Source organism: Sarcophilus harrisii, chromosome 5 (genome assembly GCF_902635505.1).
Source record: "Sarcophilus harrisii chromosome 5, mSarHar1.11, whole genome shotgun sequence".
Lineage (NCBI taxonomy): Eukaryota > Metazoa > Chordata > Mammalia > Dasyuromorphia > Dasyuridae > Sarcophilus > Sarcophilus harrisii.
The window spans coordinates 178,278,686-178,422,864 of NC_045430.1; the positions used below are offsets into that span (position 1 = coordinate 178,278,686).

The 144,179-nt window shown below is 37.5% G+C and overlaps 4 protein-coding genes across 5 annotated transcripts; 3 read left to right on the top strand and 1 right to left on the bottom strand.

Moving 5' to 3' along the window:
• Positions 1-745: 745 nt before the first annotated feature.
• TMEM209 (transmembrane protein 209) lies at positions 746-26,722 on the bottom strand. Of its 2 annotated transcripts, XM_031939056.1 has the most exons (16): positions 26,386-26,721; positions 17,952-18,088; positions 17,795-17,853; positions 17,333-17,464; positions 15,998-16,230; positions 14,702-14,906; positions 13,869-14,044; positions 12,864-12,935; positions 11,216-11,312; positions 9,756-9,881; positions 8,282-8,379; positions 7,779-7,893; positions 7,585-7,682; positions 6,912-6,985; positions 3,997-4,088; positions 3,019-3,132 (listed from the first exon to the last, which is right to left on the bottom strand). In XM_031939056.1, exons 2-15 carry the CDS (start codon positions 18,086-18,088, stop codon positions 4,034-4,036), a joined length of 1,677 nt encoding a protein of 558 aa, XP_031794916.1. In that variant the 5' UTR covers positions 26,386-26,721; the 3' UTR covers positions 3,019-3,132; positions 3,997-4,033. The 2 variants fall into 2 exon arrangements, with proteins under 2 accessions (XP_031794915.1, XP_031794916.1); XM_031939055.1 differs by lacking the exon at positions 3,997-4,088 and having other exon boundaries at positions 746-3,132; positions 26,386-26,722.
• A 1,156-nt stretch (positions 26,723-27,878) lies between these two features.
• On the top strand, positions 27,879-34,049 carry SSMEM1 (serine rich single-pass membrane protein 1). The gene is made up of 3 exons (XM_003772563.4): positions 27,879-28,472; positions 32,775-32,838; positions 33,436-34,049. The coding sequence occupies exons 1-3, from the start codon at positions 28,293-28,295 to the stop codon at positions 33,927-33,929; spliced, it is 738 nt and encodes a 245-aa protein (XP_003772611.1). The 5' UTR covers positions 27,879-28,292; the 3' UTR covers positions 33,930-34,049.
• Positions 34,050-52,601: 18,552 nt separating this feature from the next.
• Positions 52,602-73,050, top strand: LOC100931516 (carboxypeptidase A2). Its single transcript, XM_031940219.1, is given in 14 exon segments — positions 52,602-52,628; positions 53,544-53,624; positions 54,535-54,592; positions 54,595-54,630; positions 54,633-54,667; positions 55,378-55,473; positions 56,651-56,752; positions 58,100-58,198; positions 62,117-62,227; positions 64,907-64,997; positions 66,698-66,872; positions 66,874-66,889; positions 68,877-68,961; positions 72,876-73,050. Coding segments are annotated over 14 exon segments (1,176 nt in total). The 3' UTR covers positions 73,040-73,050.
• Positions 73,051-88,844: 15,794 nt separating this feature from the next.
• Positions 88,845-117,888, top strand: CPA2 (carboxypeptidase A2). The gene is given in 12 exon segments (XM_031939057.1): positions 88,845-88,953; positions 96,699-96,780; positions 97,699-97,833; positions 98,555-98,650; positions 99,866-99,967; positions 101,296-101,394; positions 105,391-105,501; positions 108,175-108,265; positions 109,969-110,168; positions 112,164-112,176; positions 112,179-112,247; positions 117,638-117,888. Coding segments are annotated over 12 exon segments (1,251 nt in total). The 5' UTR covers positions 88,845-88,888; the 3' UTR covers positions 117,826-117,888.
• Positions 117,889-144,179: the final 26,291 nt, after the last annotated feature.

Genomic DNA, 144,179 nt, shown 5'->3' on the forward strand with positions numbered 1-144,179 from the left:
AGGAATTTTGGGAAATGACAATTTACATACCAAAATATAAAGTACTGTAGCAGGAAGATTAATTCCAACTGGATTTGAAATAGGTCTTAAGGATTAGATAAAATAAGAAAAGGCATGGGAAGGTGGAAGGTCTTACAGAGATTAGGACATAGGCCAGAAAACAAAATGGTGAATTTAGGTCATTTTGGCTGAATGTAACATGTTAGGATATGAAGAAATTATAATTAGAACAATAGGTTGAGGTCTTTTTTAAGGTTCAGAATAAAAGGTTAAATGGTTTGCTTTTTATCTTGGTATGGAGTTTTAAAAAAATGCTTTCCCATTCAATTTCACTTTTAAGGCAATAGAACAGTCTGGTAATGAATGGAAAAACCTAGTACTAATCCCAGATTCACCAGGGAATTTCAGTGGCTCTACATTTTTGAGATATGGACAAGTGAGGAAAGCCAGCAGCATACTGGGTGGAGGTAGGGAGGCTGGGAAAGAAATAATCCAGGCTTTTGCAGATGATGTAGTAGTTGTGATAAAGTCATGAATGAGGTTTCTACCATGGGAGTTAAATATCAGTCAAGCAACACAAAATTTACAGTCAAATGAAATTAAAATTTTCAATCCCAGGACATAGCTGTCATAGGAAAAATCTGATTTATGTAATACTGAGTTGGGGGAGGGCGAAAAGAGTAACAAAATGAACATAATTTCTAAATAGAAAAGTAGACCGATTCCATAACCAAAACTCAAGTGATACATCTAAGATACTATTTTTAATTTTTAGAAATTTAAAGAAAAGAGAACATACAAATGTTAACACAGCAAATACACTTAAAAATTTTTTTTTAGAAATTGAAAGATGACATACTACCAATGTAATCCAAATTCTTTCATTTAAAACAAAGCTCTCAAGCCACCATTACTACACTGAAATTCTTTTAGAAGTTCAACTGTTTCCCAGTGTTCTTAGTAGCAGTAGTAATACTAAAAAGTTAACAGATTCCTCAGTTATTTAGGTAATGCACAAAACTTGGTTAACCTTAGAATGGAACTGAAATAAAAACACATATGTTTAAGTCAAAGTCCAATTACGGTTCAATAATACACAAGACTATAGTCTTCATACTCATAGAAAACATTTTTTGTTGTTTTCTAAGTATGTTATCTAGCCAGTTCTTTACATGCCAATATGTCAATATAAATAAAATCTATCATGGGTTTAATTTTTTGAAAATCTTGGGTAGAAGACATAAAGGAAAGGAAAGAATATTCTGGTTTTACACATCTTAAAACAAATAATATTCACTTTCTCACCAACTATTTTACAACATTTTCTATCACCATCTACTGAATTCTGAAAATTTTAATATATTCACAACAACTTCATTTCACATTTTCTTCCAAGACATGACCAGCTAATGTTCTTAAGCTAAAACAAATACATCACATTAATCTTATTGATGCTGAGTCAAATTGGATAAATAATTTTTTTGGGGACATTAGAGAGGAAATATAGTGGAAGGAGCCTGGACTTGTAGTTATGGGGCAAATCTAGGCTTTGTCCCTTATAAGCATTGTATGAACATATTCTCTACCCTTTCTATAAAATTGGGGTAACATAGTTGCATTAATATATCTCTCACAGGGCTTCTGTAAGAAAAGTGCTTTGTAAACTTTAGAGAATTACATAAAAGTGAAAATACACCTTAAAATCACATTAGCTTTTTAAGCTGTCATAATTACCAATAATTTATATTGAGTTTAATCTAGCCCATCATTTTATCAAGTGAAATTAAGATTCTACTACCCATCAATTAGCTAGCCTCTATCAGCTCTATCTTGTAAACATACCTCTTTATGTCTTTAATGAATTCACTGATAAAAACAGAGCAAGACAGAGTCTTGTAGTATGTTGCTAGAGTTCTGCTAGGAGAACAATTGATAATTTGATCATTCTTTGCATATGGTTTTAACCAGCTATGAAAAAATCTAACTAGACTGGTATCCATATTTTTCCAGCTTATCTAAAAAGTTAAATGCCTTGCATTTAGGAAATCCAGATACAGTTGCAACAATACCCAGATGTAGTAATATTGTCAAAACAAGGAAATATAACTAGTTTGATATGACGTATCAAACTTTTTTTGATAATCTATGCTAGATTTTTATAAATCTATGCTAGATCCCAGCAATTCTGTTTCTTTTCTAATGTCATTTACCATATTCATATCCAATTATCTACAATCTACTCCTTTCTCCCTTTCTTTGAAAGAAGAAATCACACACACATATAAAATCTACTTCCTCTTGGCATTAAACCTTTTCCTGGGAGTTTTAAATAGGCAGGCTTTTAATCTTAAAAAACAGAAATGTTCAAATAATACTGTGATGGTATATTTGCGTCATTAAAATCAATGTTATAAAAAAATTTTTTTTTAACTCATGTATCCTTAATATCCCTGAGAAGCTTAACCAAAGAGCTGAATGAAATTGTCAAAATTTCAAATTTAACTTATATTCAGATTCTTTGGAGCTAATATCAAAATCTTTTTTTTTTTTTAAACAGCACTGTTATCTTGATAAATTAATTTTAACCAAAAGTTAAGCTGTTATATTTTGAGTGATTGATAAGACAAGAAATTTGGTGACAAATTACCAAGTTCATAATTTACTATCTTTTAAGATATTAACCTATGCCAAAATACTCAAAAAATTGAAAACATACTGTGAAACTATCTTGGGTATGAAGTTTTGCAATCTTATGGACTGGTTTCATTTCTGAAGCTCTCCAAAAAACCCTAGTTTATTAAAAGGGTAACATTTTTTTTCAAAGGAACTTCAGAGGGCAATATTTATGGCAGACAGTTACAAAAACCTGAAATATATGCAAACCAAAGTTAATCTTTTTTTGTTCCAGAAGATGTCAAAATTAAAAACAGCAGCTTCTCACTACCCCAGATTTCATTTTGTCCAGAGCGTTATATATTCTGTTCCAGAATGGAGAAATAGGAGTCTTAGAATCTTCAAAAAGGTTGACATTTTTATTTGATCCAGTCAAAAGAGCTCAAAATCAAGAGCTTAAATGAGTTATTCTCAAAAACCCACAAAATATTCACTCCTGAAAGGTGAAGATTAACTCTCCTGGAAAGAAAAAAAAGAGTTTCAGTGGATTTTGGTCCAGGATATATTTGTCTCTTTTTATAACCATAACAACTTTGATAAGAAGTACTAATTGAAATGTGAGTTATTATTATAAAGATGAACAATGCTATATTGTTCTGCTTTGTATTTAGAAATATATTAATCTGATGGGTATAATAAAGTGGAACTTAGATTATTTTAATATGCATTTTTCTATTAAGATTTGGAACATTTTCTCAAGTGACTTTTGATAGCACAGATTTCTTTCTCTGAAAACTGCTTCTTCTTATCTTTTGACCGTTTATCATGGGGAAAGACACTTATTCTTATAAATTTGAATGAGTGGGACAGCTAGATGGCACAATGGATAAAGTACCGCACCTGAAATCAGGAAGACCTGAGTTCAAATCCAGATTTAGATAATTAATACTTCCTAGCTGTGTAACCCTAGGCAAGTCACTTAATTCCAATTGCCTCAGCAAAAACAACAACAAACAAAATTTGAATGAGTTTCCTAAATAACTTAGAAATAAGACCTATCAGAGAAACTTGCTGAAAAACACGTTCCCCATTTACCTATGAGAATGACTAGGGAATTCACCTCATCATTTTCTACCTGCAGACTTCCTGGATTTCACTATCTCCAGAAATTCATCTTTCTGCAAGATGCAGTCCACAATAAAAATTTTTACCTTCTCTGATCACTTCTCCCCTTGATTGAAGAACTTCATTTTCCCACTTCACTCCTCACCAACACCATTGAAAACCACCTATACCTTACAAGGTAGCTTCATTGGTATAGTCTAGTTTGAGATCTGGTACTATTAGCTCTCTTTCCCACTCCTCCCCCCCACCATTAATTACCAGTCAAAATAAAGAAGATCAAAAGTGATTGAGCGAACTATTTCCCAAAAATCCACAAAATATTTACTCCTGAGAGGCCGAGATTAACCCTCCTGTAAAGATAAAAAGAATTTAAATGGATCCAGATATTTAACTTTATTTTTATAACCATAAACAATAATTTGGGTAATCAGAAGAACAATATAAATGAGTTATTATAAAGATAACAGTGCTAGGTTGTTCTTTCAGATGAATTGTCATTTTTTTCTGTCATGTAAAATAAACTTTGGGAGGACATTGGATAAATTTAGCAGTATTGTCATTTTTGTTACACTGGCTTAGCCTATTCATAAGAAATTAATATTTCTCCAATTATTTAGATGTCAATCTGGGTGAAGCATTTTGTAACCCTAATTTTCTATCTTCTTTTTGGACTTTGTTTATAGAAATGCTGATGATTTGTATGAATTTATTTTATATCCCATAACTCTGGGATGCTGAATGTTTCAATTAGTTTTTCAGATGACTCTTTAGGGTTCTCTAAGTAAACCATCACATTTTATGGAAAAAAGAAAAAAAATTGTTTCTCTTTGCTTATGCTTATTCTCTTGATTTCTTTTATTCTTAATGCTATAACTAGCATTCCTAGTACTGTACTGAATAGTAATGGTGACAATAGCCTTGTTTTTTATTTCCAATGAATTTCCATTGTAATACTTGTTCTTAGTTTTAAATAGCTATTAACTTATATTAAGAAAAGGTTCATTTACTCCTTTGCTTTGTAGCTTAAAACAAGCCCCCAAAAGAATTGTTATTGCATTTTGTCACAAGTTTTTTCTCCTTCCATTGAAATAATTGTGTCTTTTGTTGGTATTGTCATTAATATAGCTAATTTTCTTTATATTTAACCAGCCTTGAATTCCCAATATAAATCTATTCTGGTTACAATGTATAATCTTTGTGGTATGTTGCTACAGTCTCTTTGCTTATATTTTATTTACATTCATGAGAGATATTAAGTTCACAGTTTTCCTCCTTTATTTTTACTCTCCCTGGTTTAGTTATCAAGACTATATTTGATCTTTGTGTGTGTGTGAGTGAAATTTTTAATTAAAATATTTTCTCCATGGGGGGAAAAAATAGTAATCTATTCTCCTTGATTGTGGCTCTTCAGTACTTGAATTCTTTATTTCTGTCTGCTTGCAACATTTTTTAGCCTCTAACCAAGCTGTTCTAAATTTTGGCTATAACACACTTAGGAATTTTCATTTTGGGTTTCCTCTAAGAGGTGATCAATGGATTTTATTTAACTTTGCTCACTAGTTCTGAGGGAAATGGGAAATTTTCTTTTATGATTTTATGGAATGCGATGGTTAAGCTTTTCTTTTTGTCAGAGCTTTCTGGTAGTCCAATGATTCTTAAATTATGTCTCTTTATTTAAAATTCTGAAGCAATTCTTTCTTGGGACATGTTTGTATCTCTTGTTCCAAGTTATTCTTCTATAGGTCTTTTTTTCCCCCCTCTAGTGCTCTCACTTGGTTTTTAAAATCACTTTTAGAAATAAAAACAGAAGAACTCTTGCTCTATGTCTTCCAAAAATTCTAGTTGAACTTGTGTCCAAGCTGTGTTTTCCTTTGAGATCTTTCTTATAGATTGTCTTTTTAGTTGTTTCAGTCACCATAATATGGTATATTAACTTTGGGTATAATAACTTATTTTTTTTTGGGGGGGGGGGAGAGGAGGAGGGTGGCAGGTTGTTCATTCTTCTTACTTTCTGTTTTTTTACTTTGTTAGGGTCAGATTCTGTGCATGGCCTGCAATACTTTAGCATGACATTTTGTTTTCTTGACTCTCATACTTTCTTGGGGTATCAAGTGCCATATTATTCAAGGATTTCATGGATATCTTAGGCTGGGGATTGAGAAGGTTTCAATGCTTCTAACAGGTGTAATCCAGGACAAAGTCTGATCACTGCCCTCTGTGCCTGATCTACAAATTACTAATCTAGGTCTGGATCCTACTGTCTTGTCTCTGGTTGGAAGTATCAATAGGTTGTACAGGAATGAGACACTCTGGCACCAGAAAGCTCTGCGGGTTCTGAATGACCTAAATACAGGTTCTCCTCCCCTTAGGTTATTTTGCTGTAAGCTTTACACTAGGTTAAAGGTTAGAACTGAGACCCTGCTCATTTCCTATGTTTGAATCACACAACTTCTGAACTTGTTAACAGCTTACAGCCTGTGACTGTTGCTTATCAGGGACTGTCATCCCTCAGTTTAGCCCACTCCTCAGTCAGACCTGAATATATGATTCAGAGTTGTTCAGTAAGCAACAGAGATACCACCTGGCACCTGTTGCTTTACCTTGCACAAGGTGAGGGCCCTGTTGGGATTCTTGCAAAAACTTTAAAAAAAAGTTTTTGTATGTAACATGGTCCTGGCTAAATTCCATTCCCACAGACCTCTCACCTTTCTCTTGCCAAGCTGAGCTAGAAAAATGACTTGCTGTGGGTTCCCTCCTGTCTCCCCCCCCCCCCCCCCCCGCCCCAAACTTCTCTATTTGATATGTTTTCTGGATTTTTATGGAAGGGTAATGTTGGAAAAGTTGGACTACATTTCTTTATGCTATTCTGCCATCTTGGTGCCATCTAATAATCAACCATATTGTATAGCACTGCCTCAAATTTGTTGGACTTGGATTATATTACATATGAAATAGTGATGATAATAAAGAATAATATATTTCAACTACCTAAGTTTCATTTCAATAAAGATTCTAACAACAATTTAATAAAATTGGCACTAATATCCACTGACTGGAAATAGGGCTTTGGGTGAATAATGATGAAATAACTACAGAAGCTCAACAGAAAAAGTAAGATATAAGAAACCATTTAAAAAGAAGTGTTTGTGCTTGAAATAGCTCTTTATACCTACCCAAGCATTCCTGACTCTTTGGTCTTTATGATGTATAAGAACATCAATAGTGTATGGAACATGTTATTCCTATCCTGAATTTAGAAAAAAAAAATTAAGAAAAAAATTCATGAAAATTCAACCTTGTAGCAATATTTCAATACTTTAGTTCCCAATAATTCAGATACAAAATGAGATTTATTTCCTTGTACCCTATAGGAAAACAGTCTGCTGCTAAGCAAATGGCTACATAGAGGTGGGAAAGGAAGAAATATAACTAGCCTATATTTAAAAAAAAAACAAAAAAACAAAAAAAAAAACACCCAACAATTTTTCCCACTGTCTAAAGATTTTAACATTCAAAAGATGCACTAAATATAAATACTTGTTATCTACTATTTGGCAACATTTTTGTCAGCCTTTTAAGTTACTGTATATGTATTTTACTGGAATTTGGTAGCGATCATGAATTAGGAATGTAGTTATATGTAAAAGGTCTTAGTAAACATGATAGTGGAAAAAATTGTCATTAGTTATAAATATAAGTGAATTTTTGGTGTTAATTTGTAGTAATGCATTATTCTGTAAATAAAACATTTCTTAATTTCATAAACTTGAATGAATATTTTTTCAAAGGCAAAATAGTGCATCATTTACAAAATGCATGTATGATAAATACAAAAGACAAAAATACCTTTGGAAGACTGTAGACATGACGCTGGTAAATTAGCTCATAATGGGGAGGATTAATGTTGCTCTGGTAGATGCAAAAAACATTTTCATTTGTAATATCTGCAGAATGTCAATTTGAAAAAAGAAAGTTAAGCTTAGAACAGAGATATTCCACCTAAAAATCCCAATAGCTTTTTTCAAAAAAAAATTCTCTACCTGGTTTATTTGGTGTTTGAACAAAGTGCTGAGAAGTAAAAGTTTTTCCATCAGGATACTTAGGATGTGGAGGTAGTCTAGAGTCGAGGTAAGTGCAAAATACATGCATAATGATCTGTAAATAAAAGTAATCAGTACAGAAAATGGCAATCAATAATAATAGATTCATCATTAATTTGGACAATGATTACAATGGAAAGAGACTTAGGACAAATTTTCTTCTAGAACTTAGATCTTCCAAAAAAGGCATGATAATGCTATTATAAATGATTAATATTTGATCTATGCAATTAATAGTAATAAAAAACTAATATTTTTGATAATTGGTTTGAACTTAGCCAAGCTGACATAGCTAGAAAGAACGCAAATTAAGAACATATATATGTAATTTCTAGCTGTTGCTTTAATATAAACATTTTAAATTCTTATTATGAGATAAAACAATCTCTTGAGCATAGAAAAATTTAATCAAAATTATTTAAAACCCAATCATATTGACTCACAGCAGAATCAGTAGGCAGGTCTGTATCCCATTTTCGTGCTTTGAAATCCCCGCCTCTATTCCATCGGAATGAGCTCATACAACCACCTTGGGAGAGTTCTATGATTGGATAGAGTTGATATAAGATGATTTAGAGATAGTATCTCTCCAGAAAAGTTTTCTTTAAAAACAAAACAAAAAAGTAAGCCCCAAAAAGATTCCTAGAAGTTATTTAAAACAATGAAAACCATTTTGCAAAAACAATTTTTAAAAATACTATTCATAATACTGATTTTCTTTCACAACTTCACCACATAGGGAAGAATAAGGCAATTCTTTATGTCTCAGTATCAGAGGAGCTAATGATTTTCATGGTAGCTTACTTTTTACTAAATCATACCTCCCTGCTATTAAGGAGGCAGAGCAAAAATGATCCAAGAAAGAAAAATAGTAACATTAAAGATGATTAAGTTATTCTAAAAAATACAAATCAGCTAGGAGAAATAGCATTGAGGATGTTTTCTTCTGGTGAAAGACACCAAGGAGTGAGTCCATCTTTAGTATTCTGGAAAAATAATGTCAAAATATTACAAGTGCCCACATATCTGCATATAGAAAACTTAATTTTTCTATACTGGTGACTAAAAAGCTTTCAAACATAGAGACACAATTAAAAAGTAGCAGGATGTAAAAGGGAAGCAGATGAAAGCAGCCATAGGTGTTAGTCCTGCTCCTGTCATAATCTCTCACCTGGCAACAATGCTTTGGAGCAGATGCTGATCTCTTTGATAGACAGTCTTTTCACTTGAAGTTTAATGTACATGAACACACACACACACACACACACACACACACTCACTCTCTCTCTTTCTCTCTCTTCAAGAGAGGTAATAGGGTAAAAGTGAAGGGCAGTCCTCTCTGACATATATTAAGTGTGACCATGTTCTCATTGCTTCTGTGTCCCAGTCTAGAAGTAACAGACAAGTTGTCAATATTCATCACCACTAGAGGCTTCACATCTATGTGAACACAAGCTCAGAGGCTGGGGATGAACAAGCATGGATATGTGTATGTCCTTAACACAAGCCATGACTTTATGCTTACAGATAGATTCTCTTCCACTGACTGAGGACAACATATCTTAAAAGATAGTTTCTGTGAATTGCTATGACTATAAAATTCAACACTTCTAGCCAACCTTCTAGAAATGTGTGTGTCTAAATTTAGCTAGTCTGGTCTTTGGATGACAGATAAAGTCTGTTACAAGACATCGCACCTGAAGTTTCTGAGAAACCACAGTCACTTCTGTATCACAATGATGAATCAGAGTAGGACTTTAGTGAAGAAAAATAACACAATTACACATATGACTTATGATTATTTCACAAATATTGGATTCCCCACCTCCCTTTAATCTTTCATGGCTTCTTTAAGGTAATAAAGTAGCTAATTTTCAAAGTTTTTTTTTTTTTTTAATCTTCAAAATAATACTTCACCTTTGATCCTTTCAAATAAGTATTCCTGATTTGGTGTAAGGTCTAGATATTGCACTATAGTATTCAAGGTTGGAATGAGAGGGGCTTTGACCAGGGCAGCTTGTTTCAAGCTAGTAATACTGGCTTCTGAAAAAAATAAAGAGGTAGGGGAGAGAAGAAATTCTATTATAACAAAAATCACATATCACAGGTCATTATGATGCAAATCTATTTAACATCTTTAAAGAAGTATCTTCAAATATTATTTTATTTTAAAATTATTACAGAATGGGATTAGGGTTTGTCTTGGCACCAAGGATAAGTGACTATCTACTGACTTAATACATCAGAAGAAATGTTAACAAATAACTCTTTCATTTATAGATTATCACCTAAAGACTGAAACTATATAAGCAATTAGCCAGAGAAATTTTATGCAGTTATGTACCAGAAAAACCTGTTATCACACACATTTAAATATAAATATGACATTTTTATTGTTAATCCCTTAGTAGATAATACTTGAAAACTTGTACTGACAACTGCCTGTTGTATTAATAAGTGGTTATTTTGTAAATAAAAAAAAATTTAATCAAGAAAGGGTACCCTACTAAGCCAATAAAATATTAAAAGACAAAAAAGGCAAACAGATTTGAAAAACCACATTGTAGGATTAAGAAATGAGACTTGGAAATACATTATATATTTTGGCAGTCATATTTCTGTTTATAGTCCATAGAAAACAAAATGGCTAAGGCACACCCTGATTATAAGAGCTACTGTATAATATAAAACAATCTAAATATTTCTAAGAGCAATTATTCAGAGATCTGATTCAATCCAAAATTCTTTGCTCTTAGTTTTTTTTTTTTTTACAAAGATCTACAATTTCATCTGAGTAGGTACTCCCTTCTCTCTTGATCAGTTTTATTGCCTTTTGCTAGAGTACATGATAAAAAAGAGGACATAGCCACCTGAAGTACCGTAGTCACTTTTTCTTTTTTCTTTCTGTTCTTTAGTAGATGAGAATCTAAATATAGCTGATTTAAAAATTACTGAGGTAATACATTCATTATACTATTGGGTTAATGAAAAGTGGCATATTTTAGCACAATTTTAACAGTGAATCAGTCCCACTGAAATCTGGAGCTCTAACAGACTCAGTTTCATGGTGGAATATGTCATGAAAGAAGAATCACAACATATAGTCTGCCTAAGAATTTATTATTATAGTAATAGCAAAAGGATAATTTTAAAAATAATCTAAAAACTCCCAGAGGTTTTCAATTTGTTTTAATTAACAATTGCTTTTCTCAATTAACAACATTTGGGCATTAATGTCGTCCTTCTTATCTCCCAAACTCCAATGTCAGTGCAGAGGAGTCAAATGAAATCGGCTAAATAACCTACTCACAATATAGAATTATTTTCTAATAAGTACTCAAGAAAATAGAAATACTCATATATACTTTTGATCATACCTCCTATCTGTAGCTCTGGGCAGCCCATTCTTCTCATTTGTGTACTGACAGAATCAATTTCCTGAACAAGTGGCACTAATATTGTCTCGTTGATCCACTATTAGAAAAAATTAAAGTAACATGATAAAGAACTAAACTATATTGTAGATAACAGATTTATTGCCCTGAGAAGGCAATTGTCAAATGAATACTTTTTGGTTTTAGAACTAAAGGTGTCAAAACTACTTTTCAGAGCAACAATAAATTTTGACTTACTATTAGCTTTTGAGACAGAATACCCAAGGAAAGAATAAATTCTAAATATTCTAAATTATTTCTGTTCACCAAGTTTCCAATTGTAGATACTGCTCTCAGAGCTCTCCCATTTTCATTTTTAATTTGATGAACCCAGTTTAGATGGTACTCCTCCATCAAGCCTTTCTTGATATCCTTTTATTATTAGTGCTCACCCTTTTCCAATATTTCATTTAATATTTGTATATGTGTTTTATCGGTCCAGTAAAATACAATTTTTTTTTCATGGTAGAATTTTTTACTTTCTTTCCTCAGCGCCTAGCAGAGTGCCTTGATACACAGGCACTTAATAAATGTTTATTATTTTGTGCATATAAAGTACAATTTTTTTTTTCAAATTCTCTCCTTCCCTAATCCATTGAGAAGGCAAGCGATATATCAATTACATATGTGAAGTTACACAAAACATTTCCATATTAGCTATACTGAAAAACAAACCAAAAAAAAAAAGCAAAGAATAACTACTTCACATACAGAGACCATCAGTTCTCTTTTTGGAGGTGGATATCATTTTTCATGATGAAACTTCTGAAACTGTCTTGGATCACTGTATTGATCAGAATTGCTACATGTTTCATAGCTGATCACTACCATATTGTTATTACTGTATGCAATATTCTCCTGGTCCTGCTCATGTCACTTTGCATCTGTTCATATAAGTCATTTACTTGTCATTATTTGTCAAATAAGTCAGATTTTTCTGAAAGCATCCTACTTTAAATAGTATCCCATATCACAATCAGATACCACAAGTTATTCAGCCATTTCTCAATTGTTGGGCATTTCCTAAATTTCAAATTCTTTGCCACCACAAAATGAGCTGTTAGGAAAATAGATCTAGTAATGGTGTTACTGGGTCAAAGGGTATGCCCAGTTTTATAGTCCTCTAGGGACAATTCCAAATTGTTCTCCAAAATGGTTAGACCAGTTCACAACTCGACCAATAGTATGTCAGTGTTCCTATTTTCTCACATACCAATTAGCTTTTGTCATTTTCCCTTTCTGTCATGTTATCCAATCTCATAGGTGTGAGATGGTTACTGAAAATTAGTCCATCCACAAATATTTCATTTCAGTCATGTCTGACTCTTCTTGATTCTGTTTGGAGTTTATTTGACAAAGACACTAAAGTAGTTTTGCCATTTCTTTTTCCAACCATTTCACAGATGAAGAACTGAGGACAACAGGTTTAAGTGACTTGCCCAGATCAAGGTCACACTGCTAATAAATGTCTCAAGTCAGATTTGAACTCAAGAAGTAGTCTTTCTGACTTCAGGTCTGGTGCTCCATCTACCCTTATGCACAACAGTGACATATTAACCACACTTTGCATTAGAATAATGACAGAACTTACATTTCTAAACTTGGCAGTCCATGAATCCATATGATCAAGAAGTTGTCGATTCATAGTCACTCTTGCCCACACCTACTCAAAAACAGTAGTATGTGCTTTGAAAAGGACAATCAATGTAGAAAGGGTTTACCAGAGACCGTAATAATTCTCATTTCTACAACTTTAAAAGTATCTAATCAATTCTGAGAAAATCTTTAACTGGTATATAGAAAGATCACTTAAATTACTGTGGTTCTGATATTTCATTTGTAAGTACTTATGAGTTGCTATTCATCCCTAACTTTTTAAATGATCGAGTTACAAGTACAAAAACAGACATATATATAAGAAACAAAGTAACAAAAACTGTACAACTAAGTAAATGAACAGATACCAGTGTATGCCAACTATAAGGCACCAAACATGATGGTTGAAAACACTTTTGCTGAGATAGTAGTTTCTGCTATCTGACAAACATAATATAAAGCACAACCTGATTTAGTATAAGGCACACAAAGAATACCAGTCCATTATCTCCAGGCACTGCTTTTTTGCCTTTCTTTGTATCTCTAAAGCTTGAAATTATACCTGGCACATAGTAGGCATTGAATAAATGTTAGTTGGTGAATAGTAGATTTTCTATTTTTTATCAAGTATGCCAGACAATCAATGATTCCTGTTACAGTATACGTATAACTGATTTTTAAGTAGGGCTCTCAAGTGTACAAAGCATTTTACTCATTTGGGCCTCACAAAATAATTTCTATCCAATCAGGTAGATATTATAGGTATTATCATTTCTATTTTAGAGACAAGAAAGTTGAGCCATATAGTGATTAAATAATTTGCTCTTGGTCATACAATTAGATTTCACGAGAGAGAAAATGTACCCAAGGCTTTTCCAATGCAAATCCTAGCACTCTACCCATATTTCTTTAAGTTAAAAGTTGACATTAAGATATTTTTAAAAGAACAAACAAGAACTTTTTAGGATCTGCAATATAAAGCCATCATTTTTTCATTTACCTCTTCTGCAGCCTGTTTAGAACCAAGGTCAGTTTCATCCTTATTAGCACTTGGGGCCTGAGACCTGCAAGCCAGCTGGTACTGAAATTTCTTTAGCGTCTGTGCGTAATCGCCCATGGAACGACTATAGTTCCAGAAAGTAGGACTGCTAGAAGGTGAGGTAGAATCTGTACTCCCTATAATCATCAATTTAGTAAGCATCAGTTTTGTTATAATTATTGTCACAACAGGTCAAAAGATGAGTGTCCACTATGTAACATTACAATAGGTCCTATGTTCAAAGGAACTATCCTCACTGAGTCTGTAACATTTCTTCCCCCAATTAAAAAGCAACTGCTGAGACTAGAGATTATATACTTACTACCACATTTCTTCTTTGCCCCCATATTTACTTCATGACATAATTTTTGTGTGTTTTATCTTGCTCTAGAAGGCTGTAAAAGAGCTGGGGCTCTGTATCATTTTTACCACTGTATCCTCAGCATAGAGTTCTATGCATAGTGACTGGGGGCTATATGTCAATAAAAACTGAGTTATTTCAGCTCATAGAATCATAAAATTTAGGAGTTCAAAGAGTTCCTGGAAAAATCTAGTACAACTTTACTTTATAAATGAGGAAACAGAGACCCAGAATGATTGAATGATTTGCCCAAAGTTCCACAGCTAGTTAACAGCAAATGGGGCTAGAAACTCTTACTGCTTACTCTCTGTTTTCCACTGTCTCCCAATGCCTCCCAGAGAAAATGGCATATTCTTTTGGTCACCCTGTATATTGAAAAAACAAATACCACAATCCAATTTTATTATGACTGAGTGAAATCATTTTCTTTTACCCAGCTGGACCCTATGTTGCTTCTCTTCTTCCCCTCGAAGAAAATTGTCCAGGGTTCTGAGATCTGTCATATAGTCTTCTTTGCCAGTTGGAGAGTTATAGACAGTCGGTGAGGCACGGAACCGAGATCTCAGGCCAGAGCTCTCTGCTGGACCGATGGTGGTAGGGTATGGAGAAGAACTGGGGGAAGGGCTATAACCAGACACCTATTTGGAAGAAGAGATTTACTTTAAAAGCTAAAACCAATACAGGAAGACTTTTTTCACCTCTTATTCTAGTTTAAAGGGAGTCCCTTTCATCTGGATTTATATTACAAACTCCTATTTCTCTAGTGCTTAAAGTTTTGTAAAGTATATTCCTAACAATGAGGTGAGGTGGTCCAAGACAGAAAGAATAAAAAGACAGAGGTCACTAAATAAACTGAAAGAAGATTATTGCTGTAAGTTATGGTAAGTTACCATTCCTTTCATGAAAAATAAAAATCCAAGTACAATTTGCCAGTATTCAAATTGGAGATGCTAAGCAATATAATATAAAGATGACATCAAAGTAAGTTAATGAGGACTTATACCAAATATACCATGTGCACAAGACCCACTCTACCCAAGTTTTCTAAGTGCTACCTCAAAAAACTTCCATTTTCACAAAATTCTCTTATTTGTTCCTAGAATCAGATTTAACAATTTTACTACAGACATTTGTTTAAAAAGTTTAAATGTAAAAATATATTTAAAAAACAACAACAATGAGAAAGTTTTATTTCTAGGTACTGCTACTCTAATAACAAGCAATACAAAATACACACTACAACAAAACAATTATTTTTGTGGCTAAGTTACAATGCTCTCCAATAATATGCTTCAAGCAACCAAATATCCTCTAATATCCATCTCTTTTTTCTAGTCCTATCAGACCAAAATGGTATGACTAGGACAAATACTATGAATACCTAAACAACCCTCATTATTCTGTGATTTGGAGAACGGCCATCAAGCTGGGTTGAAGAGTCCTAACTTTTGTTTTTATCTGGAAAAATGCTTAGATAAAACAAGAGGGCATGAAAGACAAGACTCTTAGAATTCTGGGAGGATACCCAAAGGCTTTGCAGGAGGAAGTAGGAAAATAGGATAAAGTATAAAGAAAACAGGGGCTAAAGACATTAGTATTAAAGAGATAATTTTCTGTTTGTTTTAAATATGACTTTGTGGCAAAATACCAGTATGAAGAACACTGTACATTCAATGTTGGAGATAGTGCTAAAATGTTTCTCCTTTAGTAAACAAAAGAAAAGGCTTACCTTATTATAACTACTGCTAGGTGAGTAGGTCACTCCAGGGCTATAAGAACCACTGCCACCTGATGACAGACCTTGAAGCTGAGGGCTATATCCTGTCATAGTAAACTTGGGACTTGTACTAGGAGAGCGAGATGGGCTATAACTCAGCACACTTTGACCCTGTATTGGAGGAGAGGGTGTGGAAGGAGGGATATTGTTTGCCACCAATTCTCGTGGAGGAGTGGTTTGCACAACTGCAACAAAAAGAAAATGCAAAAAATAGAAGTGAGAAGCCTTTGGTATTTAATATGCTAATTGTCTATTTCTGGGGAGTCAAAGTCAGAAAAGGCATTGTTATTTTAAATAAGAACAAAAACTACATTATATCCAGAGCTTAATTTAGAAGCTTAAGAATTATGGTATCTTAAAATTCTAATAAAAAGTCAATGTTATAATAGTAAAAAACTCTGAAGAATACTACCTTAAAAAGTGTCAACAAAATACTCAAGAGAAAGAAAAAGTTTTTGGAGATAAGATTTAAATGGTTGGGGTTGTTTTGTCTGTTAAAAAAACAATAAAACAGCTTACATTTCTATAGGCACTTATTGTTAATTGTAGAACAGGATAGCAGAAAATCACAGCAGTTCTGTTTAACTAAACAGTAAAACGTCCACAAACAAATTTACAAAAAGCTAGATTACTCCCAAAACATTTACAGTGAAAGGACAACAAATATGTACAAAATAGGACATGTTTGTCTGCATCACTCATCATCAAGGAACCACATGGGGCTATCAGTGCCTGATGTGCTATGAGGAAGTAGAAATGGCACTTGTGAAAATGAAGTCAGGAATAAATGGATCACACCAAGTAAATACAGAAGAAATACAAGCTGGAGACAATATAGATTTGAAAATATTAAGAGCTCATATTGAAGGATATCTCAAAGTAGGAGAATATAAGCAATTAGGGGAAAATATCAAGAACAGTATTAGTTAAAAAAGTGTCTGAAAAATCAACATATTCAACTCTTATCTAATCTCTCTCCTGAGCTCTATTTTCTTATCTATTTCTTATTATACTTTCCTAATTAACCTTCAATTGCATGTCTTATAGACACTTCAAACTAACACTTCAAACTTAATATGTTCAAAATGTAATTAAATTCTTCTTCAAATATATAAATTAGAAAAGACAATAATCTGTCTTCTATACTTAGATTTAGATGAGGGTAAGACAGGGACCTGAAGATTAGATGGTTTGGATAATTCATCAATACCAAGATTTTTGAAAAAGAAACTTCTGAAAGTAAGAGATATCTGTTGCTTATTTTATCAAGAAATATAAAACACTTACCAGCTGTTTTCAAACCTAAAAGTGTTTGCTGTCCAGGACTGATGACCAGACTTGTAGGTGCTACAGTATATTTGAAATACCTCCAGAAGTCAAATAAGGCATTCAGGCTGAAGAGAGATGCAAGTGCAAGCTCTGGAATGAAACACAAGGTAATTAAAACACAAAACAAGCACCCTACAACCATCCCTACCAATTTTTAATAAAAAACAAAACTCTAACTTGTAAAAATAACAGCTCACTTGTACATCCCATTATTGCTCCCAGCCTAATTTTCTACTAAATAATGTACACAATAGTATAGCATATACCATTCATTATCCAGAAAGATTAAAATGAATTTGCATCATTTGAACATCCCATTCAAAAAACAATTTTCAAAAAAAGTCAAATCTGAATTGCATTTTTACTTAATTTTTATGCAATAGTAAACAAAAGTTACATCACAATACAGGAATAGCTTACCAATATACCAGAGGGGCCAATATGTAATATTGTAGTACGAACTTAGTAATTTCCCAGTCCTAAAAAAATAAAAATTATTTTAAATTATCTTCTAAAATTTAGAAAACATTTTCACACAGTTAAAAATTTTTGTTCTTATGCTACTTAATGGACTTACATTTCTGTATATATCATTCCGGCCATAGAAACATTTAAGAGTCCCCAAGCTAAAACTACTTTCCTAGCTTCGGTCTCTTTTCTCATCTTGATGGTTCTATCAATGAGGGAAGCAGAGGGACTCTGTTCTCTATGCATCTATTTGGAGACAAAATTAAGGGAATACCATTGTTAAAACGTTTTTTAGAGAGGAGTTATTTTGGATTCAGAGCTAGATGGGTAGCTAGATTCAAAGAGAAGTTGTTAATGGCTCAATGGCAACATAGCAAGAAGTTTCCTGTAAGTACCCCCAGATCTGTGCTCATCCTGTGATTACAAAAAACTGAAAGGAACAGTTTTAAACACTGGATGACAGAGTCAGGATTCAAAATAATTTCTATTGGGCTAAATTTAAGACGACAGACTTTTAACAGGGATAAATGTAAAAAGTCTTACACGGGTATAAAAAAGGCAAATTCCTAAGATAAAGAAGGAATGGTTAGACAGCAGTTGTTCAGAAAAAGATCAGAGGGTTTTAGTTACTGAAAGCTCAATCAGAAGTGAGGTAAAACAACCAAGAAACCGAATATATCTTGTTCTGAAGAAAGCATAGGAATGTAATAAATATACTCTCTTCATGCCAGACGTTAACCTCAGTACTATATTCAATTCTGTGCATCAGGATTTAAAAAGACTATTGCTAAACTGAACACTATCCAGAGGAGGTCAGAGATCAGGATGGTGAAGGGTCTTGAGTCTACATCAAAGTAGGATTGATCCAAGAAACTGATTATGATTAGCTTAGAGAAATGAAGACTTGGATATATAACAGCTGTTTTTAAGTATCTGAAGGGCTCTCATATGGAAGAGGAATTAAAATCTGTTTAGCTCCAAAGAGAAGAATCAGGAGCAACTGTGGAAGCTGAAAAGAGACAAATTTAGGCTTGATGCAGGAAACACTTTCCAATTAAAACTGTCCAAAAGTGAAATGGACTGCTCTGAAAAGTAGTAGGTTCTCCCTTCTGTCAGGTTCTTTGAGCAGAGAGATTGAATGACCACTTGCATAGTTTGTATAGCAGGAGATTCCTTTCATGTAAGGATTGGACTAGATTAGGGCTAAGGTCTTCTCCAACTCCAAAATTCTGCCAACAGTGGCTAATAGGAGAAATTTTAACCAAGTAAAGAATACAAAAGAGGAAAGAACAAAAGATAAAAATGGAAAATTTAAATTATATGAAATTTAAAAGTGCAGAATAGAAAAACAAAAGTATCAAATACCTCTTGATTAGAGTCTAATATCCAAATAAGATACAGAGGAAATTAATAGATAAAAAGCTACACAGATTAGTCAAAGGATAAGGACAAATGGCCCTCAAAAGAAACACAAACTATTAATGACAATATGAAAAACTGTTCCACATAACTAATTATAAGAAAAATTTAAATGAATGTGACTTTGGGACTTCACCTCATATCCTTTGTGAGAAAATTGGCAAAGATCACATCAGATAGAAAAACTCTGCATGCTTTTAACTCAGAGATTTCGCTCCAGAGATCAACCTCAAGGAGTTAAAAAAGCTTTTTTTTTTTTTTTTTAAATCTCAGATTTACAGAAATATCCAGAAGAGCACTTGTTTTGGTAGTAAACACCTGCAATCAAAGTGGTTGCCTGCAGATTGGGGAACGGCTGAACAAAGGGAAGTTTATGACTGTGATGGAATATAATTCCATCATTATTAACAATGAAAACAAACAACTTAAACAGGAGAAGACTAATAAGCCCTCCTCATATAATCCTATATTTCCTTTGAGGCTCAGTTCAAATGCTACCCTCCTGTATGAAGTCCATCCCAGGGACTTTTATCTGCTAGCTGCTGTTATACAAACTTCTCCTTTTTCGATGTACCCCTTCAGACATGGTTAAATTCAACACCAATCTCTCTCCTAACAACACTGCAATCCCAATCACCATTTGCAGTACTGCTGCATTTTTGTCATAGGCTTGATGCAGGAAACACTTTCCAATTAAAACTGTCCAAAAGTGAAATGGACTGCTCTATCCCCATTCACTAATTATGGTGGTAGAGTTGGAATGCTTTTTACCAGTTACTTACAGTTTCTTCCTACCACCACAACTAAAGAATATCTCCTCCTTTGAAGTTCATGTCCTACAAATTTCCAGATACTTGAGGGAGGAGGGTCATTACTGACATCTCCCCCAAATTCATTTACATCTTTCTTATTCAGTGAGTTCAGTGTATGGCTCAGTCTTTCAACCCTAACTCTTGTGTTCCTTTTGGCCAACTTCAATATACACATCGACAATTCTTTGAATAATGTGAAAAACTTGAAAGTTAGGGTATTTAATTTCTATCATCAAGTATTTACTCAGTGTTTGAAATGTGCCAATCACTGTACTAGAGAGAAATACAAAGTGTGAAAAACACCCTACTTGCAACGAGCTTATATTATAAAATCAATAAATACACAATACAAGTTAAATACAAAGTAGTTTTGGAGGAAGACTACTAACAGGGGCTCAGGAAAGATTTCATATTTCATGCAGAAGAAGTTTCTTGAGCTGCATCTTAGAGAAGAATTTTAAGAGGTAGAGGTAAATGTAGAATGAATCCTAGGCAAAAGGAATAGCCAGGGTAGTCACAGAAACAGCAGATGGGACTGTCATGAGAAGGGAACTCAGAGGCCAGTCTGGCCAAATCAGAGTATAGGGAGGACATAATGTTCAAAGGAGCTAGGTAGGGTGGTTAGGGCCAGATTTTGCTGGACTTTAAAAACTAAAAAAATTCATATTTTTCTCTGTAGGTTATAGGAAGCCATTGGAGTTAGTTGATTAGGAAAGGCACATGGTCAGATTTCTGCTTAAGAAAAATTAGTTTGGTAGCAGTTTAGAGGATGGACTTGAAAGGTTTGAGACATGAGTCAAGGAGAACCATTAAAAGGCTATTGCAATAATAAAGGTATGAGTTCAAACTAAGGTAGTAACTGTGTGAATCAAGAGAAGTTAGACGGAGGAATCACTGAGAAGGTAGGAATGTTAAAATCTGGCAAAAGACTGGGTATATGGGAAGAGGGAGAGAGTGAAGAGCCCAGGGTAATATTGAAATTATTAAACCTTAAGACACTGAAAAGATAGTGGTGCTTTTTACAGAACTGTGGGGAAGTTTGGAAGAAAAGAGTCTATGGGTTAAGATATTAAATTCAATTTTAGATATGCTGAGTTTAAGAAGTTTAAGGACATCCAATTTGAAATGTCTGATAATTGGTAACCTGACACTGTAGCTTGGGGGGAAAAGAATAGAGCTGGATATGTCATTCTGGGGGCCATCTGCATAGAGATGATAGTTAAAGCTATGGAAATATTCTGCATACTTCACATGTAGAAGGGTATCATATTGACTGCTTTCTCATTCGGGAGAGAGAAAATTTGGAACTAAAAAAGACAATTCTAAAGATATTTTTGAGCAACTTTTTTTTATTTATGAGTTTTTGACATTTATATTTATATTGTTTATTTAAATTAAATAGTTATACAAAATTTATATTTAAAAAAGATTTTGATTTCCATTTTTTCTCTCTACCTCTCTCCTCCTCCTCAAGATGGCAATCAATCTGATACAGGTTATACATATACAATCATATTAAACATATTTCCATATTAGTCATGACAATAATATATTGTTAGAATTAGTTGTATAGTTTCTCAATCTATCTTCCTTAAATCATGTGGCTATTTAAAAAAAATAAAAAATCCTACAAGAACTGATGAATACCAAAAAGTCCAGGATGGTACCTTGGGGAAGATCTCTAGTTAAGGGGCACTGTGAGGACGAAGAGCCAATAAAAGACATTGAGAAGGAGCAGTTAGACAGATAAGGTGTAAACCAGGAGAACACAGCATCATGAAGATTCAAGAAGAAAGCATATCCAGGAGGGGAGGGTGGTTAATAATGTTAAATGCAGCTTTTAAGTTGAGAAGGTTGAGAACAGAGAGATTATCAGAAGAGATCATTGGTAATTGGAGTTAGAGTTATTAAATGTACAAAGAATTGGAAAAGTAAGTTGAGGCCTGGTTACATAGGCTTTAAAAGCTAAACAGTTAATTTTTTATTCCAGCAGCAATAGGAAGCCAATGGAGTTGTAGTCACATGATCAGATCTATACTGGTCTATCTCCATGTTCATGAACTCTGAAATTCTTTTAACTGATCATTATCTTCTAGCATTTCATCTTTGCCTATGCCTGAGTCCTAACCCTGTGCTTTAATCTCAATATAACTTCCATTCTCTTTCCTTCTCAGTTCTTTTCCAAATCATCACTGTCTACACTAGCCTTTCTTCCCTATATTGAGTGATTGTTCAAAAAATCCAATTCTATATGAACTTTTATTCTCAAATTCCTTGGCCCCTTTCTCCTATTGCTCCCAATCTTCAATTATGCCCATAAGCTGCCAGTCCTTTCTTCCTTTTCACATGGTGCTGAAAAAAAAGTCATATTAATTACTAACTGGGTCTATTACAAATTTATATTATAATGTAAATAACACATATATGCATATATAATAATAATATAATCTCAAATGGGGGCCATATACCTCCCTAGTAAATTTGTTGTTCCATTCATCACAGCAACTATTTCAAATCATTTAATCCCCTTTCAAGCCTTTGAATCTTTTCCTTTAGTCCTTTCAGCTAAGGATCTTATTTCAGAGAAAGACTGAAGCCATTGATTGACAACTCCCTCTTTCTTTCTTCTCTCTCAGTACCTCCCCTTTCACTTAGTTTTAGTTTTAAGGGATGGTCCTTTGTTTTTGCCCAGGCAAAAACTTCTCTAAAAGTACCCCATCCCATTTTCTCTTATCTTTTCAAGCAAACTGCTCATTTATCACCTGCACTTTCAGTCTCTTCCTAATCTTATCTTTTTGTCTTCTTTCCGGTTATCTATAATGTTTTCCCCACAGTTAAAAACCTCCAATTTTATTCTATCATTACTACTAGCTACCCTTTCATTTATTAAATTCTTGAAGAAAGTACTATTTCTCATATTTCTTCTACTCTTACTCTTTCCTAAACACTCTCCAATCTGGTTTTTGATCTCATCATTCTACTGAAATTACCCTCTGAAAGTTACTAATGATCTCTTAATTGCTTGTTTTAATGGCTTTTTCTCATTCCTCATTCAACATTATCCAGCAGCACTTGACACTACTTATCAGCTTCTTTTAGATATTTTCTCCTCTCTGGGTTTCCATAATATATTGTTCTTCTTGATTCTCCTCCAATCTATTCTTTCTTTTTTAATCTGCTTTATGGGTTTTTAGGATGACCTCCAAAGCTCTAACCTGAATTCTTTTTTCTTCATCTATATACACTTTCATATGGAAAGTCATCAGCTGCCATGGGTTAAAAATAGTCTATCTTTAGGGAGTTTATTTCCAAACCTATATATCCAGTCCTAATCTTTTCCCTAAGATCAGTAATATCACCAAGAGTTTTTTGGACATTAATATCTGGATGTCCCATAGGATATCCATAAGTTCAACATGTTCAAAAATAGAACTCATTATCTTTCCCCTCTCCCAACGTTATTGTTAAAGGTACCACTATCCTCCCAGTCAGCCTGGTTCATAATCTTAATGTGTTATCTTTAAATTCTAACACTCTCCTCACATATCCATTTGTTGTCAAATTCTACCTTCATATCTCTAAAGACACCCCCTTTTCTCCATTCACAAGACTACTCAATGCTTATCACTTTTGGCCTGTTGCAGTAGGCTTTTTATTGATTTTGTCCTAAATCTCTTCTTATTCTAATGCATCCTCCACTCAGCAAAGTGATCTTTCCATGAACTGTAATCTGAATATGTCACCTCTGCTGGCTCACTGCTTACCACAGGATTAAATATAAAGTCCTCTCTTTGGCATTTAAAGTTCTTAGCAACCAGGTCTTTTTTTTAGCTTTTTAGTTTTATGCTTTTACTCTCCTCTACATAAACTACGATTTAGCTACACTGCTCTACTTCCTGTTCCTATAATACAATACTTTTATCTCCACTCAACACTTTTTGCACTGGCTATTCCTTATGCCTGATATATTCTAGCAGCTGGACATTTCTGATTCTCTGGCTTCCTTGAAATCACAGTTCAAATCCTGCCTTCTGCATTATGTCTCCCTTAGTGCTAGCTGGTACCTTTCCATGAGATGATTTTCCTAGACTTTGCCTATACATATCTCATTTATACCTTGTCTGTTCCATGAAAATGTTCAATTCCTGAGTATTAGAGATCTCTCTTACTCTGTAGGAAAATAGGAGGGGAATGAGATATGGGAAGGGGAGAGAGTGATAAAAGAGAGGGCATATGGGGGGAGGGAGTGGTCAGTAGCAAAACATTTTTGAAGAGGAACAAGATAAAAGGAGAGGATGGGGGGAAATACAATTAGCAATAATAATTGTAAAAATTTTTTTGAAGCCAAATTTCTTTGATGTTATTAATGTTCTCTGGGAAATGATGAGCAGGATATTCTCAGGGAAAAAAAAAAACAACAAACAATCTGGAAAGTCCTCTATGAACAAAGTGAAATACATTGTTTAGAAAGTAATAGCAATGTTCTGGGATGACCAGCTGTAAATGACTTTGCTATTCTTAGTAGTACAATGATCCACAACTACTTTCAAAGACCCACGATGAAAAATCCTATCCACACCCAGAGAAGGAACTGATTGTGTCTGAATACAGATCGAAGCATTCTCTATTTCTCTAAATTTTTAACTTAATTTTTCTTGAGGATTTTTATTTTCATTAGGCATGGGAGATCTGTGTTTTCAAACGACTTTTATGGAAATGTTTTGTAAAACTTCATATGTGGTTTTTAAATTGTGGTTGGGGATAAGGGAGAGAATCTAGAACTCAAAAATCTTAAAATGTTAAAAAAATTGTTTTGAATGTTAACTGGGGAAAAATCAAATAAATAGATAAATAAATAAATGTGAGTTCTTTGCAGCAAGCCTTACTTTCTTTTTTTTTTTTTTTTTTTTTGGTCTTTTATCTATTCCTAATGCTTAGCACAGTGCCAGGCACATAAGTTCAATAGTGTATCAGTTCTTTCTCTTCAATAGAAAGTAAACTCTTTGAGGGTAAAGCCTGTTTCAATTTTTGTTTTCCAGAATCTAACACTAGGGCTGGAACACAGTAGCTATTAAAGCTCAATGTTTTTAACTAGTTACTTAGTTTAAAATAGTCAAGGTTTCACTAGCAAGTGACAAGAAATCGCCCCTTCCACTGAACCTCGGCAGCTCTTTTAACTTGTCAGTCTCAGTTCGAATGTTCTTGATTTTTTTTGGGGGGGAGGGACTCAAGTGTCTCCGATTTCACTTTTTATGAGATACCCTCTGCACTCCCCCAAGCACTGACTCTTGAGCTACATTTATTAAAATGTATAGGAGAGGAGCGTCTATAGAGCAATGGTCCTGAAGTCAGGAGGACCCGAGTTCAAATCTGATCTCAGACACTTAACACTTCCTAGCGGTGTAACCCTGGGCAGTCACTTAATCCCAATTGCCTCAGGGGAAAAAAATATAAAGGAGTTTTATATCTCTCGGAGTGGTGATAGAAAGACCCTCATAAATGTTCCTTATTGTTGTTTACCCGTGTCCCCATACTCAAAATACGCAGTTTCTGGTGAGGAACACACCCATTTTTGGGGGAGAAGATAATAGCAGTTGACTTTTTATACTTTTGAGACTTCATTTGAGGTCTTTAAAGTAGATACTAAGGGTGCTTTGACAGACAGCTACAAATTCGGCTGGGAAGTTAGCTGGCACCGCGCGAGATCGTTAGTTATCACTGCCACAAGCCGGCTCCGAACTGGCCCCGGCGCAGCGGGGGAGGCAGGGGGCGCGGGGCGGCTCACTTCGGCTTAATAATACACGCGGTGACGCACGCCAGGGCCCAAGATGCTTAGGAGCCCCAGCCCGGGAGTCAGGAGGCATCGAGGGCTCCTGTACTTAAGCCGGCCTCCGGTACTTAAAGGCTGTGGGACCCTGGGTAGGTCGCCTAACCTCTCTGCCGCAAGGGGCTGGCTTCCTTGGCCGCGCGCTGGGACAGCTAGGCCTTCACGTAGGCGGCCCCAGCTCCTCCTCACACCGAGACGTCCGCTCCCAGCCGCCCACGCCACAAAGCACCAGCTAACTAACCATCGGGGCCTCCTCCCTAAATCAGCCGGGCACCCGGGGACCCGCTGCAGTCCCTCCGGAGCCCTCCCGCCCTCGCTTCGGCACAGCCCGCTCGCGGCTCCCTCAGCCTCGCGCGCCTCGCCGCGCCCGCGCCCGCCCCGGGACCGGGCCTCCCCCGAGCCCGGCAGACAGCGGAACCTCCGCCCCCTCCCTCGAGAGGGAAAATAAACGCGAACACACACACACACACACACACACCACTCACCGTGCTCAACTTCCCGCAGCCGCGACTCGGCACCGGTTCTCAGCCTGCGCCTGCGCACAGTCACGTGAGCTCGCGGAAGCCCAGCCCCGGGGCGTGGGGCCAATCAAAACGTGAAAATTGGACCGCGGGAGCAAGGTGGAATAGAGCGCGGGAGGGAGGGGGCCGGGGAGAAAGGGTCCGACGGTGATCTCTTCTTGCGAGAGGAGGGAGCGTTGCCTTGGAAATGGAAGCGCGTGCGCGCACGTGTGGCTAGTAGGGTGGCGCCTGCGCAGTAACGCAGGAAGTTCCTGAAGGAGGCGGGCTGGAGAAGGGAGGAAACGGAAACGGGAGGAGCTCGAACGAGGCAGGGCTCGCCTTTCCCTGTTTGTTGCTGCAGGGTTGGAGGGGGGTCGACGGTCTACTTTAAAAACCTTGAACAGACTAAAGATGATAAATAAAACGCACCGCGTTAAATTCAAACAGAAACGGATCCGCAAGTTCCGCGGTTCCTGGCCCTGCGGCCGTTTGCTTTCCTCAGGCCTCAGTCCGATTGTCCGCTGGACTGATCTGGCCCGGGCCCTGTGGATGCTTTCCGTATTTGGAGCAGATTTCGCTAAATAGCTTCCCCTCAGTTTTTAAACTAGCTACCTAGTTTAAACTAGTCTAGGCTTCGTCAGCTAGTGCCTTTCCGCTGTATAGGATCTCGAGAGCTCTTGTAACCCGTCAGTCTCAGTTCGAATGTTTCTGGTTTTTTTTTTTTTTTTTTTTTTTTTTTTTGGGGGGGGGGGCGGGATTGTCTCAGATTTCACTTTTTGTTAGATACCTTCCGTTCTCCCCCCCTACGCACTGGTAAATGCAGACAGGCAACAGTTCTGCAATGTGAAGTCTCTTGAGAGGTTAAGTAACTTGTTTGGTTACACAGCCTGGCAGGACTTGTACTCACATCTTCTGATCCCGAGGCTGGAACTGCAGCTAGTTGCTATGCAAGGGAAATACCTCGAGATAACTGTGAGAAGAGAACATTTTGCTATAAGAGCTATTTTGAAATGTGTCGGTCTAACAGAAAAAGTTAATTCTTGAGGAAGAGAGGGATAAATTGTAGCGTAGATAATTGAAATCATAGTATGCTGAGATTTTTTTTTCTATATTTATATGATCAAAATTAATTACAAATTTTGCTTTCAATAAGCCCATTTTATTTTGAAAATGATTTTCCCATAGAACAGAACCAGAAGGGATATCTATTACTGATGATAGTTTACAACAAAATATACAAAAATTGTATATTTTAAAAAACTCCAGGGCTTTATAGTGACTGCTGTAATTTTGCAGATTTCTTGAACTGGATTTGGCTATAATTTTAGATGAGAATTCAAATGGAGAAATCTGTTGAAAATCTGACAATATTAATACTAGAAACCAAGTTTTCTTTATCCTTCTTCCCTAAATTAAAAAAAAAGTACTCTACTAAATTTTATTCAATTCATAACTGACCATCTTATTATTTTAATCATTGGGCATTTAAAGAGAAATCATGAAAAGTTCTAAATTTATATGTAGTCTAACTACATATTTTAAATAAAGGGAAGAGAAAATTAAGGCCTCAAAGAAATCATATTGTTTTTTAAAGAGTCAAGCAATATTTTCTAGATGGAATTGGAGTTTGTGCAGAAATATGCCCAAAAATTGAGATGAGAGGAAATATTATCCATTACTTTAATATTATCCATTTACTTTTAAGGTATTTAAAATATTCTTTAAAACTTTTAAGGAATCCATTATAGTGGCTTGCTAATTCTTGTCACAGTTGCTGAAACATGTCATAATGGGTTGCCAAGGAAGTTGTTATACATCATGGATTGAAGTATTCTCCCAGTCATCTTCAATCACATAAAGCATGTTTTGATATTTTCTAAGAAAGTAGCTTCATGGGACTCCCTTATTCCCTTTTCCGGGAGATGGATCCTCCCAGCAAGCCTTTGAATTTCATTCCAAATCCGGAGTATGAATGCCGAAAGGATGACTCTTGTGGGGCAGTAGGGAACTTTCTACTTTGGTACTTTGTCATTATGTTGTTCCTGATGATACTCTACAGGGCTTCTCTTTGGGTAGGATATTCTTCCATTCTTAATAATATATGTACTAAGCCATGTATTTTTGTGAAGTTAGGGTGTGTGGGTGTGGGTGTGGGTGTGGGTGTGGGTGTGGAGTGGGTGTGGTTAAAACCTTTCTAACTTCTAATGATTGGAAGTTTCCTTCTTTGTCCTCATAATTCTGGTTGTGGGAGGTAAGATATTTGTTATTATAGAATACTTATTATCAAAATGCCATAGAACTGCCCTTACATCCTTTGTGAATTAAAGCAACAATAACAATGTTACTAAATAGCATTTACATAGTTTCTACTATGGGCCAGCCACTAAGCACTTTACAAATACCATCTCATTTGTTCTTTATAACAACTCTTGAGAGTTGTTCTATTTTCCATCTTACAGTTTTGGAACTTGAAAACCGACAAAAGCTAGGTGACATGCCCAAGGTCACATAGCTAGTAAGTGTCTGAAAGAAGATTTGAATTTAGGTCTTCATGACTCCAGGCTAAGCACTCTACTGTACCACTTAGCTGGCACATAAATATGTTTTATGCCACTTAACATTACTATAGCTGGCAGTGTTTTTTTACTACTTAATAGAACTATAGGTCCTGATTTTTAATGCAAAATAGATGCCTAACCAAACCACAATTGTATTTACTGATACTGCATATGAAATACATGTTAACTTAATACTAATAGTAATATGAAAACCAATATTGTTACTTTTTTTTTTTTTAGTAATTATTATTACTGTCATTGAGAATTTATCAGAATATTGAGATTGGCAGTCTTCTTTTCCATTTCTAAATGCTCCATTAGAGTAAAAAATGTATTATTAAACACTTTGGTGTTTCATTTTCAGTAGTCAGAAATGCCCTCCCTGTGGTAAATTCATATGAATAATCTTTAAGGCAGATTCTTTGACAGCAGTCAATAAAAGGAGAATATGAATAGCTTTAATTATTTAAACTAAACACTGAATGTGTAACAAGCCTAATAAAAAAGGTACTCTTGCATATCACCAAAATTTTCCCCAGAATATCAGAATTGGAAGAGATCCCAGAAGTAGTCTAAGAATCCACATTATAGGAACTCCAACAAGTGATGTGATCATCCAGCTTTTCCTTGAAGAGACCTCCAGGGACTATTGGTCAATACAGCCCATTTTACTTTTGTATGGTTATTAGGAAGGTTTTTTTTTTCCCCCAAAATAAAACAAATTTATTCCTTTTTCCAATGACCACCTTTCAAATACTTGAAGAGAGATATTGTGTCTCTATCTCACCTTTACCCAATCATCTTCTGATCCAGGCTAAAACATCTTCAGTTTTAGAGATTTAAATCTAATAACAATCTCTCTTGTCTGCATAATCTATATAGAATCTTGTATTCTAGAGCTGGAAAAGGGAACTCAAATTCCTTTCTTTAGGAACAATGAAAAATGCTGCTTCTAAGCCCTAATGATATTAGAAAGAGGAAAATTCCTCATTTTCTTCTGATGAATTAAGAAAGTTAATTAGTTATTTATAGGTAATTGGGTATAAATATATTGGGAAAACTGTAGTGATTAATCATGCTACAAAATGCATTTTCTCTTATCTACTTTTCTTATATATATTTATCCATTTGCCATTAAAATGTAAATATTTTGTGCATTAAATATATAATTTATACATACATACATATATGCATACATACACACATAGAAGCAGCTAGGTAGTATAGTAGATAGAACCTTGGGCCTTGAGTTAGGAAAATCTGAGTTCAAATGTAGTCTCAGACACTTGAATATGTAACCCTAGGCAAGCTAGCCTCTTGTCTGCTTTAGTTTTCTCATCTGTAAAATAAGGATAATAATAGCACCTATTTCCCAGTTTTTTTTTTTTTGTGAGAATAAAATAATATTTGTAAGGCAATTTACAAACCTTAAAACACTAAATAAATGTGAACTGCTATTATTATTATCAAGGCTATCTCTGTTAATCTAACCATATGGTCTGCTGGAACAGAATTACGGAACTTGAAGGGATCTCAGAGTCATTGATTCCAAACCCCTGGCATTTTATAGATAAGGGTATCGAGGCCAAGATATGAGTGAAATGACTTGCCTAATATTCACAGCTAATATGATATATTTAGAACTAAAACCCAGAACTCTTAGCCCCTGGCCTTTTTCTTATACTATCTTACCTCTCAGAGTATAAGCCAACTTTGGTTCTCTCACTTTCTCTATAAAACAACTTATATCAATGTTTAATAAATACTTATGTAGCACGGTGGATTAAATCCTTAATCTGGAGTCAGGAAGACCTCAGTTCAAATCTTGTCTAGAAATTTATTAGCCATGTGGCTCTAGACAAGTCATACTTTCTCAGCTTCCCTTTTTTCAGTTGTAAAACCAATAATAGCATCTACCTCTTAGGACTGTTGGGAGGATAAAAAGGGTTGTTTGTGAAGTGCTTTGCAAACTTCAAAATGCAACATAAATGTTAATTGTTGTTAAGCACAACTTCTCAGCCTCAGTTTCCTCAAATGTAAAATCGATAATAATAATAATGATCTATCTCCTAGAGTGGTTGAGAGAACAAAAACAGATATTTGTAAAGTGCTTAAAATGCAACATAAATGTTAATTTTTATTAATTTTTTTAAAAATTAAATTTGTTGTTTCAATAAAGATAGGTTCTGAACCTTTGATTTCCTTACTGACTTGCCCAAGATCATAAGTCTAGTATCAGAGGTAAGACTTGAACCCCTAGTCTTTCTGCTTGAAAATCAGTTCTCTATCCATTATGCTATACTGCCTCTTTCTACCTTTTTATTTAACTGTACTTTTAAAAATCTTTGTATACAAGTGAAGGAATGCTCTGAGAATGATATAATTTAAATTGAGCAAATATTAAGGCTCAAACCAACAGCATTAAGAAATAAAAGGAAGGGGCAGCTAGGCATGGCCTTGGAGGACCTGAGTTCAAATGTTATTTCAGATACTTGATAGTTGCAAGCTATGTGATCCTGGGCAAGTCACTTAAACCCCAATTGCCTGGCAAAAAACAAACCAAATAAAAGGAATAGATTATCAAGAGAGCCTGAGATCCTATTTCCAATTTACCAGCAAACACACCCAAGAATGTGTGCCAAATTATACCTTTCAGGACAAAGACCATCATGATATATTGAAGAGGAAAAAAAAATTATATATGGAAGGGAGTAGTATAGAAAGAGGGAGAATTTAGAAGAAAAGTAGGAATGTCCTCATATGACACGTTACACATGAAAAAGGTTGACTTTAGAGTCATCACTTTTGGCAGGCAGCATAGAGACAGCTTAGGTGATATACTGGATAGGAAGAAGAGTTCAAATCCATCCTCAATCACTTTTGCCACTGGAACAGGAAATGGCAAACCACTCTAGTATCTTTGCTAAGAAAACCTCATGGAAGAAATCATGAAGAGTCTGAAACAACTGAACAGCAACAGAATAAACAGCTCAGATATACAAATAGATGAAATTATGTGGCCACATCATTGGAGGGGGGGGGGAGGAGACATTACTTTCAAAGGTTTTTTTGAGGAGATAATGGTTTAGGGTGAAAGTCTTAAGTTTATTTTTTATGTCCCAAATTAGACTAGTTATTAAAAAAAAGTTTCCTGCAAAGGCTCAGTCCATTTAGTTCCCTTGGTTAGAAAATCACTTAGGATACTATGCCATCAGTAAGAATTGGGTTCAGGTTCTGCCATGGATCTTTGCTTGTTTTGGGCAAGTCACTTATTTCTTTACTTGTCAAATTAAGGGTTTGGACTAGTTGATTTCTAAAGTTCTACTTCTAAATCTATGATTTTTACTAAAGAGAACACAAAGAAGTATTTTTGGTCCCATGTTTCTTATTCTTCTAATATAAATAATTTTTTGTTAATAATAAAGCTAATAACTAGCATTTATAGAGAGCTTTAACATTTATAAAGTTACATATATTTTTAATATATATTTGCATATCTATGTTATGTCATTTGTTTTGATGACTATACCTTGAAATATTATGTCTGAAAATAATTTTTCTATATTGTCCAGGGCCAATTTAAAAGACTGCACTATTTGTAATAACAATTCATATTTACATAGTGTTCCCAAAAAGTCTGTCTTTCCAACTGATGGTGATTAAGCAGGATCAGAAGCTTAATAAATATTTGGCAAATTAAAATTTTAAATTATACTCACTTAATGACCTAAGCAACAGTATTTCTTAACAAATGAATAATAATGAAGGACTTCTAATTTAGGAATCTCTGTGACTAGTCTATATTTTTTGACACAGATGTCTGAGAAAAAGGATGCATCACTATCACCAGACATTGGGACAAGTGGTTCAGGATGTAAAGGTGAGGTACAGTATATAGCATTAATAAAAAAGATTTTGACAATGTAAATTTGTGCTGAAGGTCCAGCTTTCTTGTCCCTGTCTATACCATTCATCTCTACCGCTAAACCAGATTGAATTTTGCAGGGAACTGGAAATATCATCTCTCATCTTTACCTCTCTCCCATTCTTACTACCAAGGCTTTTGCTATTTGTCCATATTTGCCCTACTTTAACTTCTAATTCCCTTCAACTTCATCACTCATTTTAAAATACGAATAAAAATGCTCCGAGAAAGGATACTTGGCACTTGTTTGGAAAAGGTTGGAACCTTTGCCTTGGACCTTAAATCAGAATCAGCATTGCTTTTCTGAAGTGGGCCTCCAAGATTTCTGTTTCTTTTTGCTCATCCAGAGTGAGATATGTCTGACTCACATGGAGTGGGGAGTGAAGTCATGGGTCTTTATTGCATGTGGCAGAGATGTATGATCTGAATACTGTTAAAATATACTACTACTTGTTATCTTTGGGATTCATGCTGCTATTGCTATAATATAAATAGCATGTTGAATTGCACAGCACCTAATCTGTTGTTTTCTTCTGATTGTTGTTATCCAAGATGCCTACTGTAAGCGACACAGCAAAAACACCATCTGGGAATCTTTTAGAAAGATCTTTAAGAAGAAACCAAAACATATGCAACTTTCACCTGTAACTGACTCAGAAGTGGCACTTGTTAATGCCTACCTAGAAAGGAGAAGAGCCAGACTTCACTCTCAGCTGAACCAGATGAATCAAGGCCTCCATGATAGTGATACCACTGATAGGGACAGTATGGATTCTAACTCAGGAGCCTCCTCCTGGAAGGAGAGTGAGACTGAACATCATCCAACTCCAGCCAGCCTTAGAAGAAGAAAGATAGCCCAAAGGCAGAGGAACCTTGGAAGCTACCAAATCAGGGAAAGGCCTTGCCTCCACTGCAAAGCTATGAGAACCAGTGAGTGGCTGACTCGCCACTTCCTTCATCCTCCTACAGCACCTCCTCCAGTGGATGGAGATATTCCGGAGGAGAATTCTCTAGTAGAAATTAACACAAAATTCAGTAGAATTTGAACTTTATCCAGTTCTTAATTATTGAAGACAAATGAATAAGAGATTAAAACAAGTATGAAATATCACCAGAGGTCAGGGTAGTGAGGCTTTACAATAAAGTCTCTACTAATGACGAGTGTACTTGGTATGTTTTAGATAATTATTTTTAAGTAAAAAATATACTAGTAAATTTCATTTTAGCATCATGACAGTACAAACAAAGATTTATATATACTGTATATCTACATGATGCAGTGTAGCATACTACTCTGGATTTGGAATCTTACTGATTCCAAAGTTCTGACTCAGATGCTTACTAGCAGTGTTTCTCTATTCAAATAAATCATCTTAAAATGATGGGGTTGGATTAGATGGCTTGAAATGTCCTTTCCAGGTCTAAACCTGTGATCCTATGATTTTTACATAAATCAGCATAAATAAATATTTTTGTTCCTAAGTTTATTTATTCCTCTAAAATAAGGAAGCTCCTTTAAAAATGGATAATTTATCCACCAATTCAACAAGCATTTATTATCCACCAATTCAACAAGCATTTATTAAGTACTTTGTGTCTGTAAGACGCTGATTATACTAGGAATTGGGAAGCAAAGACAAATGCAAGATAATTGAGGATGAGTAGAGTATTAACAACTGGTAGTATTTGAGAATGTTCCCATAGCTCAGCTAAGTCTTGAAGTAAGATGAAGTTTTTGAGAGAGATGAGAAAGGAATTAATTCTATGCATGGGGGATGTTGCCTATTGAAATGCATGGAGTGAAGAGATGAAATGTCAAGTTCTGGGAACTGCTAACAGTTTAATTTAGCTAGAATATAGAGCTCATAAAGACAAGGAGTTATGTAAGATGAGGCTGGAAAGGTATGTGGAGCCAGACTGGGGAAGACCTTTAATGCTGAAATGAGAAGTGTTTTATCCTCAATTTTTTTTTTTCTATTTTGAGGAGAGTTCTTCATCAGACAGACTGACCTTTGGCAAGATTATTTTGACTGCTAAGTGTAGGATGCATTAGGTGCAGGGAAACCAATTAGGAGACTATTTAAAGAAGTCTAGGAGAGAAGTGAGGAGGATCTGACTTAAGGAGTTGGCCTGTGAGCATAGAGAATGAGAATGGATGTGAGGAATGTTAAAGGAGAATCAACAAGCCCTGGTAAATGATTGAATGTAGGGTAGAAGGAGAGGAAGAAGAGAAGGAAGAGTGAAGGGTAACAACAATATTAACCTGGGTGGCTTAGGACTTTGGTCCCTAAATAGAAGCTTGAAGCTGTCTCATAAGGTTGGCAACACAAAACTAGAATTCAAGGGCAAGATCAGGCTTGGATTCTAGTTCTGAGAGCAATCTATGTAGAGATGTTAACTGAATCCATGGTGGCTCATGAGCCCACATTGTGCTAAATAAGTATTTTACAATATCTTGTTTAATCTTCACTATAACTCTGGGAGGAGGGATAAATGCTATTATTATCCCCATTGGAAGGAATTGAGTTGAGGAAAGTAAAGCAGACAGGGTAAGTGACTTGCCTCAACATCACCCAGTTATTAAGTGTCTGATGTTGAATTTGAACTCAAGTCTTCCTGACTCCAAGCTGCTTAGGGGGTTATAAGATAGATGATGAAAGAGAAAGGTGCCTGAAAGAAAATTGCTAGATAAGGAGAACCAGAAAAAGGTGGTGTCATGGTATCCAAAGAAGAGAAAGAATCTGGGAAGAGGGAGTGGTTCATAGTATAAACATTTAGAGAGGGCAATGAGGATAAAACTCGGGGAAATCACAAGATTTATCATTGAAGATTTAACTTTGGAAAGAGCAATTCCAATAGAGTGGGGGGGTTGGGGTAAAAAAATCTTATTGTAAGGAATTGACAAGTGAGTGGTGAGAAAATGGAGAATAACTAGTGTAAACTAATTGTTATGGAAGCTTGGCAGTAATATATTAATAAAATTAAAGTCTGAGCAATTGGTAGAGCCAATATAAGATTGTTTAAGAATGGGAGAGAGCTAAGTATGCTTGTAGATAGCAAATAAAAAGCAATATAAAAGGAGAATTTGAAATTGAATAATTGCTGGGACAAGATCTTGAAGCATATAGAAGAGAATAAGATCATACAAGTAGAAGGGTTAAATTTTCAGTGGGATGGAAGAACCGGGGAAACTTTTAACGAATGGCATTGAATGTTTTCCTACTTTTAAAGTAGGAAAGTCATCTGCTTATAGAAGGGGTAGGGAGATATAAGGACTTTCAGAAGAAAGGAGGCCTCCTCACCTTGAAATTATTTGGGAGATCTGAACAAAAAATGCTTTACTAACACAAAATACAATTTTCATCTTCAGTGAAAAATAATTGGATATATATGCCTTTAAAGAAAAATGTAATCATTTTAAAGTGGAATGTTATTTTTGTATTATCTTGTTAAAGACTCCAGGAACTTTCTTGCTGTTATAAGGGAGAATATAATCCCATACTCAGGGTGTAGTTCTTCAGAGTCACAGCCTCCATTTTCTCAACACCATTCCAGTAGACCCATTCAGTAGGGCCTCTTGTTTGCCATAAAGTCATTAGGATACTTTTTTTGCTAAAGAAACCATTAGGGGAAGAAAAGAAGACCCAGCAATCACTATCTGCTAATTAATTAACCAATTAATTAATCAATTTTGCATGTAAATGGATATTTCTTCACTTCTTGAAGGCAATTACTTTAAGTGGAAAAATATTACAATTACATTTGTAGTCTGAGTCCCTTCTGAAAATTACTCCAGGTTCAAGGAATACTATGGATGAATATCCACTCAAAACCACAGTTCATGAGCCCAAACCAAATCACTGTTTTTTTTTTGTTTTTACCAGATTAATCACAGGACATATTAGTCTATTTAGTTTTTTTTTCTTTTTTCTTTTTCCCATTTTATTTTTTTTTAAATAACTTTTTATTGACAGAACCCATGCCAGGGTAATTTTTTATAACATTATCCCTTGCACTCACTTCTGTTCCGATTTTTTCCCTCCCTCCCTCCACCCCCTGGCTCCCTCAAACCCCTCCCCCAGATGTCAAGCAGTCCTATACATGTTAAATAGGTTACAGTATATCTTAGATACAATATATGTGTGCAGAACCGAACAGTTCTCTTGTTGCTCAGGGAGAATTGGATTCAGAGGGTATAAATAACCCAGGAAGAAAAACAAAAATACAAGCAGTTTACATTCATTTCCTAGTGTTCTTTCTTTGGGTGTAGCTGCTTCTGTCCATCCTTGATCAATTGAAACTGAGTTAGATCTTCTCTTTGTCAAAGAAATCCACTTCCATCAGAATACATCCTCATCCAGTATCATTGTTGAGGTATATAATGATCTCCTGGTTCTGCTCATTTTACTCAGCAAGGGCATATTAGTTTAAAGCAAAAGGCATTTAATTAAATAGGATACCAGAATAAATGATAAGGATATGTTCTCCATATACATATAACTTTCTTCTGTTATATAATAGTTATGATATATTGATCAGAGAGAGGAACCACAGTTAGGGAAACACATACCCAAAGAAAACATTTGGGAATTTGGAGCTTGCACACACACATACACACACACACACACATATACATGGAACACATGTAGTTAGATAACTCATTTGGAGAGAGTATATGTCCAGGAAAAATATATAGCCAGATCCTATTAGAACAATTCTCTGCCACCTTTGTCTCCTATATATTTACTCATATTGCTGTTACTGATGCCACCTGCTGGTCTGGTAATATTCTTGAGCTCTGGACTATAAATTGGTTGTTGTTTATGTACTTAACTTTTTTTTAAAGTAAAAAAATTCATTTTTTTATTTTTTTGCCTTTTTCTTTTTTTTTTTTAATTATAGCTTTTTATTTACAAAACAATGTACATGGGTAATTTTTCAACACTGAACCTTGCAAAACCTTCTGTTCCAAATTTCCTCCCCTTTCCCTCCTCCCCTAGATGGTAGGTATTCCAATTATATACTTATTTTTTGCAATGAATTGTGATGTATCTGAACTATTATTTCATGAATCCAGTCAACCCTTTGACTTAGAATGAGGAAGGTTCAGTCAAAGATGCTCAACTTCATATTCCATGTTCTCTATGTGAATCAACATGGAATATTTATTTAGTCAGACTGAAAGGAATTGCATGGGCATGGAAACCTTTTTCTTTTTTCTTTTTTTTTTTTTTAATTTAATAGCCTTTTATTTACAGGTTATATGCATGGGTAACTTTATAGCATTAACAATTGCCAAACCTCTTGTTCCAATTCCTCACCTCTTACCCTCCACCCCCTCCCCCAGATGGCAGGATGACCAGTAGATGCCAAATACATTAAAATATAAATTAGATACACAATAAGTATACGTGACCAAAACGCTATTTTGCTGTACAAAAAGAATCAGACTCTGAAATATTGTACAATTAGCTTGTGAAGGAAATCAAAAATGCAGGTGGGCATAAATATAGGGATTGGGAATTCAATGTAATGGTTTTTAGTCATCTCCCAGAGTTCTTTCTCTGGGTGTAGCTGGTTCAGTTCATTCCTGCTCCATTGGAAATGATTTGGTTGATCTCGTTGCTGAGGATGGCCTGGTCCATCAGAACTGGTCATCATATAGTATTGTTGGGAAACGTTTTTCTAATAATTATGCCCATTTGATAATTTTTTCCCCATAAGAGGTATACTTCAACTAAAATGATCACATTCTCAATGAAGTCCTATATGTGTGCTACATTTTATTCATTCAGTAGTCAACAGGCCTCTCTTTGAGATATTTTTAAAGGGAAGGGCCTTAACTAAGAGTCCTGGCTTGAATAAGGATCATTGGGATGGGCCAAAGATACAACCAAATCTTGACTACCAGAGATACAAGGATACCTTTGAATCTTTGGAATGACACTGAATGTCTCAGATTTAGCCAGTGAGGGAGAAATGCATTTAAACTTTGGATGAGATGATCTTCTCAAACAGGATATGGCAAATGGAAGAAGAAATGTGAAGATTCAGCAAGGACCTCCCACTGAACCCAGAACATGGGCTATTCCAAACTTTTACCACTCCTCCTAGTTGCATGTGGCCACAGCTATACATTTCTAGCTAAATATGGAGAATTCTAAAAAGAGGAAGAGCAAAAGGAAGGAGAATGTCTATTTGACTCAATTTAACATTTTATTAAGTACTTAAGAGTATCCTGGATGCTAGGACAGTGAAGGCAAGTTGTTTAACAGGCCTTGTTTTCAAGGAGTTTGCCTTCTGATGAGTGAAGAACCTGTATGCAAGTGAATTCAAATAAGTGGGAAAAAGAAATGAGGGTCAGGAAAGACTGCATTTAGGAGATAGCATTTGAGCTCTACTTTGAAGAAAGCTTAGGATTTTATAAGACAGATGACAAGAAGTTTAGGATTTTATAAGACAAGTGACAAGCAAGCATATTCCAGAAACAGGGATGCTTATACAAAGGCACAAAGGGTGAATAATAATAGGTATGATACCTAATACCTATATTGTGCCTATTATAAGCTAGTTTCCGTGCTAAATACTTTGCAATTATTTTATGTGTTAGGCACTATTATTAACCCCATTTTCCAGATAAGGCAATAGAGGCAAATAGATGTTAAGTGATTGCCCAGGGTCACAAAGCTTTCTAAGGCTGGATTTGAGCTTCCTGACCCCAGTTCTGGGACACTATCCATGTACTACCTAGCTGCTTATAATAGAATCTGGTTTGTACAGAACAGTTGGATTGGAACAGAGAGTCAGTGAAAGTAAATAACATGAAATGACTTAGAAAGGTAGGAATCAGATCATGAAAAGTTTTAAATGGCTGAGGATTTGGTATTTTATCCTAGAGAACCACTGAAGATTTTTGAGAGGAGACAATTAGATCTGTTTTCAGGGATATAGGTTTGGCAATTGTGGAGGGCAGATTGGAAAGGGAAGACACTGAAGTCATGCAGAGAAATTAGGAGTTTAATTTTAATAGACCAGGTGAGAGATGATGAGGCCCTGAAAAGGGGAAAAAAGAGACTGTGTGAGTAGAGAGAAGGGAGAGTAGAGATGGGATACCAGAAGGGTTTTTTCCTAGATTACAAATCTAGCAATGGGGAGCCAGTGAAAATTTCTGAGTAGAGAGATGAAATGAACTGAGATTGATATTGGGAAGAGAAATCCAGCATATGTAAATAGAATGTATTGGAATAACAATAGCAGTAACAATGACAGCTAGTATAATATTGTACTTTGAGTATGTTGTGCTTTAAAGTTTGTATATTTCTTGGCTGAATAAGTTATGGTATATGAATGTAATGTAAAAAATGATGAGCCGGCTGCTTTTAGAAAAGCCTGGAAAGGCTTAACATGAATTTGGCTCTGAGTGAAGTGAGCAGAACCAGGAGAACATTGTATATAGTAATAGTAAGATTATATAATGATTGACTATGATGAACTTAATTCTTCTCTGCATTATGGTGATCCAAGACAATTCTAATAGTCCTGGGATAGAAGTGCTATCTGCATCCAAGGAGACAATTTTGGAGACTGAATGTGGATTGAAGCATATTCTTTTTTCTTTTTTGTTTGTTTGCTTTTTCTCCTTTTGATTTGATTTTTCTTATACAATATGACAAATATGGAAATATATCTAAAAAAAGATTATATATGTGAAACATCAGATTGCTTGCTATCTTGGGGAGGGGAGAAATAAGAGAAAGAGAAAAAATTTGGAACACAAAAACTTACAAAGTGAATGTTTAAAATTATCTTTACATGTTATTGAAAAAATTAAATACTATGTATTGAGGGAAAATTTTTTCATATTTCTTTACATATATTATCCCAATTTATTAGGCAAAAGCCTCTAGGTAGGAAGACAGTTTGGAGACCTACTTCAGTAGTTGAGACAAGAAGGTATGAGAACCTGATCTAGAGTAGCAGCAGTGGTGATGGAACAATGGGAGAGATATTTCTGAGGCAAAAGTCAGAATCCTTGGCAACTGATAGGTTATGGAAGAGAGGGGAAGAGGAAGGAGCCAAAGACAATTGAACATGGACAAATGGGAGACTAATAAAATTGGTAACAGAAATAAAGAAGCTGGAGGAGGAATAGTTTTGGAAGAAAACAGGATAAGTCAGTTTTGGACATAGACTTTAGAACTGAAAAGGACCTTAGTGATTATCCAATCCAATTCATTTGAAAGATGAGAAAACTGAGGTATATAGAGAGGAAAATGACTTGTCTGCAATCACCTAGTAAGCAATAGCCAGGATGTTGAGCTTCAGGTATTGTAATGCCACGAAACTGAGACAGAATAGAGATTGGAGTACAATTTGATTATTAATTTATTGGAGAGTAAATCAATCAATTAAGTAGGATTCTCATCTTAAGTATTCTTTCCTCCCCCCCCCCCCAAGTGTCCTTCCATGAAGATTTTTTATAGAATCCCAAGTTCAATGACATAGTGGGAGGAGGTACCTGAATGGGGATACTCTAATTGGGGAGGTGCCTAGAATAGGGTGATGAAGGGAGGTGCTGGAGAGGTTGCTGGTATTCTTATAACGGATCTTTGTCTTGTAAAGGTTCAAGACCCTCATCTCATCACATGCTTAAGAGGGAATGATTATAGCCTGGGGTTCTGGGACCAAGTTGGGGTGACCTCAAGGTGACTGTGGCGTAACAGTATCAGTAAGACATTCAAGTAAAGAGGTTCCCTTTGCAATTGGAAATGCAGGTCTGGAGCCCAAGGAGACTTTCCCTTACATACAAATCTTCATCCTGTTTAATACTAGGTTCATCCAACAGGTTGTAAATAAAACTTGGTGATGATTGATTTAATGAAGGCCAATATTCCTCGTTTCTAGACTATTGCTCATTTACTCACATTTACTTCCTCCCAAAAGGTGAGATATAATTAGTTAAATAAGAAAGTTTTTCTTTTAAATAGTATTTTTTTCTTATTACATTTAAAGATAATTTTTAATGTTCATTTTAAAAATAAATTTAGAGTTCAAAATTTTCTTATTCAGTCTCTTGCCTTCCTCTTCTCTAAGACAATAAACAATTTGAGGTAGATTATATATGTAACAAGCAATTTGTTAAATAGGAACTATTAAATCATTCTTTCTTCATCAAGTAAGTACTTGGGAAATTTAGGAGAAAAATTATCATGTCTGCAGATAAAGATTTAGCTATATAGAGAGAGGTGAATACTTTCCTTGTTATCACTTGTTACAAAGGCAGTATTGAGTAGGGGGAAGAGAGCTGGCCTATAAGTCTAGATGATCTGCCCTCATCAGAGAAGGTGCTATGCTCTTGATGAAATAATTAGAGTAGTCTAGAGGTTAGTGCACTATAAGAGAGTTATTAAGAATCCCCATTAAATCGGCTGCAGGTTTTAGGAGCGAAAGAATTCACTCATTCCTGAATATTAGTTGCAAAATGAAAGTTTATTGTTAGATAGAAATCAGTTTACCTGGAGACTGACTTCTATAGTGGCAGATCTATGGAAAATAGAGTTTTGAACTGAGAATGCAGTTCTCAGTGGACAAAAAGTCCTGGCAGCTGAGTGAGCCATCAAGGTCCATCTGCAAAGACTTTAATTGATGGAAGTTAAGTCCTGGCAGCTGAGTGAGCCATCAAGGTCCATCTGCATAATTGATGGAAGTTCATTATATTAGGTGCCTTAGTGGGGATTGGGAAGCCCCAGCAGATCAGAACTAGTGGGGGCTGGGCAACCCAAGCAAGTCAGAATGGGGGGCTGGGACAACCGTAGGAGATCAGAACCATGGGGGCTGGGAGAGCCTAAATTGGCTCAGATGGGGGTGGGGTGGGGTGGGGTGGGGGGGTGGGGGAGGGCTGGGACAAATCTGGATCTCCTATTGGAATTCAAAGTGATGCTTTTTGACCAGGATTTGTGAATCAAGGCCTCTGGCAAGGCAACTTGTCTGGGGAGGATATGCCTCAGCCAGGAGGGGCTTGGAATCTGAAAGGAATCACAGATCAATGGGAAATACAGTTTCTTTTTTTTTTTCCCCTTAACTTTTTTTTTTTAAATAGCTTTTTATTTACAAGTTATATGCATGGGTAATTTTTCAGCATTGACAATTGCCAAACCTTTTGTTCCAATTTTTCCCCTTTCCTCCACCCCCTCCCCTAGATGGCAGATTGACCAATACATGTTAAATATGTTAAAGTATAAATTAAATACAACGTAAGTATACATGTCCAAACAGTTGTTTTGCTGTACAAAAAGAGTCGCACTTTGAAATAGTGTACAATTAGCCTGTGAAGGAAATCAAAAATTCAGGCACACAAAAATAGAGGGACTGGGAGTTCTATGTAATGGATCTTAGTCATCTTCCAGAGTTCTTTCCCTGGGTATAGCTGGTTCAATTCATTACTGCTCTATTGGAACTGATTTGGTTCATCTCATTGCTGAAGATGAGCAGGTCCATCAGAACTGGTCATCATATAGTATTGTTGTTGAAGTATATAATGATCTCCTGGTCCTGCTTACTTCACTCAGCATCAGTTCATGTAAGTCTCTCCAGGCCTTTCTGGAATCATCCTGTTGGTCATTTCTTACCAAACAGTAACATTCCATAATATTCACATACCACAATTTATTCAGCCATTTTCCATTTGATGGGCATCCACTCAGTTTCCAGTTTCTGGCCACTACAAAGGGGGCTGTAAGGAAATAGTTTCTTAAAGGGACCCCAATCTGTTTCACTCTATGAACAAAGCAGAATTGAATTCACCCAAAAGAAACTGTAGATATGCAAAGTGGGCAGGTCTATGGAAAATGGAATTTTGTACTGAGAATGCAGTTCTCAGTGGACAGAAGGTCCTGGCAGCAAAGGGAACTGCCAAGATCCAGCTGCAAAGACCTTAGTTATGGAAGCTCATTATATTGGTTGTCTTGGTGGGGGTTGGGAAACCCTAGCAGATCAGAATCAGTGGGGGCTGGAAGATCTGGCTCAGATCTGGTGGGGGCTGGGACAAGCCCGATCTCCTATTGGAATTCAAAGGGATGCTTTTGACCAGGATTTGTGAATCAAAGGCTCTGGCAAGGCAACTTGTCTGGGGAGGATATGCGTCAGTCAGGAGGGGCTGGTAATCTGAAAGGAATCACAGATCAATAGGAAATATAGTTTCTTAAAGGGACCACAAAGTGTTTCACAAATGCAGTTCTCCCTTTTTAGATTTCTACCATAGCTCATTTTGTTTCTTTATTGTTCACTTATGTTTCTATTTTGTATTTGTTAATTATATTGTTGTTTTTTTTTAATGGTTCATATATTCTCTACTAGTTTGTTAACTTGGGAGGGCAAGGACTTTGTCTTGAACATAGTTACTTCCAAATAGGTGTTTGCTGAATTGAATTAGTGAATCAGTGAAAATAAAATTCTTATCGGTTGGGAACCCACTCTAGATAAAATGGTGAATTGAGAAGAATATTTAATGATTGTCCTCTCATCTTCCCTTCCTGTACCTTTTCCATTATTTTCAGACCTTCCCTCCCTTCTTCCAGGAAACAGAGTTCCTCACAATTCTGTTATTTATTTGCCTCGGCCCGCGAGGCAGAGTGTGTGGACCCTGGAAGAAAAGAGATAAGGGCAAGAGAGAGAAGACGCACAAAATGGAGGCAAGACAAATCCATCTGATCAAGCCTCATTTTAATGGGTTCAATAGTACAGATATATATAGCAGTAGAAAAGAAGGCAGGGTTATTCAAACACAGTACAGGGTGAGGGTCCTAGACAAAGGGGTTGGTATCCCTGCCCAAGGATGAGCTGCTCAGATGTTTCTGGTGGCAGGAAGCTCTATGATGTGATTAGGGATGTCTAGATATCTGCCTATTCAAAGTTAGATGTGATTAGGAGATTCCTATTCAGGAAGTCTTTGGTATGATGTGATTAGAGATTCAACCTATTCAAGGTTGGCCTTATGTGGCGTAGATTAGTGCCGGCTCCCCACAGGTCCCCCTTTTTTCATTTATATTAAAAAAATCAAATGTAGAATTTCATTTCTTGACCTGTGCCTGGCTTATGTTGTTCCTATGCGGAAAAGCCTTACCTGTCATAGGAAGGATGTACAGAAACGTCTCTTCCTGGCTTAGGTCGGCTAGTCCTTGAGGAATCTTACCTGTCATTGGCTAACCAGGTCTCGATGTTTGTCGAAAATTTCTATTGCTCATATGAGCATCAAGGGGGTCATCACCAGTCTCAAGGCAGTGATAGTGTACATGAATGGGTTTGGCCAGTGCACTATCTACTTGGGATTTTACAAAGGAAGTAATTTTCCGGAAGGCCCAGGGTCCAAAAGACAAAAGTAAAATAAGGCCAATTAAAGGCCCTTTGAACTTCTGAAGTACTAATTAATGAATTCTAAAGCTTAACTGAGTCTGCCAGGGCAATTTTAACAAAATAAGGGATTCTAAAGCTAAAGCATCCAAATTCAATCTAAACTAGTGAGACAGGGGGTTCCCATTATTTCAGGTTGTTCTATCTTTTTCTCCCTTTTTTTTTTTTCAAATGATCATTCCCCATATAAATCCCAGTTATTCAAAACAGTTATCAAAATCCCTATACATAACAGACTAGTACAGTAGCATTTCCTAAAAAGCCCTCAAATATAATAGCAATAATTACCGTTTTAACAAATCCCAATCCCAAATCACAGAGTGATAGATGATCCAGGCAAGATTCAACAGTCAGTCATCAACCATTCCCAAAGTCCCTCATATCAGTCCAAAGTACAGTAGATGCAGGGTCCAGTCCATGGTCTCATTTTAAAAACTACTGCTTCAGGCTGTGAAGTGATAGGAGGCTCTCATTCCATGCTGACTGGGTGTGCCATGCTGACAATCAAAGCTGATCAAGGTTCCAAAAGCAAGCCAATATCTGTAATTTGATCAGTCTCAGAAAGACTCAGTTCACCAGACTGCTGCAAAATATGAGGAGGCCAAAATAAATTGTTTCCTATGTGAAGAGGCGAGTTTGCTTTACAGGCCAGGCAAACGGCTGCTGTCTTATAGACCCCTGTTAATTGTCCTCTCATCATGTAGAAACCTTAAAGAAACAAAACGCATATATCCAGTAACAGAGAGATGACCAGGCTAAATACTTAGTTGCCCAAGCATTTATGATACAATGATTACATATAACCAGACTGAAAATAGCAAGGTATGACATAAGTGAATTAACAGTTTCTATTGACCATTGCTCTGATCATAGAGATCAGTTACAGGAGGAAAAAGTATAACATAACATAAGCAATTAAAACTCAACCTTTAGCACATACAGGATAAAATAGTCTTAACCCAGTTTTATTCCAATCAATTGTCCCAGTAACTGTCAGAGGGTGGAGCTTTAAAACTCCCAAATAGCATTAACTAATTTTAAGTCTGAGAAATTTTACTTCCAATAACAAATTTCATTAATTAAATTTCTGATAAATTTCTTAAAAGACTTATCATAACCTTATAGTAATAACAGGAAGAAATTTTGTCTAAGTTCACAACTTAAAACAATTATCATATCTAGGTAGATGTTATATAAGTGAATGTTATACATACAAATCATTTTGCTTTTAAAATGCCCAATACATAGAATATCCCAAATTGCATATTGTCCATAACAGAAACATTTCCCAAAAGGACAAAGAAAAAATTATTTTCAGAGGCCCTTTAAATAACCTCAGGATGACCCAATACATTCAATTTAAACTTATATAGACTACCCAATCCCATTATAAGAATTCAAGAAGTTTCTTGAAATTAGTAATTTAACTTTCAGAAATATTCTTACCAAAGAATGGATCACATTTATGACCATATTCCTCAACCAAGAAAACTTATGTATCAAGAAACAAATATTCAATCAAGTAACCTAAAAGTAAGCATGTTCCTTTAAACCAGTTTGCTGCACTGTGGGGAGAGAGGAGAGAAGGACTCCCTTCCCCACTCCTGTCTCTAGGAAAAACCTTCTCAGGTTCTCCGCTCAGTGTCCTACATGAGATCCTTTTCAAGATTTAGCCCATCAATTTTATTTACTTTCTTCCCAAATCTACCCATTTCCAGTTTTCTCTTTCTTCCTAGCTATATACCTGAACACTCAGACACTCCTTTGGGCCGGGCTCTGTTTCAAGGGGAAAAAGACTTTCCTGTCTGTTTAAAATATCTAAATTCCATTTACTTACAAAATTAGTACATCACGTTGAAAGTTTTAAAATCACAAGCAGATTTTCAAATAACCAATTCCCAAATTCCTTAATCATTGTTCTTAAAAACTTAAAGTTTTACATCAGCAAACAGACTAGGGGCTGTTTCCAAGACCCTCCAGCCCTAGGGAGAAGTTTGTTTCACCTTGAATTCCCTTTTCCTTCCAGAATCCAAAGAGTGTTCTATGAACTTCCAAGCCCATTTGTGCTTTCTCTGCCTTCAGAGAAAGGCCTAGATATTCCATTTAAACTTCTTTTCTTTAAATGTTAGCACACTGCTCTTCTAGATTTTTTTTTAACTTTCCAAACTTTCAAATCCCCCTTTTTATTTTATTTTATTTTATTTATTTATTCATTTATTTATTTTTTAATTTCTTCCCTTCTCTCCCTTTTTCTCAGGCTACTGCAGTCAGCCAGAGAAACACACACACACACACACACACACACGAAGAGAAATTTTCAAACTTCTTGATATTTTCTAAGCCTGCAACACAGAGGCTGAATTCTTATCTTTTACAAACTTGCTAACTTTTAACACAGACACACAGACACACGTGGAGCTCCATTTTACTAAGCACAGTTGCAACTTTGTTCAACCAACAAAACAGACAGACAAATCACACAGAACATAGAACACACAGTTACAACATTAAACATATATAACACATACCCAAAGGATATTTTCCAGCGTCCCAGAAAATACCCGTTTCAGAACTTTACCCAGAACAGAACCAGAATAACCAGAACCAGAACCAGAACCAGATGGGTACGCCAAAAGGCACTCAGACAGACTTAGTTTCCCAAATGCCCAATCAATCATTGTCCTCTGTAGGCCTGATTGAAGCTGAAGAACCGCTTCTTTCAAGTCAGCGGAGCTAAAGGCTCTCACTTGGGGAAGCTGAAGAAAAGCCATTGAAGCTTTGGGAGGAGGGTCATACAGAATCCTTTTCATTGTTTTGGGAGCCTAATTTGAGCCTAGAATTGGTGTGCTTAAGAGGCACCTTTTAAGAAAGAGGCATTGTCCTGAATTACATAAAAATCTTTAAAGCAATCTCCAACTCTTTTTCACCTTTTCTCATCAATGGTTCCTTCCTGCGGGAACCATGGGCAGACATCTTCTAAAAACTTAAAAATTTTACAAATTCATTTTTTCTTAACCTTTACTCTACGCGTCCTTAATACATCTTTGAAATCCTCAATAAACTATCATATACACCAATTTCTTCTCTCTCTCCAAATTCTCCGGGACTGCGCAGTCTTCTTATTGAGAGGTTCCATCTAGCAATGGCTACTCCTTTCTCCAAAATCTTCCGGGCCCCACGTATGGGCGCCATTTGCCTCGGCCGCAAGGCAGAGTGTGTGGACCCTGGAAGAAAAGAGATAAGGGCAAGAGAGAGGGGCAGCAAAATGGAGCAAGACAAATCCATCTGATCAAGCCTCATTTTAATGGGTTCAATAGTACAGAATATATAGCAGTAGAAAAGAAGGCAGGGTTATTCAAACACAGTACAGGGTGAGGGTCCTAGACAAAGGGTTGGTATCCCTTAGGATGAGCTGCTCAGATGTTTCTGGTGGCAGGAAGCTCTATGATGTGATTAGGGGATGCCTAGATATCTGCCTATTCAAAGTTTGGATGTGATTAGGAGATTCCTATTCAGGAAGTCTTTGGTATGATGTGATTAGGAGATTCAACCTATTCAAGGTTGGCCTTATGTGGCTGTAGATTAGTGCCGGCTCCCCACATTTATTTATTTATTTTTATTATGCCTATCTCTTGAGATAGGGACTAATAGGTACCACAGTTGATAGAGCACTAGGCTTAGAGTCGGGAAGACTCTCTTTCTGAGTTCAAACCTGGCCTCTGACATTTACCAGCTGTGTGACTGGGCAAGTCACTCACTTTTATTTTTGCCTCAGTTTCTTCAGCTGTAAAATGAGCTGGAGAAGGAAATGGAAAACCCCTCCAGTATCTCTTCCAAGAAAACCCCAAATGAGATAACAAAGAGTGGCTCGTGACTGAAAAATTATGAGAGTGAAACTCTGCTTGATCTGAGTCAGCCCTGTAAAATAATGTAAAATCACCAACAAAATGTCTCTTTTGATCTACAAACCCAAATGAGTTTGTAATTCTCTGGAGCAAGATAAGCCTTCTTGAAGGAAGTCATCATGCATAAAATGGGTCTCAGAAAATGACTCTTTTCAGATCATTCTCTCTTGAGAATTCTCTCTTGAGAGTCCCTCTTGGTGTTTTCTTTAAAAATAAAGCTTTTTACCATATTCTTTGGGTTTAGTGAAATTCCTTCCCTGTGAACTTGCGCCTTGGACAGCTGACCCTCACCCATTCTTGCCTCATCTCTTTTTCGGTACCTTTATCAAAATGAAGAATATACTGAGTGCTTTGAAGAATAAACACTTGACCAATTTTATAATTTCCCCTTACTATCTCCAGCCTCAATAATAATCACATGATGTGAATAACAGCACCCTAACCCACTGAATATTAAGATTTTTGGTGTCCTGGTCGAAGGTAGGCTAGAAAAGGTCTGAAACATTTCTCTCAGGAGAGAGGTAAGGGATGTGCAAGACATGATCAAATGCAGTTTGATTTTGGCTGGGTTTGCTGAATAAGTTTTTTTTCCCTACAAGAGAGGATTCAACACAGCATTCAATTTGGAAATGATTTAAATTTTTTTTCTAAAAAGTCATCAATAAAGTATTAAAAATACAAATAAATATATGTATTTTTTTAAAAAAAGAAAGCATGATGGTGCAGTGGATGGAGCACAGGGATTGGAGGCAGAAAATCCTGAATTGAAATCTGATCTCATCCATTTACTAGTTGTGTAAAAAAAGAAAAAAAAAATCATGATTTGCCTCAGTTTCCCCATCTGTAAAATGGGGAAATCATAGTACCTATCTCTCAGGGTTTTTGTGAGAATCAAACGAGGTAAATAATGACAAAGTGTTTAGCATAGCCTTGCATATAGTAAGTCATATATAAATATTGTCACGACCATTATTAGCTTGGTCTGAAGAGGGATCAGGTAAAGAAGTAGAAAGAAGTATCCATGCTTAGCTATCAAGGCTGAAGGGCTTCTGTTCAGATCCTGACTCCACTACTAAGCTACCTATGTGACTATGGGCAAATCTGAACTCAGTTTCCTCATCTCCTCTTGGGAGAAGACACATTTTTCACAGGATTTTAAAGATATTCTAGTCAGTCAACATTCTAGGTAGGAAAGTGAACGCAGGTAGGCTGGTACTGAGAACAGACAAGCCCTTATTCTAATATTTGTTGCTGGACCTAACAAAGTCAATGATAATTAATTATTAATAAGTGAACATTTATCTAGTTCTTTAAAGTTTATGAAGGACTCTTCAGGACAACAAGGAGATGATATGTGTTTTTATTATTATAATAAGACAATTAGTCTTGAGAGAGAAAAAATGAGTTATCCACAAGGTACATAGTTAAGAGATATAAACTACTCTGAACTAAAGGGAAGAATTCAATGTTCTTTTTTTTTCTAAATGAAGCATCTACGAGGATGTAGGCTTGCCATTCTTTGACCAAGAAGCTTGGTACTATTTCGTGGGGTAGCTTGCCTGAAGATAGTAACAGTTTTACTAATACAGGTGACATTATCCAATCCCCCTTCCCAAATGGCCTCAGGCTGAATATTCTGTGGCTATGACAACTGCTGCCTTTGTTATTCATTTTACCTGGTTATACTTGACTCCCTCATCCTCAAAAAACCCTCACTTAGTCAGTTTGTCCCCCTAGTGGGTTATGATTGATAATAAAAATAGCTAACATACTTATAATTATCTCGTTTGACCCTTAAAACAACTCTGGGAGATGGGTGTTATTATACCCATTTTACAGATGAAGACACTGAGGCAAACAGTGGATAAATGACTTGCCAAGGATCACAGAGGTAGTAAGGACTAAGACTGGATTTGAATCCAAGTCTTTCTGACTCCAGCCCAGCACCTCTCTGCCCCATAGATATCTGCCTCCACTTCATTGTCTCTTACTTTTTTCTTAACTTTTTGGTAAGATTGTTCCAATATCATCATTCAACTGAGACCCCTTTCTGCAAAGTTATCAATGATCTTTAAATGACCAAATCTAATGGCTTTTTTTTTTTCTCAATCTTCATTCTTCTTGATTCCTTTTCATTCACCTTTTAACACTTCAATCACCCTTTTCTTGGTACTTTCTTTTCTCTGGGTTTTTACAACAATACTGCCTACTGGTATTCCTCCTATCTGACCACTTCTTTATTTCCCTTGCTTCCTGTAACTGTGGCTGATTCAATTAATGATTAAATGCTTATGTAACACAGGCTTAAGCAAATAGATCACTATGTTAGATATCAGGAATACAAATACAAAGCCAAATCTGCATTCAAGAAAGTAGTATTTTACTAGGAGAAACACCATAATGGAGTCAAGAAATTAGGAAATGTGTGCAAATCAGGATCAAATTAATATTGAGAAACACAAGTGAAAATGGACTTTTATCTTCTAAATGCTCCACTCTCCGGAGGTTAGTTTGCCAGCTTTCTGGCCACATGGGTTGAATGGCTTAGAGATTGTCCTGGATTTTACCATAGAAGAGGTATATCAATCACTTGCTGTTTAAGTGGCTATTCAATTGATGGAAATTTTCTAACCTTTTTTTCTACCCAGGCTTTGGGTATGGGGAAGAGGGAAAGCTTTACTGATTGTCAGGCATAATTGTATTGTTGAGAATCAGTGTACCCAGCAGATAAACTGACTCTAATTTTGGAGATTTTTTGATCTTTAGATTTTCATCTCATAATTGTTGAGTCAGATTTCATATAAAATCAATCCTTAACTTTCACAGGGATAGCATTCCTCCAAAATGAGCAAAAGTAAAAAATGCAAATGTTGATATATTAATCTATGGGAAATAGAGGTTAGGTTCCTAGGACCACCAAAAACTGTAATCTTTCACTAGATAGTTCTGAAATTACAATTTTCTGCATACAATTCTTTATAACAAAACATGAATTCTGAAAACATACACTTTTCCTAACATAGTAACCAGGAAATAACCTATAAAATGTCGTTCACAAAAATAAAATTGGCAACATGCAAACTTTCTTCTTGCTAGTAATGCCCTAGAATTCAGTGACCTTTTGCGCTATTTTTGTTGTCGTTCCACAATTTCAGTCTGATTCTTTGTGATCCCTTGGGGTTTTCTTGGCAAAGATACTAGACTGGATTGCTATTTCCTTCTCCTTCTCTTTCTCTTTGTGCTAATATCTCAACATAAACAAAAACCCCACATTTGATTTTGGACAATATGCACTTTTCATCACACATGAAATCCACAGTACCATAAATATGATACAATGAAATTCTTAAAACTAAAACTTTTTTTTAACTTGAATTTTACCTTCCATTGTGTCAGATGGTAGTGATGGGGGGTGGTGGGGTGGTGGTGGTGGTAATTGTACTGCATACCTAATCATTGATTCATTAACACCAATCTTGAAGTGACAGTACCTGCAGACTTTCCTGCATGAAGTTTATTTAACACCTTTGTTTTTTCACTAATCTGTATCACTGACTTTATACACTTGGACTTAGATTCCAAAAGACTTGCACTCTGTTTGAGGGACAACTGCAACAGAAAGCTTGAGTTTTAAAGGGAAACAATGAAAATATGCACATACCACAGTGAGATGAACAAGACTTGATATGCTACCAGCTTCTCCACAGACCTGCACAAACTTTTGTTTCTTTCTCTTTTGTGCATGGCGGCAAATGTGTATGGTTGCCCACCTGAAAGTGAAAATGACTACTACTACTAATAGTCTTTTTTAAAAAGTCTTTTATTTTTCCAAATATATGCAAAGATAGTTTTCAACATTCACCTTTTCAAAACCTTGTGTTCCAACTTTTTTTTCTCTCCCTTCTTTCCCCTCCCTAAGACAGCAAGCAATTTGATATAGGTTAAATATGTGCAACTCTTCTAAACATATTTCTATATTCATCATGCTGGGCAAGAAAAATCAGATCAAAAGGGAAAAAAACATAAGAAAGAAAAAACCATAATGCTTATAATCTTGAAAAGTAAATGCACAAATATTGAAGATTGACTGTAGCTCTGAGTTTCCTCACTCCTCTAATAAAAAACCCCAGTATAACATATTTGTACATCTCACAGCTAAAGCAACCCAATAGAGAAATAGAGCCAATTCATTCTATAGTTTTCCTAGCTCATTGTTTCTTACTTGTTGATTGTCAATTAAATAATTGATTGGGAGCTTTAAACTCATCCTACTGAGGAATGACTAGAGAAAGCCTCCACAAAAAGCAATATGTGTCTAAAGCCTCCTTTGGGGTTCTATCTTTTCAGACACAGGTTTTTGAGATCACACCAAAGAATGAAGAAGAAGTTACAAACCTGAGGCAACTGGAAAGAGAAGCTCACCTTCAGGTATTCATTCTGGTTGGATCCATGTTTATCAAAGGGGATTTTATGTAGCGTTAAAAAGAGTGATTAGATTCCCTTTCTGGAAATATATCTGGTCAAATATAATAGAGCATTAACAAAGGATCTTAGAGGATATCAGATAAAGAAACTGAGTCCCAAAGAAATCAAATGACTTCCTCAAGATTACACAGATTATAGGTAGTCGGGTTTGAACCCAGGGCCTCTTATGACAGATCTAACATCCACTTCCATTCCACCACACTAATTCCCTATTAAGTGCTTCAGAATTTGGACTCAATTGAAAGTAAATGAGACTGTGATTCAAGAATGTTAGGTCCTATTCTTAGCACTTCCTCTAATGAACTGTGTGACTTTGGGCAAATTTTCTGGGCCTTCATTTATATATTATATATATATATATATATATATATATATATATATATATCAGTTTACATTGGTAGAGGGAGCTTCACAGATCCAATCTGAAAAAATAGGGTTAATGATACCTGTCCTGCCTATGTCAAAGAGTTATTGTGGGACTAACAGTAGAAGACAGATATGATAATATTTTGAAAAGCTAAAAGCTCTGAAAATTGATTAGGTATTATTTAAAATTATTAACATGTTTGCATTCTGATAGATGCATAACTTTATTATGAAATACAACACAAGTTTTGAATCATTTTTTGGGACATAATGATGTCCAATCATTACTAAAAATCATAGGCTTTCTAATATTATATTAAGAACATAGAGTTTTTAATAATGGGCCAAAGTGGACAATTTTAATATTCAGCCTGCCTGTGATAATATTATAACTTTACCAAAGGGATTATCAAAATGAGGGGAAAAGAAAATAGGTCCATTGCACTGGAATGATCATCCCAGCTTATTTTGTTCTTTCTTTTTATAGCTTGATTTCTGGAAGTCCCTCACCATTCCAGGGAAGAAGGTACATGTTCGAGTTCCCTTTACAGTCTACAGGCAGTCAAAGTTTTCTTGGAAGCCATGAAATTCCTTATTCCATCATGATTGAAGATGTGCAGGTGAGTACCTCAAAGATCTTTCCTCTTTCAAGCCTGATTAAAATGAACTAATCATAAAGTCATTCTCATAATTCTCTTTTATTCTTTGTAGCTCCCACTTGGTTCTAAAATCAATTGACTGACCCCTTTCAATAGGCAGTCATCCCATGGGAGGTGGGAACCTCCTTTCTGTTATGAGGAAATCTGGAGATAATGAAGGAAATAAGAAAAAGCTTTCTGGGTGTACATAGAACTGAGGAGTTATAACCCTATGTCTATTTATATGAAGACCTCAGTTTTTTTTTTTTTCAGCACTGCCTGCTTTCCCCTGCTATAAAGTGAATCAATTTTGATTTATGAAGGTGGACACAAAAATCATCTGACTGTTCCAACAGAGACACATGTCATGATGCAAGCTAACCACTTAAGTGGTCATGGATGCTTCTTACAGAAAGTAATTTTGCTAGTCTAAGTTCTCCTTTCCATTGACTAACTTGTGTTTTCTGACCAAGAAAACTGTAGTTAAAATATGATCTGTAGTTTGATGTTGATCATCATTTGAGGATAATGTATAGCACTACAGCTGGTATGTTCAATAAGAGGAAAAATAGGGTCTGAATTGTTACTTTACTTAGGATTTCTGTCCATTTTCTTCAGTCCCCACTTTTTTCCTTCTGCTCATATGACAAGGATTGCCACAAATAAAATATAATGGAAATGATTTATCCTAGACTCTGCTGGACAAAGAGAATGAAGAGATCCTTTTTCATCGAACGAGAGAAATAAAAGGCAACTTCAATTTTGGAAACTACCATAACTTGGAAGAGGTGATTTTTTTCAGACTGTTTATCTTAAGAAATGGATAGTTTTCCTTGTTTCAGTATTCAGCTTTCTAAGGAACTAGCCTCTGTCCTCAACTTCTGCCCTAAAACTCTAGTTTCCATCAAAGGTCCTTTTCCTGGGATGTATGAACTTGTTTTTCTTTTTTTTAATGTATTTTAATAATAATTTCAGCATAATTATCTTCCTTTGTAATCTTATATGTTTGATTTTATTCATTTAAAAACATCATTCTGAGGAGTCTATGGACTTGACTAGGCTGCCAAACAGGTTCAAGATACAAAAAAAGTTAAGGACACTTGCATCTAAATAGTTTGCTTACATCAGATTTGGAAATATGAATCCTCAAATTAGGGAAATGCTAAGGATCAGGCCGCTAACCTGGAGTATGGGATCCTACTGCTATCATTTCTCTGACTTTACCTGATGACTGTCTCTGATACTCTCTACAGGTATATGGAAGTTCTGTCTGGGAATAAGGATGGGAAAGAGAGAAAGTAATACATGGAGATAGGAAGCAAGAATTTGTCACCAAGAAAATGTAATTTATTTCCATTTGGCCTTCATTTAATATTTACCATGAGAAAAGATACATGGAAGGAAACCTGGACGAAGATACAAAGACAAAACAAAAAAAATTCCTGTCTTCAGAAAGCTAAAATTCTACTATACATTGCTTATATTTTATAGAAATATTTTTGCTTAATTTCTTGTGTTTAAGGAGCTAAGAAAGCCTTTTTAGAAAGTTTTCCAGCTGGAACAGTTAACATAGAAATATGTCGCACAGTGGGTAGAGCACTAGTCCTGAAGTCAAGAAGACCTGAGTTCAAATTTGACACTTAACAGTTCCTAGCTGTGTGACCTTGGGCAAGTCATTTAACCCCAAGTGCCTCAAAAAAAAAAAAATAGAAATATGGCCTTGTCATGGGGATAAGAAAATACAATTTTCCTTCTTCTTCAAAATGCTTATTTTTTCTCAATTAGGATTTGAACCATGGGTTGTATGGTTTATTATTAACTATCTCAAATTAAAATATTAACATATACAAACTGCCTTTGGTATTAATGCACTGATGAAATGGGACAGGGAAAGAGAAAATAGTCCTAAGTTGAAATGGTAGTTGATTTAACAAATCTTGCTTTATCTGTACCTTAAAATTTCAGATTTTTCAACAAATGGACCACCTTGTTGAACAGTACCCAAATCTAGTGAGCAAACTGCAAATAGGACATTCTTTTGAAAACCGGCCTATGAATGTGCTTAAGGTAAGTTGAATCTAAATGGTTTTTATTATTTGCAGTGGATTGCTCATTCCTCTCCAAACAGCAGCTATGTTTTATGCAATATTGTATATTATATTTAAGTGCATTTTAAAGAGTTGCAAACAAAGTTTTTTTTTTATAAATATGAGACATGGGAAGGAAGATCAATGATGATGTAGAATTAGTTTAGAGTAGAGTGATCAGGAAAGGATTTATATAGGAAGTAGTTTAAATGGACCTTTAAAAACTGAGGAGGAATTCAATAGATGAAAAGGGAGAGAGACAATGTTCCTAAAATAGGGAATAGCATCATACAGACACAGAGAAGGAATTTTACTCAGTTGTTTTTCAGCAGTTTCTGACACTTTGTGACTCAATTTGGCTTTTCTTGGCAGAGATACTAGAGTGGTTTGTCATTTCCTCCTCCAGCTCATTTTATAGAAGAGGAAATTGAGGAAATCAGTTAAGTGACTTGCTCAGGGTCACACAGCTAGAAAGTGTCTGAGACTAGATTTGAACTCATGAAAATACATCTTCCTGACTCCAGATGTCTTAATGTAGTGTAAGTGAGGTTAAGGATTCCAAGCATTCCATACATGTCCTTGTATAATACAAGACATGGGGAGAAAGCTCCTGAGACAGAACAAAACACAAGATCGAAGTCAGTCAAAAAAGTAAAGAAAGCCAAGTTTATTGAGGGAAAATGTGAATGGCTGCCAAGGAAGGTGGGAAGAAGAATGGTCCTTCGAGGATGCTAGATCAAAGGGGATAGGCCAAATAATAAAACCTGGTGGATTCGAACTGGGTTGAGTAAGACTGGACATTGGGAAAGGGGAAGAAAATCTGCCTGGTATCTAGGTCAAAGTCATGCTGGGGACAATATCTGAGAAATTGAAGAGGGTGACAAGGGATCTGAGCTTACTAGGGTTCTTTGTTTAGTGGGGTGGGACTCTACTGTGGTCTTTACACCAGAGGTCTATTCAGGGGAGCAGAGAGCAGTGTGGTTTTGTTGTTCTCTCAAAGGAGAAGCTATAAATTCTATAGCTTTTAAAATTCTATCAATTCCCTTTTTACTCTGTTCTGATTTTCTAAAAGCCAGGACTAAGTTGTAAGATGTTGGCGTGAATGCTACATTTTTAGCCAACAAAAGAGGGAATAGAATTGCTTAAAATTGGTCAAGAGCTGTCAGAAATATTAATGTTCAAGTTAAAATTTTATCCTATGTCTTTTAAAACAAACAAACAGGGGAAAAGACAATGAATGGGAAGGGGGTCATGGGAGAGGAAGAAAGAATAAGAAAAGAATGAGTGGAGATGGGGAAGGTCTCACACTTCACCTTTTGTTTTATAGTTTAGCACCGGAGGAAAAAAGCCTGCCATCTGGTTAGATGCTGGGATCCACGCCCGAGAATGGGTTACCCAAGCTACAGCATTGTGGACAGCTAATAAGGTGATTTTCACCCAAAATTATAGATTTTTTTTCTAGGTTCACATCTGACTCCTCCACATATGTGGTAAAAGTAGTCATATTGGTTTAAATATAGAGAGACAGACCGTGATTTTTTATAATAAAAGCTTTTTATTTTTCAAAATGTATTTAAAGATAGTTTTCAACATTCACCCTTGTGTTTCAAATTTTTCTCCTCCCCCTACTTCCCCCATTTCCTAGGCAGCCATATAATCCAAATCTAGTATAGATTAGACATGTGCAATTCTTCCAAACATATTTTCACATTTATCATGCTGCACAAGAGAAATCATATCAATAGGGAGAAAAATGACAAAGAAAAAAAGAAGAAAGCAAACAATAACAGAAAAGTGTAAATACTTAGTTGTGATCCACATTCTGTCCCCATAGTACTCTCTCTGGATGCGAATGGCTTTCTTCATCAAAAAACTGTTGGAATCGCCCTAGATCATCACTTCATTGTTAAACAGAACCAAGTCCATCTCAGTTGAATCATTTATTTAAAAAAATAATTCAGATCTGGCATACCTGTAATCCATCCAATAGTCTCTTTTTTGCTGTTGTTTCTATAACATGTCCGGTTAGAATTGTATTTGCACCTAGAAACCCATGTGCATATCTGGTTATTTTGCCTTAAAAAAGATAGGGCTGGAGAAGGGCAATTAATGTATTACCATGGGATGTGGAACTGACCTTAGCAATCATGTAGTCCACTCCTCTCATTTTAAAGATGGTGAAACTGTGAGTGAAGTGACTTGCTCAACATTGGTTGTTATTATTGTTCAGTCATTTCACTTGGGTCTGATTCTCTGTGACCCTACATGAGGTTTTCTTGGCAAAGATACTGGAGAGTGGTTTTTCATTGGTAAAAATCACTAGGGGTCAGAATGGATTGCATTGTCCATTAACTCCCGGAATGCTAGCATGAATACTGAAACTGAAGCTTTAAGAAGTTAATTTTCAGATAAAATAAAAATTTTGGCATCATACAATGTAAATCCACTTTTATGGTATGCTCCAGATGACAGGAGGATGACAAATTGTCACACTCCATGGTGCTGTGGACTCAACACTTATACTAGCCTTGCCCAAGAATCAGGAAGACCTTGAGAGGTTCAAGCTTTGTCCCTTACACATTATTGTCTCCACTGTGATCCTTGGCAAGTCACTGAGGTTCTCAGGGTTTCAGGCAATTCTCTAAGCTACAGAACAGTCTAAGCTACATTAGTTAGAGGGAATTTCCTTCCTGGAAGTTCTATATAAACCAATGAAATTACAGGTTGGAACAACAAAAAGACAGCCTTTTCTGCCTACTTCACAAAACCTCCCACACAGCAAGCTGTCACTGGTCAAAACAGAGCCTTGGCTTGGATTTGACCTACTACAGTATTTCTTAAGTAATTCCAAGATGACATATCATACTCAGGATGTTAAAAAGAAATGCTTCTTCATTAGCTCTGTGTTCATAAGTGGGATCATCGGTACAGATTCTGGGAGCTGGCTTCTCCTTCCTCCCAGGCCTTCCACTCCCAGCACAATTAAAATGTAGTTACCCTTTGGAGTGGTACAAAACAGCTCTTAAACAATTTAAAATGGCTAATGACTACAAGTGAAGAGGCTTTTTGTGCAATATATCTACAATTGCAATGTAATGGCATGTAAATAAGCAAATGTAATCTTTTAACCTGTTCAAGACAACAGGTTCTGCATATAAGGAACATGTGGTTTTAAGACAGAGGCTGGATGCCTATTAGTCAGGAATATTGTTCAGATATGGATCAGACTGGATCGAGGTCCCTTTCAACTCTAAAGTCTATGATTCTATATGTATAGTTCAATTGATGTGAATGGGAAGTCTTGTAAAAACGCTCTTCTCTATAGGAGTTGATTGTCCCCTAAAGCAAAAAAAGCATTCTCAGATTCTTTTGGTCCTTGGGGCCATTAGAATGGGGGGGGGGGGCAATGATCTTAGTTACTTTATATTGCAGAAAATTTTTTCAGAATTAATAAAGCTTGTGTTGTCACATTGGAGAAGGTTGAGGGTCTGTTTGGCCCCAGAAGACAAAACTAGCATAAATGAATGGAACTTTATGAGAGGATGGAGAAAGATTCAGGTTCAGTTAAGGAACTTTCTAACCAAATTTTTTGACTTTATTTTTAGTGTATTTTAAAATTAACAAGTCTCTTTACCCTGCTCCTGCCTCTTATCCCCTAAAGAAAGAAAAGAAAAAAAAAAACTTGTAATAAACATACATAGTCAAGAAAACGAGTTGGCCATGTCTGGAAAATGCATATCTCAATCTGTATCTTGAATGTATTATCTCTTGGTCAAAAGGTAGATAGAATGTTTCATCATGGGATCTCTGAATCATGATTGATCATTCGGTTGATAGAATTTCCTTTTAAAGCTGGTCTTGGAATGCTATGCTTTATTGGCCAGTAAATTCCTAATCCTGGAGTTCTTTAAGCAGAGATTGCATGACCAGTTCTTTTTCTGTATGCAGAGAGCATTTTCTATCCAAGGCCTATTGGGATTGTCTTGGATCACTGAACCATTGAGAAGAACAAGTCTTTCATAGCTGATCATTGCACAATCTTGCTGTTATTGTGTACGATGTATTCCTGATTCTGCTTGCTTCCCTCATTATCAGTTCATGTAAATCTTTCCAGGCCTTTCTAAAATTACGTTATTCATCATTTTTATATAGCAGTTACCTTCATATTCCTTAACTTTCCTTTACCTTCATATACCACAACTTATTCAGCCATTCCCCAATTGCATCTACTCATTTTCCAATTCTTTGCTACCACAAAAAGGGCTGCTATAAACATTTTTGCACATGTAGGTCCTTTCCCCTTTTTCATGATCTATTTGGGATGCAAACTTAATAGTGGCCTTGCTGGGTCAAAGAGTATGCACAGGTTTTTTTTTTTTAAATTTATTTATTTAATATTTTCCACCAGTTACATTCAAAAATTTTTTTAAATTTCATTTTAAGATTTTTGAGTTCTGGGTTCTCTTCCTTGTCCCCACCCACAATTAAGAATCCACATATGGAGTTATGCAAAACATTTCCATGAAAGTTAAGTTGTGGTAAAAAATATAAATCTCCCACCCTAATGAAAACAAAAACTTTCAAGAACAGAGAGAGACAGAGAGACAGAGAGAGAAAGATAGAGAGAGAGAGAGAGAGAAAGAGAGAGAGAGACAGACAGAGAGAGAGTAAGTAATAAAGAATGCTTTGATTTATATGCGGACTTGATCAGTTCCTTTTCTGGATCTGGATAGGATTTTTCATCCTAACTCCTTCAGAGTAGGTGTGTATGATTGTACTACTGAGAACAAGAAAGTCATTTATACTTATATATAAATAAATATATATAAAATTTTATGATAAACTTTTTTGTTGTAAATAGTATTTTACTAAGTGTAAAGATACATTTTAACATGAATTTTTAAAATAAGATTTTAAGTTCCAAATTTTTCTCTTTCTTCTCCCCTCCTTCCACAAGATGGCACAGTTATACATGCTATAGGTTATATACATGCAATTATATTAAACATTTATAATAAACATTCTATATAAGATCAGACAACAGAATATTTAGAGAACCTTCAATCACAACAAGGATAGCTGGGCTCACATTTTGAGAATCATCAAAGCTTTCTCCATTGTTTATCTTAATCCATAAGCAAAGAACTACTTTTTTTTTTCCTGAGGCAATTGGTGTTGAGTGACTTGCCCAGGGTCAGCCAGCTAAGAAGTGTCTGAGACCAGATTGGATCCTCCTGACTTCAGGGCCAGTGCTCTATCCACTGCATCAGCTACCCCATGGCTCAGGAACATCATATCTCTGGATTCCTGGAAAATTATCTGATGTCACATTGTCTCTGTTGAGATCGCCTCTGATTATGGAAAGGACCCATCAATCACAAGCCTTTTGGATGCAATGGATATCTTCCTTTTGCCTGTTACAAACCCAGACGGATATGTCTTCTCTTGGATCAAAGTAAGCAAGTCCTCTTTGATTATTCAGTGATTACTAGAGGATGTAGAAAAATATGTGTGGTTAAAAAAAAACCCAAAGGGAATAAGTTGATCTTTCTGTCTTTGTTTTTCCCCAAGTCTACTGAGCTCCCTTCACTCTGAGATTTACCCAGAGAGAGGCCTATCATCTCATCTTTCCAGTTGGAAACGACTTTAGGAGTAGTCTCAGTCACACAGGCCTCTTAGACTGCTCTCCAGAAGGTGGTTTTTATGTGGACAGCTGAGTGAACTTCTAATCATCTCCATGGTTCAGTAGTAGGAATGAGAACAAAGTGAAGAAGTATGTCCCCTGGCAAATGAATTATGCCTGAATTCAGACAGGTGATATAATAAGGTAGTAAATCAGGAAAGGAGTTGGGTCAGTCATATAGCAAGAATGAGAAACAAGAGGTCAATGAATGTTGTGACCAGCACAACACAAAAGGGCTGGTGGCGGTTGAAAATAAGGGGTTGCTGATAATTCAACAGAGCCATTTGTTACAAGAAATCAGACTGCTTATACATCTGAAAACCTTTTGTTTTTATGAAAGACATTGTTCTGTGACCAACCCTGTATTCTGTTTTCTATGATCTAACTCTCTGAAGCATAATGTCAGTATCTGGAAACTTAATCTTATGTAAAGTTCACAGTGCCCCAGTGATTGTGGCAGGACCTTGTTTTCTCATGATTTCAAACTTAAATGCAGCCTTGATTAATCTTAGGAGGAGGGGATAAATCTCTAGCTTCCTGGGAGTTCTCTACAAATGAATCAGCTGATATGTTGGAACACCTGGGATATTAAAGGCAGCAGCTGAGAAGAAGAGGAGGGGAAGTGATTTACACTGGAGGGAAGGGGAATTCAGATCAATGAAGTCATGGCTCTGTCAAAGTGTGCAGGCACGGTCCTTTTTTTTTTTTTTTTTTTTTTTTTTGGCTGAGGCATTGGGGTTAAGTGACTTGTTCATTGTCAGACAGCTAGGACGGGTTAAGTGTCTGAGGTAGGATTTGAACAATGACTCTTCATCCAAGACCAAAAAAACCTCCTGACTCTACTCACTGTGCCGTCCAGCTGCCCCTGTCGCGACCCTTTCTAAGGCCATTACCACTGCCCTCTGAAAGTTGCTCCCCAAAGCACCCCGCACCGTGGCAGGATATAGTCACTCTCCCCGCCGGGAGGGGAGGCAGCCTGGAGGCCGCAGGAAAGACTGAGCAGCTGGAGCTGAGGTGCCGGGTTCTTAGAGCAGGAGCCGGTTCCTAGTCACGCCCGTCCATCTAGGCAGGAGGGAGTCTCCTGTGGCTGCAGCATGAGGCGGAGGGCCGTAGCGGGCTTTTTTGTCCCGAATCCCGGGGTCACCGGGATACGGAACGAGCGCCGGGGGTCCCAGTCCCGGTCCCGCTCAGAGTTTATCCGTCTGGCTGAATCCCAAGGGGCACCAGGCAAGCCTGTGCTTTGGCTGCCTGCCTCCCAGCGCCACGTTGATCGGGAGTGGGCGCAGCTGGCTGGCTGAGTGACTGGAGGGAAGATGGGGCGCAGAAGTGCTAGCCCTGCAGCTTCGGGGCCTGGGCTCTTCCGACCGGGAGGGTGGGAGGGAGCGCTGAGGCGGCCGGGCCGCCCTGTCCATGAGGGTGCAGTGGTCAGGACTCTCAGTCACCCACTAAGGGGAGCCACCCGTGGCCCCGGCTAGACTCGGAGCCCGTCGGGCCGGTTCCTTTGGAGTCTGTCAAGAAGAGATGACTTCAGGAGTCATAAATAATTAAAAAATAAATACATAAGTACACGAAAAAGCAACAATGATTAGTCATGTTGACCCGGCCCCAGAGGTCAGTGGGTGGGCAGCGGTGCTTCCTGGGCGATGAGAGCGGCAGCAGCCAAACCTCGCTGGGGAGGAGAGAGGGCAGAGCCCCGGGAGTCCCCCTCAGGGCTAAAATGATGTCTGAGTGACCAGGAGGGAGCTCTCGGTCTTCAGCCAAGACTGGGAGTCAGGCAGGCAGCCCAAGGCCTGCTAGTCATTGCTCCACTGGGTAGAGGTTTCAATATACGCAATATAAAAGTTTTTTTCTGGGGCCTTTTTCCCTTGAACACTGGAGCCACTTTAGGCCTTATGTCCAGATGCCCCCTCAATGCCCCAGTTTTGTGACCCTGGCACTGCTGGCCCTGCGCCCATGATGGTGGCCAATCAGAATACACAGTCAAGGAAGGGGAGAGCTTGGGAGGTTTTAGCCAAGTGGCTAGTAGACAAGTAAAACTGTGTCACATGCCAAAGTTAGGCCCCCAAATGGTGAAATAAGGTTTAGGAGAAATTAGAAAATTATCTTTTTTCTATATCATACTGAGAAACGTGTTCACTACACAATGACTCTTCATCCAAGACCAAAAAACCAAAAATGTCAAAGCTGTAGACCTGTTGTCTGTAGGTTGTTTAAAGAGATAGGCTTTTTTTTTTTTAAACCTGTCATCTTGGCTGGGCAACATAAAAGAGAAAGATTAGATGACTGGCATAAGTATTTCTGCAAACAGACATCTCTTTCTCCATGGCCACAGGTACTTACATGTACTCCCTGGGCCACAAGTAGAGAGAAACTAAGGAAGTTCCAAGGGAAGCTTCTTCTGCTTGTACTGTTTCTTGTGTTTTTCTCTAATGCTCTGTTTGGGTTTCTTAGAATCGCATGTGGAGGAAGACTCGGTCTAAGGTTTCTGGAAGCATCTGCGTTGGTGTTGATCCAAACCGCAACTGGGATGCAGGCTTTGGAGGTGGGAAACTTGATCCCAGAGTACAAGCTTTTTTTTTTTTCTCCCTCTTTTCTTTAGAACAATCTATCTTAAAAAAAAAATAACCCAAACCAACAAATAAATTCAAAAAGTCCTGAGTAAGCTTCCTACTTAGGTGCCATGAACTCTTTTTGTTGGGCTAAGAATGAGACACAGTTGTATGCCTTGCTTTTCTCATGGTCAAGCTTGGATTTGGAGAAAGAGAACCTGAATTTGAATCCAATTTCTCTCACTTAGTATTTGTGGGACTTTGAGAGGATCCCTTGTCCACTCTGGATCTCAATTTTCTCTTGGGTAAAATAAGTGCCATTGGATTGTATGGTCTCTCTAGTACCTTTCAGTTCCAAGTTATATAGTCGGAGGAAGCCCTCTTCAGCTCCCAAGAGCTTCTTTCTTCTGGAATTGTTGACTTTGGCCCATAGACTGAGTCCTGGAGGAGGCATGGATCAGAAAGAGTATGATAGCAAAAGTTATGACCTTGCATAGATGTCTTTCTTTTTCCTGAATGTTATAAAGTTTTTACAATTTTGACATAATTTTATTTGCAAACTGGCACTTGAAATTAAATTTAATTCCCTTTCCAAATCCTGTTCACCTTATGTTCATGGCTTCTTAAAGTTCAATGATAGGTATGACAAGACCAAAAAAGGGCAAGTGCATAAGACAAATGCATCGACTTACTGAATTTTAGAGCTGGAGGGACTTTCGAGGTTTAAATCAACCTCATTTCACTGATTCCTTATCATGTCAAGACAAATGCCGGATACCAAATACATTGTTCACAATGTCACATTTTGTCCAAAATATTGCACAACCTAACAAGCTTAAAATGAGAAAAGGAACAGAGGTTGTGTTTGTTTCTCTGTACTCTTTCACTATCCTAGAGGTGAAGAGAGAACAGATTCACTTCTTTCCCCTAATATCCTTCAGAATTCTAGATCCCACCAGGGTAATAATGAGTAAGTCCTCCCTGTAGGCTTGAATTACAGACCTTCCAGGATTTGGGTCCTCCAGAATCTTATGGTTGCCCCTATGACTTTAAAGATGACTTTGGGATCTTCATGATTTTTCTATGACTTTGTGACTTATGGGCAAAATTCCCTCCTAATTTCCATGGAAAGAGTTTGAGTTAATTCAGTAGTTTTCTCTGTTGCACTACTAATAGGAGTGTTATTTTGTTATTTAATAGTTTTCCACTTGTATTTGGCTCTTCCAGACCCCATTTGGACTTGTCTTGACAAAAATCCTGAAGTGGTTTGCCATTTCCCTCTCTAACTCATTTTATAAATAAGGAAACTGAGGCAAATGAATTGGGTGACTTTCCCAGAGTCCCACAGCTAGTAGGTATCTGAGTCCTGGATTTTGAATCTTCTTGACTCCATGGCCTGTTCCTATGTCACCTGGGTGTCCAACCTTACATGTTATAATTGCTTAATGAATACTTGTTGGATTGGATTGGCAAGGTGTCTGGGGGAGGGCAAGAAAGATAGACATTCTGTCCACTGTGCCACCTAGCTGCCTCACAAAGGCTGTCCAGGTCTATTTCCCGATACTTTCCTCTAGATGGTTTCTGAGTCCTGCCCTCTTAGAACTGATGATTCTGTGCTCTGAGATAGACTTTAATGACCCCATTATCTCTTTGGAATTGTGTTTTCCTTTCAGTATCTTTTAATCATCCACAGGACCTGGAGCCAGTGACAATCGCTGCTCTGACTCATACCATGGACCTAGTGCCAACTCAGAAGTTGAAGTGAAATCCATTGTGGACTTCATTAAGAGCCATGGAAACATCAAAGCCTTCATCATCCTCCACAGCTACTCCCAGCTGCTCATGTTCCCCTACGGGTATAAATGCAGCAGATTTTGATGAGTTGGTGAGTCATTTGCTCTTCCCAGAATTGTTGATGTTTTCTTGGTTGTTTTGCTTCTATTATTTGCATTTCAAATTTGAGATAAGATGACAACACCCACTTTTCCAACCTGAAGGTCCCAGTTGGAAAGGCCCATTGTGCTTCTTTTCTTCTTTCACACATCAAGTGTACTTGGAAATGTGACCTCAACTTAAGGTCAATGAAGGATGCTTTTAAAATGAAAAACAAAGCGTTCTTAAAAGTAAAAAGAAAATTATGTGAACATATATTATTTTTGGGATTGCTCAGGTAGTACAGTGGCTGGGCTGGAGGCAGAAATTTGTCTTCCTGAATTCAAATCTGGCCTCAAGACTCTTCTCCCTGCTGCCCCCTCCAGAGGCACTTGGGATTAACTGACTTGCCCTTAGTCACACAGCTAGAGCAAATTTGAGAGCAGATTGGAACCCGGGTCCTCCTGATTTCAGGGCTGGTGCACTATCCACTGCACCAACTAGCTGCACCAAGGCCTCATCACTCTCAATATCTTTGTCACTCTCGGAAAGTCACTGAACTGTGTTTGCCTCAGTTTCCCCATATGAAAGATGAGCTGGAGATGGAAAAGATAAACAACTCCTGTATCTTTGCTAAGAAAACTCCAAATGGGGTCAGGAAGAGTTGGTCATGACTGAAGCAATTTAACAACAAAAATTTTAATTTTCATACTATTTGGCAAATATTCTTTACAAAATATCTCTTTTAAGGACATGGTACAGAATAGGGCACACCAATTGTTTTAACTTATTTAACTGTCAGAATTCAACTTTAACTGTTTGAAGGGTCACTGCCAGCTGCTTTGGAGTACAAAATAGATAATCCTTTTATGTGACCTATAGTTGATCCTCTGTGTTGGGATCTAGCCAATAGGGTAGTCCTGAGAGTTTGTAGTGCTCCTCATTGGTCAGATTTAGGGATGGGGAAAGCAGGTTGAGCAAAATCTCAATGCAAATCTGAGATTGAGTTTTAGCTTTGCTACTTACTGGTTATGTGACTTTGGCTTTGTGACTCATTTTCTTTGTCTGAAAAATAAGACCAATAATATCTTCACTACTTCTTTTATAAGGTCATTGTTACAACCAAGTAAGATAATATGTAAAGACATTTGGAAAGTGTGCTATTAAATGTAAACTTGTAACTACAATTATAAGCAAACATTTAAAACCTTAGTTAAATTAGAATTTTTTGCCATCAACAATTTCTAGGAAAAGGCTGATCCATAAGTATTTAAGCCAAAATACAGTTTTATTTTTAAGATGAAGTGCACACACACATACACATGAACTGTCAGTGTTTGTTTTGGAGTCTCATTCAATCTAATCTCTTATACCTTCTTCATGTATCTCTCTGTACAATGGGAACTGGTAAAAAATCATCCCCAGATGTCACAGAAAGAGTCAATTATCTTGGCTGTACTAGGCTTTTTCACTCAGTTATGTCTTGACTCTGTGACTTTACTTAGGGTTTATTTGGCAGACTTACTGAAGTGGTTGGTCATTTTCTTCTTGAGCTCAACTGAGGCAAATTGGGTTAAGTGACTTGCCCAGATATGAACTCTGGAAGATGAGTCTTCCTGACCCAAAGCCTGGTACTCTATGCAATATGGCATCGCCTAGCTGCTCCTATGCTTAATTAGGAACTAAGGATTCAAAGATGGGAGTGGGAGAAAAAGTACAGTCCTGCTCTCCTGGAATTTATAATCTAATAATGACAGCACTTATAAAAATGAATATGACACCAGGGAGGATGTATTTAGAGCACAGGAGAAGATTCAGCAGATAAATTTAATAGCATTTTAAGAAAGATTTTCAACAGCAAGAGTCAAAATCCAAATAGCTCTTCTTTTACCCAGGAAGCCAATTAACCAGAATACCCATTCTTTGAAAGGGAAAACCATGGGATATCAAGCAAGAATTATGGAGCTCCAAGAACTTTTTCTCTGTTTCTCTCACTTTAGAATCAAGTGGCCCAAAAAGCTTCTGAGAATTTGACCTCCCTTTATGGCACCAAGTACAAAGTGGGACCAATCTGCTCTGTCATCTGTAAGTATTTTATGGGCTTGGAGGTTTGCTGTGGTCTTAGGCTCTGAAAATAAAAGGGATTTCCCCTTCAACTTGTGAAAACCCAGTGCTGTTATTTACACCTCAACCATGACAGAACTTCTCTCTGAGCTGAATGGTGGCTGGGACAAAGATATTCCCAGAAATTGGAGAGGGTGTATTCTGCAGCACACTTGTCAGAGAATCTCATGGATAGAAGGGATCACAAAAGCCATTTAAGCCCAATGGCGAGAAACAGAAATAGAAATGGAGCCCAGTGGGCCACATATTGATTTATAAAACCACAAATGAATATTGTTTATGTAATATTGCATTTTTATTTATTTTGTTAAACATGTCTCAATCCAGTTCTGGTTCTATAGTTTTGTGGAAGTCAAGTTTGCCATCTCTAATCTAAATCTAAAGTAGGAATATTCTGCATTGTGTCCTTAACAAATGATTATCTAGCTTCCATTAGAAGGTCTCCAGTATTAGGGACCCCAGTGCGTTTCCATGTTTAGACATCAACACCTACTTGCCACTAGATGGAAAAAACAGTCACCTTTTGACCTGTTGCTCTGTAGAGCTTTCCATTGGTACAAATGTGATTCAACCAACACTCTAACTCAGGCTTTGTTATTGTATTAAATTTGTTCTTCCTTGATAATGAGGTTGATGACTGCTAAATGTCTGGATCCTGTGTCCATGACGAAAGGTCTCCATGTTAAAAGCTGACCCAGATGGCTTAATAGTTATGCCATATGACAGTCATTTGACTTTACTGATTGTGGAGAAGGTGGGATATAAAGGAACTTGGGAACTTTGAGAAGTCCCTTGTACTCCTAGAGGTCTCCTGTGCTCATCCAGGCATGGGGAAGGCAACAGGGACTCCCATGTTTACTGGAGAATCTGTATGGCTCCTTCTGGTTCTGTTTTAAAATCTCCAAGAAATGTTCTCTTTTTTGCAAGCAAAATAGAGAATCGGTTATCCTACTGGGAATGCTCACAGAATGTTTCAGTACCACAGGTCCAATGACTTTCCTTAAAAAGCATTTCTTAGAGCTTGACCAAGTGAGTGGATTTTTCTAGGGGAATATCAGAGTTGGTCCTGTTACCACATGCACTTTCTGGGACCACTCAGTAAAAAGAGGGAAATTGGTCTTCTTCTCATGGTCACTAAGATTGTGTTTCTCTTCAAAATTTTTTTAAACATCGGAGACATCATTCTGTTCAAAGTGAGAATCCAAGGAAGAAGGGATGGGCCTTCAATCACACTGCCAGCATCCTTTACCACCTTCCTATTCCTCAAGGGATTATAAGCATAAAGAACAGACACAGTATTCTCTTCTGGAGCCCTAACTATTGTGATCGAGGGGCAGAGATCTCCAATTGTGGAATATAGGACTTGACTAGTTCATAAGTAGCTGGGATGCAAACCTGGGTAACATGACCAGATCTGCTGGCGTTGCCAATTGAGAAACTACCTCTTATCATTTTTGGCTCTGTACTCGTTAATAAATAAGTTACATTTCTTAAGTATAGTCCTGTTGGGGTGAATCTGGTTAGCTTCTCAAAGTTTCTCCATGACAGGTTTAAAAAAATGACCAGATGGTATTAATAAGGCAGCAGTATTTCAGTCCCACACTAGGGATTGTTGTGAGCTCATTCAACTTAAGTATCCTCTTCTTAGTTTGAATCTTAGATGTGTTCTCATTCCATTACCTACCTAGAGTTGACCCCATTTTCCTGGCTTCATTTCAACTTTAGTAATCACCACATTTTGCATATTTGTGTCAATGAAATCACCTACCTTGCTTCCTGTCCTATGATGCTCTGATGCTCTCCTGTAGAGGGATAGAACACCTGTTCTACTCCACCCCAAAAGTAATTACATTTCTGTGGCGAGTAAAACATTCCTGGGACATGACTCTTTCGATGAACTCTCAAGGAAGAGGAAGATTTAACACATGAAGGGAATATATTTCAGGTATACAGGTAATAAATAGTGAAGAATGAAGTTGAGAATAACTGACTGTTTACTTTGGCTGGAATTCCAGAGTATATGAAATAGAATAAAGTGTAAGACTTGGCAGGGGGAGTAGTTAGATGGCACTCTATCTAGCACCAGCTCTGGTATCAGGAGAACCAGAGTTCAAATCCAGCCTCAGATACAGACTAGCTGTGTGACCTGGGGAAAACCCTTAGCTCTATTTTCCTCAGTTTTCTCATTCCAGTGTGTTTGGCAAACTCTGCCAAAAACAAACAAACAAACAAACACAAGTGGGGTTATGGAGAGTTGGGCATGTTTGAAATGACTCAACAAGAAGACTGGAAGAGTAGGTTGGAGGCAGACCTTGGGGGGATTAAGCTAAGAAGTTTTTCATTTTCTTCTACTGGCAGTAGGGAGCCTTAAAAAGTAATTGATCTCATTCCCTATCCAATGGGTGAATCTCTTGTCTATGGCGTCCTTGATAGGTGTTTATTTAGCTTTTGGCTTTTGGAGCTTTTGGGAGCCATATAAGCTTTCTTGACCCTTGTCTGTATTCTAAATCTTTTCTGACAGGTTCTTGATTTTTCTTTTTTGAAATTTTATCAGTGTTTTATTTTTTGCACCCCAGTTATACTATATTTTCTCTTCATATAAGCCCCATACTAGTAACAAAGAGAAACAATGAAGGAAAACTGATAAGGATAAACTGTAACATCAGATGTCCCCCGTAACACCTAGAGTTTCCCACCTGTCTATCAGAAGAGACAAGTGTTTTTCATCACATACTTTGGGACCATGAATGGTTGTTGAATTTGTTCTGAGTCCAGCTTCCTTTTAATGTTATTGTTGTTTAGACATTCCCTAGGGGTAGACAATTGTGGTGTTAAGGGGATAGAGAGCCATTCTCAAAGGCAAAAAGAACTGGTTCAAATCTCCTCCATCCGAACACTTTCTGGCTATGTACCCTAGGTATATTACAATGCTAAGTTCTCTAGGCATCCCTTTCAAACAATAAATTATATAGGAGTGGATAGGTAGAGGGAAATATCTATACCATTGAAATCATAGATCTTATCCCTATGTCAGTTTCTTCATCTAAAAAATTAGGGGGTTAGACTGGATGACTTTTGAGGGTCCCGGATATCTTGGTTTACCTTATTGTAGCAAATTGTTTATAGTTCTCCTGGTTCTGCTTTCTTTCCTCTGCATCAGCACATACAAATCTTCCCATGCTTTTCTGAATTCTTCATATTACTTATTTGTTTCTGTGTAATCATTCACACATCCCAGTTTGCTTAGCCATTCCCAAACTTACTTTCTTGATGCTGCCAAAAGCTAACTCTTCATATTTTAGTCTAGATGGAATCTTTCTTCCTCTTTTTGGTCATCATGTAGCAGTGATTGAAGTGACTGAACCAATATTTTTGTTGGTTATAGTTGTGTGTTAAAAAAAAGGGATGACAGGGAGAGGAAGAGTGCTGACTGGTCTTAATGAATTGCTGATACTTAATACAACAAGGTTTCAGAAGAAGGCAAGCTCCTTGAGTTCTTTCTTTAATCCCCAGCACCTACCTCAGTCTTTACACATTTAATTCAGTTGTTTTTCAGTTGTGTTTTCATCTGTGACACCATCTGGGATTTTCTTGACAAAGATAATGGAGCAATTTGCCATTTCTTTTTTACACTCATTTTACATGATGAGGAAACTGAGACACACAAAGTGAAGTAACTTGCCCATGGTAACTCAGCTAGTGAGTGTCTGAGGCTGGATTTGACCTCAGGAAGATGAGCCTTCGGATCTCTGGTCCATATCCCTAGCTGATACACCTTACATAACCCGGATGCCTCCTGAGTGCTTGTTGTTTTGGGACAGCACAATACTTGGAGACGGTATCCCAGATACCTATTTTTCTCTTTTGTCTTTCAGACCAGGCCAGTGGAGGAAGGATTGACTGGTCCTGTGACTATGGCATCAAATATTCTGGTTGCTGTGGTTTCCTCCTGCCAGCCAGTCAGATTCTTCCCACTGCGGAGGAGACGTGGTTGGGTCTGAAGACGATCATGGAATACGTCCGAGACCATCCCTACTAGCTCTCTGGAACTCTAAGGTGAGGCAACAAGTCCCTATCATTAAAGTCTCATTTTAAAGCCAGATTTTTGGTGCCATCATTTCCTCTTCAAAGAGTAATATTTTATGTGAAGATTTACTTCCTTATTCAGTGGTATGATATCAGAATTCATTTTGTTATTCATTCATTCAACAAGAATTTATTAAATGCTGCTCTGTGTCAGGCACTGGGGACATAGAGACAAAAACAAACAAACAAAAATAGTCCCTTCCCTTAACTTGCCTTTTTGATTGGGGGAAAAACACATATTGGCAAAGGGTGATTATTATGTGCCAGAAGCAGTGCTGAGCATTGTGTGTGCAGAAACAGACCCTTTCCTCAAGAAGTTTACACTCTCATGGGAGAAGATGTGCATATATACGTTTATGAATCACATATGCAAGTTAAATGTGAAATAAACTCAAGGTAGCTTTTTGAAAGGGCTTCCCAGTAGCTGGGGGAATCAGAAAAGGGTACATGTAGAAAGAAGGTCGTGTTTGAGTTTCATTTTGCAGGGAACCAGGAATTCCAAGAGGAGGGAGGAAGTATAAAGTGGGAAATGAAGTCCAGGCGTGAGGGACTGTCAGGAAAAGAGTTTTGCGTGTCAGGAAAAGGAGAGCAAGATAGTACGGTGTTCTGAAGGGAATAATGTATAAAAAGATTAATAAGGGGAGAAGTTGTAATAAATATTGGGGGGGTGTTATTCAAGACAGTTTATTTTAATTTTTTTCAACTAACCAAAATCTACCTTCTCTCCGTCTTCCATCCTCCCACTCCCATTGAAAAAAAGTCCTTGTAATAGATATGTTTAGTTGGCTAGTTAAACAAAATAAATTCCCTCACATACTATCTATCTACCTACCTATCTGTGTCTATCTATCTATCTATCTGTCTGTCTATCTATCTATCTATCTATATATCATCTATCTATCCATCTGTCTATGTACTTATACACATATATCCTACATATCTCTATATAGAGTATATATACTCAATCTGTATATACACATACACACACATACCCATCATCAATCAGCTGGGATATTGGTAACATATTTCATCATGAATCAGCTGAGGTCATGGTTAATCATTGTGGTAGCCAGAAGGAGAGTTGAGAAGAGATTTAAATGACAAACTAAAGGATTTATATTTGGTCCTAGAGGTAATAAGTAACCACTGAACTTTCTTAAATAGGTAGACAGAGAAGTAGTCAGACTTATGCTTCAATAAAAATAATAAAAGGAAATATAAAATATAAATAAAAGAACATATAAAATATAAATAAAAGAACATATAAAATAGATATAAAGTAGATAAAAATGATGAGGTATAACAAGTCATGAAAATGCAACATAGTCTGAAATGAATTCTTAGACTCAAACTGTATTTAAACTGTCTCTAAGTCAAGGGACAGAACTTTATTACTTACAAAGGGAAAGGTGGGACCTTTTATAAGAAAGTATTCAAAACAAGGTATGATAACTATTCTAGTTGTTGCCTCAGGAAGTTATCTAGTGATTAAGAAATGTTTATACAAAATAACCTCATTTGACCTCCTGAGTTCAAGATAGATATAAGATAATGCTGTTGGTGCAAGAAATTCCATAAGGGACAAGATAATCCAGTCAGTATTCTAGGGTCCTATCTAGATACTGGATTGTACCTAGAATTATGATCTTTTTTTGGGGGCCTGTTCATTCCATCAACAAGTAATTTTTCAGAGGAGGTCAGTGCTTAGAAGGGAAATGACCTTTTTTGATTCCTCAACCTGTTAGTATTTTTTTTTGCCATCAAATTCCTTAAAATTATTTTTTACTTATTTATATATTTACTTATTTATTTTTTTTACATATAATTATATGAGTACACATTATTTCCCTCCACTCCCTACTGAATTGTAGACTCATAATAAAAATCTCTTTTTTTGTTTCTGTTAAAATAATAAGAATAATAATTTGCCCATCCAAGGCCTTTCCAAACTGCTAAAGAAATCCCCTTAGATAGGATAGGGACAGGCCAGGATAAAATAAAAAATGGTGTATTAAGAAAAATTAGTAGAAATTGAACAAACGTATTATGTCTGTGGTCTAGAATTGCATGCCTGGGGGTGACCAGAATTTTAACCCAACTAAAAGCAATCTCTCCCTATCCCCTGAAAGGATCGGATTGAGATTGGGAAATAACTTCTTCCATTCAAAAGGTCTTTTTATTTAATTTGTATTCTCGATATAGATCTATAGGAAGAGACCTCAATGACTCCTCTATGTGAGGGGCCCAGAAAAATGGATTAGAGATAGGGTGGCTCAATTCTGAAATGTACAATTCTAGATTATACCTTCACATAAAAATATTAGGTGATATCTTAGAGTAGAGGATTTATGGGAAGGCAGGAAATACACACTGATTGAGAACTGTTATGTACCTTGGTGTAGAGAACTCCCGGGAAACTAGAGACTTCAGTAATGGGATGTTCCTCTTCTGCTAAGATCAATCAGGGGTACATTTTAAGCTTGAAATCATGAGAAAACATAAGGTCCTGGTGCAATTACTGGGGCACTGTGAACTTTACATGAGATTAAGTGTTTAGAAACTGACAATATGCTTCAGAGAGTTAGATCATAGAAAACAAACCAGGAATGGTCTCAGAACAAAGCTGTATATAATAACATGGGGTTTTAAGATATATAAGCATTTTTCTTAATAAATGGCTGTGTTCAATTATCAGCAATTCTGTCTCCTTATTTTCAACCATCACAAGCCCATTTGTATTGTGTGGTCCCAACACCTTGGTACTGTGCTAAAAGTTTTACATATCTCCTTGGATGCTCACAATAACACTCCCTAGATATGTGACCCTATCAACTCCCTTAATGCTTTTGACCTCAGTTTCCTCATCTGTAAAATGAGCTCAAGGAAGAAATGGCAAACCCCTCTCTGCCAAGAAAACCCAAAGTGGGGTCATGGAGAGTTGGACAATTAAATAAAACAATAACAAGAATAACATTCAATATACATATTGAAATAGAGAAGGAAATCACAAACCACTCCAGTGTCCCTGCCAAGAAAAGCTCTAATGGGATCACAAAGAGTTGTTCATGACTGAAATGACTAACTAACAATCACATCTTCCTTTTAGGATTATTGCAAAGATAGAATGAGATATTTGTAAAGTCCTTTGCCAATCTTAAGGTGCCATATAAAGGCTGGCTATCATTGCTGTTATTAATAGGATTCTTAGTCTTGTCCTGATCACTTTAAACTCAGGGAAAGAAAGTCCTGCAGGGAACTAAGCATCCTATCTACATGCCCAGGGCTCCTTAGGTCAACCTTGCTGAGCCTGAGGATCAGGCCACCTTGATTTGTCAATCAAGTACCTTGTCCTTTATCATCCCAAAGGAATGGAAGGCACATGGATAAAGAGAGGAACAGGACCAGACTGTTATTGTAAGGGCTGCACAGGGGTGGGAATTGTATTTGCATTGTTGGGAGTCTGAGTCTCCCTCTGACTCCTTATAAATACAGCCTGACTCAGGCACTTCATGACCCATCCTCCTGGACATGAGGTGGATACTGCTCTTCGGGGCCCTTATTGGGTCTATCTATGGCAAGAAAAATTTTAATAGGTAAGTTCCCTTTTTGGTCTATTAATTTTTTAAAATTATAGTTGAAATATGGGAATCCAAGTTAAATCTCTTATATTTGTGTGTGTTTTTAATGCTTCACACTCTCTTTTTTTTATCTGTCTGTAGTTCTATTTTATAAATTTTGAGCACTTTCTACTTACTATACAAATTCATTATTTTATCAATTAATTACATTAAGCAATAAGTATATTATGTCTTATTATCAAGATTCAATCTCTTTGTGCCATGTAGGTGACTGTATTTTTTTTTATTATAGTTTTTTATTTACAAGATATATGCATGGGTAATTTTACAGCACTGACAATTGCCAAACCTTTTGTTCCAATTTTTCCCCTCCTTGCCCCCACCCCCTCCCCTAGATGGCAGGATGACCAGTAGATGTTAAATATATTAAAGTATAAATTAGAAACACAATAAGTATACATGGCCAAACCGTTATTTTGCTGTACAAAAAGAATCGGATTCTGAAATAGTGTACAATTAGCCTGTGAAGGAAATAAAAAATGCAGGCGCACAAAAATAGAGGGATTGGGAATTCTAGGTAATAGTTCATAGTCATCTCCCAGAGTTCTTTCGCTGGGTGTAGTTGGTTCAATTCATTCCTGCTGCATTGGAACTGACTTTTTCATCTCATTGTTGAAGAGAGCCATGTCCATCAGAATTGCTCATCATATAGTATTGTTGTTAAAGTATATAATGATCTCCTGGCCCTGCTCGTTTCACTCAGCATCAGTTCGTGTAAGTCTCTCCAGGCCTTTCTGAAATCATCCTGTTGGTCCTTTCTTACAGAACAATAATATTCCATAATATTCATATACCACAATTTATTCAGCCATTCTCTAATTGATGGGCATCTACTCAGTTTCCAGTTTCTGGCTGCTACAAAGAGGGCTGCTACAAACATTCTTGTACATACAGGGGCGACTCTGTATTCTTGAAGGCTACATAGAAGTTGGGATCTCATGGATGCTAAGAGATTTTGAACATATATGTATAGACAGTAGACTGTGTAGCTGTTATTCAAAGACCAGTATAGTTGAGGTTTGAAAGGCTCATTAAGAGAGGATGGGGGCAGCTAGTTGGTGCAGCGGATAGAGCACCAGGTCTGAAGCCAGGAGGATCTGAATTCAAATGTGGTTCCTAGTTGTGTGACCCTGGGCAAGTCACTTCACCCCAGTTGCCTCGGCGAGAGAGGATTGGCTATCAGGTTGTGAATTTTTTTTGCCACAGTTTATAAAATCATCTCCAAAGCTATTGGGTTGTAGAAGTTGAGGATATGTGGATGTGGCTAAAGTGGGGGTGGTTGTAATCTATATCAGGGCTTCATTTTTTTTTGACATGAGAAACTCTAGTAGTTTTTTCCTTTTTCTCTCATTGACTGATGTGGAATGTGCAAGGTAGGGCATTACATATAGAGTGTCCTAAAGGTTAGTTCTGTTTAATCCTTGACTTTGAGGATACTCTCTTTAATAATACTTTATATTGTGCTTTAAAATTCACAAAGCACTTCACGTTAATTAAGCCATAATGGGTCCCATTTTGTCCTAAGTTAAATACCTAGTCAGTGACAAAAATGGGATTTATACTCAGATCTTATTACAAATCCAGTACTCATGGCTGATACATAATAAGCATTTAACAACTATTTTTAGCTTAATAGATATTGCTCTGCCACATGGACTTTCTATACACACATATATGTCTCTCTCTCTATATGTTTGTGTACTTCACACCCTCTCCACATTCAAGGGCATGAACTTAGGAGGTATGAGAAGGAGAAAATACTTCAGACCCTTGAACAATCCCTGTGTCTAAGGTGTAAATGTGTGATTAGACTCCAGAGAATATGTCATGGGGGTGGGGGCAGGACATCTTCAGGCCTGTTCATTACAGGTGAGATTCAGATACCTATTGTGACATTAATTTCTGTTGATCTCCCTGTTGCTAAATGGCTCCTTGGGGTTGGGATACAGTCAATGGCTGTGGACAAATTTTTCTCTAAGTCATTCAGTCGGGCAAGCTATGGCACAATGGATAGAGCATTGGGCTTGGAATCGGGAAGATCCACCTTCATGAGTTCAAACCCACCCTTAGCTGTGTAACACTGGGCAAATCATTTAATCCAAACTGGTCTCAGTTTTCTCATCTGTAAAATGAGAAGGAAATGGCCAACGTTGCCAAGAGGAGTTCCATGTGACTCAACAATGCAATAGTGATTTTCCCAGTTGCTTAATAAGATTCAGTATAAGGAACTCAGTCAAACCACTGGTGCAAAAATTCTGCTCCATCATGGTGCTTGGAGACCCCTCACTTCATTATGAACAATGGCCCAGTTGCTATTAGTAATCAAGGGCCAAACAAGCCTGGGTTTTTATCATCACTGTGAATTTGTAAGAGAGGCAGTGTGGGATGTCATGGGACTCTTTTTACTGAGTAAGGGCTTCTGGGTCCAAGTCCTATCACTGACACAGGCCAGTTATGGGACTCTGGGAAAATCAGTCTTAACCTCTATTATTCAGTGTGATTCTTCATACCCTATTTGGGGTTTTCTCAACAGAGTTGCTGGAATGGTTTGCCATTTCCTTCTCCAGTTCCTCTTACAGATGAGTAAACTGAGGCAAACAGGGCCCAAGGGTACACAGCTAGTCTGAAACTCGATTTGAACTCAGATCTTCTTGACTCTGGGCCTGGCAAGTTCTTAGTTCCCAGAAAAATTCTTGGACTATGCGTTAGTGAGCAGTTGCTGATCTGCTTAGTAGAGGGAGCTTCCTTGCTGAAAGTTCCCTATACCAGTGAAATCAGAGATATGGTTTCTTTTTTTTTTTCTTCTTTTTTGTCAGATCAAGTGACTAGCCAGGATCACACAATTAGTAAGTGTCTGAGGCCAGATTTGAACTCAAATCTCCAGGGCAGTGCTCTATCCACTGTGACACCACAGGTGTGCTTTCAAAAAAAGAAAGATTGAAAAATGAAACTACAGAGGCAGGAAAATGAAAATCCAAATCCCCTTTAGCTAGAGAATGGTTTCCAGAATTTAACACAATACCTGGCACACAGTAAGTGCTTAATAAATGCTTATTGATTGATTGAAATATGGATGAACTGGTCTGAAATACTAGTTTTACAAAGGCTATTATGATTTGGCTATGGACTTAAATTTGGAATCAGAGGACCTGGGTAAAAATCCTAATCCTAATTCTTCTCACTTGTATGATTTTAGACAAGAGACTTGATCTCTGGATCTGATTCTTCTGTGAAATGATGAGCTTGAACTTGATGACCTTTGAACTCCTCCCAAATGCAAATGTACATTCCTATTATCTTGTGAAAATCACTGAACAAAGCCCTTGGCCCACACCCAGTAGTTGTTCCTCTGGACTGTGTCTGTTTTTAGTCACTGTGGTGCAGACCCTTAGAGCTGCCAGGGTGCCAAGGTGGGTAAGGTGAAGAATTTAATTTTCATATGAGATGATGAGATGATTTTACTTCCATCTCTCCTGGCCTAATCATTTGGCTAAATGTGAGACTGTGGTTCAGAGAATCTATTAAATCTCGGCATTTACAGCTTGTCAGGGACCACTGTGGGCCTTTGGTTCCAGTGCTCAGCACAGTGTCGGGCACATAGGAGGCACTTAATAAGTGTTTGTTGACTGACTGATTGATTTGAGGCCTAGTTTAACCTCATTTTAGAAGTAAGGAAAAGGAGGTCCAGAGAAGTGAGGCTGTTTGTTTAAAATCTCACAGGGAGTAAAATGACAGTTGGTATTGGAAGCCAGATCCTCTTGGCTTTTAGCATAATCAGTCCATCTCTGCCCCCAGAAAAACAAAGTGAGAGTCCCCTGCTAATCAATAATGTGATCTCCACATACAAGAGCAGCCTACCTGCATGGCTGCTGGGATCTCTGTTATCTTACAGATGCTCCTTTTTGCTTGTGCAGATGTATGGGTAAATACTAGCATCAGGCCTTATTTTTGTCAGAAAGGAACTAACTTTAGCCTCTTTTTTATGGAGGAGAAAACTGAACTCCAGGGATTACAGCACAGGTCTCACAGTGAGTGAATGGCAGAACCGGGGCTGTGTAATCCAGGTCTTCTGATCCCCAGAACCCAGCGCTCTTTCTCCTACCTCATCCTGGCACTCAAGACCTCCGTGTCTGGCTCCAACCTCTCTCTCCATCTGTATTTCATGGGATACCCCACTTCCTGCTTTCCGTCTTTCAGCCAAACTACACTAGTAGTTTTCTGGGTTCATCCTGTCATCTCTTGGCTTGATATTTTTGCACATGTCCAGAGGACCCCCATTTCTGTCTACTGATATCTTTCCCCTCTCAAAGGAAAAAACAAGTGTTTATCTGCTATGTACCAGGTACTCTACAAAGTGTTTTATAAATATCTCATTCGATATTCACAAATAGGGTATTACTGGGAGATAGGTGCTATTGTTAGTCCCATTTTATGTAATTTACAGTATTATTTCTCAGTTAAGGAAATGAGAGGTTGCTTCAAAGTGAGACATGTGAAAGACCTTACCTTAAAAAGATCAAGGTCTCCCACTGCATCCAGGCCCATCTCCAGTCATCTAATCTGTATTTTGCTACTGGATCCAAGTGGTTCTGTGTAGTGTTCTTGATTGGGTTTTCTTGCAGTCTTTGGGGCAGTCTTCTTTTCAGCAGAGTAATCACCACAAATGCAGCCAGGTGTTAAAGTCCAAATCCATTATTATCTCTTTCAAAGGCTTGTCTCCTTTCCTGGGCCAGTTAGCTTTCTTAAAGGCCTTTCAGTCTTGGTTTCAGTGGAGAAGCTATGGAGGAGAGCCTGCCATCTCAGGATGTGAGATGGGATGAATGAATCTGAGTCCAGGGGCTTGTGCTTCAGCCTCCAGTCTACTTACCTTTCTTAGCGCTCACTCTGAGCTCTCTCAGTCCCCCAAGAGAGTCTTCACCAGGATCCTTAGCTCCGACAACTTGGCTTATATGCTCTACACTGGGTATAAACCCATCAGTATATCACTAGGAAACCATTATTTGTTGTAAGATTAAATCAGTCATACTGAATTTAGAGAACTATTAATCACCATGCTAAACTAGATAACCATTGTCTCATCAATTCCACTTAATTAGTACCTTGTAAGCATCCGCAAGTTCAGGTTCTGGGTTCTGAAAAAAAAGTGGTGTACCTTTAGGCTTTCCCTTTAAAAACATTTCTTGTTGGGATCTCTTATGCTTTAAAAAGGAAAAACCATTGGGATTTGGGAAAAAACCCGGGAAAAGGTTAGTAAATTTATCTGGTTTTTTTTTTTTTTTTTTTTTTTTTTTTAAGGGATTTTTATTTTTTGTTTTTTTTATTTTTTTTTTCTGGTTATACATGTATATTCTTTTAAAAAACACATTTCCTTATGAATCATATTGGGAGAAAAAATCAGAATGAAAGGGAAAAAACACAAGAGAGAATTAAAAAAACAAGAAAAAGGAAAAAAAAAGTGAACCTAGCATGTATTCATTTACAATCAGTTTCCATAATTCTTTCTCTTGAGGCAGGTAGCATTTTTCATCCAAAGTTTATTTTAATGAATGGCATTGAATGTTTCAGTAAAGTAGGAAACTCATCTGCTCATAGAAGGGGTAGGGAGATATAAGGACTTTCAGAAGAAAGGAGGCCTCCTCACCTTGACATTTATTTGGGGGATCTGAACAAAAAATGCTTTACTAAAACAAAATGCAATTTTCATCTTCAGTGAAAAGTAATTTAATATACATGCCTTTAAAGAAAAATGTAATTATTTTAAAGTGGAATGTTATTTTGGATTATTATCTTGTTAAAGACTCCAGGAACTTTCTTGCTGTTACAAGGGAGAATATAACCCCATACTCAGGGTGTAGTTCTTCAGAGTCACAGACTCCATTTTCTCAACACCATTTCAGCAGACCCACTCAGTAGGGCCTCTTGTTGCCATAAAGTCACTAGGATACTTTTTTTGCTAAGGAAACCATTAGGGGAAGAAAAGAAAACCCAGTAATCACTATCTGCTAATTAATTAACCAATTAATCAATTTTGCATGTAAATGGATATTTCTTCACTTCTTGAAGGCAATTATTTTAAGTGGAAAAATATTACATTTACATTTGTAGCCTGAGTCCCTTCTGAAAACTACTCCAGGTTCAAGGAATACTTTGGATCATTATTCACTCAAAACCACAGCTCATGAACCTAAACCACTGTTTTTTTGTTTTTACCAGATTAATCACAGGACATATTAGTTTAAAGCAAAAGGCATTTAATTAAATAGGATACCAGAATAAATGATAAGGATATGTTCTCCATATACATATAACTTTTTCTTACAAGTTAATAAAAATGAAAAGGAACCACAGTTAAAAACACATGCCCAAAAAACATTTGGGTTTGGGTTTTCCTCCCCTCATTCCCCCTCCCCCCTCCCCTCCCCTCCCCCCAGGTTGAAACTCTTTGGAAGATGTCCAGGAAAAATTATGAATTATTGAACATTTCTCTATTTTTTCTCCTTGTATTTTATTTGCGAAACCTGCTGGTCTGGTAATATTCTTGAGCTCTGGACTATAAATTGGTTGTTGTTTATGTACTTAACTTTTTTTTTTAAAGTAAAAAAAGAATTCATTTTTTTCTTTTTTTGCCTTTTTCTTTCTTTCTTTCTTTTTTTTAAATAACATTTAAAACTGCATGGGAATTTTTCAAAGACTTTCCAAAAACCTTTAAATTTTCCCTTTCCCCTTCCCTAGTAGTCATATTCATTTTGCAAAATTGATGAATCGACTCTTTTCATAATCCGTCAACCCGTTTAGAAATGAGGAAGGTTTTAAAATCCAGTTCCTTTTTTTTGAATCAACTGGAATTTTATTTATAGACTAAAAGGAATTCTGGACATGGGGCCTTTTCTTTCTAAATTTTGTTTGATAATTTTGCCCATAAAAGGCATACTTTAGCTAAAAGTCACATTTCTGAAGTCCTATATTTGTACATTTTATTCATTCATGTCAACAGGCCTCTCTTTGAGGATTTTAAAAGTAAAAGGGCCTTCAAGTCCTGGCTTGGACATTGGGAGCAAATAAAGGAATGGGAGAAAATCAATCAAATCTTTACTACCAGAGATACAAGGATACCTTTGAATCTTTGGAATGACACTGAATGTCTCAGATTTAGCCAGTGAAGGAGAGATGCATTTAATCTTTGGATGAGATGATCTTCTCAAACAGGATATGGCAAATGGAAGAAGAAATGTGAAGATTCAGCAAGGACCTCCCACTGAACCCAGAACATGGGCTATTCCAAACTTTTACCACTCTTCCTAGTTGCATGTGGCCACAGCTATACATTTCTAGCTAAATATGGAGAATTCTAAAAAGAGGAAGAGCAAAAGGAAGGAGAATGTCTATTTGACTCAATTTAACATTTTATTAAGTACTTAAGAGTATCCTGGATGCTAGGACAGTGAAGGCAAGTTGTTTAACAGGCCTTGTTTTCAAGGAGTTTGCCTTCTGTTGAGTGAAGAACCTGTATGCAAGTGAATTCAAATAAGTGGGAAAAAGAAATGAGGGTCAGGAAAGACTGCATTTAGGAGATAGCATTTGAGCTCTACTTTGAAGGAAGCTTAGGATTTTATAAGACAGATGACAAGAAGTTTAGGATTTTATAAGACAAGTGACAAGCAAGCATATTCCAGAAACAGGGATGCTTATACAAAGGCACAAAGGGTGAATAATAATAGTTATGGTACCTAATACCTATATTGTGCCTATTGTAAGCTAGTTTCCGTGCTAAGTACTTTGCAATTATTTTATGTGTTAGGCACTATTATTAACCCCATTTTCCAGATAAGGCAATAGAGGCAAATAGATGTTAAGTGATTGCCCAGAGTCACAAAGCTTTCTAAGGGCTGGATTTGAGCTTCCTGCCCCCAGTCCTGGGACAATATCCTTGTACCACCTAGCTGCTTATAATAGAGTCTATTTTGTACAGAACAGTTGGATTGGAACAGAGAGTCAGTGAAAGTAAATAACATGAAATGACTTAGAAAGGTAGGAATGAGATCATGAAAAGTTTTAAATGGTTGGGAATTTGGTATTTTATCCTAGAGAACCACTGAAGATTTTTGAGAGGAGACAATTAGATCTGTGTTTCAGGGATATAGGTTTGGCAATTGTGGAAGGCGGATTGGAAAGGGAAGACACTGAAGTCATGCAGAGAAATTAGGAGTTTAATTTTAATAGACCAGGTGAGAGATGATGAGGCCCTGAAAAGGGGAAAAAAGAGCCTGTGTGAGTAGAGAGAAGGGGGAGTAGAGATGGGATACCAGAAGGGTTTTTTCCTAGATTACAAATCTAGCAATGGGGAGCCAATGAAAATTTCTGAGTAGAGAGATGAAATGAACTGAGATTGATATTGGGAAGAGAAATCCAGCATATGTAAATAGAATGTATTGGAATAACAATAGCAGTAACAATGACAGCTAGTATAATATTGTACTTTGAGAATGTTGTGCTTTAAAGTTTGTATATTTCTTGGCTGAATAAGTTATGGTATATGAATGTAATGTAAGAAATGATGAGCCGGCTGCTTTCAGAAAAGCCTGGAAAGGCTTAACATGAATTTGGTTCTGAGTGAAGTGAGCAGAACCAGGAGAACATTGTATATAGTAATAGTAAGATTATATGATGATTGTATACTTATTTTGTATTTAATTTATACTCTAATATATTTAACATGTATTGGTCATCCTGCCATCTAAGGGAGGGGGTGGGGGGAAGGAGGGGAAAAATTGGAACAAAAGATTTGGCAATTGTCAATGCTGTAAAATTACCCATGCATATAACTTGTAAATTAAAAAGCTATTATAAAAAAAAGATTATATGACGACTGACTATGATGAACTTAGTTATTCTCTGCAATGTGGTGATCCAAGACAATTCTAATAGTCTTAGGATAGAAGTGCTATCTGCATCCAAGGAGGCAACTTTGGAGACTGAATGTGGATTGAAGCATATTCTGCTTTTTTCTTTTTGTTTGTTTGCTTTTTCTCTTTGATTTGATTTTTCTTACACAATATGACAAATATGGAAATATGTTTAAACAAAGATTATATATGTATAACATATCAGATTGCTTGCTATCTTGGGGAGGGGAGAAATAAGGGAAGGAGAAAAAATTTGGAACACAAAAACTTGCAAAGTGAATGTTTAAAATTATGTGTTATTGAAAAAATGAAATACTATCTATTGAGGGAAAATTTTTTTCACATTTCTTTACATATATTATCCCAATTTATTAGGCAAAAGCCTCTAGGTAGGAAGACAGTTTGGAGACCTACTTCAGTAGTTGAGACAAGAAGGTATGAGAACCTGATCTAGAGTAGCAGCAGTGGTGATGGAACAATGGGAGAGATATTTGTAAGGCAAAAGTCAGAATCCTTGGCAACTGACAAGTTGTGGAAGAGAGGAAGAGGAAGGAGCCAAAGACAACTAAACATGGACAAATGGGAGACTAATAAAATTGGTAACTGAAATAAAGAAGCTAGAGGAGGAATAGATTTGGAAGAAAACAGCATGAGTCAGTTTTGGACATAGACTTTAGAACTGAAAAGGACCTTAGTGATTATCTAATCCAATTCATTTGAAAGATGAGAGAACTGAGGTATAGAAAATGACTTGTCTGGAATCACCTAGTAAGCAATAGTCAGAATGTTGAGCTTCAGGTATCAGTAAGACATTCAAGTAGAGAGGTTCCCTTTGCAATTGGAAATGCATGTCTGGAGCCCAAGGAGACTTTCCCTTACATACAAATCATTATCCTGTTTAATACTAGGTTCATCCAACAGGTTGTAAATAAAACTTGGTGATTGATTGATTCAAGGCAAGATATAATAATAAGCAAGTTTTTCTTTTAAATAGTATTTTTCTTATTATATTTAAAGATAATTTTAAATGTCCATTTCAAAAATAAATTTTGAGTTCAAAATTTTCTTATTCACTTGCCTTCCTCTTCTTTAAGACAATAAGCAATTTGAGGTAGGTTACATACATATGTAAACAAGCAATTTGTTAAATAGGAACTATTAAATCATTCTTTCTTCATCAAGTAAGCACTTGAGAAATTTAGGAGAAAAATCATCATGTCTGCAGATAAAGATTTAGCTATATAGAAAGAGGTGAATACTTTCCTTGTTATCACTTGTTACAAAAGCAGTATTGAATAGGGGGAAGAGAGCTGGCCTATAAGCCCCGATGACCTGCCCTCATCAGAGAAGGTCCTGTGTTCAAGGAGCAAAGCAGAATTGAACTCACTCAGAAGAAACTGGAGATATGAAAAGCTAGAGATTCCACCCCAAATGTTCACATGGACCATTTGTGTCTGATCTATGGCTGAGCGCTCCGAGCTCCTGTCGGTCTGATTAGCCACAGTGTTCAGTCAACTCTAACATAGTGATGTCATTTTGGACCTCTTCGAGTACAAAGGACAGCAACCCAGCAGCCCACTAACCACCAATCTGGTCGTGTGATCCAGGGCAAATTACTTCATTCAGTATCTAGGCTACTTTGTTAAGACCATAAATCACAGAAAAGGTCCATACATAGTTGGTACAGAGAGTTTCCCCACCTAAGAATTCCCTGTACTAAGGATGTCCAATCCCAATCCTATTATAAGTTTCACATTTAAAGGCATTTTTATTTACATAGGAGATTTGTATGAGGGGTAATGTTGCCCAGTGAATATTGTCAACCTTCAATTTAGGAAGACTTGAGTTCAGGTCTCATCCCTGATATATATTTCCTAAAGCACCTAAGCAATTTACTTTTTTATGCTCAAGTATCCTTAGACATAAGTTAGAGAAAGTGCTGACCTCTGCTGGTGGAAGGACTTTCCTCACTCAGAATTCTCAATGCCAATGAAATCACAGATCCAGGTTTTCTCCCATTTTTGTATAAATAAAATATCATAAAACATGATTTTCCCAACAACTGAGAATATTCTTCACTATTTAATAAAAAGCAGAACTCTAGTATTTTAGGAATTTTAAGTTGGGGGCCAAGGAGGATTTTTTTTGGGGGGGAGTATTATTTTAGACTGGGTCCTCAAACTTTTTAAATAGGGGGCCAGTTCACTGTCCCTCAGACGGTTGGAGGGCCAAACTATAGTAAAAACAAAAACTTTGTTTTGTGGACCTTTAAATAAAAAAACTTCATAACCCTGTGTGAGGGGGATAAATGTCCTCAGTTGCTGCATCTGTCCTGGAGGCCGTAGTTTGAGGGCCCCTGTTAGAGCAAAGATGTCAGACATACAGTCCACTGGTTGCATTTGAGCCACAATACTCCACAGTGTATCCTGAGCCATATTACAGTATAACTGGAAAATATTTAACAAAATACAAATACAACAAAACATAAGACAATGTGAATAAGTGGTTTTCCAAGTTAATATATGATGGCAGGGATCCTCTTGTATGATTTAGTGATCCCTGTTGCTATTTGAGTTTGATACTCCTGCTTTAGAGGTATCCACTGAAAAGGATGGTAACAAGTCTGCTGTTGAGACTTTTGTTGAGAAAAGAGAAACAAATGGAAAACCTCAATGTGGACCCTCATCAAATATGAACTAAGTAACTTTCAATCTATGTGACTTTGAGTATGTTAATAAACCCTTTTGGGACTCCCTTTCCTCATCTGCAAGATGATTCTATGGCCCTCCTAGGAGCACTGTATTTAAAAAAAATTAAGAAACAAGCTGATATGGTAGATTACGTCCTTGAATAGCTATTGATTTTCCTGATCTGGACCTGGAAAGAACTTTAGTTTTTAGGATTATAAATTTGTCCTTATCATTGGGCAAAGCCTAGGTGTCATATTTATTCACCAGCCATAAAGAGTTTTTATGATTTTGATATACTCTGGCAATTATATTTCCTTTCTCAAAGAGATTTTGAAAAGCTCTAATCTGTTTAAAATGTAATAACTGTTCTTTATCTTATCATTTGAATGGAAAATATATTGATTGAAACAGGTGTGTCTGACTATCCCCTTGAGAGTTTTTGAAACTGGTGGGAATTCTGCCATGTGGAAATTCATTTATGTCCTGAGAAGATCAAAGTTCTAGCTACAGTCCCTATAAATAAAGATCTGGGGTGAATGTTAACTATTAGACCTGGGAGAAATCTTTGACCATGAGGTCTATTCTGCTTTTTGGCTTTCTAATTGGGTATATATCCTGCCGGGAAACATTTGTTGGGTAAGTTCTATTTTCAATTATTTTTAAAGTTTTTATTCCCTGAGATTCACAGGGCTCAGCCTGCCTTTTTGTAGTATGGCTGTAAACATCAGCATCTTTTTAGAAGCTATATTATCAGTGAGAGAGATCATGGCTTAATGGGCAGATTTGGCATTGGTGCTTTGAGTACCTTAACCCTACTTAACCCTACTACTTTGACAGTGCTGACTGTAGGACCCTGGGCAAGTCATGTAACTGCTTAGTATTCCAGGCAACTCCCTGAGACTTCAAGTTACTGAGATCAACAGTGGTTGAGGGAATTCCTTCATCCCTTCACCTTAGAGTTCCCTCTGCCAATGAAATCACAAATCCTGACCTATCCCTATTTTCAGAAAGATTAAATGGTATCTGAAACTACCAAATATATTTTTCTCAAGTTAAAAGTGGGGTGGTCCAAGCATTGGAGTAATGAGTGAAGTGGTAGAAAAAAGGGAAACGTAGAAAAGAATTAAGAAAAATTAAATATACAAAATAATGAAGCTTCTCCTTTCAATCTCCTCTGCCTCCCATGTCCTGTACAACTTTTCCTAGTGGATCAGGATCTAAATCATAGAATTAGGGACTGTCTAGATAGATCAACCTTGACTAGAGCAAGAATCCATTCTATAACCTTCATACAACCTTTGCCAGAAGCATCCGAGTGACAGAGATTGAACTCCTTCGCAAGGTAGCCCTTCTACTTCTGGGCCATCCTAAGTCTTATTCTGTCACTTTTCTAGTTCTAAATGCCAGGCTTAATGCAGTATAAGATTGCATCAGCTTTCTGGGCTACATCTTACCTTGGTGACACTGACTGAACTTGTAGTCCACTGAAAACCTCAGATCTTTTTCAGAAAAACTGCTTTTTAATCACAGTTCCCTCACCTTGTACTTAGAAAAAATTTTTTTGATCTAAGATGATTTCTCATCATATCTCACATATGCCTTTTCCTGTGCCAGTGTATTTAGAATATCCCCTCCCAAATCCCTCTTAAATACCTATCTTCTAAAGCCTAAATCCTCTTCTATGAAGGTTACCTAACCAGTTATTTATCCTAATTCCTTCATTTACAGGCAATTGATCCTCAGAAAGGGAAAATGGCTTTTTCTAACCTGCCAAACAAATAAACGACAGTGTTGAATCTTCTGATTTTAACTTTTCTGAAGCCAAATGCAGTTCTCCCTTCTTAGATTTCTACCATAGGTCACTTTATTTCTTTCCTGTTCACTTATGTTTCTATTTTGTATTTGTTAATTATATTGGTTTTTTTTTTAATGGCTCTTATATTCTCTACTAGTTTGTTAACTCGGGAGGGCAAGGACTTTGTCTTGAACATAGTTGCTTCCAAATAGGTGTTTGCTGAGTTGAATTAGTGAATTAGTGAAAATAAAATTCTTACCTGCTTGGGAACCCACTCTAGATAAAATGGTGAATTAGGAAGAGTATTTAGTGACTATCCTCTCATCTTCCCTTCCTGTGCATTTTCCCTTATTTTCAGACTTTCCCTCCTTTCTTCCAGGAAACAGTGTTTCTCACAATTCTGTTTTTTTGCTATGCTTATCTCTTGAGATAGGGACAAATAGGTACCACAGTGGATAGAGAACTAGGCTTAAAGTCAGGAAGACTTCCTGAATTCAAACCTGGTCTCTGACATTTACCATCTGTGTGACTGGGCAAGTCACTTTTTTGCCTCAGTTTCCTCAGCTGTAAAATGAGCTGGAGAAGTAAATGGTGAACTCCTCCAGTATCTCTTCCAAGAAAACCCCAAATGGGGTCACAAAGAGTGGGTCATGACTGAAAAATGACTGAAGAACATACTGAGTGCTTTGAAGAATAAATACCTGACAAATTTTATAATTTCCCCTTACTATCTCCAGCCCCAATAATAATAATCACATAATATGAATAACAGCACCCTAACCCACTGAATATTAGGATATTTGGTAGCCTGGTTGAGAATAGGATAGAAAAGGTCTGAAATACTTCTCTCTGGAGAGAGGTAAGGGATCACCAGTGTAGAAGTGATAGACAAGATCAGATGCCATTTGATTTTGACTGGGTTTGCAGAATTAGATTTTTTTTTTTTTCCTATAAGAGAGGATTCAGTGCAGCATTTAATTGGGAAATGATTTAATTTTTTTTAAAAAAAAGTCATCAATTAAATATTAAAAATACAAATATATCTCTCTCTCTACATAGATATATCTATGTTAAAAAAGAAGGCCTGAGAGTTACTATGCTTCTCTTCATAGGACTTAGAGTTGGGCATATACTCAACATATGAAAAAGCTTAACGTTTGTAAAGCTTGATACAAGACAGCAGAGAATTGTAAAGAGATGTGGAACTTAAGATGGGGAAGATGGCACAGACATGGGCTAGGGAGAATGAGTAATGGAGGACATTTGGCTGATGAATTAATTTGATTAGCACATAAGGCTAATGACATCAGGTCCTGGATTTGATCCTCACCTGGTTGGGATGGATTAGTTTTCTCTGTTTCACAGGCTTGAGGTTTTACCGATAACCCCAAGGTGCTAGGTAGCAGCCAGATGCTACAGTGTATGGAGCACAGGGATTGGAGACAGAAAATCCTGAATTGAAATCTGATCTCAGCCATTTACTAGTTATGTAAAAAAAAAAAAAAATCATGATTTGCCTCAGTTTCCCCATCTGTAAAGTGGGGATAATCATAGTACCTATCTCTCAGGGTTTTTGTGAGAATCAAATGAGGTAAATAATGACAAAGTGTTTAGCATGGCCTTGCATATAGTAAGTCATATATAAATATTGTCACGACCATTATTAACTTGGTCTCAAGAGTGATCAGGTAAAGAAGTAGAAAGATTTCGATGTAATTCTGTGCTTAGCTATCAAAGCTGAAGGGCTTCTGTTCAGATCCTGACTCCACTACTAAGCTACCTATGTGACTATGGGCAAATCTGAACTCAGTTTCCTCATCTCCTCTTGGGAGAAGACACATTTTTCACAGGATTTTAAAGATATTCTAGTCAGTCAACATTCTAGGTAGGAAAGTGAACACAGGTAGGCTGGTACTGAGAACAGACAAGCCCTTATTCTAATATTTGTTGCTGGACCTAACAAAGTCAATGATAATTATTAATAAGTGAACATTTATCTAGTTCTTTAAAGTTTATGAAGGACTCTTCAGGACAACAAGGAGATGATACGTGTTTTTATTATTATAATAAGACAATTAGTCTTGAGAGAGAAAAAATGAGTTATCCACAAGGTACATAGTTAAGAGATATAAACTACTCTGAACTAAAGGGAAGAATTCAATGTTCTTTTTTTTTTTTCTAAATGAAGCATCTACGAGGATGTAGGCTTGCCATTCTTTGACCAAGAAGCTTGGTACTATTTCGTGGGGTAGCTTGCCTGAAGATAGTAACAGTTTTACTAATACAGGTGACATTATCCAATCCCCTTTCCCAAATGGCCTCAGGCCGAATATTCTGTGGCCATAACAACTGCTGCCCTTGATATTCATTTTACCTGGTTATACTTGACTCCCTCATCCTCAAAAAACCCTCACTTAGTCAGTTTGTCCCCCTAGTGGGTTATGATTGATAATAAAAATAGCTAACATACTTATAATTATCTCATTTGACCCTTACAACAACTCTGGGAGATGGGTGTTATTATACCTATTTTACAGATGAGGACACTGAGGCAAACAGTGGATAAATGACTTGCCAAGGATCACAGAGGTAGTAAGGGACTAAGACTGGATTTGAATCCAAGTCTTTCTGACTCCAGCCCAGCACCTCTCTGCCCCATAGATATCTGCCTCCACTTCATTGTCTCTTACTTTTTTTCTTAACTCTTTGCTAAGATTGTTCCAATCTTATCATTCAACTGAGACTCCTCTCTGCAAAGTTATCAATGATCTTTAAAAGGCCAAATCTAATGGATTTTTTTTGGTCAATCTTGATTCTTCTTGATTTCTTTTCATTCACCTTTTAACACTGTCAATCACCCTTCTCTTAGTACTTTCTTTTCTCTGGGTTTTTACAACAATACTGCCTACTGGTATTCCTCCTATCTGACCACTTCTTTATTTCCCTTGCTTCCTATAACTGTGGCTGATTCAATTAATGATTAAATGTTTATGTAACACAGGCTTAAGCAAATAGGTCACTATGCTAGTAGGTATCAGGAATATAAATACAAAGCCATATCTGCATTCAAGAAAGTAGTATTTTATTTTTTATTTATTTTTTCCCTTAATCGTTTTTAAAAATTATTATAACTTTTTATTGACAGTACATATGCATGGGTAATTTTTTACAACATTATCCCTTGCACTCACTTCTGTTCCGATTTATCCCTTCCCTCTCTCAACCCCCTCCCCTAGATGGCAGGCTGTCTTATATATGTTAAATATACTATAGTATATCTTAGATACAACATATATGTGCAGAACCAAACAGTTCTCTTGTTGCACAGGAAGAATTGGATTCAGAAGGTAAAAATAACCTGGGAAGTAAAACAAAAAATGCAAACAGTTTACATTCATTTCCCAGTGTTCTTTCTTTGGGTGTAGCTGCTTCTGTCCATCATTGATCAATTGGAACTGAATTAGATCTTCTCTTTGTTGAAGAGTGTGAAGGTTTTCTGGAGGCAGCTTTAGTCTCAGTTGAAATAAATAATTACTCCAAAATGCAGCCAGCTGACAAAAGTGTAAACGTTTATTTCTCCTTCCAAAATAGCCGGGTTAGTTGAGGCCTAACTCTCTGCTTGAGCTCTTGCAGCTTTGTCCTTGGCTTCTGCCTCTGCTTTCTTCAGCCTCCAGCCAGCACCAAGGTAGAAGATGCAATGAATCTCTTGCCTCGAAGATTGGGCTTGTAGGTTCTAAGAGCTCTCTCCGACTCCAAGTAAATCTCTCTCGAGCTCCCAGAGTTTTTAGTAACTCCTCAAGTAACTAACTCCAGTCAGTCCCCCAAGAAGAACAAAGCTCAAGCTTCAAAAGCTCCCAAAGGTTAACTCCGCCTTCTGGAGGGAGAGGGATTCTGGATTATTTCCCAGAGTGCTCTCTGGCTCTAAGGAAGGTGTGAATTCGGACTAAGCCCTACTAAGCCCTACATCCTCCCAAACGTGTGAACTCCATTGAATACTTAGATACTTATGAGCTCTCTAGAGGTGTGAACACAAGCATTGTTATATCAGTTCCACCTAGTACCTTGTTTCAAGTTCTGGCCCAAAATATTTCTTTCTAAGATCAAATCAACTCCAATGGCTTAACACTTTGTAAAGATTCCAACATCTCCCCTTTTCTTTTGATTTAGAACATAGGCGATCATAACCTCCTTGACTTCTTAAGGAGGTGAGAACTCCAAAAAGGTGATCATGCCTTCCCTGACATCTCAGGAAGGGAGATGAAAATACCAAAGGAAATAGAAAATCAAATCGGATTAGTGGGTTTCTCGAGGGGCTCACTTGAAACAAGGTGTACATAAATCCATCAATATGGGAGGCATTACACATAGTCACATAAGCACATAGCTATATAACACAGGCTAGTAGTAATGTAACAAACAACATGAATTAACATGAGAATTTACACATTTACACATTGTCCATTAGTTCATGCGCCAGGAATCCAATGATTCCTGTAAGCTTTGAAATAAACAATTTTTCAGCCACGTCCATCAGAATACATCCTCATACAGTATTGTTGTTGAAGTGTATAATGATCTCTTGGTTCTGCTCATTTCACTCAGCATCAGTTCATGTAAGTCTAAGAAAGCAGTATTTTACTAGGAGAAACACCATAATAGAATCAAAAAATTAGGAAATATATGCAAATTAGGCTCAAATTAATATTGAGAAACACAAGTGAGAATGGACTTTATCCTCCAAATGCTCCACTCTCCCAAGACTAGTTTGCCAACTTTCTGGCCACATGGGTTGAATGGCTTAGAGATTGTCCTGGATTTTACCATAGAAGAGGTATGTCAATCACTTGCTGTTTAAGTGGCTATTCAATTGATGGAAATTTTCTAATCTTTTTTTCTACCCATGCTGTGAGGAAGAGGGAAAGCTTTACTGATTATTAGGTATAATTGTATTGTTGAGAATCAGTGTACCCAGCAGATAAACTGACTCTAATTTTGGAGATTTTTTGATCTTTAGATTTTCATCTCATAATTGTTGAGTCAGATTTCATATAAAATCAATCCTCAACTTTCACAGGGATAGCATTCCTCCAAAATGAGCAAAAGTAAAAAATGCAAATGTTGATATATTAAATCTATGAGAAAAGGAGGTTAGGTTCCTAGGACCACCAAAAACTGTAATCTTTCACTTGACAGTTCTGAAAATACAATTTTCTGCATACAATTCTTTATAACAAAACATGAATTCTGAAAACATACACTTTTCCTAACATAGTAACCAGGAAATAACCTATAAAATGTCATTCACAAAAATAAAATTGGCAACATGCAAACTTTCTTCTTGCTAGTAATGCCCTAGAATTCAGTGACCTTTTGCGCTATTTTTGTTGTCGTTCCACAATTTCAGTCTGATTCTTTGTGATCCCATGGGGTTTTCTTGGCAAAGATACTAGACTGGATTGCTATTTCCTTCTCCTTTTCTCTCTCTTTGTGCTAATATCTCAACATAAACAAAAACCCCACATTTGATTTTGGGCAATATGCACTTTTCATCACACATGAAATCCACAGTACCATAAATATGATACAGTCAATGAAATTCTTAAAACTAAAACTTTTTTTTTAACTTGAATTTTACCTTCCATTGTGTCAGATGGTAGTAATGGGGGGGGGGGGTATTGTACTGCATACCTAATCATTGATTCATTAACACCAATCTTGAAGTGACAGTACTTGCAGACTTTCCTGCATGAAGTTTATTTAACACCTTTGTTTTTTCACTAATCTGTATCATTGACTTTATACACTTGGACTTAGAGCCCAAAAGACTTGCACTCTGTTTGAGGGACAACTGCAACAGAAAACTTGAGTTTTAAAGGGAAACAATAAAAATATGCACATACCACAGTGAGATGAACAAGACTTGTTATGCTACCAGCTTCTCCACAGTCCTGCACAAACTTTTGTTTCTTTCTCTTTTGTGCATGGCAGCAAATGTTTATGGTTGTCCACATGAAAGTGATAATTACTATTACTAGGAGTCTTTTTAAAAAATAGTCTTTTATTTTTCCAAATATATGCAAAGATAGTTTTCAACATTCACCTTTTCAAAGCCTTGTATTCCAACTTTTGTTTCTCTCCCTTCTTTCCCCTCCCTAAGACAGCAAGCAATTTGATATAGGTTAAACATGTGCAGCTCTTCTAAACATATTTCTATATTCATCATGCTAGGCAAGAAAAATCAGATCAAAAGGGAAAAAAACATAAGAAAGAAAAAACCATAATGTTTATAATCTTGAAAAGTAAATGCACAAATATTGAAGATTGACTATAGCTCTGAGTTTCCTCACTCCTCTAATAAAAACCCCCAGTATAACATATTTGTAAATCTCACAGCTAAAGCAACCCAATAGAGAAATAGAGCCAATTCATTCCATAGGTTTCCTAGCACATTGTTTCTTACTTGTTGATTGTCAATTAAATAATTGATTGGGAGCTTTAAACTCATCCTACTGAGGAATGACTAGAGAAAGCCTCCACAAAAAGCAATATGTGTCTAAAGCCTCCTTTGGGGTTCTATCTTTTTCAGACACCAGGTTTTTGAGATCACACCAAAGAATGAAGAAGAAGTTACAAACCTGAGGCAACTGGAAAGAGAAGCTCACCTTCAGGTATTCATTCTGGTTGGATCCATGTTTATCAAAGGGGATTTTATGTAGCGTTAAAAAAGAGTGATTGCGATTCCCTTTCTGGAAATATATCTGGTCAAATATAATAGAGCATTAACAAAGGATCTTAGAGGATATCAGATAAAGAAACTGAGTCCCAAAGAAATCAAATGACTTCCTCAAGATTACACAGATTATAGGTAGTCGGGTTTGAACCCAGGGCCTCTTATGACAGATCTAACATCCACTTCCATTCCACCACACTAATTCCCTATTAAGTGCTTCAGAATTTGGACTCCAATTGAAAGTAAATGAGACTGTGATTCAAGAATGTTAGGTCCTATTCTTAGCACTTCCTCTAATGAACTGTGTGACTTTGGGCAAATTTTCTGGGCCTTCATTTATATATTATATATATATATATATATATATATATATATATATATATATCAGTTTACATTGGTAGAGGGAGCTTCACAGATCCAATCTGAAAAAATAGGGTTAATGATACCTGTCCTGCCTATGTCAAAGAGTTATTGTGGGACTAACAGTAGAAGACAGATATGATAATATTTTGAAAAGCTAAAAGCTCTGAAAATTGATTAGGTATTATTTACAAATTATTAACATGTTTGCATTCTGATAGATGCATAACTTTATTATGAAATACAACCACAAGTTTTGAATCATTTTTTTGGGACATAATGATGTCCAATCATTACTAAAAATCATAGGCTTTCTAATATTATATTAAGAACATAGAGTTTTTAATAATGGGCCAAAGTGGACAATTTTAATATTCAGCCTGCCTGTGATAATATTATAACTTTACCAAAGGGATTATCAAAATGAGGGGAAAAGAAAATAGGTCCATTGCACTGGAATGATCATCCCAGCTTATTTTGTTCTTTCTTTTTATAGCTTGATTTCTGGAAGTCCCTCACCATTCCAGGGAAGAAGGTACATGTTCGAGTTCCCTTTTACAGTCTACAGGCAGTCAAAGTTTTCTTGGAGAGCCATGAAATTCCTTATTCCATCATGATTGAAGATGTGCAGGTGAGTACTCCAAAGATCTTTCCTCTTTCAAGCCTGATTAAAATGAACTAATCATAAAGTCATTCTCATAATTCTCTTTTATTCTTTGTAGCTCCCACTTGGTTCTAAAATCAATTGACTGACCCCTTTTCAATAGGCAGTCATCCCATGGGAGGTGGGAACCTCCTTTCTGTTATGAGTGAAATCTGGAGATAATGAAGGAAATAAGAAAAAAGCTTTCTGGGTGTACATAGAACTGAGGAGTTATAACCCTATGTCTATTTATATGAAGACCTCAGTTTTTTTCAGCACTACCTGCTTTTCCCTTGCTATAAAGTGAATCAACTTTGATTTATGAAGGTGGACACAAAAATCACCTGACTCTTCCAACAGAGACACAGTTCTTTGTTGTGATGCAAGCTAACCACTTAACTGATCATGGATGCTTCTTACATAAAGTAATTTTGCTAGACTAAGTTCTCCTTTCCATTGACTAACTCTTGTGTTTTCTGATCAAGAAAATTGCAATTAAAATATGACCTGTAGTTTGATGTTGATCATCCTTTGAAGATAATGTATAGCACTACAGCTGGTATGTTCAATAAGAGGAAAAATAGGGTCTGAATTGTTACTTACTTTACTTTAGCATTTCTGTCCATTTTCTTCAGTCCCCACTTTTTTCCTTCTGCTCATATGACAAGGATTGCCACAAATAAAATATAATGGAAATGATTTATCCTAGACTCTGCTGGACAAAGAGAATGAAGAGATCCTTTTTCATCGAACGAGAGAAATAAAAGGCAACTTCAATTTTGGAAACTACCATAACTTGGAAGAGGTGATTTTTTTCAGACTGTTTATCTTAAGAAATGGATAGTTTTCCTTGTTTCAGTAATCAGCTTTCTGAGGAACTAGCCCCTGTCCTCAACTTCTGCCTTAAAACTCTAGTTTCTATCAAAGGTCCTTTTCCTGGGATGTATGAACTTGTTTTTTGTTTTTCTTTTTTCTTTTTTTAAAGTATTTTAATAATAATTTTTAGGATAACTATCTTCCTTTGTAAACTTATATGTTTGCTTTTATTAATTTAAAAACATCATTCTGAGGAGTCTATGGCCTTGACTAGGCTGTCAAACAGGTTCAAGATACAAAAAAAGTTAAGGACACTTGCATCTAAATAGTTTGCTTACATCAGATTTGAAAATATGAATCCTCAAATTAGGGAAATGCTAAGGATCAGGCCACTAATCTGGAATCCTACTGCTATCATTTCTCTGACTTTATCTGCTGACTCTCTCTGGTACTCTCAACAGGTATATGGAAGTTCTGTCTGGGAATAAGGATGGGAGAGAGAGAAAGTAATACATGGAGATAGGAAGCAAGAATTTGTCACCAAGAAAATGTAATTTATTTCCATTTGACAATCACGGTATTTACCATGAGAAAAGATACATGGAAGGAAACATGGACAAAGATACAAAGACAAAGCAAAAAAAATTCCTGTCTTCAGAAAGCTAAAATTCTACTATATATTGTTTGTATTTTATAAAAATATTCTTACCTAAAATTGTGCTTAGTTTCTTGTGTTTAAGGAGGTAGGAAAGCCTTTTTAGAAAGTTTTCCAGCTGGAACAGGTAACATAAAAATATATTGCACAGTGGATAGAGCACTAGCCCTGAAGTCAGGAAGACCTGGGTTCAAATCTGACTTCGGACACTTGACAGTTCCTAGTTGTGTGACCCTGGGCAAATCACTTACTCCCAATTGTCTCAAAAAAAAAAAAAAAAAAAAAAAAAGATAGAAATATGTCCTTGTCATGGAGGAAAAAAAATACAATTTTCTTTCTGTTGAAAAATGCTTCTTTTTCCTCAACTAGGATTTGAATCATGGGTTGTATGGTTTATTATTAACTATCTCAAATTAAAATATTAATGTATACAAACTGCTTTTGGTATTAATGCATTGATGGAATGGGACAGGGAAAGAGAAAATAGTCCTAAGTTGAAATGGTAGTTGATTTAACAAATCTTGCTTTATCTGTACCTTAAAATTTCAGATTTTTCAACAAATGGACCACCTTGTTGAACAGTACCCAAATCTAGTGAGCAAACTGCAAATAGGACATTCTTTTGAAAACCGGCCTATGAATGTGCTTAAGGTAAGTTGAATCTAAATGGTTTTTATTATTTGCAGTGGATTGCTCATTCCTCTCCAAACAGCAGCTATGTTTTATGCAATATTGTATATTATATTTAAGTGCATTTTAAAGAGTTGCAAACAAAGTTTTTTTTTTATAAATATGAGACATGGGAAGGAAGATCAATGATGATGTAGAATTAGTTTAGAGTAGAGTGATCAGGAAAGGATTTATATAGGAAGTAGTTTAAATGGGCCTTTAAAAACTGAGGAGGAATTCAATAGATGAAAAGGGAGAGAGACAATATTCCTAAAATAGGGAATAGCATCATACAGACACAGAGAAAGAATTTTACTCAGTTGTTTTTCAGCAGTTTCTGAAACTTTGTGACTCCATTTGGCTTTTCTTGGCAGAGATACTAGAGTGGTCTGCCATTTCCTTCTCTAGCTCATTTTATAGATGAGAAAATTGAGGCCAAGTTAAGTGACTTGCTCAGGGTCACACAGCTAGAAAGTGTCTGAGACTAGATTTGAATTCATGAAGATGTATCTTCCTGACTCCAGATGTCTTAATATAGTGTAAGTGAGGTTAAAGATTCCAAGGTATAATACAAGATATGGGGAGAAAGCTCCTGAGATAGAACAAAACACAAGATTGAAGTCAGTCAAAAAAGTAAAGAAAGCCAGGTTTATTGAGGGAAAATGGGAATGGCTGCTAAGGAAGGTGGGAAGAAGAATGGTCCTTCGAGAATGCTAGATCAAAGGGGATAGGCCAAATAATAAAACCTGGTGGATTTGAACTGGGTTGAGTAAGACTGGACATTGGGAAAGGGGAAAAAAATCTTCCTGGTATCTAGGTCAAAGTCATGCTTGGGACAATATCTGAGAAATTGAAGAGGGTGACAAGGGATCTGAGCTTACTAGGGCTTCTTTGTTTAGTGGGGTGAGAATCTACTGTGGTCTTTACACCAGAGGTCTATTCAGGGGAGCAGAGAGCAGTGTGGTTTTGTTGTTCTCTCAAAGGAGATGCTATAAATTCTATAGCTTTTAAAATGCTATCAATTCCCTTTTTACTCTGTTCTGATTTCCTAAAAGCCAGGACTAAGTTGTAAGATGGTGGCGTGAATGGTACATTTTTCGCCAACAAAAGAGGGAATAGAATTGCTTAAAATTGGTCAAGAGCTGTCAGAAATATTAATGTTCAAGTTAAAATTTTATCCTATGTCTTTTAAAACAAACAAACAGGGGAAAAGACAATGAATGGGAAGGGGGTCATGGGAGAGGAAGAAGGAATAAGAAAAGAATGAGTGGAGATGGGGAAGGTCTCACACTTCACCTTTTGTTTTATAGTTTAGCACCGGAGGAAAAAAGCCTGCCATCTGGTTAGATGCTGGGATCCACGCCCGAGAATGGGTTACCCAAGCTACAGCATTGTGGACAGCTAATAAGGTGATTTTCACCTAAAATTATAGATTTTTTTTCTAGGTTCACATCTGACTCCTCCACATGTGTAGTAAAAGTAGTCATATTGGTTTAAATATAGAGAGACAGACCATGATTTTTTATAATAAAAGCTTTTTATTTTTCAAAATGTATTTAAAGATAGTTTTCAACATTCACCCTTGTGTTTCAAATTTTTCTCCTCCCCCTACTTCCCCCATTTCCTAGGCAGCCATATAATCCAAATCCAGTATAGATTAGACATGTGCAATTCTTCCAAACATATTTTCACATTTATCATGCTGCACAAGAGAAATCATATCAATAGGGAGAAAAATGAAAAAGAAAAAAAGAAGAAAGCAAACAACAACAGAAAAGTGTAAATACGTAGTTGTGATCCACATTCTGGCCCCATAGTACTCTCTCTGGATGCAAATGGCTTTCTTCATCAAAAAACTGTTGGAATCACCCTGGATCATCACTTCATTGTTAAACAGAACCAAGTCCATCTCAGTTGAATCATTCATTTAAAAAAATAATCCAGATCTGGCATATCTATAATCCATCCAATAGTCTCTTTTTTGCTGTTGTTTCTATAACATGTCCGGTTAGAGTTGTATTTGCACCTAGAAACCCATGTGCATATCTGGTTACTTTGCCTTAAAAAAGAGAGGGCTGGAGAAGGGCAATTAATGTATTACCATGAGATGTGGAACTGACCTTAGCAATCATGTAGTCCACTCCTCTCATTTTAAAGATGGTAAAACTGTGAGTGAAGTGACTTGCTCAACATTGGTTGTTATTATTGTTCAGTCATTTCACTTGGGTCTGATTCTCTGTGACCTTACATGAGGTTTTCTTGGCAAAGATACTGGAGAGTGGTTTTCCATTGGTAAAAATCACTAGGGGTCAGAATGGATTGCATTGTCCATTAACTCCTGGAATGCTAGCATGAATACTGAAACTGAAGCTTTAAGAAGTTAATTTTCAGATAAAATAAAAATTTTGGCATCATACAATGTAAATCCACTTTTATGGTATGCTCCAGATGACAGGAGGATGACAAATTGTCACACTCCATGGTGCTGTGGACTCAACACTTATACTAGCCTTGCCCAAGAATCAGGAAGACCTTGAGAGGTTCAAGCTTTGTCCCTTACCCATTATTGTCTCCACTGTGATCCTTGGCAAGTCACTGAGGTTCTCAGGGTTTCAGGCAATTCTCTAAGCTACAGAACAGTCTAAGCTACATTAGTTAGAGGGAATTTCCTTCCTGGAAGTTCTATATAAACCAATGAAATTACAGGTTGGAACAATAAAAAGACAGCTTTTTCTACCTACTTCACAGAACCTCCCACACAACAAGCTGTCACTGGTCAAAACAGAGCCTTGGCTTGGATTTGACCTACTACAGTATTTCTTAAGTAATTCTGAGATGACACACCATACTCAGAATGTTAAAAAGAAATGCTTCTCCATTAACTCTGTGTTCATAAGTGGGATCATCGGTATAGATTCTGGGAGCTGGCTTCTCCTTCCTCCCAGGCCTTCCACTCCCAGCACAATTAAAATGTAGTTACCCTTTGGAGTGGTACAAAACAGCTCTTAAACAATTCAAAATGGCTAATGACTACAAGTGAAGAGGCTTTTTGTGCAATATATCTACAATTGCAATGTAATGGCATGTAAATAAGCAAATGGAATCTCTTAACTGGAATCTGTGCAAGACAACAGGCTCTGCATGTAAGGAACATGTGGTTTTAAGACAGAGGCTGGATGACTATTAGTCAGGAATATTGTTCAGATATGGATCAGACTGGATCGAGGTCCCTTTCAACTCTAAAGTCTGTGATTCTATGTGTATAGTTCAATTGATGTGAATGGGAAGTCTTGTAAAAAAGCTCTCTTGTTTGGAGTTGATTGTTCCCTAAAGCAAAAAAAGAATTCTCAGATTCTTTTGGTCCTTGGGGCCATTAGAATGGGGAGCCAATGATCTTAGTTACTTTATAGTGCAGAAAATTTCTCCAGAATTAATAAAGCTTGTGTTGTCACATTGGAGGAAGTTGAGGGTCTATTTGGCCGCAGAAGACAAAACTAGGATTAATGAATGGAACTTTATGAGAAGATGGAGAAAGATTCAGGTTCAGTTAAGGAACTTTCTACCAATTTTTTTTGACTTTATTTTTAGTGTATTTTTAAATTAACAAGTCTCTTTCCCCAGCTCCTGCCTCTTATCCCCTAAAGAACGAAAAGAAAAAGAAAATTTAACAAACATACATAGTCAAGCAAAACGAGTTGGCCATGTCTGGAAAATACATATCTCAATCTGTATTTTGAATTTATTATCTCTTGGTCAAAAGGAAGATAGAATGTTTCATCATGGGATCTCTGAATCATGATTGATCATTCGGTTGATAGAATTTCCTTTTAAAGCTGGTCTTGGAATGCTATGCTTTATTGGCCAGTAAATTCCTAATCCTGGAGTTCTTTAAGCAGAGGTTGCATGACCAGTTCTTTTTCTGTATGCAGAGAGCATTTTCTATCCAAAGCCTATTGGGATTGTCTTGGATCACTGAACCATTGAGAAGAACAAGTCTTTCATAGTTGATCATTGCACAATCTTGCTGTTATTGTGTACGATGTATTCCTGATTCTGCTTGCTTCCCTCAGCATCAGTTCATGTAAATCTTTCCAGGCCTTTCTAAAATTAGTTATTCATCATTTTTACATAGCAGTTACCTTCATATTCCTTAACTTTTCTTTACCTTCATATACCACAACTTATTCAGCAATTCCCCCATCGATGGCCATCTAATCATTTTCTAATTCTTTGCTGCCACAAAAAGGACTGCTATAAACATTTTTGTAGGTCCTTTCCCCTTTTTCATGATCGATAGTGGCCCTGCTGGGTCAAAGAGTATGCACAGGTTTGTTTTTGTTTTGTTTGTTGTAATTTATTTAATATTTCCCCCCAGTTACATTCAAAATTTTTAAAAATTTCATTTTAAGATTTTTGAGTTCTAGGTTCTCTTCCTTATCCCCACCCACAATTAAGAAACCACATGTAGAGTTATGCAAAACATTTCCATGAAAGTTAAGTTGTGGAAAAAAATATAAATCTCCCACCCTAATGAAAATAAAAAGTCTCAAGAAGAGAGAGAAAGAGACAGAGAGAGAGAGAGAGAGAGAGAGAGAGAGAGAGAGAGAGAGAAAGAGAGAGAGAGAGAGAGAGAGAAATAAAGAATGCTTCGATTTATATTCAGACTTGATCAGTTCCTTTTCTGGATTTGGATAGGATTTTTCATCATACCTTCTTCAGAGTAGGTGTGTATGATTGTACTACTGAGAATAAGAAAGTCATTTACACCTGGTCAACAGATATCTATTTTTAAATTAAATTATAATAGATATCTATTTTTAAAATTAAATTATAAATATATAAATAATTCAGAGCAAACCCAAAATATACATATATATATATATAAAACATTTTATGATAAATATTTTTTGTAGTAAATAGTATTTTACTAAGTGTAAAGACAGTTTTTAACACTGATTTTTAAAATAAGATTTTAAGTTCCAAATTTTTCTCTTTCTTTCTCCTCCTCCTTCCACAAGATGGCACAGTTATACATGCTATAGGTTATATACATGCAATTATATTAAACATTTATAATAAACATTCTATATAAGATCAGACAACAGAATATTTAGAGAACCTTCAATCACAACAAGGATAGCTGGGCTCACATTTTGAGAATCATCATAGCTTTCTCCATTGTTTATCTTAATCCATAAGCAAAGAACTACTTTTTTTTTTCCTGAGGCAATTGGGGTTGAGTGACTTGCCCAGGGTCAGCCAGCTAGGAAGTGTCTGAGACCAGATTGGATCCTCCTGACTTCAGGGCCAGTGCTCTATCCACTGCACCAGCTATGCCATGGCTCAGGAACATCATATCTCTGGATTCCTGGAAAATTATCTGATGTCACATTGTCTCTGTTTAGATCGCTTCTGATTATGGAAAGGACCCATCAATCACAAGCCTTTTGGATGCAATGGATATCTTCCTTTTGCCTGTTACAAACCCAGATGGATATGTCTTCTCTTGGACCAAAGTAAGTAACTCCTCTTTGATTATTCAGTGATTACTAGAGGATGTAGAAAAATATGTGTGGTTAAAAAAAACCCAAAGGGAATAAGTTGATCTTTCTGTCTTTGTTTTTTCCCAAGTCTACTGAGCTCCCTTCACTCTGAGATTTACCCAGAGAGAGGCCTATCATCTCATCTTTCCAGTTGGAAACGACTTTAGGAGTAGTCTCAGTCACACAGGCCTCTTAGACTGCTCTCCAGAAGGTGGTTTTTATGTGGACAGCTGAGTGAACTTCTAATTATCTCCATGGTTCAGTAGTAGGAATGAGAACAAAGTGAAGAAGTATGTCCCCTGGCAAATGAATTATGCCTGAATTCAGACAGGTGATATAATAAGGTAGTAAATCAGGAAAGGAGTTGGGTCAGTCATATAGCAAGAATGAGAAACAAGAGGTCAATGAATGTTGTGACCAGCACAACACAAAAGGGCTGGTGGCGGTTGAAAATAAGGGGTTGCTGATAATTCAACAGAGCCATTTGTTACAAGAAATCAGACTGCTTATACATCTGAAAACCTTTTGTTTTTATGAAAGACATTGTTCTGTGACCAACCCTGTATTCTGTTTTCTATGATCTAACTCTCTGAAGCATAATGTCAGTATCTGGAAACTTAATCTTATGTAAAGTTCACAGTGCCCCAGTGATTGTGGCAGGACCTTGTTTTCTCATGATTTCAAACTTAAATGCAGCCTTGATTAATCTTAGGAGGAGGGGATAAATCTCTAGCTTCCTGGGAGTTCTCTACAAATGAATCAGCTGATATGTTGGAACACCTGGGATATTAAAGGCAGCAGCTGAGAAGAAGAGGAGGGGAAGTGATTTACACTGGAGGGAAGGGGAATTCAGATCAATGAAGTCATGGCTCTGTCAAAGTGTGCAGGCACGGTCCTTTTTTTTTTTTTTTTTTTTGGCTGAGGCATTGGGGTTAAGTGACTTGTTCATTGTCAGACAGCTAGGACGGGTTAAGTGTCTGAGGTAGGATTTGAACAATGACTCTTCATCCAAGACCAAAAAAACCTCCTGACTCTACTCACTGTGCCGTCCAGCTGCCCCTGTCGCGACCCTTTCTAAGGCCATTACCACTGCCCTCTGAAAGTTGCTCCCCAAAGCACCCCGCACCGTGGCAAGATATAGTCACTCTCCCCGCCGGGAGGGGAGGCAGCCTGGAGGCCGCAGGAAAGACTGAGCAGCTGGAGCTGAGGTGCCGGGTTCTTAGAGCAGGAGCCGGTTCCTAGTCACGCCCGTCCATCTAGGCAGGAGGGAGTCTCCTGTGGCTGCAGCATGAGGCGGAGGGCCGTAGCGGGCTTTTTTGTCCCGAATCCCGGGGTCACCGGGATACGGAACGAGCGCCGGGGGTCCCAGTCCCGGTCCCGCTCAGAGTTTATCCGTCTGGCTGAATCCCAAGGGGCACCAGGCAAGCCTGTGCTTTGGCTGCCTGCCTCCCAGCGCCACGTTGATCGGGAGTGGGCGCAGTTGGCTGGCTGAGTGACTGGAGGGAAGATGGGGCGCAGAAGTGCTAGCCCTGCAGCTTCGGGGCCTGGGCTCTTCCGACCGGGAGGGTGGGAGGGAGCGCTGAGGCGGCCGGGCCGCCCTGTCCATGAGGGTGCAGTGGTCAGGACTCTCAGTCACCCACTAAGGGGAGCCACCCGTGGCCCCGGCTAGACTCGGAGCCCGTCGGGCCGGTTCCTTTGGAGTCTGTCAAGAAGAGATGACTTCAGGAGTCATAAATAATTAAAAAATAAATACATAAGTACACGAAAAAGCAACAATGATTAGTCATGTTGACCCGGCCCCAGAGGTCAGTGGGTGGGCAGCGGTGCTTCCTGGGCGATGAGAGCGGCAGCAGCCAAACCTCGCTGGGGAGGAGAGAGGGCAGAGCCCCGGGAGTCCCCCTCAGGGCTAAAATGATGTCTGAGTGACCAGGAGGGAGCTCTCGGTCTTCAGCCAAGACTGGGAGTCAGGCAGGCAGCCCAAGGCCTGCTAGTGATTGCTCCACTGGGTAGAGGTTTCAATATACGCAATATAAAAGTTTTTTTCTGGGGCCTTTTTCCCTTGAACACTGGAGCCACTTTAGGCCTTATGTCCAGATGCCCCCTCAATGCCCCAGTTTTGTGACCCTGGCACTGCTGGCCCTGCGCCCATGATGGTGGCCAATCAGAATACACAGTCAAGGAAGGGGAGAGCTTGGGAGGTTTTAGCCAAGTGGCTAGTAGACAAGTAAAACTGTGTCACATGCCAAAGTTAGGCCCCCAAATGGTGAAATAAGGTTTAGGAGACATTAGAAAATTATCTTTTTTCTATATCATACTGAGAAACATGTTCACTACACAATGACTCTTCATCCAAGACCAAAAAACCAAAAATGTCAAAGCTGTAGACCTGTTGTCTGTAGGTTGTTTAAAGAGATAGGCTTTTTTTTTTTAACCTGTCATCTTGGCTGGGCAACATAAAAGAGAAAGATTAGATGACTGGCATAAGTATTTCTGCAAACAGACATCTCTTTCTCCATGGCCACAGGTACTTACATGTACTTCCTGGGCCACAAGTAGAGAGAAACTAAGGAAGTTCCAAGGGAAGCTTCTTCTGCTTGTACTGTTTCTTGTGTTTTTCTCTAATGCTCTGTTGTTTGGGTTTCTTAGAATCGCATGTGGAGGAAGACTCGGTCTAAGGTTTCTGGAAGCATCTGCATTGGTGTTGATCCAAACCGCAACTGGGATGCAGGCTTTGGAGGTGGGAAACTTGATCCCAGAGTACAAGTTTTTTTTTTTCTCCCTCTTTTTTTTTTTTATAACAATCTATCTTAAAAAAAATAACCCAAACCAACAAATAAATTCAAAAAGTCCTGAGTAAGCTTCCTACTTAGGTGCCATGAACTCTTTTTGTTGGGCTAAGAATGAGACACAGTTGTATGCCATGCTTTTCTCATGGTCAAGCTTGGATTTGGAGAAAGAGAGCCTGAATTTGAATCCAATTTCTCTCACTTAGTATTTGTGGGACTTTGGGAGGATCCCTTGTCCACTCTGGATCTCAATTTTTTTCTTGGGTAAAATAAGTGCCATTGGATTGTATGGTCTCTCTAGTACTTTTCAGTTCCAAGTTATATAGTCGGAGGAAGCCCTCTTCAGCTCCCAAGAGCTTCTTTCTTCTGGAATTGTTGACTTTGGCCCATAGACTGAGTCCTGGAGGAGCCATGGATGAGAAAGAGTATGATAGCAAAAGTTATGACCTTGCATAGATGTCTTTCTTTTTCCTGAATGTTATAAAGTTTTTACAATTTTGACATAATTTTATTTGCAAACTGGCACTTGAAATTAAATTTAATTCCCTTTCCAAATCCTGTTCACCTTATGTTCATGGCTTCTTAAAGTTCAATGATAGGTATGACAAGACCAAAAAAGGGCAAATACATAAGACAAATGCATCAATTTACTGAATTTTAGAGCTGGAGGGACTTTCGAGGTTTAAATCAACCTTCTCATTTCACAGATTCCTTATCATGTCAAGACAAATGCCAGATACCAAATACATTGTTCACAATGTCACATTTTGTCCAAAATATTGCACAACCTAACAAGCTTAAAATGAGAAAAGGAACAGAGGTTGTGTTTGTTTCTCTGTACTCTTTCACTATCCTAAAGGTGAAGAGAGAACAGATTCACTTCTTTCCCCTAATATCCTTCAGAATCCTAGGTTCCACCAGGGTAATAATCAGTAAGTCCTCCTTGTAGGCTTGAATTACAGACCTTCCAGGTTTTGGGTCCTCCAGAATCTTATGGTTGCCCCTATGACTTTAAAGATGACTTTGGGATCTTCATGATTTTTCTATGACTTTGTGACTTATGGGCAAAATTCCCTCCTAATTTCCATGGAAAGAGTTTGAGTTAATTCAGTAGTTTTCTCTGTTGCACTACAAATAGGAGTGTTATTTTGTTATTTAATAGTTTTCCACTTGTATTTGGCTCTTCCAGACCCCATTTGGACTTGTCTTGGCAAAAATCCTGAAGTGGTTTGCCATTTCCCTCTCTAACTCATTTTATAAATAAGAAAACTGAGGCAAATGGATTGGGTGACTTTCTCAGAGTTCCACAGCTAGTAGGTGTCTGAGTCCTGGATTTTGAATATTCTTGACTCCATGGCCTGTTCCTATGTCACCTTAGTGTCCAGCCTTACATGTTATAATTGTTTAATGAATACTTGTTGGATTGGATTGGCAAGGTGTCTGGGGAGGGCAACAAAGACAGACGTTCTGTCCACTGTGCCACCTAGCTGCCTCACAAAGGCTGTCCAGGTCTATTTCCCGATACTTTCCTTTAGATGGTTTCTGAGCCCCGCCCTCTTAGAACTGATGATTCTGTCCTCTGAGATAGACTTTAATGACCCCATTATCTCTTTGGAATTGTGTTTTCCTTTGAATATCTTTTAATCATCCACAGGACCTGGAGCCAGTGACAATCGCTGCTCTGACTCATACCATGGACCTAGTGCCAACTCAGAAGTTGAAGTGAAATCCATTGTGGACTTCATTAAGAGCCATGGAAACATCAAAGCCTTCATCACCCTCCACAGCTACTCCCAGCTGCTCATGTTCCCCTACGGGTATAAATGCAGCAAGTCGAAAGATTTTGATGAGCTGGTGAGTCATTTGCTCTTCCCAGAATTATTGATATTTTCTTGGTTGTTTTGCTTCTATTATTTGCATTTCAAATTTGAGATAAGATGACAACACCCACTTTTCCAACCTGAAGGTCCCAGTTGGAAAGGCCCATTGTGCTTCTTTTCTTCTTTCACACATCAAGTGTACTTGGAAATGTGACCTCAACTTAAGGTCAATGAAGGATGCTTTTAAAATGAAAAACAAAGCGTTCTTAAAAGTAAAAAGAAAATTATGTGAACATATATTATTTTTGGGATTGCTCAATAGTACAGTGCCTGGGCTGGAGGCACAAATTTGTCTTCCTGAATTCAAATCTGGCCTCAAGACTCTTCTCTGCGCCCCTCCCCCCACCTCCAGAGGCACTTGGGGTTAACTGACTTGCCCAGAGTCACCCAGCTAGGGCAAATTTGAGAGCAGATTGGAACTCAGGTCCTCCTGATTTCAGGGCTGGTGCACTATCCACTGCACCAACTAGCTGCACCAAGGCCTCATCACTCTCAATATCTTTGTCACTCTCGGAAAGTCACTGAACTGTGTTTGCCTCAGTTTCCCCATATGAAAGATGAGCTGGAGATGGAAAAGATAAACAACTCCTGTATCTTTGCTAAGAAAACTCCAAATGGGGTCAGGAAGAGTTGGTCATGACTGAAGCAATTTAACAACAAAAATTTTAATTTTCATACTATTTGGCAAATATTCTTTACAAAATATCTCTTTTAAGGACATGGTACAGAATAGGGCACACCAATTGTTTTAACTTATTTAACTGTCAGAATTCAACTTTAACTGTTTGAAGGGTCACTGCCAGCTGCTTTGGAGTACAAAATAGATAATCCTTTTATGTGACCTATAGTTGATCCTCTGTGTTGGGATCTAGCCAATAGGGTAGTCCTGAGAGTTTGTAGTGCTCCTCATTGGTCAGATTTAGGGGATGGGGAAAGCAGGTTGAGCAAAATCTCAATTCAAATCTGAGATTGAGTCTTAGCTTTGCTATTTACTGGTTGTGTGATTTTGGCTTTGTGACTCATTTTCTTTGTTTGAAAAAATGAGACCAATAACATATTCACTACTTCTTTTATAAGATCATTGTTACAACCAAGTAAGATAATATGTAAAGACATTTGGAAAGTGTGCTATTAAATATAAACTTGTAACTACAATTATAAGCAAACATTTAAAATCCTTAGTTAAATTAGAATTTTTTGCCATCAACAATTTCTAGGGAAAGGTTGATTCATAAGTATTTGAGCCAAAATACAGTTTTATTTTTAAGATGAAGCGCACACACACATACACCTGAACTGTCAGTGTTTGTTTTGGAGTCTCATTCAATCTAATCTCTTATACCTTCTTTATGTATCTCTCTGTACAGTGGGAACTGGTAAAAAATCATCCCCAGACGTCACAGAAAGAGTCAATTATCTTGGCTGTACTAGGCTTTTTCACTCAGTTATGTCTTGACTCTTGACCTTACTTAGGGTTTTTTTTTGGCAGACATACTGAAGTAGTTGGTCATTTTCTTCTTGAGCTCAACTGAGGCAAATTAAGTTAAGTGACTTGCCCAGATATGAACTCTGGAAGATGAGTCTTCCTGACCCAAAGCCTGGTACTCTATGCAATATGGCACCCCCTAGCTGCTCCTAAGCTTAATTAGGAACTAAGGATTCAAAGATGGGGGTGGGAGAAAAGGTACAGTCCTGCTCTCCTGGAATTTATAATCTAATAATGACAGCACTTATAAAAATGAATATGACACCAGGGAGGATGTATTTAGAGCACAGGAGAAGATTCAGCAGATAAATTTAATAGCATTTTAAGAAAGATTTTCAACAGCAAGAGTCAAAATCCAAATAGCTCTTCTTTTACCCAGGAAGCCAATTAACCAGAATACCCATTCTTTGAAAGGGAAAACCATGGGATATCAAGCAAGAATTATGGAGCTCCAAGAACTTTTCTCTGTTTCTCTCACTTTAGAATCAAGTGGCCCAAAAGCTTCTGAGAATTTGACCTCCCTTTATGGCACCCAGTACAAAGTGGGACCAATCTGCTCTGTCATCTGTAAGTATTTTATGGGCTTGGAGGTTTGCTGTGGTCTTAGGCTCTTAAAATAAAAGGGATTTCCCCTTCAACTTGTGAAAACCCAGTGCTGTTATTTACACCTCAACCATGACAGAACTTCTCTCTGAGCTGAATGGTGGCTGGGACAAAGATATTCCCAGAAATTGGAGAGGGTGTATTCTGCAGCACACTTGTCAGAGAATCTCATGGATAGAAGGGATCACAAAAGCCATTTAAGCCCAATGGCGAGAAACAGAAATAGAAATGGAGCCCAGTGGGCCACATATTGATTTATAAAACCACAAATGAATATTGTTTATGTAATATTGCATTTTTATTTATTTTGTTAAACATGTCTCAATCCAGTTCTGGTTCTATAGTTTTGTGGAAGTCAAGTTTGCCATCTCTAATCTAAATCTAAAGTAGGAATCTTCTGCATTGTGTCCTTAACAAATGATTATCTAGCTTCCATTAGAAGGTCTCCAGTATTAGGGACCCCAGTGCGTTTCCATGTTTAGACATCAACACCAACTTGCCACTAGATGGAAAAAACAGTCACCTTTTGGCCTGTTGCTCTGTAGAGCTTTCCATTGGTACAAATGTGATTCAACCAACACTCTAACTCAGGCTTTGTTATTGTATTAAATTTGTTCTTCCTTGATAATGAGGTTGATGACTGCTAAATGTCTGGATCCTGTGTCCATGACGAAAGGTCTCCCTGTTAAAAGCTGACCCAGATGGCTTAATAGTTATGCCATATGACAGTCATTTGACTTTACTGATTGTGGAGAAGGTGGGATATAAAGGAACTTGGGAACTTTGAGAAGTCCCTTGTACTCCTAGAGGTCTCCTGTGCTCATCCAGGCATGGGGAAGGCAACAGGGACTCCCATGTTTACTGGAGAATCTGTATGGCTCCTTCTGGTTCTGTTTTAAAATCTCCAAGAAATGTTCTCTTTTTTGCAAGCAAAATAGAGAATCGGTTATCCTACTGGGAATGCTCACAGAATGTTTCAGTACCACAGGTCCAATGACTTTCCTTAAAAAGCATTTCTTAGAGCTTGACCAAGTGAGTGGATTTTTCTAGGGGAATATCAGAGTTGGTCCTGTTACCACATGCACTTTCTGGGACCACTCAGTAAAAAGAGGGAAATTGGTCTTCTTCTCATGGTCACTAAGATTGTGTTTCTCTTCAAATATTTTTTAAGCATCGGAGACATCATTCTGTTCAAAGTGAGAATCCAAGGAAGAAGGGATGGGCCTTCAATCACACTGCCAGCATCCTTTACCACCTTCCTATTCCTCAAGGGATTATAAGGATAAAGAACAGACACAGTATTCTCTTCTGGAGCCCTAACTATTGTGATCGAGGGGCAGAGATCTCCAATTGTGGAATATAGGATTTGACTAGTACATAAGTAGCTGGGATGCAAACCCGGGTAACATGACCAGATCTGCTGGCGTTGCCAATTGAGAAACTAGCTCTTATCATTTTTGGCTCTGTACTCGTTTACAAATAAGTTACATTTCTTAAGTATAGTCCTGTTGGGGTGAATCTGGTTAGCTTCTCAAAGTTTCTCCATGACAGGTTTAAAAAATGACCAGATGGTATGAATAAGGTAGCATTTTTTCACTCCTATACTAGACTGTTGTGAGCTCATTCAACTTAAGTATCCTCTTCTTAGTTTGAATCTCAGATGTGTTCTCATTGCATTACCTAGCTAGAGTTGACTCCATTTTCCTGGCTTCATTTCAACTTGAGTAATCACCACATTTTGCATATTTGTGTCAATGAAATCACCTACCTTGCTTCCTGTCCTATGATGCTCTGATGCTCTCCTGTAGAGGGATAGAACTCCTGTTCTACTCCACCCCAAAAGTGATTACATTTCTGTGGCGAGTAAAACATTCCTAGGTGCTGTGTTCCCAACTAGCAACGGCACCAGTAATTAAACTAATAGGTGCTTTATCAATGAACAATTTCTTGGGTTCTTTCAAAGAACCATTATTTTACAGTTAAAAGGAACCTTAAAAGTCATTCAAATCAACAAACATTTATCATTTCCTATTTCCAAACTATTGTGTTAGGGACTAGATATCTAAAGATGAAGGTGAGAGTGATAAGTGAGGAGAAGAACTTAGTCTCTAACAGAGAGTACTTAAGATCTAATAATGATGGTATTCACACAAACAAGTATGGTATCAGATAGAATGTACTAAAGACACAAGAGACAAAGTTTTGGAATAAAATTTAAAATGATTGTTTTTAACTGATGAAATCAAGGAAGTGTTTATAAGGGACATGACTCTTGAGATGGACTCTGAAGGAAGAGAAAGATTTTAACACATAAAGGGAATATATTTCAGGTATAGAGGTAATAAATAGTGAAGAATGAAGTTGAGAACAATTGACTGTTCGCTTTGGCTGGAACTCTAGAGTATTTGAAATAGACTAAAGTGTAAGACTTGGCAGGGGGACTAGTTAGGTGACACTGTATCAAGCACCAGCTCTGGTATCAGGAGAACCAGAGTTCAAATCCAGCCTCAGATACAGACAAGTTGTGTGACCTGGGGAAAACCCTTAGCCCTATTTTCCTGTTTCTTCATTCCAGTATCTTTGCCAAAAACAAAAACAAAAAAACAAACCCAAGTGGTGTTATGGATAGTTGGGCATGTTTGAAATGACTCAACAAGAAGACTGGAAGAGTAGGTTGGAAGCAGACATGGGGGGGATTAAGCTAAGAAGTTTTTCGTTTTCTCCTACTGGCAGTAGGGAGCCTTAGAAAGTAATTGATCTCACTCCCTATCCAATGCATGAATCTCTTGTCTATGGCATCCTTGATAGGTGTTTATTCAGCTTTTGGGAGCCATATAAGCACTCTTGACCCTTGTCTGTATTCTAAATATTTTCTGATAGGGTCTTGATTTTTCTTTTTTGAAGTTTTATCAGTGTTTTATTTTTTGCACCCCAGTTATACTATATTTTCTCTTCATATAAGTCCCATACTAGTAACAAAGAGAAACAATGAAGGAAAACTGATAAGGATAAACTGTAACACCAGATGTCTCCCTATATACCTAGAGTCTCCCACCTGTCTGTTAGAAGAGACAAGTATGTTTCATCATGTACTTTGGGACCATGAATGATTGTTGAATTTGTTCTGAGCCCAGCTTCCTTTTAATGCTGTTGTTGTTTAGACATTCCCTAGGGGTAGGCAATTGTGGTGTCAAGGGGATAGAGAGCCATTCTCAAAGGCAAAAAGAACTGGTTCAAGTCTTCCCCCATTCCAACACTTACTGGCTATGTACCCTAGGTATATTACAACATTCAATTCTCTAGGCATCCCTTTAAAACAATAAATTATATAGGAGTGGATAGGTAGAGGGAAATATCTATACCATTGAAATCACAGATCCTATTCCTATGTCAGTTTCCTCATCTAAAAAATTAGGGGGTTGAACTGGATGATTCTGAGGGTCCTGGATATCTTGGTTTACCTTATTGTAGCTAATTGTTTATAGTTCTGCTTTCTTTCCTCTGCATCATCACATACAAATCTTCCCATGCTTTTCTGAATTCTTCATTTTACTTATTTGTTTCTATGTAATCATTCACACATCCCAGTTTGCTTAGCCATTCCCAAACTTACTTTCTTGATGCTGCCAAAAGCCTAGCCCTTCATATTTTAGTCTAGATGGAATCTTTCTTCCTCTCTTTGGTCTTATTGGGTGTATATGATTAGTAGTAAGATCACTGGCTAAATAATAGTATGGATCGTTCAGTTACTTTCCAAATTGTTTCTATACTGATTGTACCTATTTATGGCTATACCAAATCTAATCCCCCAACATTGACCATTTTTATGTTTTATCATTTTTGTAATTTGATGTATGTCATGTGGTACCTTCTGCTCAATTTTTTTTTAGAATCCAGGTCCTTGGTGGAAATGATTATAAAATAACCTTGTCCTGGAACAAGGTCCCAGAAATGCCAAAGATGGGTAATTTTAATGAATAGATTAAAAAACCAGTATTTATTGAATGTTTATTATTCACCCAGGATCACACTATCTGCTATGGATAGTCAAGACAAAATACAACAAATTAATCGCCTCTTTGCAATGAATTTACAAAACTAACCCGTAATCTTCCCCCTTTCCAACACATGTCTTCATCAGCCCTGGAGATACTCGATGGCTGCAGCTTAACTTCTCTACTTATCTCATATTGGATCATTTTCCAGCATTGAGCCAGTGTCTTTTACCTGTTTCCTTCAAGGATGTGCCCTTAGATTTTTATTGCTTAACAGTCTCAGCTTGAACACTGTAGGCAGCCTTCCCATATTAAATCTATTTTACTCCAATTGTCCTGGAGTATTATAATAACCCCTTTGCCATATTATATAGAAGATTCCTTGAAGGAAGGGATTATGCTATATTTATTTTTTTCTGTAAGTTCTCATAATAATTGACTTATACATGTTTGTTGAACGAATGAACACATATAATTGTAAGACTAAAATTCTTTATGTAGGTGATACATACTTGTTATTTGTATTTACATATAAAGTACTTGCTTATTATGTCCAGTTTCTCCCTCTCCATAGCAAGTTTTTAAAAACTGATTTAGAAATCAGATGTTCTCTTTCTTTTATAATTTCTAGCATCCACAAAAAATACATTGCTCAGTGTCAGAGAAGTATAAAAGTTAGTAAGCAGTGCTGTTCAAGGTTATGAGAAAAGCCAGGTGAGAATAATCAGAGACTCCTGAGAATAGAACAGAGAAACTGCACATGACAAGAAAACACTTGGACTGGTATGGAGCCCTTCTTACTTTTAATAGTTCTTTTCCGTGTCATCATGTAGCAGTGACTGAAGACTAACCAATATCCCTATTGATTAAAGCTGTGTATAAAAAAGAGATGAGGGGGAGAGGAAGAGATCTGATTGGTCTTAATGAACACTGATATTTAATACAACAAGGTTTTAGGAGAAGGCAAGCTCCTTGAGTTCTTTCTTTATTCTCCAGCACCTACCTCAAGCTTCACACATTTAATTCAACTGTTTTTCAGTTGTGTCTTCCTCTCTGTGACACCATCTGGGATTTTCTTGACAAAGATAGTGAAGTGATTTACCATTTCCTTTTCACGCTCATTTTACAGATGAGGAAACTGAGGCACACAGGGTGAAGTGACTTTCCCAGGATAACTCAGCTAGTGAGTGTCAGAGGCTGGATTTATCCTCAGGTAGATGAGCCTTTGGATTGCTGGTCCGTACCCTTAGCTGACACACCTTACATAGGCTGAATCCCTCATGAGTGCTTGTTGCTTTGGAACAGCACAATTCTTGGAGAGGGTATCCCAGATAGTTATTTTTCTCTTTTGTCTTTCAGACCAGGCCAGCGGAGGAAGCATTGACTGGGCCTATGATTATGGCATCAAGTATTCCTTTGCTTTTGAACTGAGAGACACCGGTCGCCATGGCTTCCTTTTGCCAGCCAGTCAGATTCTTCCCACTGCGGAGGAGACATGGTTGGGTCTGAAGACGATCATGGAATATGTCCGAGACCATCCCTACTAGCTCTCTGGAACTTTAAGATGACTAAACAAGTCCCCATGATTAAAGCCTCATTTTAAAGCCAGATTTTGGTCTCATCATTTCCTCTTCAAAGTCTAATATTTTATGTGAAGATTTACTTCCTTGTTCTGTGGTATGATATCAGAATTCATTTCATTATTCATTCATTCAACAAGAATTTATTAAATGCTGCTCTGTGTCAGGCACTGGGGATATAGAGACAAAAAGAAACTAATAAAAACAGTCCCTTCCCTTAACTTGCCTTTTTGATTGGGGGAAAAACACATATTGGCAAAGGGTGATTATTATGTGCCAGAAGCAGTGCTGAGCATTGTGTGTGAAGAAACAGACCCCTTCCTCGAGAAGTTTGCACTCTAATGGGAGAAGATGTGCACATATATGTTTATGAATCACATATGCAAGTTAAATGTAAAATAAATACAAGGTTGCTTTGGGAAAGGGCTTCCTAGTAGCTGGGGGGATCAGAAAATGTTTGAGTTTCATTTTGCAGGAAACAGGGATTCCAAAGAGGAGGGAGGAAATGTAAAGTGGGAAATGAAGTCCAGGCGTGAGGGATTGTCAGGAAAAGGGTTTTGCGTATCAGGAAAAGAAGAGCAGGATAGTACAGTGCTCTGAAGGGAGTAATGCATAAGAAGATTAGAAAGGGGAGAAATCATTAAAAATACTGGGGGGGGGTGTTATTCAAGACAGTTTATTCTAATTTTTTTCAATTAACCAAAATCTACCTTCTCTCCCTCTTCCTTCCTCTGTAATGCTGGAGAAACTGTGGCAAGATAGAAATGAGAGAATTTTTAATATTTTATTTGGATTTCTGAAAGGGAGAGATTTTCTGGGACCAAAGGATCCATTTTGGTCCCAGGGCTGATATTTCAAACCATTCAGCAGCAGCTTCAGCAGCAGCCTTAACATCAGCAAGGAATGTGAGTTTCTAATGAAATATATATGTTTCCGTACATCAGGGAGAAAGGGGTAGAGTCCGAATACTGGTAAAGAGCGGGAATTTCCAAGGACAGACTATCAATCCAATTCTGACCAGGTGTGGGGTGAGGACCATAAATTCTTAATATCGTGGGAGAACTTGGGAGCCAGTATGTCTGAACTCCCCCTTATATGGAGATTACACATTTATAATTTATAACCTTAGAGTAGCCAGCTCTAGGTTATATCAGTTCTAATTGTCAGGAGGTGTGTGTGTGGGGGGGTTTGCAATGTGGGGATTGAAGCAGAACAATTCAAAGAACTGAGGCAGAACAATTAGGGAAACTGAGGCAGGACAATAAATGGGAACTGTGGGACAACATTCCACATTCTCTTCCACATTCTCTCTTCTGAATATTCAGATCATTGAATTAGCTTCCCCTAGACACCTGGAAGGTCTTAGCACCATAATTTTGACCAACCCTATGTGAAGCAAATAAATCAAAATAAAACTAGAAAAATGCAAGCACTTAGGGCAAGGACAAGTCTCTCCCTGACAACCCCAGAGTTAACAGCAATACCAAGGCTCTCTGTTGCAAACATGTCAGGTCCTCTGCAGTTCTGGAACACCATCTCAGCCAAGGAATCCAATGTGAGGTGGACAGTTCAGTCTGTGTTAGATCTGTGGTCATTTGTGCCCTTAATTCAGCCTCTGATTATAGAGGGAGTAGCAAGGATCGAGACAGTTGTGTTGCCCATCCTAGGAGGGGCACCCCACGGCTGTCACCAACTCCAAGGGGGAAGGGTGAGGCCTGGAGTAGCTCCACCTGTCTCCACTCAGAAGAACAGGCAGGCGTTGCTACTAGGAAACAGAAAGGATCCAGATTTGTGGGCAGAGTTATCAGAGTATGCACAGGTAGACCATCAAGGCAGGCAAAACCCAAACTTTTAGAAGCCTGATACCAAACTGCAAGGTCCTTTGAGAATGCTGAGATACTAATTAAGGGTCTGGGGCTACAGGACTGGAGACTGCCAAGTTCCAAGGTGCCTGATTTCTGGTTATTCCTGAAAAATAGTCACAAAAACTGAGTCTGCCAGGACAATTCCAACAGAATAAGGGGTTTCAAAGTTAAAGCATAACCAGCAATCAGAGTCCAGTTAGGGTTTAAAATAATTAACCAAGCAGAGAGTAAAAATGAAAAAGGACTGCTAAAAGGGCTTCAATGACAAGAAACTTAATGGCAAGGGTGGGGCAGAAGTGCCTGAGGCAAAGTTAACAGAAAACTAGGGGTTCTGATTCAGTACTTTTGAAAAAATCCACCAGTTTCCCTAATTCCCTATCTCTTACTCCCCCATTTTTTTCACTGCATCATCCAAAGAAAAGTAAATAGTCAAATAATCATCCCACATATAAATCCCGAGAGTGAATTAAAGTTCCTATGCATTTCAGACTAGTACAGTCCTAGAGATCCCTCAAACAATTACATGTTCTGAAGGAAATATCCTTAACAGCAAGTTACCCAATCTTAACAATTTCCATCCCAAATCTTAAACACACAGTAATACATTTAGAATTTTAACAAAAATTCATCAAACACTCCCATTTCCCTCATGAATGTCCATCACGATCAGGGACAGAAGTCTCTCATTCAAACCTGCTTCCTGCTGACAACAGTAAAGGAAGGGCTGACTCTCAGTCCAGGCAGGGGGATGGCATGCTGACAAGGATCAAAGCCTCCAATGGGTTGATCCAGGTCCCAGAAGCAGGTCAATATAGCTCAAATTTGACTAAAATCTAGGAAAATACCCAATCTAACAAATAAAGGATAGAATAGATTGCTACAAAATGTGGAAGGGCCAGTCACACTGGCCATCAGCTTCTATGTGAGAAGAAACAAGCTTGCCTCACAGGATAGGCAAACGGCTCTAGTCCCAATAAATAAAACAGCAGTTAGGTCTCATAGACAACTTTGCTAATTGTCCTCTCAGTATTTAGAAACTTTAAAAAATCTGAATATCCACAGACACAAATATCCAGTTACACATAGATGACCAAGTAGTTAGGTTACAATGATTACATATCATCAGACTGGAAACAGTAAGGTATGATGTAATTGAATTGCACGAATATTTCTTATTGACTATTGTTCTGATCAATTACAGGAGGAAAAAATGCAGGGACATGACTATAACATAATATAAGCAGTCAAAACTGATCTTTCAGCACATACAAGATGAAATAGCCTTAACTCAGTTTTATTCCAGGTAATTGCACAAACTTTCAAAAGAGGGAGTTTTTGAGCTCTCAAATAATATTATCTACAAGCCCAAGAAATTCATTAATTAATCCCATTAAGCAAAGCTTCAGATAAATCACAAACAGGTCTTTACCATGACCTTATATTGATAATAGTAAAAAATTTGTCCCAGCAAGTTCACACAATTATCTTACATACCCAAGTAGATGTTTTATAAGTTGAACATTATACAAACCATTTTGCTTTTTAATATCCAATACATAGAAAAATCCCAAGTTGCATATTGTCCATAACAGAAACATTTTCAAAAGGACAAAGAAAAAAGCTATTATTTTCAGAGGCCCTTTAAAAAATGGGGATAACCTTAGGATGACTGAATACAATCAATTAAAACTTATACAGAATATCCTAATTCCACATAAAATAATCTGAAGGGTTCTTAAAATATTAATTAAACTTTATAAATAACCGTATCAAATTATAGATCACATTTATGACCATACGCCTTAAATAAGAAAACTATTAGGCACCTAAAAAAAATCTAGTCAATTAAATTACTACAGTAAAACTAGGCTGTCCCTTTAAATAATTTGCTTTCTGCAGCAAGAGATAAACAGCTGCAATTTGAAGTGCACTTAATGGGGGGAAGGAGAATTAGATTATCATCTTGACAAGGCTCTTTCCATGACTGCCCTTTATTCCACATAGCATTTCTCCCTAACTCCCCCATGCTTCGAGATCTTCTCTTTCCCCCTGTTACATGCTAATTTTTCCTTCTAAATATTCTGTCTCCACTTTTCTTACTAATCCTGTCTCCCCCTTTTCTTTGTTACTTCCTGAAATCATTCAAACCTTCAACTGCTTAATCTGTCTTAAATTACCTTCATTCTCCTTTCCTTTCCCTTCAAAACTTTTAAGATTCAAAATACAGTGAATAACTAAATAACTCCATAAACTCCACACATGTACAGCAGAACTGACAAAATTTAAAGCATAACTTATAATGTTTATAAATTACCCAGTATGTTTAAGAAGATAACATACTTTATATAATTAGAGGCATGTTTCCTCTTTCAGACAAGTCTCCTGCCTGAGTTTTCTTTTCTTTTCTTTTCTTTTCTTTTGTCTCTCTTATCTTGTCCCAAGCAGAGCTTGAATTTTGTGTCTCTTTCCTTCCTCTTCCTAACTAGTAGGCTGCTTTTTCTGCCAGAGTTTTAAAAGCAGCCAAGGTTTTCTGTTCCTTTTAGTTACAAATTAGTGCAACAGGTTAAGAAATCATAAACAATTTTTTTATGCTAAACACACTCTTAACCATTCTTCTTAAAACTTTAACAGGGCTCTTCAATCAACAAAACAAGTGGACCATTCACACAGAACACCAATCACACAAACATAAACCTCACAATTACAGCATTTAACAAGACATTGAACACAACCAGATAGTGCCAGAAGACACTCAGAACCTCAGAGTTATGCCATGGGCATACAGAACCAGATGGTGCCCAAGCGACCAGGCAAGTTAGCTGTCTGAATAATATCCAGCCCAGATTTGTGTCTGAGGGGACACCCAGGTAGCACCACACTGCGCCCAGTGGGCACCGTGCTCAGAAATTAACACCCACCGGCATCCTATTTTTCTGAGAGTCCAGAAGCCAGCACAGACTGACAGAACAGACAAATAGAGGGGATTGTGTTCTAAGGCACCCAGACTTACTCTCCTGTGGCTGAAATGGAGGTGTCCGCTGCGAGCTTTGCTGCAGCTGAAAAGTGCTCTCTTCCCAGAGACTCTGGAGCAAACCAGAGGGCTAAAGAGCCTAAACTAAACTAAAACTAAAACTAAAACCAAATAAACTAAAGCCTCAGTCACCCCAAGGCCCAAGACAGAGACCCGAGGGTCTCTAATCTGTAATTCTGCTCTCATATCTTGCTGGGGCCTCCAAATGTAATGCTGGAGAAACCAAGGCAAGACAGATATTAGAGAGTTTTTAATATTTTATTTGGGTTTCTGAGGGGAAGTAGGGCAAGTACTCCATCTAGTTTATTGAGAATTGAGTGGAGAATTGCATATGCAAATGCAATATTTGTAATGCAAATACCATTCTGGTTTGATGTGAGGAGGGGTGTTTAGTGGTTTGGCCAGTGAGAAGTTGTCTGGGTCTCCAAGCAAATCTGGTGAGAATAAGGCTAGAAGGAGGAGTACTAGGAGTAGTAGTATTAGGCCCAAGGTGTCCTTGATGGTGAGAGATTTTCTGGAATCAATGGATCCATTTTGGTCCTAGGGCTGATGTCTCAAAGCATTCAGCAGCAGTAGCAACTTCAGCAGCAGTTTTAGCATCATCAAGGAAGGTGAGTTTCCAATGAAATATATGTTTCCATAGATCATGGATAAAGGGGTGCAATCCAAACACTGGTAAAGGGTGGGAATTTCTAAGGACAGACCATCAGTTTGTTTCTGACAAGGTAGAGGGTAGGACCATAAATTCTTGATCATTTAGGAGGATTTAGGAGCCAGGAGTCTGAACTCATTCTTATGTGGAGATTACATTTTATTTACAATTTATAACCTTGGAGTAGCCAGCCCTAAATTATATCAGTCCTAATGGTCGAGGCGGGGGGGGGGGGTTGCAACCAGGGGGACTGAGACAGAACAATTCAAGGAACAAAGGCAGAACAGAGGCAGAACAATTAGAGAAACTGAGGCAGGACAACAAAAGGGAACTGTGGCATAACACCTCATTGAAAAAGAAAGAAAAACAAAGTCCTTATAACATATGTTTAATTTACTAGGTAACAAAATAACTTCCCTCACATACTATGTATCTATCTACCTATCTCTATTTCTATCTCTATCTATCTGACTATCATCTATCTGTCTGTCTATTCATACACATATACATATATCCCATATCTCTATATAGAGGGTATATATTATGTGAATCTGTATATACACATAAACACACATACCCATCAACAATCAGTTAGGATACTGGCAATACATTATGACTCAGCTGAGGTCACAGTTAATCATTGTGGTGGCCAGAAGGAGAATTGAGAAGAGATTTAAATGACAAACTAAAGAATTTATATTTGGTCCTAGGGGTAATAAGGAGCCACTGGAGATTCTTGAATAGGTAGAGAGAGAAGTAGTCAGATTTACACTTCAATAAAAATAATAAAAGGAAATATAAGATATAAATAAAAGTACTTATAAAATAGATTTAAGCAGATAAAAATGATGAGGTATAACAAGTTATGAAAGTGCAACATAGTTAGAAATAAATTCATAATTCAAACTGTCCTTAAACTGTGTTCAAGTCAAGGGACAGAATTTTATTACTTACAAAGGGAAAAGTGGGACTTTTTATAGGAAATTATTCAAAACAAGGTATGATAACTATGCTAGTTGTTTGCCTCGGAAAGTCATCTATGATTAAGAAATATTTATACAAAATAACCTCAGGGAATGATATTTATAGTTTGATGTCCTGAGTTCAAGATAGATATAAGATAATCCAGTAGGTGCAAAAAATTCCATAAGGGACAAGATGATCCAGTCAGTATTCTAGGGGCCTATTTAGATACTGGATTGTTCCAGGAATATGATCTTTTTGGGGGGCCTATTCATTCCATCAACAAGTGATTTCTCAAAGGAGGTCAATGCTTAAAAGGGATATGACCTTTTCTGATTCCTCAATCAGTATTTTTTTCTTGTCATCAAATTCCTTAAAATTATTTTTTACTTTATTTATAATTTTTTTTACATATAATTATATGAGTACACATTGTTTTCCCCCACCTCCTACTGAACTGCAGACTTATAATAAAAATCTCTTTTTTCATTTCTGTTATAATAAGAATAATATTTTCCCCCTCCAAGGCCTTTCCAGACTGATGAAGAAAGCCCCATAGCTAGGATAGGGACAGGTTAGTTTTAAAGGAAAAATGGTGGATTAAAGGGAAATAACTAGAAATTGAACAAAAGTATGTCTGTGGTCTAAAAGTTGCGTGCTTGGGAATGACCAGAATTTTAACCCAACTAAAAACAATCTCCCTCTATCTCCTAAAAGGATTGGATTGAGATAGGGAAATAACTTCTCCCATTCAAAAGGTCTTTTTATTTCATTTTTATTCTTGATATAGATCTATGAGCAGACACTGCAATAGTGGAGTTTTAGTCTTGTCCTAATCACTCTAAACCCAGGAAAAGAAAAATCTCTCAGGGAACTAAGCATCCTATCTACATGCCCAGGGCTCCTTGGGTCAACCTTTCTGAGCCTGAGAATCAGGCTCACCTTGACTTGTTAATCAAGTACCTTGACCTTTATCATCCCAAAGGAATGGAAGGCACATGGATACAGATAGGAACAGGGTCCGACTATTATTGTAAGGGCTGCACAGAGGTGGGAATTGCATTCACACTGTTGGGACTCCTTATAAATACAACCTGACTCAGGCACTTCATGACTCATCCTCCTGGACATGAGGTGGATATTGCTCTTCAGGGCCCTTATTGGGTCTATCTTTGGCAAGAAAAATTTTAATGGGTAAGTTCCCTTTTTGGTTTATTTATTTTCTTTGATTATAGTTGAAATATGGGAATCCAAGTTAAATCTCTTAGTATTTGTGTGTGTGTGTATGCTTTGCACTGTCTCTTTTCTTTTTTGTCTCTTTCTGTCTGTAGTTCTATTTTATAAATTTCAAATACTTTCTACTTACTGGACAAATTCATTATTTTTCTCAATTAATTACATTAAGTAATAAGTATAATATATTATGCCATATTATCAAGATTCAATCTCTTCATGCCATGTAGGTGACTGTATTCTTGAAGGCTACATAGAAGTTGAGATCTCATAGATGCTAAGAGATTTTGAACGTGTTTATATGGATAGAAGACTAGGTAACTGTTATTCAAAGACCAATATAGTTGAGTTATGAAAGGCTCATTAAGAGAGGATAGGGGGCAGCTAGTTGGTGCCTGAAGTTAGGAGACCTGAGTTCAAATCCGGTTTCACACTTGTAATACTTCCTAAGTATTTGACCCTGGGCAAGTCACTTAACCCTAATTGCCTCAGGGGAAAAAAAAGAGAGAGAAAGACAGAGAGAGAGAGAGAGAAAGAGAGAGAGAGAGAGAGAGAGAGAGAGAGAGAGAGAGAGAGAGAGGGGGGAGATTGGCTACCAGGTAATGAATTTTTTTTGCCACAATTTATAAAATCATCTCCAAAGCCATTGGGTTGTAGAGGTTGAGGGTATGTAGATGTGGGTAAAGTGGGGGTGGTTGTAATCTATATCAGGGCTTCATGTTTCTTTCACATGAGAAACTTTAGTTGTTTTTTCCTTTTTCTCTCATTGACTGATGCGGAATGTGCAAGGTAGGGCATTACATATAGAGTGTCCTAAAGGTTAGTTCTGTTTAATCCTTGACTTTGGGAATACTCTCTTTAATAATACTTTATATTGTGCTTTAAAATTCACAAAGCACTTCATGTTAATTAAGCCATAATGGGTCCCATTTTGTTGTCAGTCATACCTAGTCAGTGACAAAAATGGGATTTATACTCAGATCTTATTACAAATCCTGTACTCATGGCTGATACATAATAAGCATTTAACAACTACTTTTAGCTTAATAGATATTGCTCTGCCACATGGACTTTCTATATGTGTATATCAAATATTATATATATATATATATATATATATATATATATATATAGTTTGTGTACTTAATACCCTCTCCAAATTCAAAAGCATGAACTTAGGAGGTATGAGATGGAGAAAGTACTTCAGACCCTTGAACAATCCCTGTCTCTAAGGTGTAAATGTGTGATTATCTTCCGGAGAAGCTGTCATGGGGGTGGGGCCAGGACAGCTTCAGGCCTGTTTATTACAGGTGAGATTCAGATACCTGTTGTGACATTAATTTCTGTTCATCTCCCTGTTGCTAAATGGCTCCTTGGGGTTGGGATACAGTCAATGGTTGGGGACAAATTTTTCTCTAAGTCATTCAGTTGGGCAAGCTATGGCACAATGGATAGAGCATTGGGCTTGGAATCGGGAAGATCCACCTTCATGAGTTCAAACCCACCCTCAGCTGTGTAACATTGGACAAATCACTTAATCCGAACTGGTCTCAGTTTCTTCATCTGTAAAATGAGAAGGAAATGGCTAACTTTTCCAAGAAGAGTTGGATATGACTCAACAATGCAATAGTGATTTTCCCAGTTGCTTAATAAGATGCAGTATAAGGAACTCAGTCCAGCCACTGGTGCAAAAATTCTGCTCCATCATGGTGACTGGAGATCCTTCACTTCATTTTGAACAATGGCCCAGTTGCTATTAGTAATTGAGGGCCAAACAAGCCTGGGTTTTTGTCATCACTGTGAATTTGTAAGAGAGGCAGTGTGGGATGTCATGGGACTCTTTCTACTGAGTAAGGACTTCCGGGTCCAAGTTGTTTCCAGAGTTTAACATAACACCTGGCACACAGTAGGTGCTTAATAAATGCTTATTGACAGATTGAAATACTGATGAACTGGCCTGAAACACTATTTTTACCAACTATTTTTTACCGTGCTGGGTGAATTGCTTCATCTCTTAGTTGCCCAGGCAAGTCTGAGGTTACAGATTGCAGAATAATTACAGACCTGGGAATTTTTCCTCTGGCAGGAAAATGGGACATATATACAGGTCAGAAACAAAAATAAAATAATAATTTTAAAACAGTTACTGGGTCAATCATTTTCATGGGTAGTTTTACATTATAAAATGTGCAAATGCTCTGAAAAAATTAACTCTACAAATGTGAGGTGTTTACTATTACCAGCAATAATTGCTTGGAGTCATAATACTAGTTGTCAAGGATGATTGATTTCTTCCTTGAATCTGACACAAAATGGATAAGAATTTAAGTGAACTTTTTTTCTCTGAGGCAGTTGGGGTTAAATGACTTGCCCAGGGTCACATAGCCAAGAAATGTTAAGTGTCTGAGGCCAGATTTGAACTCAGGTCCTCCTGACTTCAGGGCTGGTTCTCCATACACTGTGCCATCTACCTGTCCCTCAATTGAACTCTTTTATCATTCCAAAAAATAAAGTTCAGAGACACAAGATACATCCTAAATTATGATCTCAGTTCATGAAAGTAACTCAAGAAACAGAAAACCAAGGGGAGTCTCAATCATGAATATTTTATTGAGTAAAGTCCATGTACGATTTTTATACATCATAAATCAAGTAAGGTGACAGTTCAGCAGAAGAGGCAGAGGGACAGAAGGTGGTGAGCAGCCTGTGCTGAGGAGAAATGTGAGGAGACTGGCCAGGATTTTGTGAATTCTGAAATTTGGTTAAGCCGTGGCCATAGAACACGGCATAGGAGGTGGGAAGAAAGGAAGAGTGAGTGAAAGAAACAGAGAAAGACAGAGAGAAAGGGGGCAAAGGAAGAAGACCAAAAAAAGATGCAGAAAGTTGAAAGGAGAGAAAAGGAAAGGAGGAGAAAAGGAGAGACAGAGAAAATGGGAAGAGAAAGGAAAGGAGGGAGAGAAAAGTGAGGAAAGGAGAAAGAAGAAAGGAAGGAGAAAAATACAAGGAGGGAGGAGAGGAGAAAGAGCAAAAGGAGAGGAAGAGGAGAAAGAGGGAGGAGAAAAAGCAAGAAAGAGGGAGAATTTAGGAGGAGGGAACATAGAACACGAATGCTCAAATAGGAGGAAAGATAAAAGATGAGAGGCCAGTGCTCCACCAAATGAAAGGAATATGCCATAAGCTACTCAGAAGAAGTTGTTACAGGTGAAAGTTAGTATCTGGGAACAAATTATAAGGATGATCTTGGCCTTTGCTGGCAGTAGGATCCTTCTGATTCAATTTCCTGGTGGTCTTTTGAATGAGAACCTACCTGATTATTCCTGGTTCTGACTTGGTGGAATTGTTAAAAATTTGGACGGTTACCTGAGGTGAAACTACTTTAAGGAAATCATGACTTATCGCTATTGTACATCAGGAAGGGAACACACTTGAGGCCCTGAGTAACCAGGGCTGATGAAGAGGCAAGGAAAGCTGGGAATGAAGGAGATGTTACTGAAGGAATGATGATATTAATCCTTGCTCTGCCACCCAATCTGCCTTCCCAATCCTTTACCAGGGAGGAAAAATTAAGAGCCCATAATTTGGGTGTCCAAGAAGATGATATGAGACAATGATTTCTTCCAGATGGCAGGGCCAAAGCAGATATGAGGCAAATTCTATGTTATCTACACCAAAGCAGCCATTGGGATGTTCACAACCAGTGTGGTGCTGTGCTGATTACATTTGTGACTCCTGGCTTGTACACATTTGCCCGGCAATTCATGGAGGGATGCCTGATCTGTCAAAGGACAGATAAGGCTGCTTGCACCATAATGCAAGCTGGAGGGAGACCCCCAGAATTGAGACTAGTCCAGAGTATATAGGTGGACTCTACTGAGCTGCCCACAGTGAGCTGCCTCAAATATCTTTTGGTCGTAGTGGACCACCTGACCTCATGGATTGAGGCTTTTCCCTTGTCCCAGGCAACTGCCTCTGTGGTGAGTAGAAATTTATTGGAAAATATAATGCCCAGGTATTGGATGCTGGAACACATTGACTCAGACCAGGGCACTCATTTCACAGCAAGAGTTCTTTAGGGTCTGATGAAGATTCTGGAGATCTCTTGGGGATTTTATACTCCTTGAAAACCTCCCTTTTTAGGTAAGGTAGAAAGAATGATTCATAAAATAAAGAGGGAATTGGCTAAATTGGGCCTAGAAACCAGATTACCTTGGACCAGATATCTTCCCCTTGCCTTGCTTAGAATTAGAACTAAAACTCAGAGGGATATTGGATTGTCACCTTACAAAATGTTATATGGATATCCATATGTGTGTGTGTGTGTGTGTGTGTAGTTGAAGAACTTCCAGCAGCTGTGTGTAGTAAAGATAAGGTGAAGAACTTCCAAGGACATTTAACTTTCTCTTCTGTATTTTAGTTTCTCTGGGTCTCTGTGACCTGCATAAGTATGTTGAGTGGTAGCCAATATGTACTTAGATTTTAGACATATGTATTTAACCTCGAAGGATGACATTTATCGCTGTTCAAGTTACTAACATCTGGATAATTAGTTTCCTGATGTATGGTTCCTCCTGGAACTAGGAATCTGCTGTTTTTGGCATGAATAACATCCAGTTAAGGGGTAGGGTGGGGCACCTATCTCTTAATGTTCTCCAACTCATGATGTAATCCTTTGTATCTAAAACCTATAAAACCTGTATACCTTATCCCCTTCTTTAGCCCTTCTACTGTGAGCTCTCTCTCTTTCCCTCCTCATGGTGGAATTGCTCATTCTCATGAGAATTAATTAAATAAATAACTTTTCTGCTTTTTACTTCGAGAGGTCTCTGAGTAGTCATTTTTGCATAGGATTTTCTATCCCTCACACATTTCTCAGAGGAAGAGGATTAAAAGATGTAGACCCTATATGGGATACCAAAGACTTCTTTATTAGAAAATGTTGTACAACTTGTTAAGCATTACCATGAACTACAATTAAAAGGACTTATTAATCAGACCCCTCCTCTGGGATTGGCTGTGCATAAATACCAGTCCAGAGATTGGGATCTGATCCAAACCTGGAAGGAGGAAAAATTGATCCCAACCTGGGAAGGAACTTCCCAAGTCCTTCTGACCTCAGACACCAATGTAAGGACCCAGGAACATGGTTGGACTTATCACACTCGAGTCAAGCACCTGTGGATGCTCCAAAATAATGGATTGTAGATCCTGACCATATAGAAAAATTGAAATTACATTTGAAAACAAGGACTCACTAACTTTGGGAAGGGATTGATGGACTGTGTGTGTGCAGATTTCTATCAGATTCCTTGATTTGAGTGATTGTTTTGGGAACCAGTATCTGCCACCATAAGGGATGAACCAGAGGGAATCACTGACTTAGAGAGAGGTTGTAAAAGTATGCTCTGATTATTTGAGGATAAGGAATATGAAAGAATGTTGGGAAATTTCAATGAGAAACTAGAGTGAGGTATAGAAGAGGAGGGATTGTGTGGGGCAAGCAATGTGGTTTCTGAGAAACTATCTGCTAAAGTAAGAGAAACCTTAGGCCTCAGTTTCATTTCCTAGAAATCATGTGACCTTGGAGAAAGGAAACTTTTTATATTGTTACCTCATCTCTAGTCAGCCCATTATCACCCACCTGACATAAGAAAAAAGTGACCCCAAGAGCCAATCTAGACTAAAAGCTTTGCATAAGGGGATGTTGGGGAAGGGTTGGGCAGTGCTCTCTTATTTAACTGATCTCTCTCCTTCTGTGAAATCAGCCTCCTCCTTTTTCTGGACTTCCCAGAGGTAAGGACTGCTGGCTTCTCGGGAGATTCTAATAATACCTTTCTACCTTCAAAGAGACCTCTGTGTAGTCAATTTGGGTTAGGGTTTCTGTACCCCCCACCCCACCCCATCTACTTCCAAGAACCAAATCACTCCATTCCCTACATTTATTTAAATGGAAATAAAACTCTTGTGACTGCCTTATGGTATTATTACGAGGAAAAGTGTTTTGTGATCATTAAATCAGCATACAAATCAAAGTTATGATTTCAATGTTCTCCACAGAGATGTTACACATAATGGAACCTCATTAAACACATTTTGATTTGATTCATAACAAGGACAGGAAGTTAAGCCATGCAAATAACCCTGCACAACAAGTTAAAACAGCAAAAGAAGGAAAAAAAAATTGATTTCTGACAGAAATTGTGGATGGAGTTCAGGGAGACACGTGCATGTTGGAGCATACCAGAATTCTCAGGGAGACAGAACAGAGAATTTACTGTCCCGATTAGAGTCAGGAAAAACCTGGTTTTTAATTAAATGTTTAGCCATCTTCTCCACTAACAATCTTCTTGGATGCCTTATTGTAGTGGGGGGTGGTAATCCTGCATCATTTTAGGCTGGTAGTTTCAGCCCTGGCACGTCCACCTGAGGTAGGCAGCTTTAAAACAGGTCAAGCAATAATTAAGTTTCTTTTATCCATGGACCGGCTTAACTAAATTTATATGGGATCTGGTTGATACTGTGAATAAGGGTCCTGGCCTTTGAGTTGGGAAAACCTGTGTTCAACAACTACCTCCATACTTATTAGCCCTGTGATTCTGGGCAAGGATGATGACTTCTAAGTCCCAGGTGACCGCCTAATGTTCCAGATCCTAGTGGGAATGCTACTGACCAGTAAGTCATTTGCTAATGTCATCTGAGCCTCAGTTTCAAAATTGGTAAAATGGAGATAGTAAAAGCACTCATCTCACAGTGTTGTGAGAAAAAAAAATACAATGATGCAAAGAACTTTGCTATTGTTAGTTATCATCCTCCTCCTCTTCACAATGAGTTATTAGGTAATTTTTTTTTTGTTCACAGAAACTCATGAAGAGCATCCATTAAATAAAGAAATAAGGTGTAGAACCTGGAAAACATACTGGACTTGAAATCTTGAGAGGGTGAAGGCGGAGAGGAATTGTTCAAATTCCACCTGACACTTTTAAAAAATATAATATTATCTATTTTTATTGTATTTGGTTCAATATTTCCCAATTATGGGGTTAGGTGATTTCCCCAAGATCACACAGCTAGTAAGTGTCTGAAGCTGAATTTGAGCTCAGATCCTCCTGACTCCAGAGCTGGTGCTTTATCTTCTGCACCACTTAGCTGCCCACTCTGATATTTTCTATTTGTGTGACTGTAAGCAAATTGCTTACCTATTCTGAGACCTGGTTTTTTTTACCTGAATAATGGAACCCCATTCTACCTTTCCAGTATTATCTCACATTATAACAATTAGCATTTAAATAGTGCTTTAGGGTATCTAGGTGGCATAGTGGATTGTGTGCCCAGCTTGAAGTCAGAAAAACTCATCCATCTTTCTGAGATTAAATCTGGTCTCAGACACTTACTAGTTGTGTGACTCTAGTCAAGTCATTAATCATGTCTGCCTCAGTTTCCTTATCTATAAAATAAATTGGAAAAATTTGACAAATAACTCTAGGATCTTTGCCAAGAAAAAGAGGTGCATTAAGGTTTTCGAAGACTTTATAGATATTATATCATTTGATCCCCACAACAACACAGGTACTGTTCTGATTTCCATTTTACACTTGAGAACAGTGAGACATAGAGAGGTTAAGACACTTACTAAATCTAGTAAGTGTCTGAGGACAGATTTTACTTCAGATCTTCCTGACCAGTGTCTAGCTAACTTCTCTAAGATAAGGTATGTACAAAACAAAACAAAACAAAACAACCTGAAAATTCAAAGCACTGTAAAAACGCCAGCTATTATTATTATTATTACTACCAAGACACGAAGGGCTTGTGATTTGCCTAAATCAGAGATGTAACCATGTTCATTAAATTCTGGACCCCAGAGATTGAAGTTAAACATATTTCTCTGAAAGGTAGCAAGAGCCCAAGGTTACATTATCCGCATTTTGGACAACTGACTGAAAATGATTCCTTCTCTGCCATATTCTCTGTAATAGTACTTACAAAAGTAGTACTCCAACTAGGAGCTGGAGAGTGAAGTGGTCACCAAAATGCTCTCTGCTCAGAAGCCATTAGTATCTCCCCTCACCAGGTGAACCAAACCCATGTATCCATTAATTCTTTAGACTGCTGTATTCCATGTTTCACTCTCACACAAATACATGTGTTGAAGGTTGGAATTTAAAAAAAAAGGGCTTTGACTTTCAAAGGAGACTTGGGACTTTTCTTGTGAAAGGCTTTGAAGGCTAAATTGAGCTGAAAGTTTAGATTTGATGGGGTAGCAGATGACCTTGCGCACCAAATGCCTTGGTTTAAGTGACCTCTTGTTTCTAACTGTAGACATAAATCCTGTGTTTGGCTTCTCAGTAATCTGTAAATTGTTTAGTTGGTAATGCTTTCTCTGCTTCTGTGAATATATACAAGATGTGAGTGAAACTTGCTAGATGGAAAGAAAATTAGAGGTCTCAGTCTCTCTTTTTTGCAATTGCTGTTAAGACTTGTATAATTGTGACTTCTTTATTCAAGGCATGTTTTTGTTTGGTTGTTTCAATCATAAAGGTTTATGACTCTATTTAAAGTTTTTTTGGTCAAGATACTAGAGGGGTTTATATTTCCTTCTCCAGCTCACTGTACAGATATGCTTCTTTCAGTAATATTGCCTCATATTTGAAAATCCTGGAATCAGTCAACCACCTCCCAGCTCTCTGATTCAGGATCAGTTGGACCTGATGTGGAGCACTTACTATTAGACTACCACTGAATGTTAGTTTCCTGCTTTCTTCCACTAGGAGTGCTGTGGCTGCAACTGCCTGAATGCAAGTGAGCCATCCTTTTGCCACTGGATCTAAGATTTTTGACAGAAAGGCCACTGGATTACGTTGACCTCCCCTGACTTGTGCCAGTTGGAGATGTCGTTTGTTTAATTTATTAGATATGCTACCATTGTGTTAAGATACCAATTTAAACTTATTTAAAAATTAACTAGCACTTTAGTTTGTGAAATTTCCTAAAATCTACCTAGATATTCCATTCCAACTTCTTTTCTTTAGTAAGTCAGGAGAATTAAGGACCAATTTATGTTTTTATCTTGAGATTTTTTCTGGTATGATTCCACAAACTGAAGTTCTGATAACAAAGTTATGGACTCCTTGCTTACAGGAGTTTTTAAAGTGATACACACTACTCTTCCGTTTTCTCAAAACTTTCCAATCTTTCAAATCCCTTTCAATCTATGTTTTTCTCATTCCTACATGCTTAACATTTCTCATTTCACTATATTAGATTTATTTCCCCTCTTCTCTCCCCCTTTCCCACAAAGCTGCTGCAGTCAGCAAGAGGCAGAGGGAGAGAAAGAGAAAAAGATTTTCTTTTCTTGCACTATACTAATCTTGAGAAGCCCAAATTCAGTTCCCAATTACCTTACCATGATCAAAGACCAACATTCTGCACCACGCTGAAAGAATTACTACTTTGAATGGATTCCAATTGCAACAATTCAGCCTGATATTTTTCTAAGCCTGAAACACAGAGACTGAATTCTTATCTCTTACAAGCTTGCTAACTTTTAACACAGAACACAGCATGCAGAGCAGACATACACACACAGACACACACAGAACTCTATTTTCACCTTTTACATACAGATTTAAGTCTGATGTACCCAAATAGTCACGGGAACAAACTCCCAGTTTTCTTCCCTGTTATATCTGGGAAATTCATACCAGTCTTTAAGTCAACTCCCAATAGGGCTGTTGACTGGTATTCTCTGGCTATCATCCTGACACAAATTCTTGGGACATTTTACAACCTGGTTTCAATCCAGGTGTCAGTGAAGGTCCCCATTACCTTCATGCCCAGAGTCACCCAAGAACTTCCTCAGGAAAGTCCTTTATCACTGTGGTCAACAGCAGTCCCCACCACAAACAAATTTAGGAGGGCTAATCCCTCTGGTCTACCTTGACCCAGCCAATAGACCCCCAGACTCCCAACAGCTTTACCTCGAGTTACACATGTAAATTCTTTCAGACTGCACTTCGCTGGCTGTCAGGACACTATTTCCCTCAGTCTTCAATTCTGCTTTCCACTGAGTATTTCTGCCTGGGGTCTAAGAGGGGGAGAGTGGCTACACACTTAGAACCAAAGACCACGGAGAAAACTACTCTGTAGGTGTGCCTGTCCCCATTGGGGGTGCACAGCTGTCTCTCCCAAAGACCCCCATCCTGGATGAGCCCTCATTTATGTGGGACACATAAGACTCCTAACCAAAATGACTCCACTCAAAGTAGAAAGCAGAAAATTGTTTATTATAGCTTCTCATGAAAGTCAGGCAGTCCAGCCGTGAGAGATAAAGGAAAGCGAAAGAACTCACTGCAGGAGGGCCAAGAAATCAGTGAATATACACAGCTTTTATAGATTTTGTTACAAGAGATTACATCACAAGTAAGAGAGCATTGAGGGGGCATCTAATTGGTTGTTGCTATCTGGAGAGACCTGATTTCTAGGAAACTGAAAATCAGGCCTTTAGGCTTTAGATAATCAAAGCAGACAGTATTTAAACTAATAGACTAAACATTGATAAATGTCAAATACTGATAAATGTCACTGACTAATGTTAAGTAAATATGTCTGCATATGCAGGACACAGGGAAATAACAAAAGGGGAGGGAATTCATCCAATACTTATTTTGTAAGTTCTTTTTTATCTCATCTTTTTATCTCATACATCTATTTTTTAATATTCTTTTTTTTTTTTTTTTTTTTTTTTTTTAGTTTTTAACATTTACTTTTCTAAGGTTTTGGTTTCCATTTTTCCTTCCCTCTTTCCTTCTCCTTCACTCCCTCCTCCCTAACAAGGCAAATAATCTTATATAGGTTATACATGTTCAATCATATTAAATGTGGTATCTATTTTTAAAATCTCATTTCTTTTTTTTTCAAGGAAAAATATATCTTTTGCCTTTCCCACTTCCTTTACATAAAAAAAAGGGGGGAATTCTTTACTAAATAGATATATAGTCAAAGAAAACCAATTCCCTCATTCATACAAATACATGTGTATATAAATATAAACACACACACATTTTTTCTACATATTATCTAATATATACATTGTTCTAATGTATTATTCCAATAAATAAAGCATATGCATAGATATACCCTTTATATATTGGAATAATTTATTACAATAATATCCTAATGAGAACAATAATCCTAATATAGTCCTATGTACATTGTTTCAATATAGTTTTCTAATATGTATTATCCCATACTTCCCATTTGTTATTGTAATAGGTATTATTCCAATACACATCCCTATTATTCTGATAGATATTATTTCAATATATATTCCCATCTATTATTCTAATGGGTATAATTCCAATACACATCCCTATCTATTATCCTAGAATGTCATTCTTATATATAATTCCAATGTTATTTTTATATCTGCTACTCCTGTATGGATCCTTCTCCTTCTCTATATGTGTACATGTGTGTGTCTGTCTCTGCCTTCACTTCACCCAGCTAGTGTCTAAGCCAGAAACAGGAGCTCAGGGCTTCCTTATTCCCAGACACCTGGGGCTGGACATTAGTCTTTCAGGAGGGGAGGTGGAGGAGGGATTGTCACCTGTGTTCCTTTGCAGTTCTGGTTTTTTTTTTTTTTCCTTCAACTGTGAGTCCCCTGGGGACCCTGGCCTCTGGGACAGGTAGGGAACAGCCGACTGTGAGGACTCCTGATGTCCCCAGCCCTCCCGGCCGCCTCCATTAATCTGTCTTTCTGGGAAGCGCCAGGGCTCGGAGCGGGCTTCTGAGAAGTGCCTCTGAGAGTGACCCTTTGGTTAACTGCTGGTACCAGGGCACCAGCTTTCTCCGCTGTGGGTCCTGGCGCAGCGGCCCTGGAGATCTGTTTTCTGCTCCCTCTGTGGCCGCTGACTTTGGCAGCCCCCCCTTGTGGTCTCCAGTCACTCCCCCCCGCCTTGGGGAGATCTTGGTTTTGTGGGTCCCGGGAAGAGATTCTGTTTTAAGGAAGAGCACATGGGAGAACACCGGGAATGGTGGGAATTGCTTCCAACACACAGGGCCATCAGTGCTCCTCCCCAAACTGGAAGGTGGATACAATGGGACTGCCCCCACTGAAGAGTCAGGAGTCAAGTTTACATTTGTGAAATCATTCAGTGAGCTTCTCTTAATTGCCCTCCCTCGCTCCTCCCCTGCAATGCACACCTACTATGTGCTGGGCATTGTGTTAAGCACTCTGTCAATACTTAGCTTTTTTCTTCCCACAACATCCCTGGAAGATAAGTGCTATTATTATCTGCATTTTGCAGATGGGAAAACTGAGATAGATAGAGATAAGTGACTTGTCTATGGTCACACAACTAGTAAGTGTCTAAAGCTGCATTTGAACTTAATTGCCTTCCTTTTTCTAGGGGTGGTGTTCTATCTTGCACTTGCACCAACTATGCAATGGGGTTACTGCTGTTTTGGGAGTTAAACCCCAAGCTGGCTCTCCTGGGAGAAGGGCAGATTAAAGAGAAAGTGGGAGAGTGTGTGTAAAGGTGTACCCAGAGAACAGGAAAGTTATTTAGTTAAGCGCCATTTGTTTTTTAAAACAAAAGTTTTGTTATTTCTCAGTGACATTCACCTATTAGAAATTGTTCACCTAAAATTATGTTTTACATGGCTTGGATTTTCTTTCTTAGATTCTTATAAATGTCACACAAAATTATCTTGGAACACAATCATGTCAAAGGGAATGGAGGAAACTCCTTTTGGATAGCTCCACAAGTCAGAAATGATTTTGTGTTTGTTTTTAAAACATTATTTCCCAGTGGTATTCATTTAAAATTATATTTTACATGCCTTGGATTTTCCTTCTTGGATTCTCATAAATATTACATAAAATTGCCTTGGAACAGAGTTCGTCAAAGGGAATGGGGGAAACTCATTTTGAATGGTTCCCTGGTGCTTTGGGGATTAAATCCCAAGCTAGCTCTCCTGAAAGAAGGGCAGATTGAAGGGAAAGTGGGAGAGTGTGTGTAAGGGTGGACCCAGAGAACAAGAAAGTTGTTTTTTTTTAAGTGTTAGAGAAGTGCTGATTGTTTTTCAAAACATTATTTCCCAATGACATTCACCTAAAATTATATTTTGCATGCTTTGGATTTTCCTTCTTGGATTCTCACAAATATTACACAAAATTGTCTTGGAATAGTCATGTCAAAGGGAATGGGGGAAACTCCTTTTGGGTAGCTCCCTAAGTCAGAAATGATTTGGAATTAATCTGAACTTTCAGTGTTCTGGAAGATAATGCCCAAATGCAGAGTAGAATGCAGTTTTATTTCCCCCTTTGCCAGGGCTGAGAGTCTTTTCTTGGGTTCCTCTCTGACTCCCCACCTGCCCCAGGGGCTCTGCTTCAGGTGGGGAGGGCAGAGCAGGTGCCCTACCCAGAGCATCCTGTGGCTTCTCCATCCCTCATTTCTGTTCCTCCCAAGATAAGCAGACGCTTAGCTGCTGAGATCATGAGTAAAAGCCCTTGAATGCTCCACATGCCCATGGTAGCCAGTGGTCCTGCTCTGCTCTGGCTCATCATGAGGGGTCTCCCCATCTTGAGCTTCCTTCTGGCAGTGGCCTTCAGCCAGAAGATGTTCAGTGGGTAAGTAGGGGCTCTCTGCCTTGGAGTCTGGGGGGAATCTCACTAGAGAGAGCCAGAGCTTTCTAGCTGCCTCAGTTTCAGTGCCTGTGAAATGGGGACATTTGCAATCACCCCCTTCCCCCTTCCTCCCCTCATTCTTTTTTCCTATCAGCATCCTGCTACATGCTCCTGGGAGGATCTGGAGCCGTTGAATTGGTCCTGCAATCACCATCTGTGCCCCCTTTTCTCCATTAAACACTTGTCTTTCCTCTTTCTCACTCTCTCCCCCTTCCTTTCTTTTCTAATTCCCCACACTTTCTCTTCCCTTTGCTGCTCCCTCTTTTCTCTGCAGTTGATCTCCATCCCCAGAGGGGTAGGGTGCAAGCTGGCCCACCCTGACCCTGAGGTTCTGCTGCTGGTACTCAGTCCCCTTGGCACCCCTCCTTCTGACTCCCTAATTCTTCTCCGTCAAAAGAACCCGAGGGACTAACACCTCCTGTGGCTCCCACCTGCTTTTTTATGTTTTCCCAGAGACCAGGTTCTCCGCATCAGGGCCCAAGGACCAGAAGCAGCTCCAATTACTCAGGAATCTAGAGGACTCCGAAGACCTGAAAGTGAGCCTGGCTCCCGGGAGTTCCCATGGTGAATTGGAGAAGCCACAGGTTCAAATCCCAATCTCTGCTACAAACCTCCCTTGGGACTTTGGACAGATCCTCTCACTTGGCTGGTTTCTCCTCTGCTCAATCAAGGGCTTGTGTCTGGAAGATCTTCAGTCAGCTCTCTAGCTCCGAACCCAGCACTCCCGGATTTAGAGCCAGAGACTGACAGAAGGCTGTTTCCCAGAGCTCATCCTGGACTCCCTCGGGGTGTCTCAAACCTGGAGCTGTTATGAAATGCTCAAATTAATTTTAATTCCCTTTCATTTTTAAAAGTGGCTCTATGATGCAGCATTTACCAAGGCTGGGTGGGTGAGGTCTGTGGAATTAATGTAATAGTAGTAGGCCCCTCCCAAGAGGAGGTCTCCTCCGAGGGAAGATTGTCTTCAGTCCTGAAGCCAGCCATTAGCTGGCCCTCTTGTGCTAGAATGCCATTCCTGGAACACTAGTGGGAAGGAAGGAATCTGGCCTGGAGCACCGTTTCCTCCCCAATCCCTCCATGATCACAAAATTCCAGGAAAGTCCCAAGGACCCTTGCTAGAAAAGGTCAGGGCCCACATGCTCCCTCTCCATGCTTGTGGGCTTTTATGCAGCTGAGCAGGATGGTCGAGCCGGGAAAATCCTGTGAAACTTGGCGTTTAAGTCATAGGCAGGGAGAAGGGGTATTTTTGTTGGGTGCAAAATTGGATGCAAAAAATACTCATGTCCAATATCAGGAACTGTGCACCAGATAACTCATGGATGGTCTTATGATGAAAGGACTCAAGGAATCAAATGTATGTGATTTGGGTCCATCCTAATAGTCCATTTTAACACCTGGATGAAGTGGTGGTTAGAGTGCTAAATTCAAATTCAGCCTTGGGGGCTTCCTGGATGCTCAGGCTGCTTCCTGCCTTTCCTGAACTTTAAAAGTTTCCTGAACTTTAAAATGAGGATAATTATAACACCCACTTCTCTAGAGTCTAGTGAGGATTAAATGAAATAATATTTGTAATATGTGCTTAGAACAATGACTAGAATAAACAAGGCACTGTCTAATTGTTATCTATTATTTTTAGTATCTGTAAGAGTAGCACCTGCCTTCTAGGCTTGTTGTGAGTATCAAATGAGGTAATCAATCTTAAAGAGGTATTATTAATCTTTTATTTCTTATATTTATACTTTTGTACATTATAGTTACAGATTTACATTATATATTTATATATTTCTTATATTTACATCTTTAGTAATAATATCAATATTTTATTTAGGTTGGAAACCTTTTTCTAATATCATAGAAAAAATTACCATGATTCTTGATGCTTGTGTGAGGCTCTGTAGTTCCAAAGTGTCCTCACTTACATAATCACATTTGACCCTTACAAGCCCATGTTTTAAGGACAGACTTTATTGATTCCATTTATAGATGAAGTGGGATTAAGAGAAATTAAAGGATTTTGCTCAAAGTGATAGTCAAGAGTCCTCTGAGTTTTAGCAGAATTTCTTTTAATTGTTATAATAAAATATATTTTATTGGGGGGAGGATAGTTGAGACAACCAGGTATTCCTGAACATGGTCCCACAGGTGAGGCAGGTGGTTACCTCTGTTCACAATCCTCACTTCTATAAGTTTTTCTATTGATCATTTATCCAAGGATGTTATGAATAACTTTCCCCTTTTTACAGAGAGCCATGAAGTGACTTTGGGACACACAAAGATGTCCAAGAGTAGAATCCAAATGTTCTTTTTTATGATCATGATAAGCATTTATAAAGCATTTTAATGTTTGTCATGCAATGCATACATGTATATGTGTGTATGTATATGTAATATACATATTCTCATTTTATCCTTATAACGTATATCTTGGGAGGTAGATACTATTATTATCCTCATTTTGCAGAATAAAAAAAATCGAGGCAGGGCAAGGATAAGTAACACAGGTGGCCAATTTTGATGAGGGAATCCAAATGTTTCATATGCTTTTTTTTTTTTTTTATATACCATGAACTTGAAGTTTTCCTATCCATTCCATGGCAGAAGGAAAGGGATATCTTCTGCTGTATAATTCCATTCAACACCTGGTCTTTGTTCTTTGTTGTTCCCAAGGGCCTTTTCCATTATAATTACAGTAATTGGTGACCACTCATCCCCACTTTAGATAAAGTCTCTAGTAAGAGGTGCTTGAGGGCCTTTGGGACCCAAAGATGCTCCAGCACAAGGTGGAGTTTGACCAAGAAGCAATGCTGGAAGATGCAGTGGTGTCTGGGCAGTGTGGGACTGAAGAAGGGACAAGAGCTTCTCTCTCCCCATAACTCGGCCATTAGGGGAGGGTGAAATACAGGAGGGGAGCGACTGTGCCGGATAACAGTAGACTAAGCCCTCATATCCCACCTGAGTGTAAATGTTCGGGGTTGCATGATGAAACAATCTATTTTCTTTCCTCTGCTCCATTCCCTGCAAAGGTTGATTTCTGGCACGCTCCAGCCAGCCCCAGCCTCCCCGTGGATATGAGAGTTCCTTTCTCTAACCTGAACTCCGTCAAAAACTATCTGAATTCCAGCGGCATCTCCTATACCATCATGATAAAGGACATCCAGGTAGGACCAAGAATCTCTTATTAATTAATTAATTAAGACTTTAATGTGGGCTTCCATCTAAGTTAGTAGGCAAGAGAGCACAGCTCTTCATTTGTGAAATGAGAGAACTGAACAACTTCTAAGATCTCAGTCTTTCACCTTAGAATCCTTAGAACTGTGCTTGAGGGGCCAGCTAAGTGGCACAGTAGATAGAGCACCAGCCCTGAAGACAGGACGACCTGAGTTCAAATCTGACCTCAGATACTTAATATTTCCTAGCTATGTGACCTGGGCAAGTCACTTAAACCCATTTGCCTCAGGGGGAAAAAAAGAACTGTGCTTGAATGTAACTCTAAACAGGGAAGGAATCTTACAATTAAAAAGTTCCTTTTGATCTATGTTTCTGCCCTCTATTATGCCTTTAGGACTTTGTGGGAAGGGGCAGGAGAGGCTGATAGATAATTTGGAAGAAATTTAGAGGATTGGTCAAGTGAAAAAAAATCCATCCATCTCAAACAATTTCTAATTTAATGAGTATCCTGCTCAAATCACTAAATTTCAGAGTTGTAAGAGAGCTTGAAATGAGAAATTTTCCCTTTTTTTCTTCCACAAAAGATTTTTAGTATTTCTCTATTTCAGTCTGGGGCAGCTAATTGACTCAGTGGGTAGAATGCTGGGCCTAGAATCAGGAAATCTGAGTTCAAATCCTGCTCAAGACACTTATTAGCTGGGTTACCTGAACAAGTCCTGTTTGATCAGTTTCCTCATTTGTAGAATGAATTGGAGAAAAAATGGGAAACCATTCCAGGAAACATTCCAAGACAATCCCAAATGGAGACACAAAAAGTCAGACATGGCTGAACAGCAAGAACTTTCAGTCTGAACTTGCAAACATTCACTTTTTTAGATAGTAGCACCACAAAAGCATGATAAAGTAGTTTGTTACTTTTTTTTTCCAAGGATAGATCTCATTTATTTTGGAGGCGCTATTAGGAGGAACACTTAGGGAGACCTTCTCTAGATGGAACTCTACCAAGACTTGATCTGGAAATTAGAAAACTTGTATAGACTTCCTAGACCTAATTCCTTTTGATATTATTTTAAATCTGGGCAAAGTTTGGTTCTAGATCATAAAACATGCCTCGTGGTCTCTGATGGGCACAACAGTCAGGCTTGTGCTCAACCACACATTGATATATTTACCCCTTTCAAATGAGAAAAACAATGCAATCTTCAAACTTTAGTAAGTCTATTTTCCCATGGCTCCCATCTATTCACCTGGGGCCAACTCAATGGTCAGATGAGTCATCCAGAACCAATATTCCAGCTTTGGTATATTTTTATTGAGTAAGCAATGTATTATCAGATTGAATTAAATATTTTGGTTGCTAAATTGACTCATACATTGAATTTGTAGCCCACTGAAACCCCCATTTCCCCCCCATATAAACTATTGTAAAACTATGAATTGGAACAGTAAATAAAATGTTGTACTTGGAATCAGAAAGACCTGAATTAAAGTTTGACCCAGATACTTACTAGTTGTGTGAGTTTGGTCAAATTATTAACTTTTGTCTGCCTCAGTTTCCTTTGTATCCTAGAGATAATAATCGCACCTACCTCCCATGGTTATTGTAGGAATCAGATCAGTTTGGGGGAATATTCAGAACATTAAATGATTTGCCCCAAATCACACAGCTGCATTGTAGAACAGAGATTTGAACCCAGGTCTTTTGATTCCCAAGCCAGTGCTCTA

Bases quoted from the DNA above. Each gene is read 5' to 3' on its own strand.
- TMEM209 (XM_031939055.1), bottom strand. From the start codon at position 18,088: ATGCATAGAGAACAGAGTCCCTCTGCTTCCCTCATTGATAGAACCATC. The intron at 7,894-8,281 runs GTGAGTCAATAT...TTTTATTTACAG, and splicing joins ACCTGCCTACTGATTCTGCT to ATCATTATGCATGTATTTTG. The intron at 6,986-7,584 runs GTATTTTTGTCT...TTCTAAATTCAG, and splicing joins ATGTCTACAGTCTTCCAAAG to GATAGGAATAACATGTTCCA.
- SSMEM1 (XM_003772563.4), top strand. From the start codon at position 28,293: ATGGGACTCCCTTATTCCCTTTTCCGGGAGATGGATCCTCCCAGCAAG. The intron at 28,473-32,774 runs GTAGGATATTCT...TTTTTGACACAG, and splicing joins TCTACAGGGCTTCTCTTTGG to ATGTCTGAGAAAAAGGATGC. The intron at 32,839-33,435 runs GTGAGGTACAGT...TTGTTATCCAAG, and splicing joins AAGTGGTTCAGGATGTAAAG to ATGCCTACTGTAAGCGACAC.